This window comes from Monodelphis domestica, chromosome X, assembly GCF_027887165.1.
Source record: "Monodelphis domestica isolate mMonDom1 chromosome X, mMonDom1.pri, whole genome shotgun sequence".
NCBI lineage: Eukaryota > Metazoa > Chordata > Mammalia > Didelphimorphia > Didelphidae > Monodelphis > Monodelphis domestica.
Genome location: NC_077235.1, coordinates 83,247,318 through 83,391,496, shown reverse-complemented (window position 1 = coordinate 83,391,496; position 144,179 = coordinate 83,247,318). Strand labels below are relative to the sequence as shown.

Here is a 144,179-nt window from a genome sequence, read left to right as displayed (position 1 = left end):
CCTAATTCAGTCTTCTGGGAATAATCAAAAAGCCAACAATCATTTATTAGCCATCTACTGTGTTCCCAACACTAGGTGCTTGGGACACCAAGGCCTTGTGAAGGTAACATTCGATTGACCAAGCAGAAGGAAAGGCTTTGGGGACACAATAGAAAGAGTACTGAATCTTGAAAACTGAACATGGAGTCTTAGACTTGAATTCAAATCCCAGCTCTTCTAATCATTACCTGTGTGACCTTAGGCAAGTAATCTTCTCTGGATCTCAGTTTCTTCACCTACAAATGAGAGGGTTGAACTAAATGACTTCCAACTAAGATCCTAAGATCCCTTCCAACTCTAGGGTTATGATTCTATCAATATTTAAAGAGAAAAAATTCAATGCCTACCAAATTTAGGGACTTGGAAAATAGAATGAAATACAAAAGGAACGATTGTCACAGAAATGATTAGTGATCATGCAGAAGGTTTCTCAGTCTCTTCAACTGAACCAGAGTAAAACTATGAAGGACAGGGGAAAGATATCTAAATATCTGTTAAGTTCTCTGTGGGACAAAGATCATAGCACAAAATGTCAGTGCTGGGAAGGACCTCAGAGATCATTAAGTCCCACCCTCACCCCGGGCTTACAGAGAGGCAACAGAGGAGTCCCAGAGAAGGGAAAGACTTGTTCAAAGACCTGGCTCCAATTTAAGGACCAATACTAGGGTTGGGAACTAGTGTTCTAGTGTTTCCTCCCAGTAGAGTTACCACTCTCCATTCCACAGCTTCATGCAAACATTGTTAACTTGTCTGGAGATAGATGTTTCAAAAGGATAGTGTGATTCTGAAAAAATGTTTAACACTCGATAAAATCAGCATTTCCATTACTTGAAATATCCTGGATTTCTTAGTCCTAGAAGTTTTCCTGAAAGGAAGAAAAAAAATGTGCAAGTTGAACTAGTGGAAATCAAATCCTACTTGAAATGCACAGGAAAGAAGGAGGTTCAGTGGTCAGATGAAATTTTCAGTGAACCATTTTGAAAAGGAAAGAATTTTGTAATATAAATAATCACACTTGCATTGTGAGTGCTGAAGAAGATAGGTGTAAATGTCAACAGGGTGCAGCAATCAGTACTTTGATGGCAATTTTTTAGTCATCAAGATAGAAACTCCCTCCATTGATTTGTATCTGCAACTCATCTTTGGCATAATGTTAGGGATGTTAAATGCCTTGCCTAGAGCCAGATGACTAGCATGTTTTCTGATCTGATGCAAATCCTGTCATTAAAATATATTGGCTGTGTGGCTGTAGGCAAGTCATTTAACCTCCCTAATACTATAAGCCACAGATAAGTTACCAACACAAATTTGACCAAGGACTGAACCAAAGTTCTTCCTGACACCGAGGGCATTCCCCTAAATACTGCACCATCTTTTTTTTTCTTAAGTGATATTAGCATCAGATCCAAAGATCTCCAAATGTATGAACTTCTCAAGTTGTTTGGCTGAAAATCTATTGCACTTTCCCCTTATCTTGATAGAGAGGAAAGGGGATCATGGATACAGAAGATTGCACACACTGACAGATGTCATTATTTTGTCAATTCTTTTTGCTCAAACATTTTTCTTTGTTACATGGGAGCATTTGGGTGTTCTGAATGACACTGGAGAATGACTGAGAGGCAAAACAAGAAAGGCATAAAAGCATTAAGAAATTCTTAAGTTAGTTGTTGTAGTTGTATCAGTTGTAGTCAAAGGTAGGAAATGGTATATATGCTGGAATTTTCATTTTTTCATTTTGCTCAATGATATCCACAATCTTAGTTTGCTCATTTCTCATTAGATGCATGTTGCCATACCCTGACCTATCTTTTGGGATCCACTGTCTCTATCAAAATTACCACTAGAATCCACTTCATAATGGCTGAACAAGTTTTGGTATTTGATTGTAACAGAATACTGTTGTGCTATAAGAAATGATAAGCAACACCTATTATTTAACATTGTACTAGAAACACTAGCTGTAGCAATTAGAGAAGAAAAAAATTGAAGGTCTTAAAATAGGCAATGAGGAGACCAAACTATCACTCTTTGCAGATAATATGATGGTCTACTTAAAGAACTCCAGAAAATCAACCAAAAAGCTAGTCGAAGTAATCAACAACCTTAGCAAAGTCGAAGGATACAAAAGAAACCCAGGTAAGTCATCAGCTTTTCTATATATCTCCAACCCAGTTCAGCAGCAAGAATTACAAAGAGAAATTCCATTTAAATTCACCCGAGACAATATAAAATACTTGGGAATCTATATGCTGAGACAAACACAGGAACTATATGAATACAACTACAAAACACTTTCCACACAATTAAAACTAGATCTAAACAATTGGAAAAACATTGACTGCTCGTGGGTAGGTCAAGCTAACATAATAAAAATGACAGTCCTACCTAAATTAATTTATTTATCTAGTGCCATACCCATTGAACTACCAAAAAAACTTTGTTACTGAATTAGAAAAAAACCATAACAAAGTTCATTTGGAAGAACAAAAGATCAAGGATATCCAGGGAAATCATGAAAAAAAATTGAAGGAAGGAGGCCTTGCAGTCCCAGATCTCAAACTATACTATAAAGCAGTGGTCATCAAAGCAATTTGGTACTGGCTAAGAGACAGAAAGGAGGATCAGTGGAATAGACTTGGGGTAAGTGATCTCAGCAAGACAGTCTGTGATAAGCCCAAAGATCCCAGCTTTAGGGACCAAAACCCACTATTTGATAAAAACTACTGGGAAAATTGGAAGGCAATATGGGAGAGATTGGGTTTGGATCAACATCTCACACCCTACACCCAGACAAACTCAGAATGGGTGAATGACTTGAATATAAAGAAGGAAATTATAAGCAAATTAGGTGAACAAAGAATAGTATACATGTCAGATCTTTGGGAAAGGAAAGACTTTAAAACCAAGCAAGAGCTAGGAAAAAATCACAAAATGTAAAATCAATAATTTTGATTACATCAAATTAAAAAGTTTTTGTACAAACCAAACCAATGCAATCAAAATTAGAAGGGAAGCAACAAATTGGGAAACAATCTTCATAATGAAAACCTCTGACAAAGGTCTAATTACTCAAATTTATAAAGAGCTAAACCAATTGTACCAAAAAATAAAGCCATTCTCCAATTGATAAATGGGCAAGGGACATGAATAGGCAATTCTCAGTTAAAGAAATCAAAACTATTAATCAGCACATGAAAAAGTGCTCTGAATCTCTTATAATCAGAGAGATTCAAATCAAAACAACTCTGAGGTATTACCTCACACCTAGCAGATTGGCTAACATGACAGCAAAGGAAAGTAATGAATGCTGGAGGGCATGTGGCAAAGTAGGGACATTAATTCATTGCTGGTGGAGTTGTGAATTGATCCAACCATTCTTGAGGGCAATTTGGAACTATGCCCAAAGGGCAATAAAAGACTGTCTGCCCTTTGATCCAGCCATAGTACTGCTGGATTTGTACCCCAAAGAGATAATAAGGAAAAAAGACGTACAAGAATATCCATACCTGCTCTTTGTGGTGGCAAAAAATTGGAAAATGAGAGCATGCCTTCCAACTGGGGAATGGCTGAACAAATTGTGGTATCTGTTGGTGATGGAATACTATTGTGCTCAAAGGAATAATAAAGTGGAGGAATTCCATGGGAATGGGAATGACCTCCAGGAATTGATGCAGAGCAAAAGGAGCAGAACCAGAAGAAAACTGTACACAGAGACTGATAACACTGTGGTACAATCGAATATAATGGACTTCTCCATTAGTATCAATGCAGTGATCCTGAACAACTTGGAGGAATCTATGTGAAAAAACACTATCCACATTCAGAGGAAAAACTGTGGGAGTAGAAACGCAGAAGAAAAACAACTGCTTGAATACATGGGGATGTAGACTCTAAATGAACATCCTAATGCAAACACCAACAACATGGAAATAGGTTCTGATCAAGGACACGTGTAATACCCAATGAAATTGCGTGTTGGATGCGGGAAGGGTAGAGTTGAGAGGAGGGGGGAAATAATGTGATTCTTGTAACCAAGGAATAATTTTCTTAATTGACTAAATAAATTAATTTTTAAAAAAGAAATGATGAGCAGGAGGATTTCAGAAAACCTGGAAAGACTTACATGAACTGATGCAAAGTGAAGCAAGCAGAAACAAGAGAATATTGTACATAGTAATAGCAATAATGTAGGAAGAACAACTATGAATGACTTAGGTATTATCTGCAATACGATGATCCAAGTCAATTCCAAGGGACTCATGATGAAAAATGCTATCCACCACCAGAGAAAGAATGGATGGAGTCTAACTGCAGATCAAATTCTTTAGGAGTTTTTTTAAGTGATCTGTGTCTTCTTCCACAACATGACAAATATGGAAATATGTATTGTATGATCTCACATATATAACCTATATCAAATTCCTTACTGTCGAGTTTGGGAGAAGGGAAAGAATTTGGAACTCACAATGCAAGAAGATGAATGTTAACAATTGCTTCTGTGTGTAATTGGGAGGGGAATAAAATATTATTAAAAAAAATTTTTAAAAACACCTCATAAAACAACAACAAAGAACATTTAGCTTCCAAAAGGAACTCACCCCAACCCTAAATCTCCCTTGCATTTAGTGCACACAAAATAGATGATTATGCATCACCTGCTCTTTGGCATACTCTCCAGCATTGTCTCTAGGCAGGTGCAGGTACAGAGTCACCCTATTAAGCACACAAGGAAGCTTGTGGAGGGCTTACTAATGATTATAGCTTCATCCTGGTGGTCAGACTTGGTTCAGGGAAAAGCATTAGAAAGTTATAAAAGGCCCTAATGGGAGGTCTCAATGGCTTCCCAGGCTTGACAAGATCCCATTTGGTAAAGTCATTCTGGCTAGGACGTGGTCACGTGTGACCAGGAGAGACAAAGAAAGCTACACACCACCAGCCACTGGGAGAGAGATCAGTGAGGACCCGCACATTTAGAAATGGTCATAATAGAAAAGGCTTTAGTAGGCTGACTATTTTTAGGTAGGGGATAGTGATGGTGATGATGGTAAGGTAAGAAAAGATTCCACAGGTTACATGAAGCAGAATGCAAAGGAGCTCTTGATTATTATACAATACTTGTCATTTGGTGGGGTGAGGGATTTTTTTTATTTACTTATGTACTAAATTGTACTCTGGACTTCTGTGACATATCCCAGAAATCTCTTCATTGTGGAAGATCATCTCAGCCTGGGAATTCACACTTTGGGAGTACACTACATGCCTTGTGCTCTCTCTCTTTCTTTCTCAGACTGGATAACTCCAGGTCAAACCTTTGACTCCTCTATTCTGGCCCTCACCTTCCTTCTCCCTCTTTTTTTCAGGATCCTGTTAGTGTTGCCTTTCCCCATTAGAATAAATCAGTTAGGTGGCCACTGCAGTGCACTTAGAGTCGGGAAGGCATCTTCATGAATTCAAATCTGGCCTCAGACAGTAGCTGTGTGACTCTGGGCAAGTTATCTAACATTAACAAATGAGCTAGAGAAGGAAATGGCAAACCACTAAAGGATCTTTGCCAAGGGGGCATCGAAAAAAGTCAGAAATGACTGAACAAAAACAAAAAATGAGAATATAAGCTCCTCAAGGGAAGGAACTGCTTATCTTTTTTTTGCTTGTCTTTGTATTCTCAGTGCCTAATACATTGTCAATACTGAATTAATACATATTGATCAACTGACTACAACTGACCAATATCCTAGATCGCTGCCATTTGAGTAAAGATAGAGTATGTCTTCTTGAACAAAACTTCTTTTTTCAAATGTTCTCCATTTTTATATTACTTTCCTTTTCCAAGATACCCTTCTGCTTATTGTTCCCAGAAAGCCATCCTTCATAACAAAGAATAAATCAGAAAGGAGTGGAGGGAGCAGGGAGAAGTAGTTCATCAAAATTTACCAACACCTCAACAAATCCAAGAATATGGTCAGTGTCCCACAACCACAGACCTCTACTTCTGCAAAGAAGAGAGTAGAGATGCATTCTCATATCTCTTCTTTGGGACCAAGCCTGGTCATTCAAAATTCATAGCATTCAGTTTCCATTATTATAGTTCTTACCATTAACATTGTTGTAAATGAATGTTTGAATCTTTTTTTAAAACCATTTATTACACAAACAAAACCAATGCAACCAAGATTAGAAGGGAAGCAACAAACTGGGGGAAAAGTTTTATAACAAATTTCTCTGATCAAGGTCCAATTTCTCAAATATATAAAGCACTAAGTCAAATTTCTAAGAAAGCAAGCCATTTCCCAGTTGACAAATGGTCGGGGGATATGAATAGGCAGTTTTCAAAGGAAGAAATCAAAGCTATCAATAAGCACATGAAAAGTGTTCTAAATCTCTCCTAATTAAAGAAATGCAAGTCAAAATAACTCTGAGGTACCACCTTACACCTAGCATACTGGCCAATATGACAGTAAAGGAAAATGATAAATGTTGCAGGAAATGTGGCAAAATTGGGACACTAATGCATTGCTGGTGGAGTTGTGAATTGAACTAACAGTTCTGGAAGGCAATTTGGAATTATGCTCAAAGGGCTTCAAAAGAATGAATGCCCTTTGATCTAGCAATACCACTACAAGGTCAGTATCCCAAAGAGATTTTTTAAATGGGGAAGGACCTGTTTGTAAAAAATATTTATAGCCGTGCTTTTTGTGGTGGCAAAAAAAATGGAAATTAAGGGGATATCCATTAGTAAAGTGTGGTATATGATGGTGATGGAATACCATTGTCCTCTAAGGAATGATGAATTGGATGATTTCCTAAATAACTGGACAGACCTCCATGAATTGAAGTGGAGTAAAAGAAGCAGAACCAGGAGAACCTTGTACACAGTAATTAAAATAGTGTGGGATAATCAAAAATAATAGAATAATCCAGGACAATTCTGAGGGAGTTATGGGAAAGAGCACTATCCACATCCAGATGAAGAACTGTTGGAGTAAAAATGCAGAAGAAAACATATAATTTATCATTTGTTTATTTGGGTATGTGATGTGAAGTTTTGGTTTTAAATTATTATTACAAAAATGAACAATATGGGAATCGGTTTTGAGTGATAATACATGTAAAACCTGGTGGAATTGTTTGTCAACTCTGGGAGGGGGGAGGGAGATAACATGAATCATGTAACCATGAAAAACTCATATGTAAATTTGTTACTGGAAAAAAAAATTAACCCATTTATTAAGCATTTTCTATGTGCCAAATACTGCCCTAGTCTCTGGGGATACAAATATAATAGGGAGACAATCCCTCTTCTCAAAGAACCCATATTGGGGGAGATAACATAGATGAGGTTTTACTGCAAGTCAGATGTGTATATTATGTATATTGTCTTCCTACTTCTAGATTCTTCACTTTATATGAGTTCATATAAGTGTTCCCATGCCTCCCTGTATTCCTCATAGTCATCATTTCTCATAGCACAGCAATATTCTATTACATTCATGGACCACCATCTGTTTAGCCATTCTGCAAACAACAGGCATCAACTCTGCTTCCAGTTCCTTGCTACCCCAACAATTATTGTCATAAATATTTGGTATATAGGAGACCTTTATTTCTATCTCTGACTTCCTTGGGGCATGGAGACATTTTCATCACTTTCTTGGCATACTTCCATATTGCTTTCCAGGCTGGTTGAACCAATTTACAGTTCCAACAACAGCGTATTAGTGTGCCTGTCGTCCCATAACCCCTGCTAACATTGACTCTTCCATGTGAACACAATTTCTAAGCCAGTGAACACTGCTTAAGAACTCGGCCATTAAAAAGGGAAATTGCTAAGTTATGAAATTGTATCACTCTGAGATGTCATTTTAAAACCAAATATTTGAAAAGTCATAATGAGTGCATCAGGTTGAAGAAAGTCTGTGAGCCCATGTTGTTGTTTCGTAGCAATTAAGATTAAGACTCTCCTGTAGGCCTCCAAGGCATTAGGTGACTTTATGTTCTGAGTGTCTCTCCTTTTGCCACATAGGTAACTTCTCCGTCAAAGTGGCAGGTCCGTGTTTGCCACTAATACCTGGGGTTCAGAGTCCTCACTGGAAAGTAGTCCCCCAAATCAGGTTTTCAGTTTTGACCCTTCTCCAATTAGCATCTCTTTAACAATACAACAGATTCCTCCAGAAGACTGCAAGTTCCTTAAGGTAAAAGAATTCATTTTTTTGTCCCAGAGTACAATAATTAACTACAGCAAATCGTTAACTATTTTATTTTTTAACCAATTACAAGTAATAACAAATTTCCACACAAGTTGTCCTAGGTTATATGATGGAGCTTATCTCACTCCCTCCATTTCCTTCCCCTTCCCAGAGCCATCAGCCGATTCGATCTGGGTTCTACGTGTATTATCATACAAAACACATTTCCATGTTGTTCATTTTGGTAAGTGAGTAATCTTATAAAAACCAAACTCCCAAACATAAAGCCAAGTAAACAATGGAAAAATCATCTGCTTTCATTTACATTGTGACTCCTAAAAGTCCTTTCTCTGGAAGTGCAGTTCCTTTTGGGTCATAAATCCCTCAGATTAATTATTTTAGGATACCGTTACTTGCCATCTACTTTCTATCCGAGTACCTGGCACATAGTAGGCACTTTACAGATGTTTAGGTGATTGAATTGTTCAGGAATCCTGAATTGATTCTCATTAGTTTGCATCTGATCACTCTTCTTCAGGGCCTCCTATGAAATGATTTGTTTTTCTAAAGTCACAGCCTAAAGCACTCTCGCTGGCAGCCTTCACTCTAAGGACTGACTTTCCATGGAAACTGAGCTGCCTTCAGGTCATATAGACACGTGGGGGGAAATGTGAATTGCCCACCAGTCCAAATGCCTGCCTGCTTGCTTGTCTCCAGGTTCCTTCCAAGATAGCAATCTGTGCGTTTCATAATTGAGTGAATGCTATTCATCCTCTCTCAAAAAAAACCCACAATCTGCAAGTCCCTTCTCCTGCCTGGATCCCAGTTTCTCCATCAAAATCCAGGGAGTTGGGAGGCAGCTGGGTATCTCAGTGGATTGAGAGCCAGGCCTAGAGATGGGAGGTCCTAGGTTAAATCTGGCCTCAGACACTTCCCAGTGGTGTGACCCTGGGCAAGTCACTTGACCCCCATTGCCTAGCCCTTACCACTCTTCTGCCTTGGAACCAATATACAGTATTGCAAGTTAATCAACCCATCAATCATCCCACAGATGCTGAGTCCTGAAGGAAAAAACAGAGATTGCAAGGTGAGGAGAGAGCACTGCAGAAGGGGAAGACAGCTAGTATGAAGGCATCAAGATAAGAGATGGAAGGAATATAGAATATGATGAAGAACAGTAATTTGACCACCAGAACTGGACCAGAGTTGCCTAGGTCACTGAGAGGTTAAAGGCTTTGCATAAAGGTAGCATGTGCTAGAGGCAAGATTCAATTCAGTGACTTTAAGATGGACTTTCTAGCCACTACATCTGGGGTGCCAAGCTCAAAAAGACTCAACCGAATTCTGATGGCCACATAACATACTGACTTGGAAAACCACAAATTAGCATCATCTATGTCGTATTTTTATGTATTTGTTTGAATATTCCCCAATTATCATTTGACCTGATTGGGCCTGGATTTGGATGTATATGTGGAGATGGCCCACAGGCCTGAGTTTGACACTTCTGGCCAAGCAGTGCCCAAAGCCCCTCATTGAGGGTGCTCTCTCCCTGCTAGCGAGTTTAGAGAGGCACAAATCGAGAATACCAAGAGATAGATCGCATTGTACTGTCCCTCCAGTCCACATGTCTTCAGTTAAAAAAAAACTAACATGAGACTTTATCAAATGCTTTATTAAACTGTAGGTAAGCCAACCTCTGGCAGCCAGGTAGAACTGTAATAGATAGAGCACTGGAATTAGAATCAGAAAGTCTCTCCTTCCTAAACTCAAATCTAGCCTCAGACACTTGCTAGCTGGGTGAGTCTGGGCAGGTCACTTAACTCTGTTGGCCTCAGTTTCCTCATCTGCAAAATGAGCTGGAAAAGGAAATGGCCAACCAAGATAACCCCAAATGGGGTCACAAAGAGTCCAACACAACTGAAAAACAACTGAACAACAGGTAAACTAAATCTATACCATTATCTTGGTCTACCCATTTAGATCTGAAGGTTGTGGTTTGATGGAGGGGTCCTAGATCTCTGATTTAATTTGTCTAAAGAATACTCAGTGAAGAAACTCCCTACACCAATGCAGATTGGCAACTTCTCTCTACCATAGAGCCTCATAGAGCAACTCAGAGAACTGAGAGGCTGTCATTTCCCCAGCATCACATAATCAGGATGTCAAAGGCCCAATTTGAACCTAGGTTTGCCCAACTCTGAAGCTAACTCTCTAAAAGCAAATATTATATCACTAACAGCATCATTTGAAGTAAATATCAATGTCTTTAGTCCACAGGATTCTTTCTCTTCCCTTCTGTGAAAAATCAGGATGTTTGCCTTTCTCCAATATTGGGCTATCTTTCCTGATCTCCATGATCTTTCCAAGATCCTTGCCAGTGACTCAGCAACTACACCTGCAAGTTCCTTCAGTATCTAAGGCATAATTTATCTGGCCATGGTGACTTGAAATTATCAAGAGTGGATAGGCACTGTTTTATTTACTCATAACTTACTTATCTTGGGCATGAACCCCATATTAGTCAATTTTGCTCTGTTCTTTCCAGTCCAAAGATCTTTGGCAGAGAAAATGAAGCAAAACTAGAGTTGAGCAGTTTGGCCTTTTCCTTTGTCATTAGTTAACATCATTCCAACTATTCTTTCCCTTTTTTCCTTATCTCTTCTGTGATCTTCCTCCCCCCCCCCCAATACAGCTTTAAATAAAAAATTAATGACACCATTTTTATTGTCCTTATCTATCTTTACCAGCCTAAGCTACTTCGGAGTTTTAGCCTTCCTGACAGACAGTATCCTTACAGAACCATGCCATGCTCTTTGACTTCCATCTTCTGTAAGCATCTTTTAAAATCTAAGCTGGTTGGCGAGTTCCCCAAGTGCTAGATGATTTCCCTTTTTCCAGCACCTCAGAATAATTTCTCTTTGTGCCTTTAGGATTTTATTTCTAGGAGCTTACTCCCAGTTTGACAACTCATGTGAAATTTTGATCTTTAAGATCCTGCCTAGTTTTCCTTTGATCCCTTGGAAATCTGTCATCCCCCAAATATAGATTTTTGTAGCAGATTATGATCAGCTTTCCTCTCCATTTCTATCAAATCTAGGAAGAAGCAGGCACTTCCTCTTGCTACTCTCCATAATGCCAACCATTTCTATCCCAGTAACCAATTCTTCCCTTCAGGTAGAAATTTGATCCAGAATATACTTTCCCCATGTTGGCTTCTTCTCTCTTTTTTTTAAACCCTTACCTTCCATCTTAGAGTCAATACTGTGTATTGGCTCCAAGGCAGAAGAGTGGTATGGGCTAGGTAATGGGGGTCAAGTGACTTGCCCAGGGTCACACAGCTAGGAAGTGGCTGAGGCCAAATTTGAACCTAGGACTTCCCGTCTCTAGGCCTGGCTCTCAATCCACTGAGCTACCCAGCTGCCCCCGGCTTCTTCTCTTTTTGATGGATCAAATTGGTATTAAACATAATGCCTTTCAAAAATGAGAAATGTTCACTTCCTAGCTGTGTAACCCTGGGCAAGTCACTTAACGCCCATTGCCTAGCCCTTACCACTCTTCTGCCTTAGAACCAATACACAACCAATACACCAATATGCAACCAATATTGATTCTAAGATGGAAGGTAAGAGTTTTTTAAAAATGAGAAATGTTAAAATGAGAAAGGATCTGTTTATACAAAAATATTTAGAGCCACTCTTTTTCTGGTGGCAAAAAATTGGAAACTAAAGGAATGTCTCTCAATTGAGGAATGGCTGAACAAATTGTGGTACATGATGGTGATAGAATACTGTTGTGCTATAAGGAATGATGAACAGGATGATTTCAGAAAGAGCTGGAAAGACCTATGTGAACTGATGCAGAGCAGAGTGAAATAAGCAGAACCAGAAGGACATTATACAAAGTAACTGAAATATTATGGGATGAACAAATATGATAGCTTTTATTACTAACAGCAATACAATGATCCAGGACAATTCTGAGGGACTTAGGAAAAAATAATGCTATCTACCTCCAAAGAACTGTTGAAGTAGGAATTCAGATAAAAACACTTGATTTATTACTTATTTATTTGAGTGTATATTTGGGGGGGTTTGGTTTTATAAGATTATTCACTTACAAAACTGAATAATATGGAAAATTTTGTGTGATAATATGTGTATAACCCCAAAAATAAAATAAAATTTACAAAATTAGAAATGTTAGAAGGGATGTGACAAAATTAGGACACCAGTGCATTGTTGGTGGACTTGTGAATTGATCCAACCATTCTGGAGGGCAATTTGGAACTATGCCCAAAGGGCTATAAAACGGTGTGTCCTTTGATTCTATAATACCACTACTGGGTCTGTATCTCAATGAAATAAAAAAAAGGGGAAAGGACCTACTGGTACAAAAATATTTATAGCAGCCCTTTACCTCCCAGTTCAATGAGCCTATCCATAAATTGGGAGGGTATCTCATCATCAGATTGTTTCAAGCATTCAAATTTAGTCCAACTATCAGGTCTTTCTGAACACTCCCTCATTGCTTTTAAAATGGCATCCCAAGCATACTGTAGTTGCATATATTCATCGTAATTGTTATAATCCCAATGAGGATCTACAGGTGGCTAGTGTGGTACATTGTGCCCTTGGGCCTTATTAACTTGCAAGATCCCTCTCACATTTTGTCAAAAAGGTATGGAGTTCAACATCCTTATAAGAAGGATCAAAATGAAAGAATATATCAGCCATCTTTTTAGTGACAAGGATAGATTCATCTTTGTAACTGGGAACATCTTGTTTAAATTCTTTAATATCCTGTGTTGTGAAAGGTCTACATTGTCTTAAAGTTAAGACATCTCTATTTGGTGCTAATGTGGGCACTTCCCTTAAGGAGAAAAAGCCTTCATAGGAATCAGTCAGTGCTTGTGGTTTTCTAGGAGGTGTCTGTGTGGCAAAGAATTGGAAATTGAGGGGATGTCCATCAGCTGTGGAATAGCTGAGCAAATTGTGGTATGTGATCATGATGGAATACTACTGGGCAATAAGAAATGATGAACATGATGATTTCAGAAAGAGCTTGGGAAGACTTCCATGAACTGATGCAGAGTGAAATAAGCAGAACTGGAAGAACATCATACACAGTAACAGCAATACTGGGGGATGATCAGCTGTGATATACTTAGCTCCTCTCAGCAATACAATGATCCAGGACAGTTCTAAAGGACTTATGACAAAGAATGTGATCCATCTCCAGAGGAAGGATGGTTGGAGTCAGATGCAGATCAAAGCATAGTATTTTTCATTTTAATTTCTTTTGGGGGTTTTGGTTTTATATGGGGATTCTCTTACAGCAGTGATTAATATGAAAGTATGTTTTGCATGATAATACATGTATAACCCAAATCAAATTGCTTGTCATTTCTGGCTCTGTCAATAAACATTTATTAAATGCTTACTACAGGCTAGGCAATGTGCTAAATGCTGGGGACAAAAGATGATCCTTACTGATGCAGAGCAAAATAAGCAGAACTGGGAGAACATTGTAAACGATAACAGTAATATTGGATGATGATTATCTGTGAAAACTTGGCTGCTCTTAACAGTGTAATTATCTGCAACAATCCTGAAAGACTTATTTATGATGGGGAAGGTTCTCCACCTCCAGAGAAAGAACTGTTGGAGTCGTCATTGATGTGAACATCAATGTGCTTATGATTTTATGGGGGTGGTATGTATGAGTTTGCTCTTACAACAATTACCAATATGGAAGTGAGTTTTGCATGACAATAAAAATGAAAAAAAATACACCATTCCCACTCCCCCAACAAAAGATGATCCCTGCCCTCAAGGAGCTTACAGTCTAACCAGGGAAGACAGTACCCAAAAGAAAGCTGTAAAGTGTGACTGGGAAAGCATGGGCAGGTTGTGAACTTAGAGTGGAGGTGTTAGGGTCAGAAGCATGGATGGGGTAAGGGGTGGGTTGGTTAGGAGCAGGAGATTCTGAGGCCGAGTTGGCAGGGGGAGCAGTGGGTTGGCCAGGAGGGTTAATGTCCAGAGCAAGTTGGGACAGAGATTCTGATAATGTTCTTAACTCTCTTTTAATGTTTCTCATAAAAGCTACAATCTCCCCCTGACTTTCCTCTATAAGCTCAAGCCAAGTATTTAGTTCTGCATTTTGTTGAGTAGTAGAAGTAACACTCGGTTGGTTTGACTGAGAAGTGGGTTTTGTAAGGAAATACAATATTACAGCTATAACAATCAAAATCCCAAGGGGGAGTAGTGTGTCAATTATACTTTGCCATAAGCCCCATGGTATGAGAAATTTCAGAGAGGCAACAAATGCAAATTTTACAAGGTTGGTCATGGAGCTGAATAGCCAGTTGTTAAGTATGTTGTGAACTGGCTGTATTCACATATTTCTAAAGTAAACATGTGGGGAGCAGGACAAGGCCAAAAGCTTTTCCCAGGTTTCCCTTAATCCTAATTTAGGCAGTTGTTCCCTAAAGGAAAAGATATTTAGAAATAGCTCTCCTAGCCAGGACCTTAGGGCCCTGTTGCTAAGATTCAAAACAGCTGTGTTCTATTTAATTCAAGGAGAAATCAAAATTTTTTTACTCACCCGCTCTTGCAGCTGTGTTTTAAAGCTGAGTTGGTACGTTTAAAAAGACTGACTGACAGAGCAAGTAATAAAGAGAGAAAGGAAAGAGATTTCACAGAAATTTTGAGGGGTTTTAGTCATAACCTTTGTGGTCAGCCATAAACTGTGACCGCAAAAATATGGTTTTCAAGACTTTGAATTGCCAAAACTGTAAAGATAATTTTTAGTGTCTTGATTTAAATCAAAAATAAGTGGTCACCATGGGAAAATTTCCAAAATATTGAAAATACCCGTCAGCTGGGTTTTATGGAGATTTTAATTAATATAAATGAAGGAATTAAGGAAAGGGAAAGAGACAGAGTAAGAGGAAATAGTAGGAAAAGGCTAGGCCCTAGGCCAATGGCCTAGGCCTTTCTCTTTAAGAGAGAAACTAAGTCAGTCTTTAATCACTCATCACAAGATCTTTCCAAGCAAAACTCTAGTGTTCAGAGACCCAGCAGCCTCCTCTGACTCCTGACCTCCAATTCAGCTACCAAAGCTTAACTAATTCTAGAGCCCTCCAAAAGGAGAGGGAGTGTGGATGAGATGTCCAAAAACATCTGTACCAACAGGGAGCTGAGCCCTTAATCCCAGAGCTTCTGGAGCTGTACCTGATAACCAGTCCCAAGGGATGTGGAAGCTGAGAATCTTGTAGAAATTGCCTTATTACACTTCTATATCTAATATAATAATACACTGTGAATATTCTAGAATTCATGGCTCAAGATGAAGCCTAAGTCTAAGGGAATTAAGAGGTTTAAGAGAACAAAAGGCTTGCAACATTTTATTTATCCATTGTGTTCTACTAATTAAGTGTCATTTATTTCCTTATTGATTCTGTGCTAAGAGGGAAAACCACTTCACTCAGCATTCAGAAGGTGTGTCTGCTTCCAAAGGAACTGAGACCATTAAGGCAAAGTCATGTGACTCAAGTTCATTGACAGAATGTTCAAATAAGGTGGGGTTAGCTAATGGGTGGAGCCATGAAGCTAATACTGATTGGGTTGATCCTCAAGTTCACATACCTCTAAAGTAGGGACACAATCCTCTAGAGAAGTGGATGGTTTGCTGAGTTTCTGGTAACTACAGAGAGCACAACACTGACTCGAAGCACTAAAACACCAGGGTGAGCTTGAGGGTCCCTAGTGAGTAGTTCTCAGAACCACCTAGTGGTTAAAAAGACCAATCAAGAAATTAATAGCTGCTTTGTTTCTGGAACAGCAGATAAATGAAATTCCTGGTTCCATTATTATAGCATATTTTACTGCCAGTTTTCTGATGTTACCCACCATGATGCCTATTTCCTTCCCTGTCCAGGTAGTCTCTAGTATGTTTGTTGTTGTTGTTCAGTTGTGTGTGACTCTTCATGACCCCATTTGAGGTTTTCCTTGCAAAGATACAGGAGTGGCTTGCCAATTCTTTCTCCAGCTCATTTGACAGATGAAGAGATTGAAGCAAACAGGTGAAGTGACTTGCCTAGGGTCACACAGCTACAACATGTTCAAGGTTGGAGTTGAATGCTGAAAAATGAGTCTTTCTGACTCCAGGCCTGGTACCACTGTAGATTTTACTCCCAGCTCCTTTCTTGGATTTTGTCTCCTGTTAACTTCTAGTGATCTCAATTCCTATTCTTCTGATTCTAGCTACTCTCTGGGAAATCTTAGCTTCATGGATAAGGCATTGGTAGTTCCTCCCCTCCCACCCTGCCTTCCCTTCCTTCCTTCTTTTTTAGTCTAAAACCTTTTTGAGGAGATTACAAGATGCCAAAAAAATGCTGACCCCTTCTACATGTTTATACATTGGAACCCCTCTCCCAGGGTCTTCTTTTTAGGAATATTGCATTGTCCTTGATTCCTGGGAGTGTAAAGAGGTGCTCCTTGAGTCACTTCACCTTATCTCCTAGGAGGGAAACCAGTCTGCACTTTGAGCATAGATAACAGTGACTTGCCTGTAACAGAGATATAAACATTGCTGGCTAAATAGAAGTCATGGAGAAATCCTCTCTGCTCTCCATACTTATGAGAAGCAAATTCCTCAGTCTTTGTCTTTCAGCCTGTTTGTTTTAATATCTTGACATCTTGTGGCACCTCTTAACAGTTTGACACCACATCCAATTTCCCTTTCCCTCCCTTGATAGCTTATCTCTTACCTTCTTTACCTGAAAATGATTTGGGGGATTTTAATGGATGGATTGTAAGCTTCAGTATGAGGCAGCAGCATGATATGGCCACTATGAAAGCTAATGCCATCTTAACCTTGGTTAAGAGAAGCACCACAACTGAATTATTTTGTTCCATTCTGAGCACACCATTCTAGGAAGGAAATTGAGAAGAAGAGGAAGAGGAAGAGGAAGAGGAAGAAGAAGAAGAAGAAGAAGAAGAAGAAGAAGAAGAAGAAGAAGAAGAAGAAGAAGAAGAAGAAGAAGAAGAAGAAGAAGAAGAAGAAGAAGAAGAAGAAGAAGAAGAAGAAGAAGAAGAAGAAGAAGAAGACGACGACGACGACGACGACGACGACGACGACGACGAACAATGAAGGTGGCAGCAGCAAATAATATGGTGAAGAGCCCAGAGTCAGTCAATGTGAATTGACTGAAGGAATTGTACGTATAGAGCCTGGGGAAGAGGAGACTCAGATATGTAATAGCTATTCTCAAGTATTCAAAGACCTATTGTGTGGAGTAGGGATTTAACTTACTCTGCTTCAAAGCTAAGGTTAGAATCCAGGAAAAATGTGTAGAAGTCACCAAGTAAGAGGAAGAAAGGAAAAGAATGAGCATTTATTAAATGCCTACTATTGTGAACTTTAAATTACTCCACCCTATTTAGTCTAACAAAATCAGGAATGTCTACACCCATACTTAAGGATTAAGTATCTAGGAGGATGGCCTTTGATAGACATGTGCTAGCAAATGACAAATCAGAAACAGCTGACAGACCCCTGGGCTGTCCTAAGTCAAGCTTAAGCTACCATTGGTACATGTAAGATGCAGGAAAGTGATATAAAAACCATCTATATATTTCACATCACTTCCTCTCTCTGGCCTCTTTTGCAGCGGAGAAGTGGATGGCGGCAGCTTGCTGAGCATCTTGGCATCTTGGCATCTTGGCGTAGCAGCAGCTATTGTCCAGTTTAGTGGTAAGTTTCCCTTGATACCATACTGGAGGAAGCCTAGTAACCTAGTTCAGGTGAGGCTTTCTCTGAGCTCTCTTGGTATTTAGGCTGATTTACCTCCTTTACCTTCCAAACACTATCCACTTAGAAGCCTCTAATCTTCTTCAGAAACCTTGTGGCGGAGGACTTTGAACTCCGCCTGGCACAGACCAGGCAGGTGAAATGCTATACCCTTTCCTCTCTCTTCTCCTTGAGTTCTTCCCTCTATATTGATTAAACCACCATAGATTTCCAAACTGCCTTGGGTATTTTATTTGGGATATCCCCTGGCAACCAAAAATTAAATTTAGATTGGGTCTCTAACCTAAATTATCCTTACACTATGTAGCAGGTAAAGTGCCAAGTATTTGCATTTGCAAGTATTATCTCATTTGATTCTTGCAACAACCCTGGGAGGCAGGTGCTATTATGATGCCCATTTTATAGTTGAAAATATGAGGCCAACAGAGGTCAAGTCACTTGCCTACAGTCACATGGCTAGTATCTGCAGCTGGATTCAAACTCAGGCTGTTCTAATGCCAGGCCTGGCACTCTATCTATTTTTAAACCCTTACCTTCTGTCTTAGAATCCATATTGAGCATCAGTTCCAAAGCAGAAGAGCAGCAAGGGCTAGGTAATTGAGATGAAGTAACTTGTCCAGGGTCACAAAGCTAGGAAGTGTCTGCAATCATATTTGAACCCAAGATCTCCCATCTCCAGGCCTGGTGCTCTAGCTATTGAGCAATCTAGCTTCCCCCTTAGTATGGATTCTAAGACAGAAGGTAAGGGTTTAAAAAGAAATGAGTCTGAAAAGTAGATCAGAGAAAGTGTCAGAGGTAAGATCCACTAATATGGAACCTACAATATGGAACCTCTTAAATATCAGGAAGTCCTGTAAACAATTAAAAAACTAATATTGACAGCAGAGGTGTCTTTGTCCTTATTCCCCCCCCCCATTATTCTAAAATGTCGATAATTTGTAGTCAGTCTCTGTCCCATAAAGAACTCTATTTTGAACTTGTTGATTCTTTCTGTAGCTGGCTCACTGTGCCCAATCCACCATCACCAGCTGCCACTCAGTGTAGCTTATGATTTGGGATGATAAATGTGCAAGGTTTCATCATGAATTCAGGCTGCACATGGCTGACAAGGGAGGTATTATCATGGGACAAACTATCAGTTTTAATTTTAAAAATGCATTGATATTTTGGGAGTTTTCTATCACCTTCATTTCCAGCTATATCCCTCCCCTCCCCTCCCCAACTAGCCATCCTTTGGAGCAGAGAAAAACAAACAAAAAAGCTCTGTTAAGCAAAACTAACCAATATGTCTTCTTTTTTTTTTAAACAAACAATTTTATCTAATTCATTAATTTAGAATATTTGTCCATGATTACATGATTCATGTTCTTTCCCTCCTCTCCTTCCCCCTACCCCGTAGCTGACATGCAATTCCACTGGGTTTTACATATGTCATTGATCAAAACCTATTTCCATATTATTGATGTTTGCACTAGTATGATCATTTAGAGTCTACATCCCCAATCATATCCCCATCGACCCATGTGAACAGGCAGTTGTTTTTCTTCTGCATTTCTGCTCCCACAGTTCTTCCTCTGAATGTTGATAGCGTTCGTTCTCATAAATCCCTCAGAATTGTCCTGGGTCATTGCATTGCTGCCAGTAGTGAAGTCCATTACATTTGAGTATGCCACAGTTTCTCAGTCTCTGTGTACAGTGTTCTCCTGGTTCTGTTCTTTTCACTCTGCATCAATTCTGGAGGTCATTCCAGTTCACATGGAATCCCTCCATTTTATTGTTCCTTTGAGCACAATAGTATTCCATCACCAACATATACCATATTTTGTTCAGCCATTCCCCAATTGAAGGGCAGCCCCTCATTTTCCAATTCTTGCCACCACAAAGAACACAGCTATGAATATTTTTGACCAATACATCATCTAAGCTGGACAGTATATGATCTTGCACATACTTAGTACTCTCACCTCAGCAAAAAAAGGAAGCCTATTCTTTCATCTCTTCTTCAGAGATAAGATTGGTCATTATAACTGAATAGTGTTCTAATTTTATTTCCTTATATGGGGGGGGGGAACTCTTCCTATTTTAGTTATTGTGGTCATCATACCTATTATTTTTCCTGGTTCTTTTTACTTCTTGTTTCATTGACTCACATAAATCCTCCCAGTCATCTCCCAATTCTTCATTGCCATTTCTTATGAGGGAAATAATATTCCAAACCTCACATTTTCAGAGAATCATAGAGCTTTAGTCCTTATACAACCCCAGTCATCCCATTTTCAAGAGGAGGATCCAGAGAGGGAAAGCAACTTGCCTAGAGTCACAGAGCTAATTTGTGGTAGGGTACATACTCCTTCCTCACCTATTGGCTCTTCACAAACTGTATTTACCTGGAAGTTGAGACTAAATTGGATCTTTGCACAATGGAAGATGAGACAAGCATGCAGAGGATAGGAGAAAAAAAAACCCATCAGCTAGCAATAGCAACTGATCTTCCACAAGCAGGACAAGAGCCAACAAACTTCTACCTTTCTATACTTGCTGTAAGCTGAACACTAGACAACTTACACAAAGTCAAATTGCAGAATGTAGAGGTGGGCAAGTATGAGAGACTGGCTGTATAAAATTCCTTGTCCTGATTCAGCTCAAGAACAAATAAAGGGCCAAAGTCAAAACTGGCTTTGAAAAATCTTAGCTTTCTTTTTGTGCTGGCAAATTGGAAATTAAGGGGATATCCATTAGTTGGGAAATGAATGGCTAAACAAATAGTGGTATATGATAGTGGTGGAATACTACTATGTTATAAGAAATGATGAACAGGATGATTTCAGAAACAGCTGGAAAGATCTACATGAACTGATGCAGAGTGAAATAAGCAGAACCAGGAGAACATTTTATACGGTAATAGTAATATTGTGGAATGATCAACTGTGAAAACTTTGCTACTCTCAGCAATGCAAGGATCTGGGACTATTCTGAAGGACTTATGGCAGGAAATGCACCTCCAAAGAAAGAACTCTTGGAGTCAGATGATGTGGATTGTCAAAGTGGAATCTAGAGGTCCCCTAATAATAGACCTTGAGTTAGTTCTGAGTAGGGATGGCTAATCCCATCAGATGCCTCTTTTTGCCTTAGAAGCTTCTCTCACTGTATCACACCCCCCTTTTGAGGATTGAACTGGGGACCTTGGGCTTATGAGACTGCCGTGCTACCTACTGCGCTATAACTCAAGGTCTATTGTTAGCCTGAGACCAGTGAAGTAGGACCTTCCCTCAGGGAGATACTTCCTGTGACAAGGTCAAAACCTGGGGTTTCTGCCTCCAAACTAAATAAACTGGGAATCACCAAATCCCTCCAAGCTACACGTCCAGGGACCTCTAGCTTCCACATTGAGAGGATCAAAACATACCATCTTTCACATCAGTGTATTTACTGTTTTATTTAGAGCTTTGTATGAGTATGTTCTTACAACAGTGATCAATATGGAAGTGTGTTTTGCATGATAATATATGTAAGGTCCAGATCAAATTGCTTACCATCTCTGAGTGGGGGAGGGAAGGGAGTGAGAGAAATGGTTTGGATTAGAAGATTTTGGAAAGTATATATTGAAAATTGTTATTACATGCAATTGGGAAAATAAAGTATCTCTGAATTTTTAAAAAATGTCCATTTTCTCTAAATACCAAGATGAACTCCCTCAATTACCTTTATCTCCTAAGTAGCAATTCTTAGAACAAATTGTATAGTTTAACTCCATGCCAGTCAATACACCCACTGTATTCATCAGAAATGAGATCAGAGAGGTGTGTGTCATTGTGTGTGTGTGGGGGGGGGGGGGGGTTAACATTCCACTCACTGAAATTATTTGCCAAAATTAATTTATCATGAATCCTAAATAATACCTGCCAACCTTATCCTACAAATTGTGTTTGGAGACAAGATAGAAAATATGGAATGTATCCCAACCTACGTTCCTAGGACTTAGACAAAGACTGAGAATATGATGAAACATTGCTGTCGTTGGTGCAGCTCACTACCCTATCAACAATTGGTGAGTTTATGGATGGAGCCCATGTTGACACTTGGTCATCCATTTCCTAGTGCAGAGCCATCAAACTCAATAACCTGGTCACCATTCAAGAGCAGGCGATAAATTCCGTCTGAGTTCCCTCTTTGCTCCAAAGTACCACTGAAATGGTGTTTGATGTCATCTCCTCCTGAAGACCAAGAGATATCTGATTGAGAACAAGTATCCCCACATATATATTTGACTCTGCAGGTTGACCTGCAGACCTAAGACCTGCAGTACCTAAGACCAAAGATTTGGGGCTGGAAAGACCCAAAGGTTCAAAGGTCCAGCCACATAGAAGATCAGAGATTCACAGAATCCTAGATGAAGAGCTGACATGTTCCTCAGAGACCATCCAGTCCAACACCCTCATTTTACAGAAGAACAAACTGAGTCATGGCGTTAGAAATGGATTTGACCACGGTCACACATAGAGTCCTACATCTAATATTGTAAGGGGCCTCAGAGGCCAGCTAGTCTAACTCTCTTATTTTGTAGATGAGAAAACTGGGACTGGACCAGGTAAGTCATTTGCCAAAGGCCTTTGGCTTCAAACCCAGCTCTCTTTTCCACTGCAATCAGTATACATATATACATAAATATATATATATATATATATATATATATATATATATATATATATATATTCTGGGCATTGGAGATACAAAGACAAAATCAAAGTGTTTCCTGCCCACAAGGAGCTTACATTCTATCAGGGGAAATGACATGTATACATACAAGTATAGACAAAACTAAAATGAGATCATGTGCCACGGCTACTAGCTAGCCACAGAAGAAATCAGAAAACTTTTAGGTAGAAAGTGGAATGTAAACTAAGCTTTGAGTAAAACCAGAGGTTCTATGGGGTGGAGGTAAGGAGGAAGTATATTCCAAGCATGGGCAGCAGTCAGGGCAAAGGCAAAAAGAGAGAAATGAAAGTTGTAGGAATAGCAAGGCCAGTTTGCCTGTACTGTAGAGTTATGTACAAGGCTTGCAAGGTAGGCTGGAGCCAGACCATAAAGGCCTGGAGATACTAAATAAAGTTTGCATTTGATCCTTGAAGTAATAGGGAGCCACTGGAATTGATTGGATAGAAGAGTAATGAGATCAAATCTGTACTTCAGGAAAAATCACTTTTATAGCTAGAAACTGAATTGTGGTGGAGAGATTATGAGGCAGAGAAACCAAATAGGTGGCTATTGCAAATCCAGATGAAAGGTGGTGACAGCTCGAGCTAAGGTGGTGATTGTGTGAATGGAGAAAAGACAGTTGTGAGAAATGTTGTGGAGATGGAAATGAAAGATTTGGCAGCTGCCTGAATGTGAAGACTGAGGGAGAAAGAAATCAAAGATCACCCCATGTTTGGGAAATTGGGAACCTAGGAGGATGGTGTTGGCTTCAACAGAAATAGGAAGTTCAGAAGAGGGTAGAATTTGGAGAAGAGTTCTCTTTTAAAAGTCATGTTGAGCTTGAGAGGGTTTATGGGACATCTTGTTTGAAATGTCCAAAAAATAGCTGGTGATATGAAGATTGGAACTCAAGAGAGAGACTAGGGCTAGATATCTACCTTTGAGAGTCCTTTGCAGAAATGACAGGTTAACCCTTAGGGACCTGAAAAGGTCACCAAGAAAAAGAATTGAGAGAGAAAAGAGAAGAGGTTCTAAGACAGAACCTTGGAGAAAGTCAATAGATACCTATCTGTCTCCACTTCAAAATCTGATTTCAATGCAAGCTTTGGTCTCTCTTTGTTGTCTATGATAGAGCTCTCTTTGTTCTCTGGTTGGTTTGTATAGGGTATATCTCCAGATTTTATCTAGAGGAGGTGCCTTTATGTGTTACCCCCACCACAATGCCCTACTCTTCTAGGATTGACTCTAGGGCCCCTCAGGAGATTCAGGAAAGCCTCTCCAGAGATACCCTCTCTCTAAAACTCTGGTTCAGGCTTTGACATCCACCTGACCCTGCTCCCGTTCATTCCTATGGACTCCCTGGCCTGGACCACTTTCCTTAGACTTTGAATTATCTTTGAGACTGGCCTGGGGTTCCAGTGTCTTCCTGCTTCTCTCTCAGCCTGCTGCCTGCTAGTCTACTCTGAAGCTGACCTTTGGCCACCTCGGGTTCCCCATTATCTGTGTTTGTGTCATCTGTACTGTACCTTGGACTCTTTTGCACCCATCTTCCCAGAGACCCCCCAGCACTGACTCCTGATAAAAGTTGAGCTTAAAATGAAAGAGGGTTTAGTAATGTCAAAAGGAAAAAAATGCTGGATGTTAAAAATTAAACCTTGAGCAAGCAATCTCCTTGTTTAGAATATCATGGGTGTGGGACTATAAAAATGGATGGAATGTAGTTGTTCAGAGTTATGGGGGGGAACCTTTGAGTGCCTACTATGTGCATGGCCTTGAGTGGGAAGGATCTCTTGCTATTTGAAAGCTGCTCCTCACTCCCCTGGGACAAGGGGAATTTGGTTTGATTTTGTAGTCTCAGCATCTAACATAGAGCCTGACGTTCTTTGATAATGCTGGTTCTTCTGGGAAGGCACAAGGTCTGGAATCAGAAAGCCTGGGTTCAAATTCAGCCTCTGAGTCTTACTGTGTGACTTTAAGCAAGTTGCTTCCCCTCTCTGGGCCTCAGTTTCCTCCTAGATAAAATGAAGGGATTAGATTAAGTAGTCTCTGAGATCCCTTGCTGGCTCTAGGTTTGGAGTCTTATGATTGATGGATCTAACTACTTAAGTTTCAACTGAAAAATAGGCATGGGTGGGGGGTGCTGCAAGCTGGCTTCTGAAATACATTTTTCCAATTATCTCTGCCAATGAGAGAAAAAGAGGAGGGGGTGCGGAGGGAGCACAGAGAGAAAGGGGAGAGACATAGAAGGGGGGAGGGAGGGAGACAGAGACAGACAGACAGAGAAAGAGGAGAGAGGGAGACAGAGACACAGACAGATAGAGAAAGACAGAGAGAAAGGGAAGGAGAGAGAGAGAGAGAGAGAGAGAGAGAGAGAGAGAGAGAGAGAGAGAGAGAGAGAGAGAGAGAGAGAGAGAGAGAGAGAGAGAGAGAGAGAGAGAGAGAGAGAGAGAGAGAGAGAGAGATTTTAACCTCTCTAGGAGCCTCAACTGGTTAACAACATGTCAGCCAGGCTAGGAAAACCAGTTTGGTGGTTCAGAGGCCAAGAGAGAGGTGCCTTTCAGCTGAGGCGTCACATGAAGCTCCCCGGAGTCCGGTTCCTCATACCAAGCTGCTTGAAAAACACACACCGGTTGGAATAAGAGAGAGAAATGTCGATGCCGGCGCAGTAAGGCATCCATCCCCCTGGCGCTCCTTCGGTTGCGGCGCGAAGCCCAGGCGAGGGTGCTAGTGCCTCCACGCGCCTAGCCCGGGGAGGGAGGAGGAGGAGGAGAAGGAGGAGAGGCGGGCTGTACGGAAGCCCCCCCCCCCCTTCCCCCGGGGGCGGGGCCTGCGCTGGAGGCGTGGGGAGGGGGCATCTCAAATACCGTGAAATGGAGCTGCCGCCCTCAGAGCTGCCGGGTCTGTGAAGGAGATCACTTACCTGCGGGCAACTGAAATTTCAAACTTATACTTAAACAGGGGAGCGGGCAGATCCCGCCGCCTGCGATTCGAGCCCAGCGGCTGTCCGCGTCGCTGATCTTTCTTCCACTTTGTGTCCCTTTCTTTTCTCTGATTTGCTTTGATCTTTTCTGGAGAAGGTGGCAGAGGGCAGCCTCTGCTGCCTAGGCACCCAGCCATGAAGCCCCAGAAGAAGTGCGGGCTCATGGTTCTCCTCCTGCTCACCGTTCTCTTCCAGACCCCGGAGTCCTACTCCACGAACGCCTATGTCTCCGTCACCTACTTCAACCTGACCGGCAACCACTCCACCACCGAGGTGTGCGAGTGCGGGATCTTCGGCTTGGCGTCCCCGGTGGCCCATGCCGGCGGCACGGTGGGCATCCCCAAGAGCAACAACTACCAGGCCTGTGACCCCCACACGGATTTCACCTACACCGAGACTCCCTGGATCGCTCTCATCGAACGGGGCAACTGCACATTCTCCGAGAAGATCCTGGCTGCCAACCGGAGGGGGGCGGAGGCCGCGGTGATCTACAACGTCCCAGAGTCGGGCAACGAGACCCTCCAGATGGCCAATTTCGGTAAGTCGGAGCCGCGCCGGGCGGCGAGGCTGGGACTGGGTCCCCGCGGCAACCGAAATGCATCCCCAAGGTCCCAAATATCGTGGCCATCCAAGGACCCCGCCAGGGACCTGGCCAGAAGCGGGAGGGGAGTGCAGGGAGGAGTTCCCCTTCAACTTGAGATTCCTGGGCTCTTTGGGGCTCTTTCCCATTCTGATATTGTCCTCTCATAAACATGAAGCGTGGGGACGCGGGGACCGAGCAGGAGGCGCAGGAAGGGGCTTTGGGTCTAGTTTCTTTTTTTTCCTTGGACCGTTTCGGGTTTCGGATGTTGTTACATAATTTTTAAAAGGCCAATCGTGCCTTTCCCTGTCATCAGGAATGAAAGGGACAATATTCCTTCCGAAGCCTGCGGCTTCTTTAAGTTCCTGGTTTCTTGGTCATTTTCACTTCCGTTAAGCTGCTCGGGTAAAGCGCTATCCGTGTCGGTTCGTGAACTGATTTGTTGTCCTGACCAAAAATCGCCCAATGTTTGCCCAACTGAGCGAAGACTTCAGGCGGCTGTTGGGCTGGGGGCGGGGGGCGGGGGGCGATCAGGAATTTCTCGCAAAGATTTCCGTGGAAAAGCTGGTTCCCGTGCGAGGGGTGTAGGCGATCTGAGTTGGACCCCCAGCCCCCAGACTTTGTGATTTCATTGGCATAGGGAATCCCTGGGGAGCAAACTCCTTCCACCAATGCAAATTGACACCCGCGGTGCAACTGGTTGTCTGGAGAGAGCCGAGAGGTTCGAAGGATTTGTCCAGGGGCACACAGCCGCGGCGAGTCCGAACCCCGCCCGGCGGAGTCGTGTTTGCTACTCGCTGTGTCTGTCTGCCCCTCGTCCGCTCTGGTGACAGCACTGAAATGGGAAGTCTAGCATGGGAACAGTGCAGAATTCCCTCTAGAATGAATGGATCCCTCGGATTTGGGGTCCTGGCTCTGTGGTCTCATTGGAACGCCTTTTCCCATGCAGAGGGACACCTCGGGTGCAATTCAGAGTCTTGGAGACTTACGTGGGGGGCTAGAGATTTGCCAATGTGTGTCCCAGGTGGGTCTTGAACGGGATGTGCCTGACGGGAAAGTGGGGTTGCTGACTGAGCACGGACTTATGTGCCAGGCAAACTGTGCTGGGGAAAGAAATGCACAGGCGAAAGGAGACCCCTTTTACGAAAGGGACTGGACCTGGCATTTCACTGGAATAGGGAGCTTCTGGGCGAGGAAACTCCCGAGACCAATTGCCGGCTGGCAGCTCTCCTGCAATGTATAGTCTGAGAGCTTAGACGGTTTGTCCAGGGCCACACAGCCATTGCGGTAGGGTCCCCTTCCAGTACTCCACACTGCCTATGTAGAGAAGGCTCCATCTAGTAACGACATGTAGACTGAATGCAGGACAGGAAAGGGAGGTGGGCTCGGGAAAGGAGGTCTGAAGATGAAAGATGAACACCAAGAGAGAATATAGCCAGTACACATGCATGGAGACAAGATGGAGCATTCTGTGGGCAAAAAAGGCAGGGAGAAGGCCAGCCCAGAGAGTCCTGGGAGGAGAGAAATGTATAATGAGGCTGGAAACATTGTTTGGGACCATGTTGGAAAAGGATTTAAATGCCACGTTTGAATTTATAGTTATCTTAGAAGCAATAGGAAGCTTCTCCAGTATACTGAGGGGAGGGGATGATGGTCAGACCTGCACTTAAGGAAAATTGCTTTAGCAGCTGAGAGGAAAATGGATTTGAGGGGAAAGGTGACAAAGAGACAAGCTAGGAGTGGGATGCAGTGGTTCAGGCTAGTGGCGATGGTGGCCCAGCTTAAGGTGCTGGCTGTGAGTGAATAGAAAGGACCATATTCAAGAGATGTTTTGGGCACAGAGATGGCAGGGTTTAAAAGTTAATGAGGTATGTGGGGTGAGGAAGAGTAAGGAGTCTAGCATAATGCTAAGATTAAGAACTTTGGAGACTGGCAGAATGGTGGCATTCTCTAGAGAAATAGGGCTGTTCAATGGAGAAGGGGTATTGGGGGGCTGTTTAGTTTTGACATGATGGATTTGAGACGTCGCTGGGATATCCAGTTTGAAATGTTCAATGGGTAGCTAGTGATGCAGGTCTATGCAGAGGACTGACTGCATTGATATAGGAATACAGGAATTGTCTGCACAGACATAATAATGGATCCATGGGAGCTGAGGAAGTAACCCACAGAGAGGGGTACGGATAGAGAGAGAAGAGAAAGGACCCAGGACAGAGCTGTAGGCTAAACCCCCAGTTAATAGATGTGATGGGGGGCAGGCAGTGGGGAGGGGGGCTAGGCAGGTAGGAGGAGAACCAGGAGAAAGAAATACCACCAAAACCCAGAGAAGAAAGAATATCCTGGAAGAAAGGGTGGTCAACAATATAAAATGCAGCAGAGACGTCCAAAAGGATGACGAATGAGGAAAAAAGGGAGGGAGGGAGGGAGGGAGGGAGGGGAAGGAATAAAGGAATAGGCATTTCTATAATGCCTACTAGGTGCCAGGCACTGTGCTGAAGGCTTTACAAAGATGATCTCATTTGATCATATCATTGACAACTTGAAGGATGACAGTTTCAGTTGTGTTGTCAGGTTGGAAGTCAGATTGCACAAGATTGAGGTGTGAGAAGAGAGAAAATGGAGGCACCAAATGTAGATGGCTTTTCTCTGGGAATTGTCTTAAGGGGATGGTAGGATTTAATGTCAATATTTCAAGTATGAGGGAGACCAAGGTATGTTTGAAGGCAGCAGGGAAGGAGCCAGTAGATAGGGAAAGATTGAAGATCAAAGAGAAAGAGGATAATTGAAGGGACAATCTGCTGGAGAAGACAAGCTCAAGGGCACATATGGAGACATTAGCCTTGGCTAGGAGGAGAAAGTGGGAGATAATGTCAAGATGTTTTGAGATGAAGGGAGAGGGGAAAGGGGGAGAAGTCCAAAGCAAATGACCTCATTGCCTTTATCTATCAATCACTGGTTAGCTAGTATAGGAAACGCACTCCCTTAACTAATTCAGATAAGCACCTGTTCTCCGGCTTACCAGTCTTAAAGAGTATTTGCCTGAGGGCACTGCGGAATGAAGTGTCTTGCTTAGTATGTTTATGAAGCTTGCTGGATTCTGGTCTCCCTACCCCTCATTAAGTCAGAGAGTAATTGGGCAGAATCAGTGAGGAGCAGATGACCTATAGTTTCTACTTAGCTTTCATCTTCACCTGACCCTCCTACCAATGCCTTGAGCTGAGAATCTCCAAAATGTCCGTTTATCCTTCAAACCTCCTCCCCATCTACTCCTTTGGCTGCTGATATTCAAGGCTTCTCTCTCTACCACTCAACTAAACCAATTTTTTACAAAGCTACTGATGATCATTGCCCCCAAATCAATGGTCTTTTCTCAGCCACCGCCCTTTTTGTCCTCTGCGATATATTTGGCATTGTAGACCATTCCCTCGACCTGGCACCCCCTCTCTTCTATGGTCATTGTTCTCCAAATCCCGACCTCTCCAAATCACCTGCTTATCTTGTTTCCAATCTGTCTCCGCTCCTTTTTCTGCAGCACTAGATAGCTACTTTGCCCATTTTCAGTGCAAAAATGGCTTATCCACCTTTTCCTGTCCCCTAAGTGTAGGTGCCTCCCAAGGCTTCCACGTTCCATATATACAAATGATTCCCAAATGTCTATTTCTAAAAGTAGCATCAACACTGAGCCCCATTTCCAACTGCCTGCTGCTGGACTTGGACTTTTGAAGAAGTCAGTTCAAATCCTGCCTCAGATACATACACTTAACCATTTTCAGTCTCAGTTTATTAATCAATCAAATGGGGATAATAATAGCAACTAGCTCTCAATGGTTCCTCATTGCCTAATTAATAAAGTCCAGCCTTTCAGTCTGACATTCAGGACTCTACATAATATAGTTCTAGGCTTCTCACATTATAATCCCTGCAAAATGGAATCCTCACTGATCTCCCAACTGCCTTTCCCCACCTCCTTGTTTTAATTCTTGCCATTCCCTCTAATTGGAATCAACTCTTACCTCACAGACCTCCATCTCTGCCCATTGAAATCCTACTCACCATTTGGTATCCAAGATACCAAGCCAACAGAAATATATATGACCAGGATTCGTTAGTTAGTAGACAAGTTAATAGAGGCATCTGTGTGGCAGTGAACAGGACCTGAAATCAGGAAGACCTGAGTTCACATCCAACCTCAGACACTTGACGCAGTGTAGCCTTGGGCAAATCACTTAAACATTGTTTGTCCCGATTTCCCCATCTGTAAAATGGGAGAGAAAAAAAAAGGCTGGGGTGTGGGGAAGCATCTACCTATCAAATGATATCAATTGAGATAGTGTAAAGCACTTTGCTCAATGCCTGGCACATAGTAGGTGCTATATGTTAGCTATTGTTGTTGTTGTTCTTACAAGTGGTCAAAGGATATAAACAGTTTTCACAGAAGAATTGGAAGCTATTAGCATTTATATTAAAGAATGCTCCAAATCACTAATTATAAGAGCAACGCGAATCAAAACGACTCTGAGGTTTCAACAGAGACCCAGTAAATTGGCAAAGATGACAAAAGACTAAAATAGTCAATATTGGAGGGTCTATAGAAAGACAGGCATCATAATACTTTGTTGGGGAAGATGTGAAATAGCACCAGCATTCTGGAAAGCAGTTTGGAATTATGCAAATAAAATGGCAAAAATGTTCATATCCTTGACCCAGAGATTCTACTCCTGGGCTTATAGCCTAAGGAAGATAAAGACAGAAAGAAAGGTTCCATAGCCATCAAAATATTCACAGCAGCTTTTTTTGTGGCAGCAAATAGCTGGAAACAAAGGATTTGGCTTTACGGGGGGGGGGGGCTAAAGAAATCATGCTATGTGATATTCAATGGAATGGAATGGAATATTGTGTTGTAAGAAATGACAAATGCAGCCACAAAATCGAGAGAAAAGAGTATCACAGTAAAACAAACCCAAAGGGAACTCAAAAGCAGAGGATGTTTATGTTAGCACACACATATATAATTAATCTATTTGAAAACAAATCCTAAACAATATGGAGTTCATGGTTTTGCACTTTTTTGCATTTGTTTATTTAAATGTTTTCTGTTGATGGTTACTAAGTATATAATAAAATAAATAAAAATAGATTATTAAGAACAACAAAAGAAATGACAAATGATACAGGGAAGCATTAACTGATGTAAAGGGAATCAGAGTCAGAAAACAATATATTCAGTGACTATAGCAATATAAATGAATAACCTCAAAACAATTGAAAATAGATGTTTCATATTTTTAAAAGAACAAACTTGGACTCAAAGAAGTATGTGTATACACTTTCCCTCACTCCTTTGTGGGGGGGGGGGGTGCAAAGGTAGAAAATTGCATATAATGTCAGATTTTTTTCCATATAGTGATAATTTTGCTGAAATTCCTTTTCTTCATTTTAAAAACAATTTCTTTTTCATAAGAGATGGTTCTCTTGGTGGAGAAGGGGAACAGTTCAGTGAAAAGGCATTTATATATCCCCTACTCTGTTCCAGGAATTATACTTTAAGCACTTTACAAATATTATCTCATTTGATACTCACCATAACCCTGTGAGATACTATCATTATCTGTAGGTACTATTATTGTCCCCATTTTACAGTTGAAGAAACTGATGCGAACAGAGATATGTGACTTGTCCAAGGTCACAGAGCTAGTAAATATCTGAGGCTGGATTTTATCTTTCCAACTCCAGGTCTAGTACTCTATTTATTGTGCCGCCTAGCCACCAGGGAAATTCTAGTTGATATATTAAAAAAAAAGATATTAATTAAAATATATTGGGGGAAAATAGCATCTACCTTTTAAGACCTAACCCAGTCCCTCTGTGAAGCTTTTCTGTGATATACACACACAGAAATAAGTTTACATTCCTTGATTTAACACAGCATTTAGTACCTCTCCTGTGACATCATATTCTAATTGTTATTATGGTCATTTCTGTGTCTGTCAAATCTTTCCTTCAAGAGTGGAAGTTCCCCAATGGCACTATTCTATCATTTTTTTGTCTCTCCAGAACGCCTAGCAATTCAGTTTAGTTCAGCAAGCATGGCTTAAGTGCCTACCACGGGCAAGACAGCATGAGTTTTAAGTCCTGCTTCTGACACCTTAGAGTTATGAGCAGATGCTGACTTGAGTTAGTAAAGGGAATATGCTCCCTGGGAGTTCCTCATTCCAATAAAATTATAGGTCTGATAGGTGCTACTATAGTGGATGGAGCCCTGGGCTTGGAATCAAGAAGACTCCTCTTCCAGAGTTCAAATCCAGCTTCAGGCATTTATTTATTTGTGTGATCCTGGGCAAGTCACTTAACTCAGGTTCAGTTTCCTCATCTGTAAAATGAGCTGGAGAAGGACATGGCATCCATTCCAGTATCTTTGCCAAGAAAACTCCCAGTGGCATCCTGAAGAGTTAGACATGACTGAAAAATTATTCAGCATCAGCACATGATAGGCATTGGGGATACAAAGACAGAATAAAATGGTCTCTGCCTTCAAGGAGGTTTCTTTCTAGGACAAGGATACAACCAAGGACCAGAATCAGGGCATCTCAAGGAGTGACTCAAGGGTGAAGTGACTTGGATGCTTTCTGAGGTCCCTTCCAAGTCTCAGAGTCTATCTGTGAATGACTTTTCAGAACCACAATCATTTTTGTCATCTTGTTTTACAACTTGCAACAGCAACAAAAAGCTAGTTTTCTCCAACATCTGGTCAAATGGAGTTTCAGACGCAAACCTGCTGAATTGTGTGGTCTAGTCCTTGCACACACCTCTGGAAAGAGGGAGAGAGGGGACATTGGGATAATTTCTAGCAAGGTAGGGAATGAACACATTATTCTGAAAAGCTTTGGGTTTGTTTGTTTTGTTTGAAATCCTCAAACTGGCTTTCCAAGGAGACTAATTAGTACAAATGTGAGTAACCTGCCAGATTTCCCAATTGGTGGCAAGACGCTAAAGGCGAGATGTGTTCAAGCTGAGCCAACTCTTCAAGTAGTCTGGACTCTCTGAATATAGTCTGAGGGGTACCCACAGAGTTCTCAGACAATAACCCTCTCCAGTCCCTCTTCTACACATCCAAATCTCCATTCTTCCCCTCTTGTAATGCATCTCAGAGAGTGCCAAGAGGCATTTTGAATTCAGAAATCCTGGTTTTATTTCAAACAAAAAGCACAAGGAGGCAGCAGGGTACGATGGAAAAATGACTGAATATGAAATCCCAAGGCTTGGGCTCCAAACCCATCTTGGCCACTCTTGTGTGACGGGGCAAAGAACTTCACCCTTGTGAGCTTCAGTGTCCTCATCTGGAAAACGAGGCCATTCGACTCGGTGACTTCTAAGGTCCCTTCAAGTTGGAAATCTATTTTTTTATGATCTCAGGGTTATCCTGAGGAGCAAATGAAACAGCACCTGTAAAGTGCTTTGCAAGTCTTCAAGTATTTGAAAAACCTTAGCTTTTATTATTACTACTATTCTCTTAAGTGACCTTGGACAAGACACTGTACTGGTGTGGGCCTCACTTTCCTCACCTGTAAAATGAGGAAGCAAGACTAGATGACTTTTGAGGTCCCTTCCAGCACTAGATATATGACTCACTTTGTATATATTACTTGAATGTCATGATTTTTTTTTCAAATGAGGTTCTGTTTCTTAAGGGCTAAAAGGAAGATGGTAGATCTGGGTTAGGATGAAAACGCACCAAGTGCATTTCTTCCTGCTCTAAAGTGCCCACCTGCTTCATTTTTAAGTGGCGCCAACTCTTCAAATAGTCTGGACTCTAAGTATAGCCTGTGGGGTACCCACCCGCTTCATATCTAATTTGGAGACACTAAAGGCTATCAGCCTCATTATGTATCTAGGTAGTAGAAAAGAAACTTGTTGAAGACAGAGACTGTTTAGCTTTTGATGTTGTGTCCTCGGCACCTAGCATAGTGCCTAGTACATAAGAAGGGCTTAAAAAGCTCTGGTTGAATTCACTTGTATTGAACTGAAATTTGAGCTCTCCACCCCATTTTATGACCTACAAAAGTATAAATTGGGCTAGGTCCCCTTCTCAAAGTTGCCTCTGAACCTACAGCAAGGGCCACCGCTTAATTTCAAAGATTTCTCAAAGGACCCTTGCAGTCAATCTGGACACAAGGGAAGGGTCAAAGGGCGGGGGGGGGGGGAACAGAGCAGAGATTGGCATGTATCTTCAATATATGGCTTGGAAAAAAATCTGTTTGATTCATCTCCAATTTGGACAAGGAGACTTGATCACAAACTTGAGAGACGAGTCTATCGCAAGACTGCCATTTTCCACCATATTAAAAAAGGTGGCAGACAGCAGTATGATTTTCTTCTTCACCATTGATTGCTCTCAATCCAACACACTACAGGTTCCAGATTTAGAGATCGATGGAGTCTAAGGAGTCTAAGGAAATATCTAACACTCTAGGTGTCAATTACACCTTCTCTTCTCTCTCTCCCTGAAATTTTCCCCCAGTGAAGATACTGTGAACTAACTTTCAGAGGCAAAGAAAACAAGTTGGGGCAGGATGATTCCGTAAATGTTATTACCTGCCTCAAGACCAGGGCTGTTTTGTACCCCAAGCTAAAACTTTCATGTATCTCTTTTGTGTTAGCATGGGATCTTGCTGGCATAAATATATGTGATCAAGTCCAAATACATAAAAACAAAGAAAAATGTTGTATGTGAGAAGAATATAAACAAGATTTCAAAATTTCTGATATTGCCAGGAAGATTTGATTCCTCGTTGACTTCTTCCTTTTCCCTCCACTCTCACCATTTCAGTTGTCTATAGGATCAGATTTTGAAGGGCAGGGAATAATAGTAATAGGTAACATTTAGCCTGCACTGTAAGGCTTGTAAAGCACTTTACATATATTATCTCCTTTGATTCTCTCAACAACCCTGGGAGGTAGGTGCAATTGTTATTCCCATTTTGCAGATGAAGCTTAAGAGAGGGAAGGTGACTTGGCCAGGATTTCACAGCCTGTAAGGTTCTGAGGTAGGATTCAAACTCAGGTCTTCACATTTAGCACAGTGGTCTAAAATACCCATTTCTAGAAAGGTCCTTAGAAAGGAACCAGGTACTAAGTAATAAATATAAAGTAATTGAATCCCTGGATTGGAAAAATATGCACAATTCCTTTTAGCTTTATTCTAGGGACTGTTATTTGGCATATGATTCCAGTTGATGAATGCATCAAATTCAATGTTTTTCTCATTTGTTTGAAGGATGGCCATGAAGAGTCTCCCCAATCCAGATTTTCTAGGCAGAACAATACCAAATTTTGAAGATCAAATCATTAGGTCCTCTAACTGGAAGGGGCCTGATTGGCCATCTAATGCAACTTCCTCCTTTTACGAATGAGGAAGCTGAAGCCTAAAGAGATTTGCCCAGAAATGCACACAGTCTCGTCAATTTAGAGCCGATAAGAGACCAGCTAGTTCAACCCCTCATTTGAGAGATGAAATGGGTAAATCAGCAGCCCAAGAATAACCCATTTATGAAAGCTCGGACAAACTGAAATGCATGACTTATCCTCATGTTTTTGGAGCAACCTAAGTTGGGGCTCTTCATTTATTTCCTTCATCAAATCAAATGTGGAGACTTGTGTCATCTGTCCTGGAGAGTGTGTGACCTTAAACTTTGATGTTAGTTGTTAAATTGTGGACTCGAAGCAAAGTTGTCAGGATTAACTGAACCATTTCTTCTTTGGGGTCCCTGACATTAGGAGTGAAGGGGAGTTCAGGTGAAAGCAATTTGTTTAACCAAGTGAATCAGGAACAGATGGATTTGTTAGTCTTTTAGGTATCTCTCCAGTAGAAAATACAGCATTGAGAATAAGGAGATGCTTGGCAAAGTAGCATCAAATCAAAATGAAAGTGGCTGAAAGTCCTTTCAAAAGGAAATTTTGAGTCCAGTGAGATACTCTTTGGGAAACTGAGATATTCTTGATCTACAGGCTACTCCCAGTCTCCTAGAGAGGTGTCACACAGGGACAGGTAATGGTGATGCAAAAATGGGATAGCCATGAACTTGAAGGGTGGGAATGAGATGTATGGAGAGCTCAGGAGAAGGAAAAGTTCACTTCTAGGGGAAAGGAGGGAAGGGAAAAAAGGCTCCATGGAGAAGAGAGTACCTATTCTGTGAGCCTTGAAGGATCAGAAAAATTTGAGCAGGTGAAAAAAGGATATTCCAGGAATGGCCATCAGTGTGAGCAAGGGCATCCATCATTCTCCTAGGGAAGGGAGGGTATGTGTGTATATGTTGATATTCAGAGATAGAGTCAGGGAGTGGACATGTGATTTTATTGGTATAGGAAATTATTTAGGGGGAAAGACCCTCTATCAATTCAAATCAGCATCTCCTCCGCAACCTATAGGCTTAGAGGGTTGCCTGGGTACACTGAGAGTTGAAGTGACTTGTCAAGGGTCACATTGCTCAGTTTGGGGCTATCTGGAGGTCTATAGCGGGTCTAATATTGTGGCAGCACTAGAAACATGACAGAGGAAGCAGGTCTGTGTCCCTTCCTCTGACTGCCTTACTTCCAGCTTATCCGATTCTGGTATGTGCATGTTCAGATAAATAGGAAAAAGGTGAGAAATGGTCCAGGTGAAGGAAACACAAATCCTTACAGAAAACTAGATAGCCAAGATCCCTCTTGGACCAAATATACGAGAGAGAGAAAATAGAGAGAAGTGGGGGAGATTCCTCCCAGACTAGTGTTGCTTTCGGTGTCCCAATGAGCTGAGCCTGTAGGGAAAGCTGGGGGAAACACAACAGGGGCCATTCCCCACCCCCCTTTTGGAGAAAAGTGGAGACCCAAAGCATTGCAATCCCCGTGTCTATGGTGGGTGTCGGGAAATTGCCAACAACACCTTGGCCCTTCCAGACATTTGGATGTAGGGGAAATCAAGCAAAAATGAGCCTCATCAGAAGGAAGGAAAGGGGGAACAGGTCTGAAAGTGGAGAGGTTCATTCATATATCCCTATGGACCTCAAGTCTATTTTAGCACTGACTTGTGAAGGCAATTCCTGCACCCTCCTGGCCCCAGCTCCAGCCCTGAAGGCTTCTTCTCAAAGCAGGATTGGCCCAGGCATCCCCACAAAGCCCAGCCTGGACATTTGCCCAATTCCCTGGACTGAGTGGTCTGGACTCTGGAGCTGTTGAGGAATTAAAGGGTAGAGAATCTGCAGAGATGTAGGAACTGGGATTTCACTGGTATATGGAACTCCAGGTCGACACCTTCTCAGCTATTTGTCCAGAGAATAGAGAAGCTAGGTGACTCACTTGAAGCCACATAGCCAGGAAATATCAGAGGGAAGAGACGACCCAAGTCTTCCCGGCTCCTTGCATACCATCTATTACCAAAGTGAGACTAGGCTATAATCTCTATGAAGTTTTATAATTTCTTACCAGGAAAGGAACAAGCATTCATAAAGCACCTACTATGTGCCAGGTGCAGTGCTAAGCACTTTATAATTACTAGTTCATTTGACCCCCTACAACAACCCTGGGAGATTTGTTGTTCAGGCATTTTTTGCCATGACCCCAGTTGGGGTTTTCTTGGCAGAGATACAGGAGTGGTTTGACATTTCCTTCTCCAGCTCATTTGACAGATAAGGAAACTAATGCCAACAGGATGAAGTGACTTACCCAAGGTCACACAGTTAGTAAGTGTCTGGGTTCAGATTTGAACTCAGGAAGATGAGTTTTCCTGACTCCAGATTGGGCCTCTATCCACTGCAGTGCCACCTAGCTGCCTGGGTGTGATGTGTGTCTTATTTTACAGATGAGGAAACCAAGACAGAAGTGAAGTGACTTGCCCAGAGTAACACAGCTACTAAATCTGAGTTTGGATTTGAACTCAGGTCTTTCTAACTCTAGGCCCAGTGCTCTATTCACTATATCACCTAGCTCTAGCTACCTGCTCCCTGAAAACTTGCCTGGAGGCCCATATGACTGGCAGTTGGCTGATACCATTAACAGGCCTGGCCCAGGTGCAAAATGGGACTTCCTTTCAGATATAGCCAGTATGGGAAGTTGACTTACTTGTTACAATGGAAAGCTTTCATTTAGAGGAGTGAAACAGAAGTTGTTGGAGAAGTGGAAGAGGGCATGATAGTGATGCTGAGATTAAAAAGAAGAAAAGAAAGCAAAGATATATTTTTAAATGCTCAGATGAGAGCCAAGGAAATTCAGAGGGAGACACAGCTGGAGTCAGAAAGTATGGACACTACTGTGCAAACAATGTATGTTTGAAAAACAAGCTGTATTTGATAAAAATTCACAATTTCATATGCACCCCTCTCCTGTTCTTTGTATGTGGTAATGTTGGTGTTTGTTGATATTTATCGAATGCAGAAGTTCAAAAACAAGACATTTTTCTTTTTGTTTTTCTTTTCACTTTCAAATTTTATTGGTATCTATTTTCTAATGCGGCCCCCTTCCCTTCCCCATCAAGTCATTTTCCTGTAACAAAGAAAAAAGAGAAAGGGAATACAAGAAAAATAGTTCAGCAAAATTAGCCAACGCAACTGAAATCTGACAGTATATGTCGTGTTCCGTACCCATAATCAATCCCCCATCTTGTTAAAGGGAAGATGAAGGCATGATTTCTCATAGTTTTTTCTGGGCCAACCTTGGACGACATCGTGACTGCACAGCATTCGGGTTGGTTGTGATTGTTGTTATTAAAAGATGCTTTTATGGGATTTCTTTTTTTTAAAAAATAACAGATGTTTTGCATGCTCAAACATGTATAACCTAGATCAAATTGCTGCTGGTCCAAGATGGAGGCGAGAAAGCAGAGAATCTGGAACTCAAAATTTTAGAAAATGAATGTTAAAAGTTGTTTTTATATGTAATTGGGGATAATAAAATATTATCTGTAATTAAAAAAATAACAGACTTTGCAGAAGATGGAGTGTCAGCCTGGAGCTTGTATCCATCTGCAGTTTAACATAAAAACAACATTTACAGAGTACTCTAATGTTTACAAAGTGTTTTATTTACATGCTAGCATTCTCTTGTTGGATCCCAGTAACAATCTGGGAGGTTGATCTTGTTATAATCTCCATTTTACAGATGAAAAAATAAGTCGGAACAGCATTGTGAGCAGAGAGTCAGACTTGGAGTCAGGAAGACCTGGGTTCAAGACCCACCTCTGAAGAAGTAATAGTGTATGACCCTGGACAAGTCACTTACCCGCAGAGCCCCCAAGTAACTCACTAAAATGTTAAGTTAAGGGAAAGGGGGTCAGTCTGCATTGATAAAAGGAGTTTTCTCATCAGGAAGTTCCGGGACCAATGACATTATATGTCTGGTCCTAGATCATTCTGCAAATCAGAAAACTGAGGTTCAGTGAAGTTAAGGGACTTAACTTATGCAGGGTCACATAGCTAAGAAGTGTCTAAGGGAGGTAGCACCTTCTCCACTATATGCCATTTTGTACCTCGTGCACAAAAAAGTTCTTCCGGCAAGTTTCACTTAGGAGCCTAGAATTTACATCACGCCACGGGGTTCATTGTGATGAAAGAGGGATGATCTAATGAGTCTATCTTGTGGTACAGTAGTGAAAGCAATGCATTCCAGCCATAAATTTAGGTTCCACTCTTACCTCTTCTTACTCTCTCTACAGCCTTGGGCCCATTGTTTCTCTTCTCTTGTCCTCCATTTCCTCCTCAGTAAAGGGAGGGGGTTTGTACTGGCTGGTCTCTGGGGCCCCTTCCAGCCTTAGATCTCAGATTGGGGGAGAATTGAAGTTCACAAAGCACTTTATGTATTTTATCCCATTTGATTCCCACAATAGCACTGTGGGATAGGTGCTGTTAGTTTACATTTTGCAGGTGAGGAAACTGAGGCAGAGAAAAAGTGACTTGCCCAAGGTCACTTTCTTAGGCGAGTGTCTGAGGTAGGACTAGAATTTAGGTCTTCCTGACTTCACATCCCCTGGGCCACCATTTGCCCATATGGCAAGAAATCAGAAAGACCAATCTTTATTGATGAGCATAAGATTCGCACTCTAGTCCAACTACAAGTATCCATACTCCCAGTACTAACAAGCCCGATAACAGCATACAAACAGGTTGGCATGGGATTGACTCTAATAAGATGGAATTTAAAGGAGATAAATCAAAAGTCTTATACTTGGCTTTAAAAAAATCAATGTCTAGAAGAGAGTATGAGTGAGGGAGGCTTGGTTAGACATCAGAATGTCTGAAAAGCACTTGAGGGCTTTAATGGACTGTCTGCAAATTCTATTTGAGCCGGGATTGTGATTGGGCGGCCAAGAAAGCTTCACATCCAGGAATAAAGAAGTGATACACTCAACAATGCCCCGGTTGGCATCCTGGCCACTACAGTCGAGCAGAGGAGGATGGTGAGGGGGAGACAACATGTAAACACACATTTAAAAATAAGACATATACAGGATGAATTGGAAATCAATTCAGAGGAAAGGTTCTGAGACTTCCTACCTTTGTGACCCTGGGCAAGTCACTTATACCCAATTACCTAGCCTTTATCGTTTTTCTGCCTTGGAACCGATGTTTACTATTGATTCTAAGATGGAAAGTAAGGATGTTTTTAAAAAATATTACAGTGGGGCAGCTGGGTGGCTCAGTGGATGGAGAGCCAAACCTAGAGATGGGAGGTCCTAAGTTCAAATCTGGCCTCAGACCCTTCCCAGCTGTGTGACCCTGGGCAAGTCCCTTCACCCCCATTGCCTAGCCCTCACCACTCTGCTGCCTTGGAACCCCCCCACACTAAGATGAGAGGTGAGGGTTTAAAAAATATTAAGAGGGACCAGGAGAGTCTTTTTGGAGAAGGTGGGATTTGGGAACTTGAAAAGAAGTCAGGGAGGCTAAGAAGTGGAGATGAGAAAGAGTCCCCTGGTGAAAACACCTGGAGTCAAGCGATGGAGTGTCATGTTTAAGAAACAGCAAGGAGACCAGTGTCACTGGATCACAGTACACTGTAAGAAAACTGGGAAGTCAGGTAAGGACTAGGTTAAAAAGGGCTTTAAAAGTCAAACCGATTTCCTATTTGATCCTGGAGGTAATAGGGAGCCACGAGCTTCTACTGGATAGGAGATGGTAAGAGGCCAGATCTGTGGTTTAGGAAGATCAGCTTGACAATGGAGTGGAGCATGGACTGATGGGAGGGAAGAAGCTCGAGGGAGGGAGGCCAACCAAAAGTCTAGGTGAGCCAAGGATTTGCATCAGAATGGTGGTGGGATCAGAAGGGACATGTTGTGAAGGTAGAAATGACAGGACTTGGCAACAGATTGGATATGGGGGTGAGAGAAGGTTTAGGAGTTGAAGATGACATTTAGGTGGTGAGCCTGAGCAACGGGGGAGATAATGGTGCCCTCAACAGTAAAAGGGAAGTTAGGGTTTAGGTGAGCAAGCCAATGGGTTCCTGGGAGAGTTCAAGATAGCTACACTACATTCAGTTCAAGGTGTCCAATAGGCAGTTGGAAATGAGAGACTGGAGGTCACGAGGTTAGGACTGGACAAACAGCCCTGAGCAATATTTGCAGAGACGATTTGAGTTAGCCAGATGTGAGATGGCCTACTTGGAGAGGTGATGGGTGACTCTCCCAGAGATCTTTTTAAAAATTTAATAAATATTTTACGGATATTTTATTATTTCATTATTCTCAATATTTTTAAAAGAACAATGCTATTTCTCAAAGGTCTCTCTACCGCCAACTTAACCTTACCTTATCACAAAAAAGCTTTGTTAAGCAAAGAGGGGTCGGGTGGACACTTACAATCTAGAACACGGTTCTCTTCTCCTCATCATTTGTATGAACAGCCTCCAACAACCTCACTCCATTCTTCCATTTTCTTAAAAGTCTCCTTCTCAAAGCAAATGACACAATCACTGGAAAGTAGCACGGTGCCTGGCACATAGTAAGTGCTTGATAAATGCTTCTTCCCTTCCCTTCCCTCCCTCTCCACCTCACTTCAACCACACAGCAGCATGGTCGCTTCAAAGACCTCACCAGCTCTCAAACCTGTACCAGCCTGAAGACCCTCAACTCAGAAAGTCCACATTCCTCCCACAATCTCCTGGTCTTCCACTTCTCCCATTCCCCCTCATCCACCCAAACCTACTCCTTGCCCTCCAGGCTCAGGGCCTCCCCTGGGATCCATCTCTCCTCAACATTCTGGTCTCTGTCTCCATATCCAGCATTGTCCGACCTCCTGGCCTGTCACTTGGGTGATTCATAAGCCAGTCTCCTTGATATTCTGCTCTTCCTACACTGCTAACCCTACCCCTAGAGTAGCCCCCACCACCTGCCTTCTCTGTCCCTGCTCCACAGCTACTAAGCATCATGGAGAAGGCCATGAAACCACAATGGAACACATCCATGGTGCATAACCTCAGCTGGGCCCTTGCTGCTGTTTCAAAATCCTTCTATCCCAAACTTACTGATTCCCTAGCTCAGTCCCTACTCTGACCATCCCAAACTCTTCCTCTCTCCTCAAGACCCCAACCACCCTTTTCACTGACAGTTGGGCAGTGAGCCCCCTATGCCCCTGGGGGGAGGTTAAGGCCATCTATGAATGGATTCCCCTCCTCCACTCTTCAGAATTTCAAGGATCATCACCCCTTCTCTCAAGTCTCGAAGAGACTTGCTAAAGCTAATCCCTAGACTTGTACCCTGTGTTTCACCCTTTCTGTCTCCTCCAGGGCCTTGTTCTCTTCATCTTAGTATACTTAGCTACTTCACAACACCATAGAAACAAGGAATTGTGCAAAAGAATCCCCGGACTCTTCCAGTTTTCATTCTTGGAATTTATTTAGCTCTTCAAGGTGCCCGTTTTTAAATTAATCAATTAGACTGATTTCTACTGTCATTTTATTCAGGCTTTCAGGCCAACCTTGGCTAAAATAGTGTTTTCTTAAGTGGAATATTTGACATCTGGTTTCAGAAGGCATTGGAGACAGGTCTCCAGATGCCAACATAGCAACATGCCATTAACTGTTTCGGAGACAAGTAAGAAGGTATTTGGGTCAGTTAACAAGACGCTACCTGAGCCCTCTGCTGGACCTTCCATTTTAAAGGATGCGACTGAACGTATATACAGTGCCATGCTATTGTACAGGAAGATTCACAAATTCCCGTGTAACTCTGCTTTTAATGGGAAGAGATGGGGCCTAAAAATGCAGTATTTTCGGCAAGATCCAGAGTGGATCTCTAGGACTTGACAATCTTAGCATTTAATTGATCTTGAAGAGGTGGCAAAGGCAACCAACAATACTAAACCCCCATGGGCCAAAGGAACTAAGATGGTCTTAAATGCTTAGCAATGGGCCATGTATTGTGTGAAGGTTACTGCCAGATCGTGTCAATATCTAGGTCCCTAACACCAAATGAATCAACCAGACATTTTCAAGGGGAGGCTTGACATGGGTCTATGTCGAGTGAGTAGGAGCTTAGCTTGGATGAGTTGGATCCCCTGTGAGGGTAACTAGATGCAATGTCTCTTTTTAATGAGACAGGAGTTATCATTTCACATGAACTTGTCAGTCCCAACTCTCTTTGAAGGCTCAGTTGACCAAAATGGCCAAATATTTAGCATGCATCCTCTATGCAACTGCCTTCGTTGAGTATGGTGTGAAGAACTAGGCTTGATTCACAGGAATTGCACTTCCTTCGGGTAGGTAAAAGACAGACTCATTCAGGCTGGGTAGTCTACCATTTCCTTCATGAATTTCTCCCCTCAGCCACCTCTCCTAAGTAGCTTATCCTTCTGATGTTGAGTTCTTTTCTGATTATGTCCATTAAAATCTCTCCTGGATTCCCAAACTCATTTCCATAAGTAACTAGTTAAATGACCTAATCTTATTCCAAGCTGTGTGTGCCATTTGGATTGTGGGACTGCTCACTAGGACAAAATTAGAGTTGAAAACGGGGTTGGTAGTGAGGATGTCAGGTGTCACATCTTTCTGATTGTTCTAAATACTGGAAATGTGGGAGTGACAAGAATGAAAATTGTCTAGGGTCCAGAACATAGCATCTTCGAGTACAGGTGAAAGGAATCGATATTATTTGTATTTTCTTCATAAGATAATGGACCAACAAAATAAAGGGTCAGCCCAGAAAGTAAACATAGAAGGGGCATTTAGAAGTGTTAGATACAATCAACAGGCTTTTTCAATATAGATTTTAAGACATCGGTGACATGGTATGGTGTAAAACCTAGGAATTCTGCTGGAGAGGCAGCTAGGTGGTGCCATGTTGGATAGAGGAACACAGGAAGACCTAAATTCAAATCCAGCCTCAGATACTAGTTGTGTGGCTCTGGGCAAGTCACTTTACCTCTGTTTGCCTTAATCCACTAGAGAAGGAAATGACAACCCACTCCAATATCTTTGCCAAGATAACCCTACAGACAATATTGCTGGTGCACAGGGTCGCAAAGAGTCAGACACAGGGGAACAATCACAACAATGGTGGCATGGAGAGGGGACTAGATGTGGAATCAGGAAGACCTGGGTTCAAGTCTGGCCTCTGAGACCCATTAGCTGTATGGCCCTGGCCGAGCCATCTGAAATCTCAGTGCCCCCAGAAGAAAGTAAACTAGATGTAGAACAGAGTTGGCCTTCATTGGCAAAGAGTTGGGAGGAGTTTTCTATGACAATGAAAATCACAGAACTGTTCAATACATGATGTTCCATTTATCTAACTCTAAGTTTAGTGTAGTGGGCTTTATTATTTTTTAACGGAAGAAGTCTGAAAGACCTTCTTTGCTGGGGTAGTGGGGACAATGGGTGTGGCCCATTGCAGATATGGAGAAACCCAGTTGATGTGTTGGCCTGTTTTTCTTTTTTATTCCCTGTACCAAAGGATGGCTGCCTCTCTGGGTTTGGGAAAGAAGGGAGAATGTATTTGGAAATGAAGGTGAAGTAAAAGCAAAAAACCCCATCAATAACAATAATCAATTTATCTGAGGATCACTTCTTCCAACAAAATGTAGCTGGGGTGGAAAGGGAGGAAGGGGTGACTTCTCTCCCTTTCAATATAGATCTCCAGATCTCTGGGCCTTAGTTTCCTCATCTGTAAAATGGAGGAGTTAGACTTGATGACTCCTATGGGCCCTTCTGGCTCAAAATCTGAGTCTATGATTTCACTGAAGGGAAAAGGAGCCATTTCACCAAGAAGTCATATCAAGACAATATTTGGAACCAATGTCAATGAGAAACCACTTGTTATGTGGAGGGTCCTCAAAGTCCTGCCCTAAGACTTTGGGGACACTCTGTATTAAAGTACAATTACGGGGGTACTGCCCAGCTTAATGGAAGCCGAATGTTGGCAGATTTATAAGGCATTACAGCCTGAGGGAGATTAGTTTTATGGGTATTTAAAGCTTTAACTACTAATATTTTAAGCTTTCATAGACAGAGGTTTAATGGATTGTAAAAGTACTTGAGGAAAACATTCCCAACATATCCAGTAATTTAAACTCTTTTTCCAAATGAACAGTAGGGATATCCTTCTAGTTTTTGCTTTCTTGGTTTTTAAGCAGGTACAGCAAATCTATGCAATCCATCACACGTGTGATCCTGGATTCTCCCTGGCCCTTGGGGAGAGGGGACAAATGGGATCCAGCCTCTGGCCTCCACTAACACACACTGTCCTTAGGTGAGCTGAGATAGAAGCGGACGTGCCCTTAAAACAAAATGGAACGTACGTGGCCCAAGCCTAGGGAAGGGTCAGTCGGAACAACCAGGCATGTTCTCTAACTGATGGAACAAGTAGAAATTGATAAGACATGGAAGAAAACTCTCGGTGTTGCTAGTTACTCAGCATAAACTCGAGTCGTATTCTGAGCCTGTTGGTGAGACCTCACTCATTCTAACTGGGGGGTGGGGGTGGGGGGGAGAGTTGTTGTTCAGTCATTTCATGACCCCATCTGGGGTTTTCTTGGCACAGATACTGGAGTGGTTCACCATTTCCTTCTCCAGATCATTTTACAGATGAGGAAACTCAGGCAAACAAAAACTCAACAGCATTAAAAAAATGAGAAGTGACTTGCTCAGGGTCACAGAGCGAGGAAGTGTCTGAAGTGAAATTTGAACTCGGGAAGATGAATCTTATTGACTCCAAGCCTGGTGCCCTTTTTCCACTACAGTGCCACCCTAGCTGCTCCTGAAGGTACCCCAGATCTTCATTTATAAAAGCTTCTGAATCCAGAAAAATGGCATTGAGTTCAACAGAAACTGAGCGTATCCCCTCTATTATAAGAAAAAGTTTTCTAAGCAAATTGATCATATAAGTAAGCCTGGAAGAGGGGTGCTCTCCCTAAATAGGAGAACAAGCCTTCATTAAGGTGTTGAATGGGTTTATTTACATCTGGGCAGCACCATACTAAATTACAAATAATCTCAATCTACTTAAAGCCCAGGGCCGTGTGGGGGGCTCCCTCTTTAAGACTGTTTTGCTAGGAAGCTGCCCAGTTCATCATTGGATTCAGCCAGAGACTTCAACGAACCACAGACAACCAATCCCAAGTTCAGGGTTCTGGCTTCACTACATTGGATCATTGGCCTAGGGATGGTTAGGGATCCCTGGGAACCCATATCTACCAGGTGGACCACGGTATATACAAGCCACATTCAGAGCTCATGGTCCCTTGGGCATGACAGGGCTGCTTTTTTGCTATCCATAAGAAGGCATGGGGCATCTGCAATGCAGATCACTAGAGTGAGCAACATAGTGGGACATAGTGAGGTGGTAGAAAGTGTTTGGAGTCATGGGAACCGAGTTCAGTTTTGAATCTGACCACTTAATATCTAGATGACTGTGAACAAGTCACTTCCCCATCCTGAACCTCAGTTTCCTCCTCTGTAGAATGAAGGAATTGGACTAGCAGGCCTCTGAGGTCCCTTCTAGCTCTAGAGCTAGGGTCCTTTGTGGGATCTTGAACAAGTGCCTTCCCCTCTCTTGGCCTCAGTTTCCTCCTCTATAAAATGAGGGCTTGGATTAGATGATCTCTCTTCTAGCCTGAGATCTAGGATCACATGACTGTAAAAGATCTCAGGAGAAAGACATGACCTGGGCTGGAGGAGCTGAAAGGAAAGACTAGGAGGCAGTTTGGGAAATCAGGAAAAATGCCATATAGAAAGTAGCATGTGAATGCTTTCATTGGGTGAAGGTGAGGGTTCAGGGAAGGGAGTAAGAGAGTGAATGAATTGTCAGTCAGTCAATCAATAAACATTTAATAACGATCTGTCAGGCACTGAGCTAAGTACTGAGGATACAAAAAGAGACAAAAACAGACTGGCTTGGAGGATCTCGTTATCTAATAGGTGAGACAGCATGCAGACAGCTATGTGTAGACATGCTCTATGTGGGATAAATAGGGGATAATGAACAGAGGGAAGTCTCTAGAATGAAGAGGCCTTGGGGAAGCCATCTCATAGATGGTGGGATTTTAATTAGGACTTAAAGGAAACTAGGGAGGTCATTAGACAGAGTGGAGGAGGGAGGGCATCCCAGAAAAGGTATAGGAGATGGTGTAAGAAGAACTTCTTTAGGAGTTTAGGAAAATCTACTTTATGAAATCTTTAGGAAATCTACTTTATGAAGTAGATAGAGGGGCCAGGCCTGGAGTCTGGAGGACTTGGGTTCAAATCTAGCCTTAGAAACTTCCTAGCTATGTGACCCTGGGCAAGTCACTTAACCCTCACTGTTTAGCCCTTACCACTCTTCTGCCTAAGCATTAATTCTAAGACACAAAGTAAGGATTAAAAAAATGAATTAGTATAAAGAATACATTGGAGGTAGCTAGGTGGCTCAATGGATAGAGTCAGGCATGGAGATGGGAGGTCCTGGGGTCAAATATGACCTCAGACACTTCCTAACTGTGTGACCCTGGGCAAGTCACTTAACCCCAATTGCTTTGCCCCTAATACTCATCTGCTTTGGAAATGTGTTTGTATCAGTTCTAAGAGAGAAGGGAAGGGTTTTCTTTTGTTTTCAAAGAGGGATTGGGCAAGGCTTTCCTGTAGATGGTGGGGTTTGAGTTGGGGTCTGAAGGAAACCCAGAAAGTCAGGAGTCAGAAATGAAGGGAGAGAAAGTTCCAGGCATAGGGGAGAGTCAGTAAGAATCTGTGAACTGCCTGCCATTCCCAGGGCCTCTTCTATAGCTCCCACAAGCCTATGCCTTGGGGGATGAGGAAGCCACAGGTTTGGGCTGCTGCTAGCTCCAGACTTCTGTAGTTCTCTACTCTATGATCTAATAATCTAGCCTACAGCTATATTAGCTGATATGGTTTAAGGCATTATCCTTCCCAATGGGGATTTGTATGGCATCTGGAGACATTTTCAGGCCCCAAAGCTTTGGAGGCACAAAGGAATAAGTCAAATGGAAGAATTTAAGGCACCACAATAAAGAGATACTTTTGGAGTTGCATTGCCCTTCCTGAAAGCCTGAAGGCTACACCATACCCTACTCATAAGCTCCCCCATCTTCCCTTCCCCAAGTCCACTGGGCCATTATCCTATTCTGAAATTAAGCAAACCAATTTCTTCTTCTCTGAACAATTTCTTTCATATCTCCCCTCCTTTCCATTCAGATGGCCACTCTCCTAGCCCAGCCCTTCATCCCTTCTCACCAGGACTATTGTGGTTACCTCCCAATTAGCCTCCTTGCCTCCTCCAGGCTTTTTCCACTCCAACCTATTCTCCACTAAGCTTCCAAAGTGGTTTTCCTAAAGCCCAGGTCTGCCCAAGTCACATCTCTGTTCAAGAAGCTCCTTCTTGCTTATACAATAAAATCCAAACCACTTTGTTTGGCATTTAAAGCCATTTATGAACTGGCTCAAACCAAACGCTTCCAGGCTTGTTGCATATAAACTTCATGAACTTTACTTTCCAGGCAAATTGGCTTCCTTTCTATTTCTCACAGTTGACGTCCCATCTACCACCTGTCTCCCTTTGCACTGGCTGTTCTGCCCCCTGTCCCCCCTGGAATACCCCCGTCTTCACCATATAAGATCCCTGGCCATCTCGTACAATAAACTTCTTCCTATTCCCTTCAGTTGCCAAGGCCCTCCTGCCCCTGCCGTGAAAGTCCTTTGTCCCCACTGGGGAGCAATATTGCTTTAACTTTTCCTCCGTTCTGCTGTTTCCCCATAAAATATTAGCTTCTGGGAACAGAGATCATTCTGTTGTCTTTGTATCTCCATCCCCTGGCACAGTGCCTGGCACATGGCAGATATTTAATAAATATTAGTTGAATGAATGAAATTAACTCGGAAAAATTTGGCGGAGGGGGGGGTGGTAGGAGGACATAGTTGTGACATCTCTCTGAGTTCCCAGAAATACCCTGGGTTGTTGTAGAACCAGGACTGGAAGGCAGTACATAACCAATTAGCCTAATCCACCTAGACACTAAATCCTCTTTCAAAGAAAAGTATAAGGAGGGACAGTCAGGTGGCTCATGGATTGAGAGCCAAGTCTAGAGATAGGAGGGCCTGGGTTCAAAGCTAGGCACAGATCCTTCCTAGCTGTGTGACCCTGGATAAGTCACTTATCCCCCCCCTACTTCCTAGCCCTTGCCACTCTTCTGCCTTAGAACCCACAGAAGGTAAGGGTTTTATATGAAAAAAAGGATGAGGAAGGTTATACTTTGATGGTATTTAAATCATCCCATTAGGGAAGCTGAGGTAAATTAACCAGAAAAGGTCAAATAGTCTTGAAATATAGTCTACTTATTATCTCTTTTATAGATGGGGAAACTGAGGTTCTGAGATGATGCCCCTGGCTAAACCAAAGTATACTGATTCCAAGTCTAGCCTTCCCCACTCTGATGCTCTTTCAGTATAGAAGCAATGAGGCTAATTTCAGTGGGATAGAACTCAGATTCTCCCCCCCCCAATTCAAGCCACCCTCAAATGGTTTGGGATGTTCCATGAACTAGTGAGTTCCCTGTCATTGGAGGCTGATGAGCTGGGGCTGGATGATCACCCATCAGGCATGCTGTAAAGGAGATGCAGACTTCAAATGTTGGTTTGCAGAATCTCAGAACTGGTAGGAACCCCACTGACATTTGGTCCAACCTATATGCAAAAAAGAATCTCAACTATAATATACTTGACAAGTGGGCACCCATCGGCTGCTTGAAGCCTTCCAGAAAGAGGGAATTCACCATCTCCAGAAAGCTGCCCATTCCACTTTTGGGTCGCTTGAGATGGAAGACCCCATTGCATTGTGGGACAGTTCTAAATTTGTTCCTGACTCAATTTGTCTCTTTATGATTTGCCCCCTGTGGCTCCCTCCTTAATTAAGGGCCAAGCAGAACAAGCCAGATCCCTCTTCCAACCTTACAGCCTTTCAGATACTTGAAGGCTTTTTGAGTTTTGCCTCCCCTGAATCTTTTCTTCTCCCTGTGTGAGGATCTCAAGTCCGGATCGCTTGTCCGATTGGATTTCCTTCGAGGCCCCTTCCCACACTAACACTCATTGGTCCTCTTATCGTGGGACAGACTGGTCCTGAACCCTGCCCCAAATGGGCAAAACCATGGGACAAACCAGGCAGAGGAGTGGTGAAAAGAAGCAGAAGGAAGGAATGATTGTCTCCCAACAAATGGGGGGGGGGATGAATTGGGGCAGGCTTGCTGGAAGAGGGGAGTTTGGAGTGGGGTTTAGAAGGCAGCAAGGGACTGTAATTGGAGAAGGGTGAAGGTGGGAGCCTTTTGAGATGGGCCAAGGGCGTACATGAAAGCCCCAAGATAGAGAGGTATCAGAACAGGAGAAAGGAGGAAAATAATGCCTGAGGTTGCGAAAGTACAGGGCTTTTTCCTCTCTCTCTCTCTCTCTCTCCCTCCTTTTTCATCCCAAGGTAATAAAAAGCACAATTGTCAGCCACAGCTTGTCCCCAGGGAAGATCTTGCCGAACTGCTAGTGACTCAGCCTACAGGATGTATAAACAAGATTGAGCACAACTCTGGGGCCTGGAGCCCCTGGGGTTTTATTTCCACCCCGATCTCTCCCAGGCTCATGGCGTTTGCATCATGCCTAAGCCTTCAAAGTTCTCTTTAGGCTTTCCTGGTTGCCGGGCAGCAACAGGCAAGGATAGATTCCTTGCAGAAAAAACAAAATTCAAAGGAACAAATTTAATTCAGCCCTAATAATCAGAACTGTTGAACAGTGCCTTCAACTTCATCACCGGAGCTCTTCAAGTACAAGTTGAATGACCCTTTGTTCAGGTCACTCAAGTTGGGATTCGCATCTGAGTAAGAGTTAGATAATATGACAGAGCAGCAGCACAGTGGAAATGCCCCAGCTCTGCAGTCCCAGGGCCCATTGTTCAAATCCCATGCTACCTTGGGCACGAGTGACTTGGGCAAGCCATTCTCTGCCCCTTGGGCCTCAGTTTCTTCCTCTGTAAAGTGAGGGGCTTGGTCCAGGTGACCTCTGAGCTCCCTTCTAACTAGGTTCCTATGTATGACCTAGAAGATGAATGTCCTTTCCCCTCTCTGGGCCTCAGTTTCCTTCTCTATAAAATGAGGGGGTTGGACTAGTTGACCTCTGAGGATCCTGCTGGCTGTAGAAAGACCCAGGAGCCTCTGATCTCCTGACCTCTTAGGTTCTTCCCAGTTTGCTTTTCTCCACCCTCAAATGTAGTTTGTGTCTTTTTCCCACCAGTTGGGTGAATTTTCTTTTTTCTTTCTTTAAAAACAAAACAAAACAACCCTTCCCTTCCCTTCCCTTACATTTGAGAATCAATGTTGTGTATTGGCTCCAAGGCAGAAGAGTGGTAAGGACTAGACAATGGGAGTTAAGTGACTTGCCCAGGGTCACACAGCTGGGAAGTGTCTGAGGCCAGCTTTTTTAGCACTTACCTTCCATCTTAGAATCAATACTGTATATTGGTTCTAAGACAGAAGAGTGGTAAAGGCTAGGCTATGAGGGTTAAGTGACTTGCCCAGGGTCACACAGCTGGGAAGTGTCTGAGGCCAGATTTTTTAGCACTTACCTTCCATTTTAGAATCAATACTGCATATTGGTTCTAAGACAGAAGAGTGGTAAGGGCTAGGCTATGAGGGTTAAGTGACTTGCCCAGGGTCACACAGCTGGGAAGTGTCTGAGGCCAGATTTTTTAGCACTTACCTTCCATTTTAGAATCAATACTGCATATTGGTTCTAAGACAGAAGAGTGGTAAGGGCTAGGCTATGAGGGTTAAGTGACTTGCCCAGGGTCACACAGCTGGGAAGTGTCTGAGGCCAGATTTTTTAGCACTTACCTTCCATTTTAGAATCAATACTGCATATTGGTTCTAAGACAGAAGAGTGGTAAGGGCTAGGCTTTGAGGGTTAAGTGACTTGCCCAGGGTCACACAGCTAGGAAGTATCTGAGGTCATATTTGAACCCAGGATCCTCTTGTCTCCAAACCTCACCTAGCTGCCCCAGTCGTGTGTGAATTTTCATTCCAAAGCTTTCTTTATAAAAATGTGTCATTTTAGAGCCCAGTTTTTCTTCTTCTGCCTGATTGTTTGCAAAAAGGATTTGTCTCTGGTATTTAACAGAACCTAGTTTTTTTCAGCAACAACCACTGTGGTCCCTGACTGAAGCCAACTTATGCCTTTCAACTGTGGCTAGGCTCTATTCCGGCCACAAACAAGGGGCAAAAAGGGAATACATCAGTTGCTCAAGTGCTGGTATTCTCTATAATGGTCCACTTACCAAACACATATGAGAGTGCACGCCATGGAGATGGCACTATGATAGGTGAGGAAGGAGGGGAAAAAGATCAATCAGAGACGGTCCCTGGGCTTAATGAGCTTATGGGCCAGTAGGGCTGCTGAGTCTTACAAACATTTCATTATTTCTTTTTCCATTAAATTGAGTGATTTTTTTTGGTGATCATTTTTTATTCATTTTCTTTTTTATTATTTTCCAGAATGTTCAGACATGGCCGCTTAACCTGCTCCATTGTAAATTTGATTGGATTAATTCAGCTCAGTACTAGAGATGTTTGCCATTTATAGTGACTAGCCTTAACCTCCCTCACATTTGTCCACTTCTCTCTCCAGGTCATCCCTCAAGCCCTTTCACCTCAGTGGCTCTAGGCAGGTGGCTGGTGGGTCACTCTCTCCTCTACACTGCTGCCACAGTGATCACCTTAAAGTACAGATCTGATTTTATCATGCCCCTGCTCAAGAACCTCCAGGGGCTCCCCATCACCTCTCCAGTGAAGCCCAAATTCCTCTTTTTGGCACTTAAAGCCCTTCAAAGCTTGGCTCCAACTTACCGTTCCAGATTTAGGCCTTATTCTCTTTCATGCAAGATATGGTCCAACCAAATGGATTTTCTCTCATGACCCTCCAGTCACTTTTCTCTGTGTTCTGGAACTGGCTATTCCACATGCCTTAAGTGTACTCATGTCTCCCTCGTACCTTCGGGAATCCTCGATTTCCCTCAAGTCTCAGTTCAAGGGCTACCTTACGTAGGAAGCCTCTCCCGATCTTCCTGGTTGCTAACAGCCGCCCCCACCAAGCTGGGAGTTACTCATATATGTACATGCTGCCTCCACCATGCCATGAAATCTCTACTATGTGCCGCCAACTGGCAAAGACTTCGGTATCTTTGTATCTTCAGCGCCTGGCTGACGTATAATCAGCACTTCAGAAATGTGTGTTGCTGGAAAAAGGATATGAGGGCCCTCGGCAATTGTGACTTTGAACTTTTCCCTTCTTGGTTGTTTCAGTGAAACATTCGATTTGGCAAACATTTATTAATGTTTTATCGAAAAACAGATTAAGAGCTAGGCAGGACTTCAGTGGCCGATTACTTCAGCAGACAAGAAAGAAAGCTCAGGGAGGTCAAGTGACTGGAGATCATACACCGAGAAAGGTCTGACGTAGAATTCAAAGCACTCTTCCTGAATCCAAGTCTAGTCGTCTAACCATTGGACCATGCTGCTTCCTATATACAGCATTGAAACAAGACCAGGGCTCTTTCTTTTCTTTTCCTCCTGTTCACTATCTGGAATGTGGAACAGGAAATATCTGTTTTACATGGGAAATTAGGAGCAGTTAGGTTGCTCAGTGAATAGAGTGCCAGGCCTGGAGTTGGGTTCAAATCTGACCTCAGACACTTCCTAGCTGTGTGACCCTGGGCAGGTCATTTGACTCCTTTTGCCTAGCCCTTGCCCTTCTGTCTTAGAGTTGTTTCCAGGACAGAAAGTAGGGGTTAAAAAAATAGAAAGGGAACACAAGGCTGGACAAATATCCCTTTGCCTCCTTTGGCTTGCGCTTTCAGTGGAAAATCCTAGTCCATGTCAGTTATTGGTGGGAAGCAGCTTATTTGACCATTTGGTGTCACTCCTTTTGAGAGGCAGCATAGATCAGAGAGGATAAGGGTTCCGATCCTGCCTTTGACACTAGCTAGGTGACCTAGGTACTACTCTCACCTGTCCCCAATGGATTCTTTATTCCAATCTCCATTTCAGTTGTTTTAAACTTTCTTCCCACTACAAACTTCATCCATCTCTTCTTCCCTTCCCCTCTCAGCTGAGGACCTCATTTCATATCTCACTGAGAAAATAGAGGTTGGGGCTAGCCAGGTGGCTCAATGGGTTGGGTTCCAATCTGGCCTCAAACACTTCCTAGCTCAGTGACCCTGAACCCCCATTGTCTAGCTCTTACGGCTCTTCTGTCTTGGAACCAATACACAGTGTTGATTCTAGGACAGAAGGTGAGGGTTAAAGAAAGAAAAGAAAATGGAGGTCATTCACGGAACTCCCTCTTTTCCCCTTCGCTAAGCCTTTGAGGGCTTCCCCTATTCTCTATTTCTTTAGTCTCTGTTGAAGAGGTGAACCCTCCTCACTGCACTGCCCCAATCCTTCCTTATACCTTTGAGCCCATCATCCCCTCTCTGGTAGAGGTGCCCTTGCCTCTATGCCCTGAAGTCCTCTCAACCACTTAAGGAACCTAAGGACCCCTAGGCCTTGCCACCTGCCCCACAGCATCACCTTGGGAACTTCTGGGTCTTCTCATCTGCTCCCTGGCAGCTTTCTTTTCTATGTTTTCTCCCTTATTCAAGCTCCTCATGAGCAATTATAAGGCAGCCTTTTCTATTTAGATCTCCATTTGCACATAAGCAGGGAATCCTTAATAAATGATCTTCTCCTTTATTCCTTCTCTCCACTAGCCGATTTCCCCTCACTCATCTCCTCCCAATAACCCCAGGTCTCTTCCTACCCATTAACTTCTCTGCTTCCTACAAGTTCACCTTTCCCATCTCCCTAAAAACATCTCCACTAGACTCTTCTGTCCCTCCATGCACCTACTATTCCATCTTCTTATTCTTCTAGGGGAAAATCGTTGCCCCAAAGCCAAAAAACCCAATTCCATACTCTCTTCCTCCACTTGCCCCACCTCAACTCCTTGCAGCCTGGCTTTCATCCTCATTGATTGGTTGAAACTGCTCCCTCCCCAAGTGATGTCTAAAGTGCCAAATTCTCAGCTCTTTTGTTCTCCTTTACCCACCTGTCCAGTCAGTGTCCACATTTGGCTCTTTCCACCTACACAATGCTACTTGAATGCCAGCCTCTTTTTTTCTATTCACACAATGACCACCTTGCCTCAGTTATTGCATATAGTTCTTTAATTGATGTCCTTGCCTTCCTTCAGATCATCCTTCACACTGTTGTCAATGGGATTTTCCCTAAATGCTGGTCTGACTGTGTTTCTCTCCTGCTCAATAAATTTTGATGGCTCCCTATTGCCTCTAGGACAAACTAGAAACTCCTCTCATTAGCTTTTAAAGCCTAGTCCTAACCTATATCTCCAGATTCACTGGACATTCTTCTCCCTCCTATACTTTTTATTTAAAATTCTTTTAAAAAATCTTTTTTAAAACTCTTTACCTTCTGTCTTAGAATTGATATTAACTATTGGTTCCAAGGCAAAAGAGTGGTAAGGGTTAGGCAATGGGGCTTAAGTGACTTGCTTAGGATCAATCAGCTAGGAAGTGTCTGGGGACAAATTTGAACACAGGAAATCTCCCTCCATCTTCAGACTTGGCTCTTCACCCACTGAGCAACCTAGCTGTCCCCTTATTCTTTTTCTCATTTTGAAAAATAAACTCTTACCTTCTAAGTATTGGTTCCAAAGCAGAAGAGCAGTAAGGGCTAGCCAATGGAGGCTAAGTGACTTGCCCAGGGTCACACAGCTAGGATGTGCCTGAGGTCAGATTTGCACAAAGGACTTCCAGTCTCCAGGCCTGGCTCTCCATCCACTGCTACTGAGCTTCCTAGCTGCCCCCTCCCCCACTGTCCCCCTCCCTACACTGCTGATAGCCTTCCATCCAGCCAAATTGGTCTTCCTTCTGATCCATCTTCCATCACTGTGCCTTTGTACTGGCAAGCCCTCATGCCTAGAAATGCCCTCCTTCCTTCTCTCCATCTCAGAGTCCCTCTCTTGTTTTTAAGATGCAGCTCAAGCTATACCTTCTACCTGATGGCTTTCCTGAGTCCTCCTTCCCCTCTGCCCTCCAATGCCCTCTTTCTTAAATTACCATGTTCTTGACTCCTTTATATTTCTTTTCTTTATCATTCTTCTGCAAATACATCCATATATATTTACATCTATTTCTCTCCGTTGGAATGTGGGGCACCTTGCAACTAGAGATTGTTTCATTCAATGTCCAATGAACCCCTAATTTCCCTCACCTCCTCTGGGAAATCTTGCCCCGCTTCCCAGTTGCTAGTCCCTCCCCAGCCCCTGGCATTTACTTCTTTTATACTTATACATTTATGTTTTGTTTTCCCCAGAGAATCCACATCCATCTAGTTCAGCTTCTATTCCACTTGGGTTTTTGTATCTCCTGCCACCTGTGCTAAACAATGCCGGTTGATTGAGCTAAATCGAATGGGTCAAAATTTAATGTGGATAAGTGTCGAGAAAGCATCACAAACAGCAGAGACACAATAAAGGGAAAACTACAGTCATCCAAAAGAGATAGCCTAATGAAGTAAATCCTCTCATATTTTTAAGCTGGTGTTAAAAACCAGAGAGAGAACATTAAGGGACAAAAAGGACTCGAGGGGCTAAAGATTTGTGGGGAATTTAAAGAATCAAGAGAAGGGAAGTAGGAAAAACTGAATTAACAGTCCATGGACTAAATCCTGTGATCCCCAGTAAGTGAATCGATAGCTTCTGTGGGAGGATAATCACAGTGGGAAGCCAAGCATGCGAACAGGAGAGAGGAGGCAGGAAACAGAAAACTGGAGGATCATTCAGGAGCAGTTCATACCCAAATAGGAAAGTGATAGCAATTCCTCTCATTTATCAACAAGACTAGGGACTTTGAGGGAGTAGGCTCAAAGTAATGGAGGTGGGGGGGCGCACTAGAATGGGGGAGGCCAAAAAAGAGGATCTATCCAGTAAGAGGTGGAGGAGACGTGCCAATAAAGAACATGTCTATGATAAGAGGCAGGGCACTTCTGATGGTTTTCAAATGGGGAGAGTTTGTATATTAAGAGAACACCTCCAAGAAAGAATTGGGTCTCCCAGGACTGTATCCCATTCTGGAAAAAGGAGCTTATAAAGGGTAACTAGGACCCAGAGTGGTAGGAGGGGGTAGAGAACCAGAGAGAAGGTAATCTAACCTTGGAAGTGATGAGTGATCAGGTAAGGGCAAGAATAAGACTGGGCCAGATTAATTTCCATCACACGATACTGCTGCCTTCATGAACAGGTACTTCCCAGAGCGAGACACAGAAGAAAAAAAAAGGATGATAGGGTAGATCTCCAGTTACAATAATCAAGAAATAGAATGGAGGGGAGTTCAAAGTGGGTACTCCAGAAGCCTTTATGAGGTACCTGGAGAGAAAAAGGAGTAATAAGTAAGGAACAAGAAGTGGAGAGGAACATTTGGAACTGTTGAGCAGGGAAGGGAAATTAGGAGAAGGGAAAAGAAGAGGAGAACCTGGTGGATAAGGGCATAGCAAGAGAATCTTACTTAGGAATTAAGAAGTTGGAGACTGTTGATTTCTGAATCGCAGCCTAGTTGGTCAAGAAAAGAGAAGTGTGAAGGAGGGAGGGAAATGGATAAACCAATTCAAAGAAAGAAAGAGAAAGAAACAATTTAAGTGAAGGCAAGATTTATGAGAGGGCAGGTAAACTAAGTCAAGACATGCATACTTTGGGGCAGCTGGGTGGCTCAGTGGATTGAGAGCCAGGCCTAGAGATGGGAGGTCCTGGGTTCAAATTTGGCCTCAGACACTTCCCAGCTGTGTGACCCTGGGAAAGTCACTTAACCCTCATTGCCTAGCCCTTACCACTCTTCTGCCTTGGAGCCAATATTGGTTCCAAGACACAAGGTGAGGGTTTTAAAAAAAAAGACATGCATACTTGCACTCCTGAAGTACTTAGGTAAAAGAACACTGTTCACAATGAGAAAAAGAACTCTGAGAGTAGAAATGCAAAAGAAAACCCTATGACATCACTTATCACATGTATATATGGGGATGTGATTTGTGGCTTTAGAAAACTCACTCTATAGCAAAAATGAATAATATGGAAATAGGTACCAAGTGATAACATTTGTACAACCCAATGGAATTTCTTGTTGCCACTGAGAGAGGGGAGGGAGAGAAAATGAATCATGTAAACACAGAAAAATATTTAAAAATAAAATAAAGTAAAATCAGTGTTTCCCTTGGCTGCCATGTCGCTCCACTGGGCAAAGAAATAAAAAAAGACATGCATCCTTGTAGGGACTGAGGGATGACTTGAAAGAGGGATGGGTTGAAATCTATACAAAAGAAATAAATGGCTGCAAACATGAGAATCATAATCTTAACTATGGAGGGATTCAATTATCCAATAAAAAGAGAATGGCAAAATGAACAAGAAAACGAAACCCAAGTTAGCGCTGTAAGAGGAAAACAATGAAAATGAGAGGCTGGAACAAAATTTACTATGCATTAGGTGATTGCAAAAAACCTGGAGGTGCCACCAGTACTATCAGAAAAGGCTAAAATGAAAATTCATAATGTCAAGAGAGGGCAAAGGAGGATGCTATAATATGCTTTAAAATGCCACAATAACAACAACTTAATACTTAACATTTTTGCATCAAATGGCATAGAATCTAAATTGATGAAGGAAAAGTTAATCGAAGTACAAAAAGACAGATAGGGACACAATAATTGAAGGAGATTTCAAATATTTCTCAGAGCTGGATAAATCTATCAGAAATGTAAACAACAACTATAACATGGAACTGAACACACTTTTGGAGAAATAAGATCACAAACACTCATGGTATCTTCTGATTGGGAACATTAAAGAATGTGCATATTTCTTAGTACTAGATGGTACCATTACCCAAGACAGATCTTGTATTGTGACAAAGAGAAATTATAAATAAATGTATAAAAGAAGAAATGTTAAACATCATTTATAGACCATAATGCAATACAATTAGTAATGAATACCAAGAACACAAGAGAAAAAACCTAAAAGGAGACTTAATAATGACATCATGAATAACAAGTGGGTCAAAAATTAATACCTACATGAAAGAGAACAATGATGAGACAACATACCAAGATTTCTGGGATGCAGCTAAAGCATTCCTCAGAGGAAAAATGCTATCTCTGAAAATATATATTAACAAAACAGGTAAAAGAGAAGGTGGTTAATGAATTATTGAAAATTTTTATTTAATTAATTTAGAATATTTTTCAATGGTTATATGATTTGTGTTCTTTTCTTCCCCTCCTCCTGTCCCCCCCCCCCATGGTTAATGAATTTTTTAAAAAAGTAAACAATCAAGTAAATGAACCCCAAATATTCACAAAAGAGGAAATCTTGGAGAAGAGAAATGGATAAAAAGGAAAAGAAAAAACTGTAGAAATGACAAAATTGAAAGCTGGTTCTTTGAAGAAACGAGTAAGTTGACTAACCTTTAGCTAGACTAAAAATCAAATGGAAGCAAATAAAAAATTTTAAATGAAGAACATAAAAATCACTTTTTGAGCATAATTCCAAATTATTTTGCAGAATGATTGGATCAATTTATAGCTCCACCAACAGGGTTTCAGTGTGCCTGTGTGCTTACAATCCCTCCAACATTTACCATTTGTTGGGACATTGAACCACCTTTTTCATTATTCTCCTTGAGATTCTTTATCTTTTGTTCTCTCAGATGAAATTTGTCATTCTTTTTTTTTTAAGATCTAGAAAATTCTTTGATAGCTTGATTGGTAAGGCACTAGATTAAGTTAATTTAGGTAATACTGTATTTTTTATTATATTGGCACAGCCCAGTCATGAGCAATTGAACCTGAGTGAGATGAAGTATTTTCTAGATCGAGGTCCCAAAGCCTCTTTTCTAAGCCAAATATCTCTGTCATTGAGCAGAGTCTGTCAGAGCTCTGAAGGACCTCAGATGCTATGTTAGTCTAACCCTCTCCTTTAACTAGCCCCAGAGAGATGAATTGGTTTGTCCAGAGTCACACAGTTATTAGCAGAGCCATGATTCCAACCCAATCACATTACAGAATAAATATATCATATGTCCTTATGTAACGCATCTTATTATTACATAATAATATAATTATTGTATTAACTAATTAATGAAATATTAATTCAGTTCCTCCATTGATATGCATCCTCCTGCCATAGACTGTGACTCCTCCATGACTTAGTTGACTGTGTTCATCCCCAATCCTGACCACCATGTTCTTATTTATGTTCTCTTCTCTCCATTAGAATCCAAGTTCCTTGATGACAGGAACTGTCTTTGCTTTTGTTTTCGTATACCACATCATAAGCAGTTAAGTTATTTTTTGTTCATTTATTCAGAATTGCGATAGCTAAATAAAATGTGACCTCAAGGCCTACCTTCTGGTGATGAGTCCCTCCAAACTTTGTTGAGCCCAAAGATGGTCCTCTAAGCTTTTCTAGCTTGGTGGGATATGATAAAGTTTGGGTTCTGCTATCACAGCTGCTGAGAATCTAACATTTCTGTGTGATTATAAAGAACTGGAAGAATGCTTTTGGGGACAAATATTAGGCTAATAAAGAAGTTTCTTGGCCCATACCTCCTCCTGCTCTCCCAATTGCCCAAAGCAGGTTCCATCAGAGTTTCCTCCACCTACAAAAATGTCCATGAAAATTTCACAAGGAGGTCACAGAAATTCATTTTAGGCCAACTGAATTCTGTTCATTCATGAACTAACATAACTTTAGATGGCTCAAAAGCCTTGACGATTTATCTGGAGTAAATATGCCACTGGCCCTTCAAATGTAATGCATTTCAATGCCTAATTTAAATGAGTACTGAATTAATTCATACCCCTGCTCTCCTCCAGCTTATATAATTTAAATTTCTTGCCCTAAACTCTAGCTATAGCAAAAAGACAAGAAAGAGGAAAAAAGTATAGGCAAAGAGGAAACAAAATTATCAGTTTTTTCTGATAATAGGATGACATAAAACCCTAAAGAGTAGACCAAAATATAATTGAAGCAACAAATTCAGGAAAGTTGCAGGATGGAAAATAAATCTATATAAATCATAAACATTCCTGTATATTACCAACAAAACCCACCAGGAAGAGATGAAAAAGAGAAATTCCATTCAACATTACTACAAAATGTAAAAAAAAAAAAAAACCATATAGGAATCTACCTATCAAGACACAGGAACTATATAAATATGACTATGAAGTGCCCTTTATAGAAATACAGATCTAAATAATTGGAGAGATTATTAATTGCTCATGGCTGGGTTGTGCCAATATAATTTTTAAAAGGCAGTATTACCTAAATTAACTTAATATAGTGCCTTACCAAGCAAGCTATTAAAGAATTGTCTAGATCTTAAAAAAAAAGAATTACAAGTTTCATCATGAAAAAGGTGGGAAAGGAGCAAAACCAGATTTCAAACTAATACATCATAATAATCATCAAAAGAAACTATTGGGCATTGATTAACAAATAGAAAAACTGGTCACTAAAATAAATCAGCGTACAACTTAGAGAAACAAACTGACATAGTATTTCATTCAATAAACCCAAAGACCCCAAGCACTAGGGTAAGAACTCATTCACTACTCAACAAAAAGAAGTGAGGGACTAGAGGTGCAAAATTAGATCCACATTTTTAGATGAGGCCAGTGAGTGAATTGGGAATGCGGTGGGGTTTTGACCGTGAGGAGGTTGTGTTTTTGTTATTTAATGGGAAGAAGTTAGTTAGGAGAAGGTTAGTGATATTATTGCCCTCTCCTTCCCCCACCCCCCCTCATAAAAAGGAAAGAAATGAGGGTCATTGAAGAAGCAATTCTTAAAGTTCAGAGGGAGACAAACAAGCAAGACAGCTCTAAAGCCAACATGCTTAATGTATTATATACTTTAGCAGCAACTAGGTAGCACAGTGGATAGAGTGCTAGGTCTGGAGTTAGGAGAACCAGGGTTCAAATCTGACCTCAGACACTTCCTATCTGTGTGACCCTGGACAAGTCACTTAACCCTAATTGCTGAGCTCTTCCTGCTCTTCTGCCTTGGAACCATTATTTAGTATAGATTCTAACACAGAAGGTATGGGTTTAGGAAAGAATATTGGAATCCTTTTTTCAAAAATACCAGCTATCGGTAACAGAAATTCTATTTCAGATATAATCCTTTTCTCTGTTTATGGAAATGTTCAGATTTGTAGATATTTGTCAATTTCAGAAAGATTTTCAAAATCATTGCCCAAAAAGGAAAGACATTTTCTTGTCCTTTCTAGCAATGGCTTAAATGGTCCCTTAATAGAGAAGCAGCAGAACTTAATAGAGTGAAGATGTTATTTAATTAGTCAATTTAGAAGATTTTTCCTTGGCTCCAAGAATCATGTTCTTCCCCCCCTCCCCTCTGTAGCCGATGAGTAATTCCACTAGGTTTGACATGTGTCCTTGATGAAACCCTTGGACTTAATGGATTGAATGCTAACTTTGGAGTCAGGAAGACCCGAGTTCAAAGCCCACCTCAGTGACTGAATGAGCCCGTGACCATGGGCTCTCAGGGTCTCAGAAGTTAGAGAGGGAGAGCCAGACAAACTGCAAGCCCTTGAGATGCTGACCACAATATAGATGAAGCCGTGATTTCCAAAGAGCCTCCTCTCTGCCAAGCGTTGGCTTGTTCCAACCAGTTAACGACTCTCTGAACAGGAACAATATCAGGCTCTACCTTCCTAGTGAAGGTCACGACTGATCTCATTCTGGGCTTCACTGAAGTATGAATCACGAGTGACAAGTCAACTAATTTGAGTTGTCTCACCGGGCGGTTATTGCTTTGTACCTTCCCCTGCCCCCCACAACCTGTGGGTCAATGTTAACCCCCAACAGCTCTAGCTAATCCTACCACATATAACTGGAAGTTGGGCATCTTTGACTTTGCCCCTGAGAACAGGAAGACTGGCTGTGCCTACAGGAATGCTGACCTCAGCTCCTCCAGCCAAGCCCTAGTCCCCAAAGATGTCTAGATTCAAAATGCTTCTTGCCTTTGAATCCTCCCAGTGTTGCCATAGTTGCACGCTTCACCTGAAATTATGAAAGCATTTTCCTGTTGCGAATGAATCCTACTCTGGAAGTAGCCTTTCCAAAATTGCTCATAAACACATTCAAGAGCCTGGAAAATGTGCCTTGGGTAAGCTCTCACTTTCTATCTGCCCCTACCAGGACCCCCCCCTTTCCATTTGCTCAAAGCAGATACAACCCGGGGCTAGAATGAATTTAGATGGCCAGGCAATTATTATCATCACTTCATTTGAAAGGATTTAAGAGGCCAGATTTACTCATTCATATTATTCCTACAAGAACACATAGACACTTGTCTCATAGGTTCCTAGATCGGGAGAAAACCACAAAGGCCACCTAGCCAAACCCCTTTATTTTAGAGAAAGGGAGAAACTGAGGACCAGGAAAATGAAATGACCTGAGCAAGGTCACACAGGTAGTAAGTGGCAGAGCCAGGATTCAAACCCAAGACCTTTGACACCAGAGCTAATAACTGCCTTCCTACCAAGAGGCCTCAGAATTGTGTAACCAATCAAGGGCAAAGCTAAGGATAAGAATAAAGATGGCAGTGAGGGCACCCCTGTGATTTTAATCTGGTGAATAGCATACTGGAACTAAGGATGTAATGGGGTTTTCCCCCAATATCTTTTTTATTTCATTTCATTTTTTTCAATTACAAAACATTTGCTTTTCTCTCCCTAGACTCCTTTATTGAAAAGATAAAAAACAAAACCCCCGTAACTATGTCTGTTCAAGCAAAATGAAATCTCTCTTTGGGTACATCCAAAAAAATGTCTCAACCTGCACCTCAAGTCCATCACCTTTCTGAAACATAATCATGTAATTTAATCTGCAAATGATATGCATGTCAACATTTGTAAAGCATAATCCACACACCTATTGAGAACGTCTGCACCCTCTTTAGGACTTCTTTCTTCTAGAAACTTGAAAACAAAAGCTAGGAGATCAGATGGGACTAGGAGTTTGTGTGCCTGAGTCCCTGAGCTTCCCACTGATGGGACCTAGTGAAGAATTCAGCCCAGCACTGTCCCTACCAAGTCCACTCCTACACACATTGCCTGAATCCTTCTTCCCTCACCATTCTTTCAGCAACCTGTATCCTTTCTTCTTCTCTCCTATTAGAAGATAGCTGGGTAATTGATAATGATTAGTTTTCAATTCTAATCTGAGGCTCCCTAAAGTAGCCAGGATAGCTGACCAACACAGCACCTTCCTGCCTAGATTCCTTTTAAACTATCTTAGAACCAATATCATGTATCCAAGGCAGAATATCATGGTTCCAAGGCAGAAGAGGAGGAAGTGCGAGGCAAAGGCTTTATCCATTGAGCAACCTAGCTGCCCCTTTGCATCCATTTTCTTTTTCTTTCTTTTTACATTTTTTATTTAATTAATTCATTTAGAAGATTTCCCCATGGTTACAAGAATCATGTTCTTTCCCTCCCCTCTTTCCTCCCCCTCCCGTAGCCAATGAACAATTCCATTGGGTTTTACATGTGTCATTGATCAAGACCCATTTCCATATTATTCATATTTGCAATAGAGTGATCGTCTAGAGTCTGTATCCCCAATCATATCCCCATCGACCCATGTGCATGCATTTTCATCAGTGGACACTCCCCTCTTCCTATACCCAATATAAATATGTGCCACAAAGAGTTAGAAATTTACAAATGGATTGCAGAATGGAAAAAGTTGAGAAATCATTTGACTTTAGTCACAAGGTCTCTGTGACCCTGTGACTCCAAAAGCTACCCAGGAGTATGTCAGGGAACAACAGGAAATTCTGTGTTGACCCGGAGGTGGAAAAGACCCAAACTTTGGTGGTCAAAAGACTACCCAGCAGTCCTCTCCCCACTCTCAATAAGAGAAGACTGCCCTCTGCTTTGAGACCATACATCAATATGTCAAGTATCTAGGGTTTTGTTGCTTTGAGGAATCTCTCCACCAAAGCAGAACCCATCTGTAATTTAGTTTGCAAGTTTAAAGAATTGTCTGCAGCTCAGAGAAGTTGTCACTTGCCCAGAGTGACAGCACTAGAGTCCCCAAGACAGGATTTATAAACTCGATGTCCACAACTCTAACTACTATGCAATACAGTCTCTCTTGGCCAATCTAATTCCACCCAACAAATATTTATTTAGTGGCCATACTGTAGCCTAAGGTTCTATCCAGAGTTTAAAGAAACTCTACAGCTCTGCCTTTTCCACTGTTGGGTCTCATGGGAGATATGTTCTTTTGAGAACTGATACCAAGCTGGTCTGATTGTGGTGGCTTTAGTTTGGTTCTGCAGCTGCCACAGTCTTTGAGAGTGGATTTCTACTTGACTATATAACAGCATCTGTATAATGCTTTAATTTTTTCAAAGCCTTGTGTATATGTCATCATCTCATTTGATCCTTGCAACAAACCTGGGAGGTAGGTGCTATTATTCTCCCCATTTTACACATGAGGAGACTGAGGCAACAGAGGTTAAGTGCCTTGCTCAGAGTTACACAGTGAGTGAGTATCTGAGGATTTGAACTGAAATCTTCTCCATGAGTTCAAGTCTAGCATTTGAGCCCATTGTCTTGCCACCTTCTGATTTGTGTTTGACTGGTTCAGCTGCCTTTCAGCTCATCAGACAATGGCTGTTTCTACACCTGGATATTGAGGTAGCTCTGAGATTGCTTTTATGTCAGGGGACTGGCAGTTTGAGATCTTGCTCTGAAAATCTCATGCCACTCAACCAAAATTTATTCAGTGCTTACTATGGGACTACAAATAGAAAACTGACACAGTCCTTGTGACAACAATCTGTAAGGAGAGACATATATGTCAACAAGCATATAAATGCATACTGATATTCAAGACTGAAATAGCTCCTGCCCTCACTGAGTTTAATTTCAAATAATCCATATTGCCTTGCCCTGACAAAAATCAAGATTGTAGATTTGGAGCTAGGAAGAGTCTTTGAAGTCATTTTCAGATGTCCTCCGATTGGGGAATGGCTGAACAAAGTGTGGTATCTGTTGGTGATGGAATACTATTGTGCTCAAAGGAATGATGAACTGGAGGGATTCCATGGGAACTGGAATGACCTCCAGGAATTGATGCAGAAAGAGCAGAACCAGAAGAACATTGTACACAGAGACGGATACACTGTGGCACAATCAAATGTAACGGACTTCTCTACTGGCAGCAATGCAATCACCCAGGACAATTCAGAGGGACTTATGAGAAAGAACTGTGGGAACAGAAATGCAGAAGAAAAACAACATGGGTGGATGGCCTCTAAACGATCACCTTAGTGCAAATATCAATAATGGAAATAAGTTTCGATCAAGGACACATGTAAAACCCAGTGGAATTTCGTGTCAGCTATGGGAGGGGGTGGATGGAGGGAGGGAAAGAACATGAATCTTGTAACCATGGAAAAATAGTCTAAATTAACTAATTAAATACAATTTTCCAAAATGCTAAAAAAAAAAAAGATTAAAAACAGAGGTTAAGTGACTGGTCCAGAGTCACATTGCTAGTAAGTGATGAAGGTGGGAATTTGTCTGGTCTTCCTGGTCCAAAGCCCCATTGCCACCAGTTCCTTTCTTCTTCCCTCCTTTCCCTTCCCCTCCCCTCCCCTTCTGTCCTCTCCTGGACTTGGTAAGCCTGTATGTGACTTTACTGATCCTCCCCCGCCCTCTCTTCATTAGACAGTGAAAAGATGTCGGGGAGGGGGTGAATGGTGCCCTTGAATCTTTGTTGCTTCTGAAAGTGCTCATCCACTGGAGTGCCGACAGTCTGGAGGAAAGAAAGCCCTTCCTGTAAGGTTGCCTTTGGCTAGCACACACACATATTTGTGCTTACAGCATAAAAAGGGGAGAATGTGGTCTCGCTTGAGGACACTCTGGGAAATAGGGCAGAGGCTGCATGCAATATGACCTAAAGGAGCAACGGGCTTCAGTCCTGGCGTTCCTTCCCGAGCTTTGCTCAACGGTTTGACACATTAATTCCGAGATGGAGGCATTTCGGTTTCTGAGAGTTCTCCAGGACATCTTTGTGCTGAAATAGCAGTCTCTCCATTAAGAAATGCATTCTGACAAGGCAGAGTAGCCAAGGCATTGGTCATACTCTTTTCTGTAATGTTTACAAGGCGTTCATTCCATAGACGAGATGGGAGGGGGAAGGGCAGAATCCAAGGGGTTTCACAGGCAAATTGCCAGCTGAGACCCGTCTTCCCTGAAGTCATACATAAATAAGGCTCCTAGCTCTAGTTAGCCATTAACCCAGGCCTCTTTATTTTATTTACTAAGAGGGAAACTGAGGCCTCGGGAAGTTAAACACCCGCCGGAGGTCACACTTAAGCCTCCTAGCTGTGGAGTTAAAAGGGTCTTCGGAGACTACTAACCCAACTGTTTGTTTTATTTACCCAGAGGGAAACTGAAGCCCCAGGAGGAGCTCACACACAAGGCTCCTAGCTCTCGAGTTAGAAGGGAGCTCAAAAGCCATTAGCCCAGCCCTCTTTATTTTATTTATCAAGAAGGAAACTAGAATTAAAAGAGCCCTCAGAAGCCAGCCAGGCCAACTCCCTCACTTTACAGAGAAGGAAACTGAGGCAGAGAGGTTTTCCTGGGGCTATAAAGGTAGATTGACTAAGCCAACCAAACGCCCTGGGCCTGATTCCAAATTCAGCCCTCTTTTTTTGGTATTTGCACTGCCTCTCTGCTTTTAAGTATACCATTAAAGGGCAGCTCCCCCTCCCCCCTTATCTGGAAGAAGGGAAAACAATCCCTTAACACCTTAGTACTGATAAGTTTAACTGATTAGCCCTAGGAAGACCCGGGAGAAGTGAGGCAGGCTCCTTTGCCTGGTTGATCAGAAATCAGTGAAAGTTTGGCTCTGAGCACAGCCCCAGGTGTGGGGGAGGGGGGGAAGAGATGGGCTTCAGATTGAAGCCGGGGCTACCAGAGAGCATCCCAGGTGCCCAAGGTTGGGGGGGAGGGAGGAGGGGAATGAAGAAAGAGGTGGGGGTTTTTTTGGGGGGGAGAGGAAGCCAAACTTTACCTCCTCAGTTTTTTTGCCAAGAGATAGCCTTGATGTTTCCGTTGCTATTTGGTTCAGGGATTGTTTTGGGGGTGCCCAGCACTTTAGTTTGTAGAATGGGGAGGAGTTGACCAGGGCCATCTGATCAGTTCACTAGGAAGTGAGTTTGGGGGTTGTATTTTCCCATGGAGGATGCAGGCCTGCCTTGTTGAGAGGATGATGGGCATCAAAACTTCAGGGATGGGGGATGGATTTAGTTGGCTGAGCCCTTTTCAGAGAGATCCTGGAAAGAGTTGAACCTAGACCAGAGAACAGATGAGCCTAGAACTCAGTCTATTGGGAGAAGCGATGGTGAAGCCTCTTATCTTATGCGTGGGGTCTCTAGAGAGTTCAAAGGCACATTTCAGGAACCCGAAGTGCCTGACTCCAGCCATAGGAGATTTGTTTGCAACTTAGCTGCACATGCTTTCAGCCCACAAGGCCCTGGAGAGGATGGAACAATGTGCCCAGTTCTTTGGAGGTGGAAGTTCCTGGGGATTCCATGAGATTTTCCATGTCGACTTCCTGGGACATTCCAGGAGCCAGCTTTCTGGATAGAGAAGGGGGAAGATTTCGTGGACAATGCCAAGTTTCAGAGTCAGCCTTCTAGAAGGAGAAGGGGAGGTTACTGACCAGCTTCTAGACTGAATGAATAAGTGACTATAATCTCCCCTTGGTGTTTTTCTGGTGATAGCAGTGGGAACTTGCTGATGTACAAAGTATCCTTAGCAAACTCTAAAAACAAAGCATGGAATGGTACTGGGGCTGGGTTAAAAAAAAAGAGTAAACGTATTGTTTTAGATGTCACTTAAAAAATAGCTTTCTAGTTGGAAGTGACCTGAATGCATTTTTCATTTACATTTTTTTGTTATTCTGAACTCGACAAATATGATCATCTCCATATAAGCAAAAGAGGAAAAGTGTGTGTGTGTGGGGGGGGTCCATAAAACCAGGAATGTATTACATAATCCATTCAACATGTTAGTTTCAAAGCTGTCTTGCTTGTCTGCATCTCCTTCTGGGTATTTGTTTCCAATGCTACAATAACTCTCTTTTTTTCCTTTTCTTTTTTGGCATTGTTGATCACTCTTTCCCTAATCCCTTCCTCCATTTAAAAAAAAAAGGACACAACCAAACAAACAAAAAAATTGTAATAGATATGCATAGTCAAGCAAAACAAATCCATGCATTGGCTTCATCAACACAAATGTTTTATGTCTATTTGCACAGTTCGGTGCTAGGCATTGTGTTGCCATTGGGGGATATGATATGTACACAGAAAATTAAATACAAAATATATACAAACAGGAGGGAGCTCAGGTTAGACTTCCTTTAGGAAGCAGCAGCATTTGAGCTGACTGAAAGAAGGGAGAGTTTTCTATGAGGCGGTTCTAAGGAGCGAGTGCATTCTGTTGCCCAACCAGAGAAGGGAAATGGAAGGGGAAGTGGGGTTAGGGAACAGCAAGCAGGCCAGTCAGGTAAGAGAAAAAAAGCCTGGAAAGGTAAATTTTTGCCAGTTAGAGAAATTTGCACTTTATCCTAAAGGCAAGAGGAAGCCACTGGATTTTACTGAGCAGGGGAGTGCCAAGGTCAGACCTGTGCTTTCCAGATATCACTTCGGCAGGTGTGGGGAGAATAGAGCAAGGTGGGGAAGAGCACAGAGATTGGTTAAAAGGCTATTGCAAAAGAGAGGTAATGAGTACCTGAACTAGGTTGGCAGTTGTGAGCAGGAGTGGAGGGATAGAAGTAAGAGATGTCACAGGAGGTAATATTGACAAAATTTGGCAACTGACAATGAAGGAAGGAAGTGATGGAGAGGGAAGAATCCAGGCTGACTCTGAGGTTGTGAGCCTGAGTGACTTGGAAGGATGACAGTGGCTTGAACAGAAATAGGGAAGTGGGGGGGGGGGTTGAGTCCTTTGGGAGAAAAGATAATGACTCCCTTTTTAGATATATTAGCGTTTGAGATGTAGCTCTCTCTTGACCTCCTGTCTTGCATCTCTAACTGGATGTTCAGGAGATATTTTAAACCCCTCGAGTCCCAAACTGAACTCATCTTTCCTCTAAACCCTTCCCATTTCCTAATTTCCCTGTTACTGTGCAGGGTATCACCATTTTCCCAGTCTCCAGGCTCACAACCTAGTTATCTTCCTTCCCTCCTCACTCTCTCACACCCAGTATTCAATTAGTTGCCAAGTCCTTTGTACTATCTCTTCTACACACCCTTCTCTCTGCCACTGCCACCACCCTGTTGCAGGCCCTCATCACCTCATGCCTGGACTGTAGAAAGAGCCAGTTGGTTTTTCCCCATTCCAGTCCATCCCACAAAACACAAATCTGCCCAATGATCTCCTCCATTCAATCAATTCCCCTGGCCCTCTACTATCTTCAAGATCAAATATAAAGTCTTCTTGGCTTTTAAAGTTCTTCCTAACGGGATCCCTTCCTACCTTCCCAATCTTCTTTACACTTTACTCCTCTTCAAGTATGTTTTAGAAAACACACACACAAAACTCACCTTCTGTCGTAGAATCAATGCTGTATATTGGTTCCAAGACAGAAGAGCAGTAAAGGCTAGGGCAAATGGAGTTGTCACTTGCCCAGGGTCACACCACTAGGAAGGGTCTGAGATCACATTTGAACCCAGGACTCCCAGTTTCCAGGTGTGGCTCTCTAGCCACTGAATCACCTAACTGCCCCTCTCCTAGTACTTTGTAATTTAGCAAGGGTAGCCTCCTTGCAGTTCCTTTAACAGGACCCTCCATCTCTCTGCTCTAGGCATTTTCTCAGGCTGTCTTCCATGCCTCACCCTGCCTCCCGGCGATCCTGGCTCCCTTCAAGTCTCAGCTAAAGTCCCACCCTCTGCAAGAAGCTTTTCCCAGTCCTTCTGGATCTTAGTGTCTCCTCTAGGAGTTTATCCCGTTCGTCCTGCCCCTATCTTTTGAATACATAGATATTTGCAGGTTATCTCCCCCATTAGGCTATGAGCTCTTCTAGAAAGTAGGGACTGTCTTTTGCCTCTATTTGTAACTTCAGTGCTTAGAACAGTGCCTGGCACAGAGTAGGTGCTTGTTGACTATGGGATACCCAGAGGCAGTTGGAGATTCGGGACTGGACCCCTCAGGGACATCTCAGGTGAATAACTTTTCTACCAATGCAGGTCAGCCCCTTCTCTGCAATTTCTCTTCTTGGTGAGTTGCCTGGAGCCCTGAGATCGGAGTAAATGACTTGGGCAGGATCACATGGCCAAAGCCCGTCAGAAGCAAGAGTTGAACCCAGGCTTTCTGCGGCTGGTTCTCTTGTCACTCACACTCGAACAGCCTTCATCCTGAGTGCGCTCAAGTGAAAGTTGGCAAGCATCCCAAATGGAAGTGAACAGACTCGAACCCTACCGTGACCTCGGGGTCGCCCTGCCCTTCCAGGACCCCCTGGCCACCGGGATCCCGGCCCTACACTGAGGCCCTCCCTCCTGGGCTCTGGTCAAGGGTCACTTCTTCCCAGGCGGGCCAGCTTGGGTCCTTGGGGCACCCTAGGGGCGGGGCGCATGGGGCGGGCCCAAGGGCCTTCCCCCCAGGGGGCGGAGCCAGGCGCCCAGGTCCCAGAGCCCCGAGCCGCGACTGTGGCAGTGGCTTCGGCATTGGTGGTGTCGGTGGTGGCAGGGCTGCGGCGGCGGCGGGACCGACACCAGCGGGGAGCGGGCGATCGGCCCGCGGCGGAGGCTCGGTCCATCTCCTGTCGGTCTCCAGCCCTGCTTCCAACCTCTCCCGGCTGCCGGCAGGGGCTCACCTGGGCCGGGGTCGCGGGCCGAGGAGGGCGCGACGCACGCACGCTCCGTGGCGCAGGGGCACGCACGCCGGCGGCGGCGGGCAGCCAGCCGGGCAGCTCTGCAGCAGCGGGCAGCCTCGCAGCGGGCAGCCAGACGGGCAGCCGAGCCAGCGCGCGCGCCATGCTGCGGCCGCTCCGCGCCCGCGCTCGCACCCGCGCCCGGCTCCGGCCCCAGCCCCGCCGCAGTCCCAGCCCCAGCTCCGGCCCGAGCCGCCGCCGCCTCGGCTCCCCGGGGGCCCTGTGGGCGCTGGCCTTCGCCCTGGCACTCGGCCCGCCGCCGCCCGCTTCCCGGGGCGCCGAGGCGGCCGCAGTGTGGACCGCCTACCTGAACGTGTCGTGGCGGGCGCGGGCCCCCGGGCTCAACAGTACCGGCTGGGAGCTGAGTGAGGAGGGCGTGTACGGGCAGGACTCGCCTCTCGAGCCCGCCGCTGGCCTCGTGCTGCCCCCCGACGGGCCTGGGGCGCTCAACGCCTGCAGTCCGCACACCAACTTCACCGTGCCCGCCGCCGGCGTGCCCTGGCTGGCGCTCATCCAGCGGGGCGGCGGCTGCACATTCGCTGACAAGATCAACTTGGCCTTCGACAGGGGGGCAGCCGGGGCCGTCATCTACAACTTCGCGGGCACTCGCAACGATGTCTTCCCCATGTCCCACCCGGGTGAGTGCCCCCCCCCCCTTCATCTTGTTCTTCCCTCCTCCCTCTTCTCTTCTCCCTTTCCCCCACCCCCTTCTCTCTTCCCCTTCCTTTCCCACCTTTTCTCTCTCCCTCCCCCCTTCCTCTCTCTCTCCCCCTTTCCTCTCTTCTCCCCCTCCCTACTTCTTCTCTCCCTCCCCCTCCTCTCCCCTTCTCTCTCCTGCCTCCCCCTCTGCTCCCCCCTCTCTTCTCTCCCTCCTTTCCCTTTCCTCTTCTTTTCTTTCACTCTCCCCCTCCTCTCCCCTCTCTCTTCTCCCCTCCCTCTCTTTTTCTTCCTCACCCTTTCCCCCTCCCTTCTCCTTCTCCTCTTCCCACTTCTCTTCCTCCCATTTCTCTCTCCCCCCATTTCTCTCTCCCCCTCTTCTCTTCTCAACTATCTTCTCTTCCCACCTCTTATTTAATCCTCTCTCCTCCCTTCTTTTCTTTTCTCCCCCTTTCTTGCCCTCTTCTTTCTCCCTTCTCCCCCCACCCCCACCCAGTTGGATTTGGGATTTGGCAGGAAAGACACCTTGAGAGAAAGACACCTCTCCTTCTCAGAGCCTGGGAGTGGACAGGGATATGCCTGGCACTTCTGTTTGGCCTAAAGGTCTTGTCATCTGACATTTATATAGGACTTTGAGGTTTTACAAAGCACTTTACATCTCTTAACACATTGGAGTTTCACCAAAACCCTGCCAGGAAGATGCTGCAGGTATTATTCCCTACATTACAGAGGAGGAAACTGAGGTTCATATAAAGTGCCTGGGGTTGTGAGATTTGAACCCATGGCTTCCTGACTCCCATCCTAACTACTTTTTCATTAGGAAGTGTGATGGATGGAATCAGGTTGTCTCTAACCCTTCCAATCTGGGTAAACCATGCCCTTTCTTAATTAACTTCCTCCAAGTTGGTTCTTTTCACCTGCTGAATTGGAAGTAGGCATTGAGTTTGGAATAGGTCACATTGAGTGGAAAAAAAGGGAGCCAACAACTTTGCCCCTACGGAGATTTTTCCTCCTCTCTCTTTTTTCCATTCTTAGTTACTTGTTTGTGCAAAGTCAGCCTTATTGTAAATCTGAGAACTCTCCTTGATTCTTTTGCTCAGTACCTTCCCTACTTAGAGTGAGTTTTCTTCTTTCCCCCATTAGAATCTGATTTGGGCCATTGGGCTGCAAAACACATAGTTAATGTTATGTTTAAAGAGTCAGTTTATACACAGGGGACAGAAATAACTCAGATTTGGGGGAAATAGTTAAGGGAGTTTTTGAATCTGGAAGGCATCTCGAGGTTTTCTATTTTTCCCTTTTCCTGCTCTTGATTTTCATCATCGTTATGGTTGTTAAAGCCAACCCCCCAAATGGACAAAATCATCATGAAATTTACAAGGAAAAACATGGGATTATAAATTCCCAGGGACAGACTGATAAGAAAAGGTCCCAAATGGGGTCTTGCCCTCCCAGACTTTCTGATATAAAGTAGTTACCCTCAAAACTCTCTACTGTCTGCCCAAGGGTAAAATAGAGCAGTCAGTCAGGAGAATATAATGAGTACAACAAATCAGCCACATGTATTCCAAAGCTTTTCTGTTAGATAATAATATAGAAAAGACAAAATCAAGAAAGAGGATTTACAGTTTTAGGGATGTACTTAGGAACTCTGGCCCAGAAATTGGCAGGAAAAGTATTTAGACCTTCATCTCTCACCACTAAGTTCCACCTGGATCCAAGCCTTGAACATTTAGAGGGGGAAAACCCCATAAAAGAATAAATGAAGATGGACAAAGGATGACTCACCTGGTAGGAGAAAGATATGTTTGGAAATGAGGGTGATGTAAAAACCAAAGACATCAAGAAAGTTAAAAAAAGCAATAACTTAAACCTCATTTAAAAATGTCTGTTTTTAAGTCAGTCGGTTCTGGATTCCCACTCCTCTACCCCACTGAGTTTTTTTGTGAAAAAGAAAAGTATTTAAGCAAAAACAAAGCTATACAGGCCTAGAGACAAGAGGTCCTAGGTTCAAATCTGGCCCCAGATACTTCCTAGCTGAATGACCCCCTGGACAAGTCACTTAGCCCCCACTGCCTAGCCCTTACTGCTCTTCTGCTTTGGAACCAATACACGGAATTGATTCTAAGATGGAAGGTAAGGGTTTAAAAAAACCAAAGACATAGAGACCCAGACTGATAATGTTTTGCCCTGTCGATTCCTCTTCCCCTCCCCAGAGGAGAGGGATATACTTCAATATCCATTCTGGTAGCCATTAATGTCTTTTTGTAAATTACTCCAAAGTCACCCTCCTTTATGTTCAGTTTCCTGGGAAGCCCTGAGCTCAATTCTCACTTTTGGCACATACAGACTGTGTGAATCTGGGCTAGTCAGCCTCTCTCCATGATCCAGGCAAATTCTCCAAGAACAGAAGTAGCCACCTAGCATCTAAAGAGGGAGTTCTCCATATCCATGGAATCTCAGGTCCATTCCTCATCTTCTATCCCATAACATTGGTGGTGTCGTGTATCTTGTTTGAGTACTGCTTTTTTCACCCTGCATCAAGTAATATAGTTCTTCCCATGACTTTCTGCATTTTTCACTGACTTCTGAATTCTTCCAGAGATCCATGAGTTCTTGGGTGTGGGTTTCAACCGTCCCCCCACACTGATGGATCACAGCCCCCTCTAATACTGTCTCTAGGATTTGCTGCCCTGAAAAAATCCATCCCTCTGGCCAGCCTGGTCATGAGCCCCTCTGTCCCTTGGCATGGACCTGAAACCTTTCCAAAGAACCCAGGCTCACCTCTGGCATATAGGCCTGCAGTATATTCCTGCTTCATTGAAATGTCTCATTGCCATTAGAATATCTGACTTGGATTCCTGCTGTTCAAACTCAGTCACAAAAGTACCCTGACTAGAAGCCTTCTATTACGTTGCTGTTAGTTCCTTTGAAAGAACATCACATTTGCTATTTCTAAGTTTTAACAGCCCATGTTGGGACTGGACCTGTGGATTTCACTGGTGTCAAGAATTCTGCTCTGCCACACAGATCAACACCTGTCCGGCCACTTAGACTTGGAGAGTTGCCTGGGAGCAGTGACTAACTAGCCAGGGAAGCACTTGAATCCTTCTGATAGCCTCCATTCTCCTATGCCATGATGACTTTTAATCTTGTAGCTATAATGACGACAAGCTATTAATGTGATACAAAAATGAACTCATAAAATGTGTCCTCTGAGTTTTGTAAACAGTGTCAATTGAGTGGCTTTCATATTGGGAAGAAATCTGGCCTTTGCTTCCACAGCAAGATGCCCCGGAGGCACGAAGCTGTCCTTATTATTCACACCGACAAATAACACTTTGGGGGGATGTTTTTAAGTGACTAGCTGAAGTCCAGCGACAAGATGCTTTAGGGGAAGAAATGGTATTGGTGGAGCAGAGCCTGCTACCTTTGTTGGTCATTTGGGTACATAGGGTTTGTTCCCAGGCTATCTAACCAGATGGGATGACCCGCAGGAAGCACTATGTTGACGGGAAAGAGGCATTGGGCTGGGAAATCTGGAACCTCAGTTCTAGCACCAGCCCTGCAATGTGAGCCGTGTGGCCTTGGACAAATCATTTCAGGGCTCTGGGCCAACGTTTACTCATCTCAAAAATGAAGGGATAGTTGCTAGATGTACAGTTTCCGAAATGGAGAAAGGAAGTGGTCAGAGCAGTAAGGGTGGGGTTGTGATTAACCACTAGGTGCTTAAACCAACTAGGGTTGATGCCCTCTGAGAAGGCTTGTCTCCACTTCCACCCTTTCCCCCAATACAGCTCAACAGGGCCTCCCTCTGACCTCAGCTGCACGCACCCCCCCCCCCCCCCCCAGCAATCACCAGTCCTCTTAACTTGCATCTTGCCATAGGACTTGAATGAATCTGGAAGAGAGACTTTGTGCAGCTCTGCCTCACTTCAATCCAGTTCTCTCCCAAGTCAAGCCGTCACCTGGTGATGGACCTTTCCTCTTCCAAAATGAAGGACAAACAACAACCCTCCCCACCCCCACCCCAAGTTGGGCTGTTATAACCTAATTGGGCTCTGTAGCAGCCAGGCAGGCAATCTAGAGGGAAAAGTATTATCATAGGGATGAGTAGGCATGTACAGATTGATGTGGGCATCACAGGGCAGCCCATTCTGCTAGCTTCCTTGCCCTTCTTTCAAACTGTTTTCCCAGACTCTTACCTTCTCTTCTGCCTTGGAATCAATACAGTGTATTGGTTCCAAGGCAGAAGAGTGGTAAGGGCTAGGCAATGGGGGTCAAGTGACTTGCCCAGGGTCACACAGCTGGGAAGTGTCTGAGGCCAGATTGGAACCCAAGACCTCCCGTCTCTAGGCCTGGCTCTCCATCCACTGAGCCACCCAGCTGCCCCCTTTCCCTATTTCTTTAAAGGGTGCCATCATCCTTCTAGGCAGCCCAGTTCTACCTCTCCTCATTATCCTTGACTGCCCTTTTGAAAGGTACTAATGGTCTCTTCCTTGGCAAAGCTCATGACCTTTTCTTAATCCTCATCCTTACTGACTTCTCTGCATGCTGGGCTGTTTGACCACTCTAGCTGTCTTCCTGTCCACTTAACTCTCCCTTCTCCTGCTTGCTGGAAACAATACAAGTTCTAAAAATCCCTCATGTATGTATGTATGCCTTAAAAAAAACTATGAAACCCATTTTTCTAGCTTATTTTTCTTTTTAGTCTTCAAAACAAAGCATTTCAGTCAGTTTTGAACCCATTTAGTACAGATATAAAAATGTAGCACCTTCCAGTTAGTTTGAAAAACTAATGCTTAGTTCTCAACTGTGTCCAACCCTTGGTGATTCCATTTGGGGTCTTCTTGGCAAAGATCCTGGAGTGGTTTGCTATTTCCTTCTCCAGCTCATTTTACAGATGGGGAAATTGAGGCAAGCAGGGTAAATTGACTGGCCCCAGGATCACCCAGCTAGGAGGTATCTAAGGTCAAATTTGAACTCAGGTCCTCTTGACTCCAGGACTGGTGCTCTATCAACTGTGCTGCCTACCTGCCCCTCTTAGTATCAATTCTAAGGCTGAACACTAAAAGCTAGGCACTAGGGATTAAGTGACTTGCCCAAGGTCACCCAGCTAACAAGTGTCCAAGCTCAGATTTGAACCCAGGACCTCCATCTCTAGGCCTGGCTCTCAATCCACTGAGCCATGCAGCTGCTCCCTCATCATCTTTTTCAAGTATTATAGCCATTAAAACCAAGTATCATTAAAAAACCCTAGAACCCAACTTTCAAATTGCCATATCCTAGTCTCAGGCCAAAGCTTTGAAAAAACTAAGAAAGACTATTCAGTCATGTTCATACCATTACAATATTTTTAGTGAGAGCAAAATGGGATTCAGGCCCATTAATAAAATATTCTTTTCAAAATATTCCACCTCCCTCCATCTCATCTTTTTACATTTCTTTTTTTGGTGTCTACTTTCTACCGTACATAATAGGATGGAGGCAGAGGTATGGAATTGTAAGTGAGTAAGCACCGTCCAAAGGTTGGCGGGGTTTCGCTCTTTCTTTTTTTAAACAAAAACATTTTGGAAAATTCTGAGTTAGGTGCCAGAGACTGTCTAGCGCTCAAATGCTGGGATTCCAATTACTTGAGATTTGGAATCTCATTTCTCCCTTGAACATTTGGGGAAACTTCTTTCTGACCCAGGGAAAATGTCATTTGCATTTCATCCCCCAATGTTGGCATTGGCAATCATTTGCATAATCCAATTTGCAAAGTACTTTGTGGTGCTTCACAGTAAACTGCCAGGTTTGCATTTATAATCTCTTACCTGGCACCAGGCGACTTGCAGAATTAAAATGACAGTCTAAATCACCGAGTAGGAAAAGGAAACTGGAATTGAAATGTGGGTTCATTTAATAATTAATGTCACCGGGATTTAAGGGCCACAGTTGGAGGCAGAGTGGTTGGTGACCTTTTGTATGGCTCTCCTGAAGTTGGCCAGCCTTGTGACCCACCCATGACTGGCTCATATTTGGGACCACACTTTAATAGATGGGTCCCCCATTCCGTGTGGGTGGGGAGATGCTAGCCCTGAAGGATTCTCCTGGAGTTGTAGCTGTAGATGGGTGTGGTGAACACTGTTGAAAAAAAAGAAAAGCCTAACCTGGAATCCTCTTAAACACAAAAAACAACCCTCTAGGCTTCTAATTATGTGCTTAGAGAAAAATTGGGAGAGTTTCAGTTTTCACTAATCTGAGTCTTATAATGGGCAAAAGGACCTGAATAGCCAGGGAAAAAAAGCTTGTAGGAACTTCTAAAGTCATCTGGCTCCACTCCCTCATTTTACAGAGGAAGAAACTAAGGCTCTCAAAGGAAAGCCACTTCACCAAGGTCATGCCTAGCCCCCTAACTCTAGAACTGGGAGGGATCCCAGAGGCACTTACTTTACAGTCTAGGTTAAGCCCTCTCCTTTTTACAAGTGAAGAAACTAAGGTACAGAAAGAAGGGAAGTGACTTGTCCAAGGTCACACAGCCAAATGGGTTCTCAGAGATCATCTAGTCCCCCCCGCATCTTTTTGTAGGCAAGGAAGTTAAGGCACGGAGGAGTTTAAAAAAAACTTACTCAAGGTCACCCAGGTATCTAAGAAGCAGAGGTGTGGGATTTGACTCCAAATCCAAATCTTTCCACTATGCTCTGATAAGTAACTTTCTTAGGCTAGGTTTCTAGAAAAACAACTGTGCTATTGGGAATCTCTACCTTGACTTCTCTGGTCCCACCCCAAATGCTTTGAGTCCCTGTGATAATGGAATTTACCAGCCATCAATCTAGAACTTGTATTCTATAGGAAGGGAGCTTGGTCCAGCTCAAGACTGGAGAGAGTTTTTCAGATGGTCACAAAATGGGTGGTCCTTAGAGGTGATCTGCTGCCCCTTCCCTTTATCCTGGCCCCCCTGCCCCTGAGCCCCTCCCCTCAACCCTGTCAGCTAGTGTTGTAGCCCATCACCCACTAGTAAAGCTATATTTTCAAATGTTTTAACATTAAACTTGCATGTTTTATGGGGGTTAAGTGACTTGCCCAGGGTCACACAGCTAGGAAGTATCTGAGGCCATATTTGAATCCAGGACCTCCTATCTCCAGGCTTGGCACTCAATCCCCTGAGCCACCCAGCTGCCCCAGGGCTCCCTAGAGTTTAGGAGCTGGGTTGCTATGGTGAGCCTGACAGATGATTAGGGGATTCATCTTGTTACCAGGCAGAGGGCATATGTGATTTTTTTTTACAAAGCCATAGCACTTAGCTGTTAATACCAACTCCTTTCCATCCCTCTGGGGAGAGGTAAGCCAGAAGAAAGGCGCTCTTGTGCCCTCACTCTCTTTATGAAAACAGCTGGTGTGCCCCACATTGAGCTGTTGGGGCAATTCTCGCGAGAGGATGCTGAGTTTCATAACTGGGCTGCATGTGCTTTAGTTTAATGCTCCAGGGCTAAGATTAGGTGCCAGTCAATAATTGTGAGTTAACTCTACTTAGCTTGACAGTTTCCAATGGATACAAATGTTGGAGTGGAACTGATCTGTTGCCAGAGCAAGTCCGCACTGATGTCTACTCTCAGAGAATCAATGTCTGAATAAGTCTTAAACTGGGAAAACCCCCTAATCTTTGGCTATATTGATGAACTCTGAAGAAAGGAGTTATAAAGGAGAGGTGGGGCAGCATTGTTTGGGCTTGGCCAGGGAGGGAGAAACAACCAGATTGTTTTGACTACAGTATTCGGCTATTAAGGCAGTTCAGTTCAACAAACATGTGTTAATGCCTACCACTGGGCTAAACTCTAGGGAGCCCTGGGGCAGCTAGGTACTGCTCTTCTGTCTTAGAATTGATACGAAGAAGAAGAGCTAGGGTAGCACAGTGGATAGAGTGCCAGGCCTGGAGCCCAGAGGACCCGGGTTCAAATGGGCCCTTCCTATAGTTTCCAGCCTACATTCATGGGGGAAGTTTGTCCAGGGACCCCTCTGACTGATATCTCTTCTTGCTTCCCACCCCCAAATACATATTCTCAAATACAACTTCTCAGAGGTGTGAGTCAAGTGCCTTGCAAAAATACTGTTAGGTAGCACAGAGGATAGAGCACTAGTCCTGGAGTCCAAAGGACCTGGGTTCCAATGTAGCCTCAGGCACTTCCTAGCTGTGTGACCCTGGGCAAGTCATTTAACCCACATGGCCTTGCTCTTCTCCCTTGGAACCAATACTTTGTGTCAATTTCAAGAGAGAATGCAAGGATTTTAAAATCGAAAAAATACCATCTAAATGTGAGCAGTGAGTTCGACCTCACTTTCTCTTTAAGCCCCTTCCTTTCTTTCCTTCTCTCCTATTCAGTTATATCAGAACGATTTGCTCCCTCCATCTTTATTTTGTGGTAGTGAAATGAGACATCCACAACAGCCAGATAGCCTGGGATGTCCCCTCTTCGCCCTTGTTTTCTATTCACTGGCCCAAGAAGGGCAGCTGGAGCTGTGAGGGGCTTGTGTCCCTTCTCCAGTCTCTCTCATGCTCCCTGCCTTGGGGTCCTTTTTCCCTCACTAGCCAACAAGCCCATTGGCACTGCCAATGGTTTTCTTGTACTGGTACCACTTCTCCAGAGTTGTTGTTACTGGGGGGGGGGAGCAGTGCCCTGGGGGTCTCCTGGGGCCTTGTGACATCACTGTCTGCCCCCTCTTCGCTTACACACTCCCCTTTTAGATGATTTAGAAGAGCATTTCCCACAGAGAACCAGGGAGGAAAGACTCATGCAAGATGACAAGGGTCAGCCATACATGTAACAGCTAAAGAGAGTTCGTCTTGCTCTTCCTGGTCCCCTCTAACCTCCTCCTGCCTGGTTTTGTCCTTGATGTGGGTTCATTGCTAAGCTCTCCTGCCTGGCAAGGCAGCTGCTATGTCAGCCTTTGGCATCCTGCCTTGCCAACCTTCAGAGAGAAGAAGCCTACAACTTGGGATCGGCACCTCCCTTCTCTCCTGTAGCGTCCCTTCTACTCAGCCCCTTCGGGCAGTCAAGCAGCACTGTGTGCTTGGCCTCTGTCCTAGGTACAAGGGACCCCAAGTCAAAGAATGGAGAAGCTCCCATTCTATTGGGGGTGGGGACTGGATCTGGGATTTCATCAGTAGCCATGCAGGTTGCCACCATCTCTACAATTTAACCTAGTCTAGGCTGCTGCCCAGAGTACTATGAGATTCAATGGCCTGGCCTGCGGTGTCAGCTTTCCCAGGTCTTTGCTCTTTGAGGCCCTTGCCAACTTCCTTATCCTGTCACCACTCCTGTCTTACTAAATCCCAAACTTCAATTCCCAGTACAGTCTTCCATCTGAACTTCTACTCATCTTCGACTCACATGCTTCTGAGCCGGGCTGTTGGTTTTAAGTTAGTCGGTTCTGGATTCCCACTCCTCTACCCCACTGAATTTTTCTTTGTGAAAAAGAAAAGCATTTAAGCAAAAACAAAGCTATACAAGCCTAGAGACGGGAGGCCCTAGGTTCAAATCTGGCCTCAGACACTTCCTAGCTGAGTGACCCTGGGCAAGTCACTTAACCCCCATTGCCTAATCCTTACTGCTCTTCTACCGTGGAACCAATACACAGTATTGATTCTAAGACGGAAGGTGAGGGTTTTTATAAAAAATAAAAACTTAAAAAATGGGAGAGGTATCCCTGGACCCGAGAACGGCAAATGTCCCAAGAGTGGGATGGGTTGACTCAGGAGAGGGTGGGCTTCCCCTCTGTGGAGGGCTTTAAGCAGGAGTGACATGACCACTTGTTGTTGGGGACGCTGTAAAGAGGATCTTTTTTGCCATGGATTGAACTAGAACATCACTGAGCTTTCTTCCATCTCTGGAATTCTGGACCTGAAGTGTGATTTCCATTATATCTTAGAGCTGAAAATATATGAGAAGGTGTCAGCACTTTTTTTAAGAAGTAGAAGTTTGTGGGGAAATGATTAGATTTTGAAAGTTTTGCTTTCCAGCCAATGATTCAGGGATGTACGGGTTCTGAAAAGTCAAGCATGCCTATAAAAGACAGCCCCACCTAGCAGGATGCCCGTGCTTCACGGATGTAACACATTTAGCCAATATTACTGCTCTAGAAATGTGCAATTAGAACTTGAGGCCAGGTAGTCTGCCAGTTCCTGAATACAAGCACGAAACAGCCACAGGCCAGTAGTTATGGTGGGACCAGTGTGGGATTTGGCTAAATCCCAGTTTTCCGCGTTCATTTTGAAGGTGAGCCCAAATGTGGCCTCATCCTAAGATGGAACTAGTCCTTGGCCAGTGGTCTGCCTCCATGCTGTCAACTCCCATTTTACTACAACGTGGCTATCTATCACTGGTTGGCTACATCCTTAAACCTAGATTACTTTTCCATGAAGTAGTGAAGTGACAGGAGGGCCCTGGCCAAGCACACAGAAACTTGAATTCTGTGCCTTAAATCAGACGAAAGTCTATTATTAGGAGTAAATTATAGGCAGATAGTTGGGACCTGCGAGTTCATTGGTTGAGTAAAATTCCTCTATCAATGCAGAGCTCCAACTGGTCTTGCTGGCTTTTACTGCTCCTTTCTTAAAGGAGGTGCCTGGAGCACTGGATGTTGTGACTTGCCCAGGGTCACACTGACAGTAGCTATCAGAAGCCGACTTGAATTCTGGTCTCCCTGGCTAAGGCCAGATCTCTATACAATATTCCATGTTACCTTTCACCAGGACAGATTCTACTGAGTTAAAAGGACAAGAGAAGCGGCCATCTCAGTTTTCAATGCACTCTCTCTTGAGTTTACCCTCTTTAGGAGGATTAACTAAGTACAAGAGGAAATTGCTAGAGCATCATACCAAGGACAGTGAGTGCTGCCACTGCTGACCTTGCCAGGAGGCCAATAATGAGAAGGCTCCAAAAGATTCAGTTTGTTTTAGTCACAAATGTGTTTTTGTATCATGCACTATTTACATACGCTGTTTGGGCAGCAGAGGACTCTGAGCTTTTCAAAGCCGATTCTCTGAAAAAGACAAACGAAATTGATAAACCTTGGGCCAATCTGATTAAATAGATGAGGAAGGCATACGGTATGAAATGTAAGTGATGTGAAGACAGAACCCAGCAACAAAATAGATTCCAAAAAAGGACGGACCATCGGTACTTTGGAGAGCAGAGTTTTAGGTGAATGGTGAGGCCAGACTGCAAGGTCAGGTGAGGAAACCAAGGCAATGAATGTAGATGGCTTATTTTAACAAGCTGGGCTGCAAAAGTGAAAAGAGCTTTGGACAGGAGCTTGAGAGGATGAGAAGAGTCAGGTGACTTTCAGGAGAGACTGAAGATTAAGGAAGAAGGGATGATTTGGGGGATGATCTGCTAGAGAAGTTAGAGGACGGATCAAAACTATAAGGAGAGGGCTGGTATTAGAAAGAGTAAGAGAGACTACAGTAAAGGAGGAAGGAATTGAATATGACAAGATGCATAGAAGAGGGAGCTCACAGAAAATGACCTTGGTTTTCTCAGTAAAGTATAAGTTAAGGGGGTAGCTAGGTGGCTCAGTGGATTGGGAGCCAAGGCCTGGAGATAAGAGGTGCTCAGTTCTAATCTGGCCTCGGGTACTTGCGAGCTGTGTAATTCTGGGCAAGTCACTTAACCCCCATTGCCTGGCCCTTATCCCTCTTCTACCTTGGGACCAATACACAGTACTGATTCTAAGATGGAAGGTATGGGTTAAAAATAATAATAAAATAGAGGCATTTTGCTGAAAGGCAAAAGTATTATGGGAGGCTTGCAGAGAGAAGGCTTAGGAAGACTACTGTAAGGAATGTCATAGAGTTCATTAAGAATAAAAGATTTACCTTGTGGCAGTGAGTGTCCACTTTTCATGCAGCAAGGTTGCATGAATTCTTCCAGCCTGGCTCAGAAGCATGTGAGTAGAAGATGAGTAGAAGTTCAGATGGAAGACTGTACTGGGAATTGAAGTTTGGGATTTAGTAAGACAGGAGTGGTGACAGGATAAGGAAGTTGGCAAGGCACTCAAAGAGCAAAGACCTGGGAAAGCTGACACCGCAGGCCAGGCCATTGAATCTCATAGTACTCTGGGCAGCAGCCTAGACTAGGTTAAATTGTAGAGATGGTGGCAACCTGCATGGCTACTGATGAAATCCCAGATCCAGTCCCCACCCCCAATAGAATGGGAGCTTCTCCATTCTTTGACTTGGGGTCCCTTGTACCTAGGACAGAGGCCAAGCACACAGTGCTGCTTGACTGCCCGAAGGGGCTGAGTAGAAGGGACGCTACAGGAGAGAAGGGAGGTGCCGATCCCAAGTTGTAGGCTTCTTCTCTCTGAAGGTTGGCAAGGCAGGATGCCAAAGGCTGACATAGCAGCTGCCTTGCCAGGCAGGAGAGCTTAGCAATGAACCCACATCAAGGACAAAACCAGGCAGGAGGAGGTTAGAGGGGACCAAGAAGAGCAAGACGAACTCTCTTTAGCTGTTACATGTATGGCTGACCCTTGTCATCTTGCCAGGCCTGGCTCTCAATCCATTGAATCACCCAGCTGCCCCCACCTCTCCCATTTTCTATGGTCTTTGATTGCCAATGACTCAATTATCCATCAGTTCTTTTGGTACCTAAGGATGTTGTTCCTATGGGCCAGGGGACTTAAATTCCTCACAGGAAGCTAGGAGCTCCCTTACTTGGGCTAATCTTGAGCACAAATTCCCTGTCAGCCATGTTTGGTGTTATTTGGTCATATTCTGCCTGCCAGAGAAAACCAAAACAAATGGGAATTGAGCAGATGTAGCATCTCTTGGCCATCAAATACCCTCTCATCAACCTGAGCACAGCTCTTCTCTCCCTTCTTTGATCTCCTTCTCTCCAGTATATTTGAAATCCAGCTAAGCTAAAAGCCAGGGACAGACTTGCTTTGAGCCCTTTGTTGTCTGTTTTCAGAAGAAGGCTAAAATGATTTATCTAAGGCTACTTAGGGGCTATTAGTACACTTGGAGGGCATTTGTTTTGGCCTAATGGACCAGGTTCCAGTCTGAAGTGACTTACAAGACAGAGGCAATGGAATAAAGCAATGTTTCTTACAGGAACTCATAGGAGTGTCATCCAGGACCCCAGATTCCTGTTTACTGGGGATATAGGAAGCCCCTTTAATAGACTGCCTGGAATTTAGTGCTACCAGTTGGACCAACTACCCTAAGTACTGAACCACTGGAAGCCCACTGGCATGGAGAGATGGTTTTCTACTCTTCGGAGGTTAGGTAGGAAGGGTCCAATGTGAGTTCCTTGGGGATAGGCATTAATGTTTCAGTCTTTGTATTCCCGATCATTCACCAACAGGCATTGTGCTGAGTGCCTGGCACATAGTAGGCACTTAATGCCTTATGTTGAATTGTTGATCATTTTTACCAAGCCCAAGTCTAATAGTCTGAATTTGTCTTATTCCTCTTTCAAGATGAAATCCTTCCCTAGCTTGGCCTTGAATGGAGTAGCACCTTCAAAGAGGGGGTATCACAGGTGGGAAAGCCCGTAGCAGAGAAAAATCTATCATCAGTGCTTGGGAACAGAAACTGAAGTAGAGGAGCAAAGCTCCATGCCATTACTATCAGACAGGTGTCCCCCAGGTTAGTGTGGGATCTGAGTGTTCAGTCATTCACAGGCAAATAATACAGCTACTGCCCACCAGGCATTTGACTGGGGATTTAGGTTAGTTTCCAGCAAACTATGATGGGATGGGAAGAAAAGAAGGGAATAGGCATTTATTTAAGTGCCTACTATGTGCCAAGCACTGTGCTAAGTGCTTTTCAAGTATTCTCTCATCAGATCTTTCTAATGCCCTTTGAAGAAGGTATTATTGTCCTCATTTTATGGTTGAAGAAACTGAGGCAGGCAGAGGAGGTTAAGTGACTTTGGAAAATAATATCTACTTAATAACTAGCATTTATATAAGTGTTATCATTTAAGATTTGCAAAGTGTTGGTATGTATATCATCTTTTTTTTAACCTTCTGTCTTAGTACTTAATACTAAGTACGACTTCCAAGATAGAAGAGCGGTAAGGGCAAGGCAGTTAGGGTTAAGTGACTTGCTCATGGCCACATAACTAAGAAATGTTTGAGGTCATATTTGAACCCAGGACCTCCTGTTTCTGGACCTGGTTCTCTATTCACTGAGCTACCTAGCTGCCTTGTACCCAAATTATCTTAATTCTCCCAACAGCCCTATGAGGTAAGATTTATGGTTATCCTGAGGGAGACAGAGATGTAAGTGACTTGCCTAGGGTCACAGAGCTAGTAAGTGTCTGAAATTGGATTTGAACTCTGGTCTTCCTAATTCCTGATACTGTCCATTATACCACCTAGCTACCTTATTATTGCCCCTTTCCCCGCCCACCAAAGCAACCAATCAACCAAACTCTTAGCCCATTTTCCCATCTCCGCAAAATCTCTGAGAATAACCCACAAGTACACTTCAAGGGCTATTTTTGATAAAAATATGAGAACAGAACAAGCAGGCTCTTGTGGGTGATATTCTCAGTAGCAGGTGACATCTTCACAATTGCAGTTACTGAAAGATGTTGTGAAGATGAGGTCCTATTATCCTTATTATTTGACTATGTAAAAAGAGTTTGATTTATAGAGGAAAATGCCTACTTAAGGGCTCTCCTCCGGCAAAGTATCTCCTGGGTATATGTCACATCAAGATTTCTTGAAAGACATGGCACCCGAGTAATTTTGTTCAATGACCCTTTGATTATGAATGCCACTCCGAGTATACAGTAGGAAGCAAAGAGGTTTGGCACATGGGCATACAAGTGATTACAACATATTACCAACAGAGGACTGTCCCAGAGAAGGATTTTAGCTTGCATGAGAATTACAGAAAGTAGACTGATCACAAGGCAAGAGTGAGTGGTCATCGATAGGCAGCCCTTGTTGTCCAGTGGGATCCACAAAATGTCCAGAGATTTAGGGGACGGCTCCTAGTGTGTTTGGCGGATTGTCTGCAGACTAGGATCATGCAGGATGAGAAGACATTACAAGCTGCTTGTTATTTGGTTGGGGAGGGGGGTATGTGACAGCATCCTTACTCATAAGGAGCTCCCATTCTTTTTCTTTAACCCTCACCTTCCATCTTAGAATCAATACTGTGTATTGGTTCCAAGACAGAAGAGTGGTAAGGGCTAGGTAATGGGGGTTAAGTGACTTGTCCAGGGTCACATAGTTAGGAAGTTTCTGAGGTCAAATTTGAGCCCAGCACCCCCTATCTCAGGCCACCTAGCTGCCCCCAGGAGCTCCCATTCTAATAGGTATCTAGATTAAAAAATATATGCAGCATACATGTAAAGTGAATAATTGCAAGTAGATCCAAAGTAGTTCGATATAAAATACTTTGGGTAGAGTGTCTCACTGTTTGATCCACCCTTGGGGAAAGACCTTTTGACAATTATGTGTTTGGAGTCCAGATGGGCAGACCAATTAGGAGGCCATTGTAATAATCTGGGCCAAAGCGGAGATGTGTTTGAACTAAGATGGTAGCCATAGGAGTGGAGAGAAAGGGGTGGATGGGAGAAATGGCAAGATTTGGCCACTGATGGGATAGGTGGGATGAGGGAGAGTTAGAAGCTGAACGAACCTGGCAGACTGGAAGGATACTGGGACTCTTGATGGAAATAGAGAAGTGTGGAAGTGAAGATGAGGGAGAGAACAGGCGACATACTTCTTTCTTTTTTTTTTAAACCCTCACCTTCCGTCTTGGAGTCAATACTGTGTATTGGCTCCAAGGCAGAAGAGTAGTAAGGGCTAGGCAATGGGGGTCAAGTGACTTGCCCAGGGTCACTACAGCTTGGAAGTGGGTACTTATTTCTTACTAGAAGGAAGAGTGATAAAATTTTCTTCCTCTTCATGTAAGTTATTTTTTTTATGGTTGAAATTACCAAAAAGGAATGACCATTTTTAAACACTAGGTCATAAACTGGGGCTTGGAAAGGAATAACCTATTATTTCCCACAAAATCTCAGTGCTCATTTTTTCCATGATAGAATTTGTTCTGTCTGCCTTGCCTCTCTTACCCCTGCTTGATTCTTAAGCAACTATGTGTGACCTTGAAGGGTAACCATACTCTGGGATTGCAAACTTCCAGAAACCTATTTGAACCTGTCACAGGTTTTCTAATGGAAGAAATGTCTGAGTAATACCGATTGTGAAATTCTCACCTAGATCCTGTTCAGGTGAGATATAACTAACTCCAGAGAGCTGACAACAGAATGTTAACAGGCTGTCAGACTGTATCATGGTGTTTGCTTAGTTTCTAGGAGGCCAAAGCAGCACTTCAGGTTGCCCTTCCAGATTTTCCAGAGCACCAGGGTAAATAGGAAGGAAGCCCAAGTGGAAAGTTAGGCCAAGGCCAACTCCAATCTAGTTTTACAGATGAGGAAGTCGAGGGCTCAGAGAGAGGCAAGTGCCTTGCCCAACAGCACACAAGTAATAAGTGGAGCCAGGATTTGAACCCAGGTGCTCCCAAGTCCAAAGCCAGTAGCATTTCTGCTCTGTTGGGTCCACGGCCTCTCAATGGTCTTGCAGGCTCCCTTTTCCGGGGCTAAAGTTATGATGTGGTTAAAGAGGTCACTGAAGAAATTTACTTCCTTGATCTTTGCATTTGAATGTCAGGGAGCTATAATTATAGCATTGTTGCACTTTGTATGACCGGATGATTTGCAGAATGCCTTCCAATTGAATAATACAGTATTTTGTTATGTAGCTTATCTAAGGTGTGGTTATGAGTTAGCATAATGAAGTTGAGATGGAATTGTCTCAAAGTTTCTCTGACTGAAGGCACTGTGGGAAGGTATTATTGGCTGAGGCCAAGAAGGCATACCTTTGAACTGGTCCAGGACGTGTGGCTCCCCATCGAGGCTGGCCAGCAAATGCCACATTTATATTGGGAGGGATGGGAACCTAGAAGATGGATGCAGTGCAAAAGGGCTACATCCTGCCCCCAGGAAGGGAGAGCCGCTCGCTCGCTCGCTCGCTCAGAATGAATGTTTTCGAAGTATCTGAAAGCTTTTCTTTGAAGGATCCTCGTTCTCCTCTCTTGATATTCTCATCAAACCATCCTGGGGCTACAGAGACAAAAAACAAGACTGGCTTGCCCTCTAATGCTTACAGTTTACTGGGGGGGGGACAATGTGTGTGTGTGTGTGTGTGTGTGTGTGTGTGTGTGTGTACATATATACACACACATATTCTCTCCCCCCATATATATGTGGGTGGGGTTGGTGGTAGCAACTAGGCTGATAGGGAAAGGTCCCCTATAGGAGGGGGAGGCCAGGGTGAAAAGAGAGAAGCTTCCAGGCATGGGTGGATCACTTGGGCAAAGGCACTGAAGTGGGAGATGGGCTATCATTCTAAGGAATATCCACACAGGAAGAAGGCCACTTAAGCTGGCCTGAAGAGTACTGGGTAGCAGAAGGTAGGTGGGCTGGATTGGGAAGGGCATTAAAGGCTTCTGGAGCAACAGGGGTGACATGGTCAGGCCTAGGCTTCAGGAATATTACTGTGGCAGCTTTTCACGTAATGGAAAGAAGGTTTGAGGGGACTAGAGGTTGGGTCACAGAAATTCTCTAAGAGGTGATGACTCAAGTTAGGGTGGTGGCTGTGACCTCTCCACTGGTCAAATTAGGAAAAACTGCCTCCACCCCAGCCCCTTTTCTCTGTCAAGCCCTGGTCCTCAGAGCCCTCAGCCAAGTCTTTTCTCTCCATCATACCTCTTCCATGCCAGCCAAGCTTCTTTCTGGTAGCCCAGACCTCTAAAGCTACCACTTAACCTTCCAAGTGCACTGCCTCTGTCTGACTAGTGAAGACGGGTCATCCTCTGCCAGCCAGCTGAGTGAGCGGATTCCAGCCCCTCCAAGCCTACTCAATCTTGGCAACTCATGGCTTTGTCTTAATAGAAACATACCTTTTTGTGTTTGGCCCAGACCTCTTTGGCAACAGTCTGGTGAAGACTAAGGACACCCCAAAATGATGACGATGTTAAATCCTCTGACTAAAATCTGACAAAGGAAGTCAGTTTTACTAATCTTTAGTTACAAAAATAGTTAGCTACAGTTGGGGGGAAAAAAAGGCCCCAGGTACAAACCCTGAGCTTATCTGCACCCAGAGTGGCCCCCTCCAACGTGCCTGAGGCAGTCCTGGCTCCTTTGACTTTTTCAAGTGTACCAACCAGTTCTGCACTCAGGAGGCTATCACTGCCCTTTGTCTGCCAGAGAGGCCCACTCCCACCCTGCTTTCCAGGCAGCCATAGCTTTGACGCTGGCCTTTCCCCTACCTATCTTGTGTGTGTGTGGCAGTCATGGTGACCTTGATAGCATGCTACAGATGGATTAAATTCTTCTTTCTATCCATTACGCTTTGGGTCACCTGTGCTTTGGATTTTTTCTCAGGGGGTGGGAGGAGGGAGGATGATTGCAAACTCCATTGCCCAGTTATTAGACCCATCCTAAAGCATTTGTTCTCTTTTTAACTAATTAAATTTTTTGGTTTTTTTTGTTTTTGTTTTTTTTTAACATTAAAATTAAAACATAAAACATAAAAATTAAAAACAAATTTTTGTTTTTAACTTAAGGTTTGTTTTAACCTCAGGCAGTTTCTGAAAATATCGATCTCTTTAGACCCCCATGGAATCCTTCCCTTGAAGTCTCCTTGGCTAGTTCATTCTCCAAGTGGGTATCATCTAAGGCCAGTTTTCTCTTTCCCTGGCTGCCTCTGGGTGGTCTCCTCAGCCCCCATGGGCTCATTTATTGCCATTCAAATGGCTCACTGGATTTGGTCTACCTACCAGACAGTTCCAATTGAATGGTCCATACACATACCAAATTCTTGTTGAGTTTGAGCCCCAAACACAGGTCCCCCATCTCCTCTCCTGATCCTATCCGACACATTTCTATTTCTGACCTCCCTGTTTCTTTTGTTGAGAGCACCATCATCCTTTGAGTCAGCCAGAGTCAGAACCTTCCGGCTCCCTCTCGCCTGCCAGCCAATCATTTCCCAAATCTTGTCGATTCTCCTTCCACAGTATCTTTCCCTCCATGCCCTTCTCCCCTCTCATATTGCCCTCAGTCCTACAAGCCTTTATCCCTCTTCCCTAGGACTATTGCCGTAGTGTCCTCCTAACTGTTCCCCTTGCTTACAATCTCTGCCCTCTTAAATGCATCCTCCATGCAGCTGTGGCATTTCCAACTCAAAGCCCTGACTAAGCCACTCAAAAAGTCCCTAGGATCCAATAGAAATTCTTACTGTTCTGGTCCTTAAAGCCCTTGACAGTCTAGCTCCAGCTCCCCTCTCCGGCTTTATTTTGAATTATTTCCCACTATATAATAGAAACTTATGAACCATATGGTACTGGTTAACAGAAGAAAAATTAGATCGGTGGACAGACTAGATAAGCAAAATCCAGAAATGAGATAATATGGATAAAGAATTATGTAAATGTCAGCTGCTCTTTTTTCTTGGGAAAGCTTCATGCTTTTTCTTTTTGTATTTTAAAATAATTTTTAAAAAATAATGAAATCGACAATCGTCAACAGACACGAGCATCTCCACATAAAAGAACAGAAAGAGCATTGCTTCAGAAACCGTGACTCTATCCTGCCCTCTCTGGATTTCATTCTGTTCTCTTCGGTGTAGTTTTATGTTTCATTGATTTGCTTTTTCCTCCTCGTATCTAGTATTTTTCCATTGCAAATAATGATGGGCATGAGATTTATATAGAATATTTATGTATTTGTTATATTCAAGGGCTCTCTCATGTCCAAGCTTTTTAGAGTTGAAGAAATCGGTGCTGCATTTTATACAAGGTTTTATCCTCAGTCTCGAGAATCATAACCATTTAGTTTTTGTTGTTTATATGATGAGGCTAATTGTTTCCCTAATGGGGAACCATCTTTTCATCCATGAGATAAATCCATCTTGATCACAGTAAATAATTTTTACCTATGTTGCTGCAGCCTTTTAAATTAGGATTTCATTGTAAATGTTTTTGTCTGTATTCATCAGTGAGATTGATTTATAGTCCTGTTTCCCTGGTTTGGCCATTAGTTCTGTATTTGTCTCCTAATTGTGCTTGGTAGCACGAGTCCTTTCCCAGTTATTAAGAATAATTTTGTAGCCTAAATCACTATATTGCTTTTAAAACACTTGAAAGAATTTACTTGTAAATCTGCCTGAACTAGAGTGGTCCCCCCTCCCCATTTTGGTTGTTTGTTTATTACTTGTTCAATTTGTCTTTCTGAGAATTAATTTTTAAGAGCTCTTGGGTATTGTATATTTTTCTAGGTAAACATCCATGTCCCTTTATGTTCTCAGATTTATTCGCATATACTTGAGTATTGCAGTTTCTGATAATTTCCTCTGTTGTGAACTTACCCTATTCATTTTTTTATTTTGGTCACTTGATTTTCTTCTCTCTCCCTTTAAAAAATCAAGTTAGCTAAAGTTTTGTACATTTTTTTCTTCTCTTTTTGTTTTTAAAGCCCTTGGTTTTGTTTAGAATGTTTATAATCTCTTGTTTTCAATTTGATCTTTCTCTTCTAATTTTCAAGCTTGCTTCTTTTGTAATTATTTTCAGTTTGATAATTTGTTTCTTTTCTATTGTTTAAATTACATACACCATACATACATTAATCTTCTCTTTCTATATTTGGTCAATATGTATTTTCAGAGATGATTTGTCTCTCAGAACTGATTTGCCTGCCTTCCCCAAATCTTGGTATGTTGAGTCTCATTGTCATCATTCTCTTATTCCCTCCCTGCCTCCCTCCAGATTACCAGTAGTAGTAAATGAGGGGAATGCTGTTGGTGTAGTTTGCCCAGATTTTACCCAAGCATTTCATCAAGTATCTATCTCCTCTTGGAGATATTATGAAAAACATGGAGAGATTTAGACAAATGCAGGAGCAGCTGAATGGCCAGATCCAAAGAGTGACCACTAAATGGTTCCATGACATCTTGTTTGGCAGAAAGTCATCTCCAAAGCTGTGCTCTAGAGATCTCTGCTTGGTCCTGTGAGTTGAACATTTTTATCAAGCTCTTGGATAAAGGCAGAGATGGCATGCTTATCACACACACACAAGAAGAAGAAGAAGAACTAGGGATATTCTCACTTCTGTGCCCTGTTTTCAGTACTTCTGGGAAGTTTTCTTTTGCTTTTTAATTCTTAGTGGTTCTATGATTCTCTCCCCACATTCTCTCTACACAGTCAGTCCCTTTGGTTTATATAGATCAAGCCATGTGTTCTTTCCCATTGTTGTCATTCTTTGCTTTGGTTTTGCTAGATTTTCTATCACATCTGTATTTTAAGTTTCAAACCTATCATTTTCTTTTTTTTTTAACTCTTACCTTCTGCCTTATAATCAATACTGTGAATTGGTTCCAAGGCAAAAGGGTGGTGAGGGCTAGGCAATGGGGGTTAAGTGACTTGCCCAGGGTCACACAGCTGGGAAGTGTCTGAAGTCAAATTTGGGCCCAGATCTTCTGACTCCAGGCCTGGCCCTCTATCCATGGAGCCACCTAGCTTCCTCCTATCATTTTCTTTTTCAGACACTTTACATTTTCAGAAAAACACTGTTATATTTTCTACATTATCAACTCTCTTGTTTCTCTTACTGATTTTTCCCTGTGTACTCATTTCCTCTCTAATTTCTGATTTTTTTTAGAATTTTATGTGATGTGATATGAAGAGCACTGGACTTTTGAAACTCAGAAAAACTCGAGTTCCAATGCTGCCTTAGACATTTATTAGCTGTATAACCTTGGCCAACTCACTTAACCTCTCTTAGACTCAACTAAGTTTCCTTATCTGTAAAATGAGGATAATAAGAGCACCTATTTTACCAGGTTCTGGGGAGAACCAAAGGAGGTAATATAAGTAAAGTGCCTTGAATACCTTATGGTGCTATGTTAATGCTCCTTCTCATTTCTCTTTTGAGCCCTACTATAGTTTATCATTGCTGCTCCATTATTTCTGTCTTATTTTCTCTTTCATTGGTGGCTTGTGGTTTTTCTATAATGATATATTAGTCTTTGTATGGTGATCCTTTCTGAATTAGTTCCTCATTATCCCTGTTAGCTAATCTGCTTGAGGGAATAGGCTCATGAGCAGCCTTTTTCTCTTGACTTCTATTCTGGTGGCCTGGGTCAGGCCTGCACATATTGGAGCTTTCTTTCGCCTCTAGACCAAGTGGCCTGCACTGCTTCAAAGTGAGTATTTTGTAAACCCAGTGGGCTCCCTCCCTCTTACCTGGTTTGTTACTTGCCTTTAATTCAGACAGAGAAGGCCCTTTCCATCTAGCTGGCTCAGCACTATTGAATCTTCTCCTCAACCTCCAACAGTCTAGCCCCCTTTCCATTATGAGGGTTCCTGGACCTGCAGGGCCCACAAGAAGGGGTTCTCCTTTGTGGTAGGGACCCCAGAAGAGGCAGGGAGTCTGAGAACCAGGGTGAAGAATGACGGACACAGACAAATCAGTGTTTAAATAGGGCAGGCAAACCCCTATGATATTCTCCTTGGAAGGAAAATATGAGAGTCAACGGAACACGAGGTGGAGGAAGAGATTAAGGCAGAGAATGCAAGCCGAGAGGGGCTAGAGCCTTGGAAGAGGAGAAGGTTTACTAGAGATAGAGATTCCTAAAGCAGAGAGAAGATCCAAGAGAAAGATCACGGGGGTGCCTTGTTTTTATTTCCACGTGTTTAGGGAAGCACTCTCAAGCACGTAGCAATCACATTACAAAGCATAGACAATTCAGATTGGATGGCAAGGTAAGGGTAACACCTTTTGGGCGTGTAGATTTCAAACTGTGCTTTCTCAGAGGAATGCGACTCCGAGCCAAAATGTTAATGAGTTTGTCTTAGGCAACAGCCATGTGGCTAGGTCAAGATTTCACTCACAAATATCAGAGTATCACCTTGTGTCTGAAGACACAGTAATCATACAATCATTCATATTTGATGTGAATATGCTTGGAATGTTACACATTAGAAATTGGAAATTTCTGGGGCAGCTGGATAGCTCAGTGGATTGAGAGCCAAACCTAGAGTCGGGAGGTCCTAGGTTCAAATCCAACTTTAGACACTTCCCAGCTGTGTGACCCTGGGCAAGTCACTTAACCCCCATTGCCTAACCCTTACCACTCTTCTGTGTTGGAGCCAGTTGGCTCCAAGAAAGGTGAGGGTTTATTAAAAAAATTGCAGTGGAAATTCTACACATCTGTTGCATAGAGAGGGTGAGGGAGGTTAGGATGAGTGGATGCTTCAGGCAGATCTGCTGTTATTTCAGATGGCATTACATTGTGTGGAGGTGTTTATCCCAACTTCTGGCTGCCATTTTAATGACCCTCAATTTGGCACAATTTTTGCTGTTTTGAGGTTGGAGGTGAGGACATTTATGTTGCAAACGAATGGCATTCCTCTTACGGAGCCCTTGAACTCTGTTTTGCTTTATTCTTGTTCACTGTCTCCTAACAACATTGTTTTAGATGTAATGACAACAGGAGAAAATAAGGACATGCTGAGCATTGTCCAGGAAGTTTAAGGATTCATTGGATTCTAGTACAGTGAAAATACAAATCCATCAAATGTCAAAACTGACATTTATCATCAATGCCTCTTTTGTGCCAGGCACTGGCCATACCAAGACAAAAGGGAAACAACCCATACCCTCAAGGTCCTTTCATTCTGTGGAGGGAAACATGCACAAATAAGATTCCAGAAAAATTGAGGCAAGAAAAAAAGTCATGGCCAACCTGAGGGCTCAGGGCAGCAGAGATGAATCTGAAAAGAAAAAGATCTTGATCTTAGGACACATAACAAGCAAGCTTTAACTCAATACTTAATCAGTTCTAAGCACCACCATATGAACAGCTAAGGATTCATAGACCAGAGTGAGACAGGCTGAAACATGGGGACAGCCTGCATCAAGGTGTATGGGTCAAGATGGGGGAAGAGCTATTAGTCCAGTTTATCTGAAATAGTAATGAAAGAGATTTAAGGAAAACCAAAGCTAAATGAAGTAGGTGGGGGGGGGGGCAATTGGGAAGGGCCTGAAGTACCAGGCTCTGGAATTCTTAGATTGCCTTTGGAATAAAATATATTCAGTATCTTATGGAGCTCTTGAGGTTTCTTTCTGAAGATACCTGATCAATATCTTTTGTTGAACAAGAAGTACTGGAGTAAGCAAAGAAATCCAGCCTTCTGGACTCTTAAGCCTAAGATGGAGCAAGGAGCAAAGAGACAGATTTGTTCTAGTAATCTGCCTAGTTTGTTTTTTTAAGATGGTGTTAAAGTATAAGCTTTTCTTTCAGATTTTTTTCTTTCCAGCTCTGGTTATCTCCACTAATGGACCAATCTATTTCATTTTGGTGGTTTGCTAGACTTTTGTTGGTTTTTAAAATTACTTTATTTTTAGGGGTGTTGATTCTTTCTCCCTATGGCCTCCCCCAATTGCATAGTAAAAAAGTGAAAAACCAGCTTCATAACACATATGCAAAATAAATTCCCAGTGCTTAGTGCAGGGCCCAGCAAATAGTAGGCATTTAATAAATGTGATTGGTTGGTTGACCATGTCCAAAAATGTGTGTCTTATTCTGAACTTTAAGTTCACTCTCTTCCTGGCAGGAAGTGGGTGGCATATTTCATCTTCAGTCCTCTGGACTACTGGTTTATCACTTAATCAATCAGAGTTTTTAAGTCCTTCAAAGTTGTTTTCTTTACAGTCTTATTGTTGTATAAATTGTTCTCCTAGCTTTCCTCACTTCACCCTGCCTCAGTCATAAAGACCTTCCTGCCTGGTTGCCTCTGAAATCGACCATTTTGTCATTTTCTTTTCACTGGACAATATTCCATTACATTCATATAACCTCATTTGTTTTGTCATTCCCCAATAGGTGGGCAAGCACCCCTTTGGTTACAGCTTTGGCTACTGTGAAAAGAACAACTGAAATATTTTTGTGCCCGCAGGTCCATTTCTTCTTTCTTTGGTCTCTTTGAGTTATAGGCTTGGGGGTGGTATAGCTGAGTCAAAGTGAATATGCACAGCTTACTGACTTCTTGAATATAGAACTAAATTGCTTTCTCGAATGGCTGAGCCAATTAGCAGCTCCATCAACAATGCGCTAATGTACCTGTTTTCGTCATTTTATTTGTCCTCTTTGCCAATCCAAAGGATATGAGTAAGGTGCAACAGTAGGGTTCCTTTAATTTGCATTTTTCTAATTCTTGGTGACTGATCGGAAGCATTTTTCATGTGGTTGTTGATAGCTTAGATTTCCTCTTTTGAATACTTTGACCATATCAGGGAATAATGACTGCTACCTTTGGAGACCATTTAGAGAAGTTTGGAAGTTGGCCGATCTCGAAAATAAGTAGACTTTTATCCCCTTTGGATTCAGCGGCATATTTTTCTTCCTGTGTATAATTTGAATATGTAAAATTTGATGTATTTACATTGTGAGTTCATGCAGCTACATACAGTTTTAAGTGACTTCTTTGTATGCAATTTAATACATGTGCTGTATATATATGCCTAAGACGGCCTAAGAGAACCCTCTGTACTATTTCGACAATTTTCCAGCTCCAAACTTTGTAGGTCTTTGAATGGGGCATTAGTAGAATGTGAAATTGTTTCTATCCCCTAATGTACTTGTTTGTACCATTAAGGCAGTATGCAGTTTTCATTTGTCCTCAATCAAGCTTTATATATCCTATAAGGCAAAAAAGCCTAATGGGCTCCAACTCCAAATGGGCCATTTGAGCATCTCTGTTGTATCTTGGGTCTCAGTTCAGACTCTCCCAAATGCCCTTCAGAGCCAGACAGTTTAATAAATGCTTGACTTGATGAAGTTTATGGATCCATATGTGAGTACAGAAGGTAAACTACAGCCTGTTCAGTACATCTGGTAACCTGTGATGATCCTCGTTCCCGAAAATGTCTTGCTATAGCTTACTGTTGGGTATGGTTGATTATATACCACATAATGCAGAGTGTCCCAAAAGTTTTAGGGCCCTCATTCTGCTCAGTGTCTGTGTAACAACAAAGTCGTTCCTAGCAAAAAGTTTTGAGCTTAACCCTGCCCAAAGACTTCGGGACATGCTGTATTAAGTTCCTTCTCTGCATCTTAACCTTGGCGCAATTCTTTGTCTTCTTCTTTAAAGGGGTCCCATAGAAGGGAAAGAATATGATTCTTGTAACCAAGGAAAAATGTTCTAAGTTGACTAATTAAATACATTTTTCAAAAAAATGAAAATAAATTAAAAAAAAATAAAGGGGTCCCATACATCCAGGTGTCTGTGCAAAAACTTTACCCAAGCTAAATCGTCCTGTTTTTCTTCTCTTCACAGGTGCAGGAGACATTGTCTCAATCATGATCGGCAATCTGAAAGGCACCAAAATTCTGCAATCTATTCAAAGAGGCATCCAGGTGACCATGGTCATTGAAGTCGGGAAAAAACACGGCCCCTGGATGAATCATTACTCGATCTTCTTTGTCTCTGTGTCCTTCTTTATCGTGACGGCTGCGACTGTGGGCTACTTTATCTTTTATTCGGCTCGAAGACTGAGGAATGCGCGAGCTCAAAACCGGAAACAGGTTTGTAAGGGACCTTTGCTGTGTCTTTCTTAGGCTGCTTAGCAGTAGTTTGAATGTTGCCCATTTCGATGTATTCATGGGCTCTGTTATATACCTCAGTGGTACACAGAGCAATCTCTGGGTTTTGTAGTGCCGACACCATGTGTTGCCATGGCATCCCAAGTTTTTTGCAAGTCAGCCCTGTGATGTAAGTATTATTATTATTGCCTCTTCCATCTTAGCTCAAGTAGTACTTAAGTATATCAGTTTCCCTGCTCTTCTCCTGAAGTCTCGCTTCTCTTGAATGTTGTCAGGGAAATGAATCCTTGACCAAATCCTCTAAGAATTCACTTGTTGTTCAATCGTTTCAGTCCTGTCTGATACTTGGTGATCTCATTTGGGTTTTCTTGGAAAAGATCCTGGAGTGGTTTGCCATTTCCTTCTCCAGCTCATATTACAGATTAGGAAACTGAGGCCAACAGGGTAGTTAGCACTCTTTTCAGCATAGCCCAGTGAATAGATATCCTACCAGACCCAAGTTTATTAAAGTCCTGCCCCAAGACACCTATGAGCTGGCTGGTGACTGGTGACTGGTAAGTTAACTAAGCTCCAAGAGGTCCAGTTTCCCCATCTATAAAATTGAGATAATAATAACACTGTGTGACCTTGGGCAAGTCACCTAACATCTCTGTGCCCTCAGGCAACACTCTTTAAGATAGCAAGTTATAGAGTACCTGCTGTGGTTGAGGGAATTTTCTCTCTTTGGCTGCTGTCTGCCTATACTAATGAAATCACAAGTCTGGCTTAAAAAAAAGACACTTGGGGGGACATGTGGGTGGATTATTGATTTGAAAATTATTCAAAACATTGTGAGTCTTTCTCATTTCACATTTATTCCCCTTGCCACCCTCTCAGGTCCCAAGCTATACTGGAGTGTAGGTGGAAATGTGACTGTTAGAGCAAGGACTCCAACTGGTTGTGTGACTCTGCATTCCAAAGACAAATATAAATCATTTGGGGGACACCTCTTCAATTATATCTTGCAAAGTGTCATATTGTACAGTTATCATTCCAGGAAGATAGAATCATTTTTGGCCAGGATGATAAGAGACAGAAATAGTGCTTGAAGGACCATGGGAAGGCAAGCATGCTAATGAGCTAGATACACCAGAGCTGTGAATTGGTCCAATAACGGAGCCAAGCATTTGGAATTGGGTGAGGAAAGTCAATAACCTGTGACCCAACAGCCCCATTACAGAGCTTGTATACCCCAAGGAGGTCAAAGACAGGAGAGGCCCCACATGTGCTGAAATGTCCAGAAGGTGGCAAAAACCCAATTTTGACCCTCTAATTAACCAGTTCAGCATGACACTAGCTGCCCTTCTTCAATCTCTTTCTTCCTTATCCCCACAAAATTCACCAAACCTCAATCCTGGATCACTCCACAGCCCAAAGCCCACACCCCCATCTGCCTCCACTCCTGTTAAAGTGCTGTCCAGTGGTAATAGAAGAAGGCATGTGGCCTTGTCAACTGGGACTACTCCAAATGATCAGATCTTAATTGGACCCTCACTGCTGCTAAACAGTTCTTTTTCTCTTCCCTAATTAATTCTCCATCAAGTTTCCTACCCCAGCTGTTTCAAGCCTGCCCCAGCAGCCCTTCTTCTACCCATTCAGCCAGAGGACCTCGCCACCTACTTCACTAACAAAATATAAGCCCCCTCCTCCCCAGCTCTTGCTCTTCCCTCAGCCCACACATCCATTCAATTCCTTGCCAAGTGTGGCTTATTGAAACTGCTTCGACAACATCCCTTCTCTCCACTCATGGGCAGCTCAAGCCCTCTTCCCCTCTCACCCAGATTATTGCAACAACCTTCCCTGTCTGAAGGGTCTCCTCACTCCAATCCATCTTCTACACAGCTGCCAAAGTAAGTACAGGTCTGACCATGTCACTCGTCTACTCAGTGAACTCCTCTGGCTCCTTGCTAGCTAATTGTACTTCTCTGGTTCTAGCTCACCTTTCCAGACTTCTTATTACTCTTTCACCTTCTTTTTGGGCCAGCCAAACGGACTTTCTTGCTGTTCCTCACATCTTCCATGTCCTGCCTTACTTTCATGCAGACTGTCTGTCCCCCATGCCTGTAATGTACTTTTTCCTCCTTTCTGCCTTCAGAATCCCTAGTTTCCTTCAAGGCACAGATCACTCACTACCCTCTAAATGAAGCTTTTCCTGATTTCTCTCTCTTGGTTCCCCATCCCACCCCAAATTGCTTCATGTTTATATTTGGTATATAGTTATATGTGCACATCTTCTCTCCGTCCTTGAGAATGTGAGGTACTATTTCTTTTTTGTCCCTAGGACTTGGCACATAGTATAACCCCCTGAAGAAATGCTTACTGATTGCTTGAGGATCTACATCAGTATGATGATGATGATATGTCTGCTGAACTTTTCAAAGCTAATTAGTAATGTGACCTTATTTTGCCAAGGGTTATGGATGCTTGTAAGGTATTGGGGCACCCCTAAGCTGGTGTCTTGGGATGGTGGTTTTCATGGTTGCTACTTTCTTTTTCTCATGATTTGTTTTGTGAACCAAAAAACCAAGTTTCAAATGTGGGGCTAGATTGGTCAGCATCAATTGGATGTGCACGAGGTGGTACTGGTGAGGCACTGGGTGTATGCTGGACACAGAAATAATAGCTAAAAAGATGCAAGCCAGGATAGAAATGATGAGAAAGGGTCTATGGCTGAGAGTCCTTCATCTAGCTAATGTCCATCAGCCATTAGCGAAGATCTAGATTGTGCTTATTTGGGAACTTGTTGATTTAATGGTTTTATTAAATGACGGCTTCATGTTTCACGGGCTGTTAGCACCTCGAAATAATGTGTGTTTAAGCTGGGAAGAGGGAGCCTGAGTATTTACTCTCTTGTTCCCAGGGAAAATTGTTAGCACAAATGTTAGAACAGACAGTATACTCCTTTATTGATGAATGGGAACCATTCAAGCTTTGAATTTCCACCCATATTCAAAAAACTGATGATGGCACTGAAAGAGTAAGAAACAAGGAATTAGGGTGAGCAGACAGGGGAGTCCCTCACTTTTAAATTCACTGTGTTTCTGACTCCTTAGATCTAACTTGTTTTTTTTTTAAACATACTTTGAGAACTAGATTTCAATATTGTTGGTTTCCTTTGTAACCCTCTCTGTTTTATTTTATTCATTTAAAGACATGGTTCTGAGAAAGGGTCCCTTGGCTTCTCCTGAATACCAAAGGGAATGGGGTATCCATGATACTCAAAAAGGTTGAAAATCTCTGCCTCTTCAGCCAGTTTCTAGCCCAAATTAGGCTCCATTTGTGCCCTGACACTAACAGTTCAGTTGTGACAAATATAAATCTATATCTTTTAAGCTACACACATAAAATATTGGAAGTTTGTACAGGCAAACTTTATTTTCCCTAGTCAAATCATGGAAGCCAGCAGTCCTTGTTTAACCCCCTGAAGGAAACATCAGGTGTCTGGCGAAGATTCTAAACATTTTCTCCCCTACATTGTTTCAGAGCTCTTGATGGACCACTTATGGCCATGGTTACCATTTAGTAGTTCAAGAACCTGTAGGGGTTCACAATGATGGTCCAAGGGGTTCTCGCTAAGAATTCTTTAATGGCTTCTTAAGTAGTAAATAATTGCAGAATATTATGTGTACTATATTAAATTACTCCAAGGATTCACAATACATTTTTTGTTGGTTTTCAAAAGGTTTTACAGAACAAAAAAACTGGCAAGCAGGAACTTATGGCATAATGGAATGAACTCTGAATTTGAAGTTGACTTGGATTAGGATCCCAACTCCTGCTACCCGAGGCCTGTGGGATTGGGCTGGGCCTCAATTTCCCCATCTGGAAAACAAGGGGACCATACTAGATGAGAGTCTTTTTGGCGTCATGCAACCCTTTGTTGGGGGCTCTGTGAGCCCCTTTTTAGAATCATGTCTTCTTGCCTACATTTATCATTGAAAGAAATTTGGTTTTTCTGTTAGAAATAATGAAATTAAAGCTGTCGTGTTTTTCTCCCATCAAAGGTCACAGTTTACATACTGAATTTGATCCCTTTGGGGTGTGTGGATCCCAGCTGAAGAATGTTCTTCAAGACCATTGAATACTAATAGTCCATGACTCAAATCTTTATCTGGTCTTTGATTTCAAGGAGAAATCATTTTAATTGCTTTTAGCCTATCTGATCCCCTCCTTCTGTAGGGGAATTCTACATGTTTTCTTATAGGAAAGACTATTGCTAAAATAGGAAGTGCCCAGAGAAAGGCCTCCAATCTTTGCCACATGAGAATAGGTTGAAGGATCTAGGGATGTTTAGCCTGGAGAAGAGAAGGCTTGGGAGACATTGTAGCTGCCTTTGGTTATCAGAAGAGTTGTTTTCTGAAAAAGAGATCAGCATTTTTCTACGGGAGCCCCAAAGGGCAGAACTATAAGCAATAGGTCAAAATTGCAAAGATGCCAATTGAGGATTTTGGAATTCAAGCCCTCCAGAAATAGGGGGAGTTAAGGAGGGCAGTTCTAGCAAAGGCCAAATAATCCCTTGGCACCTGTGTGGTAGTGGAAATTCTTTTTCAGATGCAAACTTTATTAAATGCCTGTTGAAATCCCTTCCCACTCAGAAGTAGATAGAGGGCTAGTCTCATAGCCAGGAAGGCCTGGATTCAAGTCCTGAATCTGAATGCGTATCAACTGGCACATGATCCCAGAGTTACTCATTTAACTTCTCCATGCTCCAAGCAACTGTCTAAGACTCTAAGTCACAGAAAAATATCTCCCTACTCAACCTGCCTTGGTAAAGAGAGTTTCCTCACTGGGGGTTGTGAAATCCCAAGTCCATTCTCTAACACTGTGCACACAGATACACACACTCATTCATTTCTTCTGATATAGTAATATTCTATTATGTTCATCTAGCCCAATTGAGTCAACCATTTTCCAATCAGTGGACACAATTTCACTTTCATTTTTTTTGCTACCACAAAGAATGCTGCTGTATTATTGGGGGAGGGCACAGTGTGCATGCCTGTGTGTAAAGCGAGAGAGAGGTTGAGATTGAGAAGAGATATTGAGAGAGATAGAGGGCCTTTCTTTCTCTCTTTGACAAGAGTGAAATCTAATAAGTAAGGTTTTCCAAATGATATTTTTCACCGAAGAAAGTGGATTAAAGTTCTATAAAACTAGGTGACAGCTGTAATAAATAAGCTTAAAAGCTATGAGCTTTAAAAAGCTTCCTTTATCCAACTTTATGTAGCAGAAGCAAAGGGGTTTCTTTGTGTGTGACATGACATTTAAACCATAATGATAACATATAATTTTCTGGAGCATTTCTTAAGTGGCTACTGGGTGCTAAGAGAGTTTGGGAGTTGAGAGTCAGGGTATCAGGGTCTTGGCCTCAGCTCCGTAAGAATGACCTTAACTGAGTCATTCCTGCCTGGGTCTATTACCTCATCTGAAAAAAAACAGAGATGATGCCCCCACCCTGCCTATCTTTCCAGGTTTGTTGTGAAGATAAAAGTAGACCATTAATTAAAGTCTCTCCTTTTTTCAAAGCCCCATCCACATGCCGTGGGAAAAAAAATGACAGAACCATCTCATTTCACTCTGCCCTTCGTAGCTGTTTTTCAGCATTTTCCACCCTCAGTTCTGACCTCACTTGCCTCCCATCAAAACCTTGACTCTTTAATTATCCAGTTCAATTTTTCGCTGTCTTTAACTCTCTTATCTCTTGCCCCCTTGTCACTTCTCCCTTTCCAAATCCCAAGCCTGGATGAATTACTCCCACCACTGTTAGCCTTCTCGGCTCCTGCCCTAATGCCACTAACAACCATATTGACTGGTCCACTACAGATTTATATTAACCAATCCCATCTACGCACGTGCTCTTGCAAGATCTTTCCCAATTCACTTGGTCGCTATCTCTCCCCTTCCCTCCAGCTTTTTCTTTCCATTTATTTTGTATGTGTCCTGTAAGAATAAGAACATCCTCTCCCTGGTAGAATGTAAGGCCCTTAAGGACTGTTTCCGTTGGGGCTTTGTTTCCACAGCCCCTATACTTGGCATACAGGGAAATCTTAGAGGCAAGTTGGTGGTTTCCCTAAGACATAGTCCCTACCCCCAAGAATCTTACATTCTGAACATTTACCTTAATTTTTAAGTTAACTCTCAGGGTTTAGTGGAAAACAAATGTTGATCATAGCATCCTAAATGTAGAACCAAGAGGCCATCTAATTCAACTCTCTCATTTGACAGAAGAAGAAACTGAGGCCCAGGGATGAGAAACAACTTAACCCAAAGTCACCTATAGGTTTGTAGGTTTCTCACTACTCTGTGTAAACAGCTCTCTGGTCTTTTCTTTGCTTCAGCGAATGACTTTTTACTCAGTAAAAGTCCTAAACTGTCCCACAGCATTCAGCACTATTGGACCACCCCTTCTTCCTGGATCTGACACACTTCTTATGGCATTGCTCTCTCTTGGGTCTCCTTATTCATCTGACCATTCAGCTTCCTCTTCTGGTTTATTGCCCTCTCCCACTCCATAGGGTAAAGGTGACCACCAGGCTTCCGTGGTAGACCTTTTTCTCTCTTCCTTAGTGATCTGATCCACTCTCCTGGGTTTCCCTATTTCTTTGCTGATGAATCCAACTGTAATCTCTTCCCTAAACTCTAGCCTTACAAATCTACCAGGAGATCTCAAGTGAGAACCATTTAGGTTTAAGTACATTGAAAACCCAACACAAAACAGTCTCATGGCATTCCTGTTTTAGAGAAGGCAAGTTTTTCAAAAAGTTATTCTCCCCTTCACCCTTTCCAATCTCATTTGATCCAAAAAAGCGTCGTAGATGAAGGCTTCCTTTAATTTTTAGAACATGCCCTCAGAATGAGACTCCTGTTTGAATCCATTCACTAACTTGATGTCTAGAAATACCACTGAGTGTTTTGAACTCATGCCAGCTGAACTATATCATCCCTCATCTTCCTTGGGAAGTGAGTCATGGAAGCTTGTATATTAGGGGGAACAAAACTCCAGTGTGTTTCAGTGGATTAATTCTAAGGTTTTAGAGGTGAGTGAATCCATTGGGCCCGTAGCATTCCCCTAACACTGAATTGATCACAAGAATTGGGGGTGCTGGATGAGGGGAGCAGCTAGATAGCACAGTGGATAGAGCATCAGGCCTAGAGTTCTAATGTGACCTCAGACATTTCCTAGCTGTATGACTGGGCAAGTCACTTAACTTTGATTGCCTAGTTTGCTACTCCTCTGTCTGTACTAAGACAGAAGGTAAGGTTTAAGAAAGAAAAAGAAGAATTTAGGGGTATGGCTTCTTAAGAAACTACAGACAGTTTTGCCTCAGTGACCATTATTCTAGCTCTAAAAAGTTTGTTTCTGCCAAATCATTTTGAGTCCTATACATATGCCAGTCAACAAACACTTCTTAGTTACCTACTGGGTCTCAAATGTTTAGTATTCCAAAGCCACAAGGAGAAACTAAGAATAGCTACATCTCCTTAGAAGAGAAAATATTTGATCCTAAAGATGTCTAGATGTTGAGCTATCTTATGCTATAATCCTTTAAGCATCCCTTAAAGAATACTGCAGAATTGCTTGCTTAGGGTCTTTGTTGTTTGGCATTTAAGGGGTTTTTCCCTACAGATTTTTTCATCCCAGTTCCTTTCCACTGGCCATAATTTAGGCTGAATATTATTACAAAAGGCATCGATTTGTAGACTTCACATTGAGATATTCTCTTTTTTAACTGTTTATTAGCCGTTTACCTTGGGCCATGTCTAAAGAAGGCTATCTGTCTAGCACTTCCCCTGTTCAAGTTTGTCACGGTCAGTGTTGAGCTGGCAGGCCATATTGCTTGCCTTGAATACTTGGAAACAAAAAATAAACCAGGGTCAACAGCTGTGATAGACTAGAGAAGTGGTTCTCGGAGGGTGTACCTCAATTTGATTCAAACTTGGATGGACAGTCACATGTTCCTGCTTCAGCTTTTTGACTCTTCCATAGTTTGCCTCCATTCCTCACGGTAAAGAATGACACTGAGAAAAAAAAAGAACCAGTGGACTAGAGAAATAGTAATGGAAAATTGTGAAATGAAATACTGGTATTCCCGGGGCAATGAAATCCATGGGATGCCACTGAATCTTAGTCTAAGTGGCAAGTTTAACCAGATGGGGTTAAAAGTACTCCTTGTCTTAAGCAGTCAAGATGAATACAAAAGATAGCTCCAGAGGAGGAAGTAAAACCAGAAGCCATTCTTAAATACCTATCCTGTACACTCTAACATTTCCCAAATCTTTATGAGAAGGCCTTGACCAAAAGCCCCTTGAGGCTTCTGGCTGGCTATCTATAGAAAGGACCAGGGAGGCCTGGGAAGGGGGGGGATGTAGGTGGCTCAGTGGTTTGAGAGCCAGACCTACAGATGGGAGGTTTGGGGTTCAAATTTGACCTCAGACCCTTCTTAGCTAGGAGACCCTGGGCAAATCTCTTGACTCCCATTGCCTAGCCCTTATGACTCTTCTGCCTTGGAACTGATACTTAGTATAGATTCTAAGATTGAAGGGAAGGGAAGAAAAAGAAAGAGAGAGGGAGGGAGGAAAGAAAGAAAGAGAGAGAGTGGGGGGGGAGGTCCTGGAAAAGACAAAGCATGAGGGCATTATTGCATTGCTAGGATCCTGTATCTGATATTTTGTTCTAAAGAGCTTGGCACCTGGGCTCAATAATCTCCAGGTTGGCCAGGAGGGACCTCGGAATCAAGCCTCTGACTGAACAGCATTGGAAAATTGGAAACAATATAGGAAAATTCCTCCCAAGGGGGTCTTTTTGATGATCCTAGCCAAGAGAGCCCTCCTATTTCTAAAAGAGCTGGAAAAAGTGTATAGGCCTTATTGAAACCAAAGGGCATGGCAACACCTGTTCATCCCTCAAAGAAAAAGCCAGTGATGTTAGCTAAGTCAGGGTAAGAAGGGTCCAAAGGAGAACTGCCTGCCAAGTGCCATCCAGTAGAGACTTCGAGATCCACCTAGAAAAGGAGACTTGTGCAATGGGATCATGGCACTGCATTATCAGAATCACAGATTCACACACATGAATCTTGGCCAAGTGTGTTCCCTTTCCAGAGTGTCCTCTATTCCCTCTATTTGTGGGCGATTTTGCTGAAGATTTATGGAGAAGATATTTTGTTGTTACTTTTCTCTGCCTTTTCAGCTATTGTTCTTGCTTTGAACTCATGGTTATCTTCCAGCCAGCTATTATACATAAATACATTCTGGTTCTTCACTATAGGGCTTTTTGGTTTGGCTTTGTTCTTTAGGAACTGAAGACTCAAGAGACAATTTTGAACCTGTGATTCAAGGGTACCTGCTCTGTGGGTCATAGAGGGTAGCTCCAGGTGCTACATCCATAAAGATTTTATCAAGTCTCTTCCCGTATTATGGTCAACAGCTTGTACAAATGAACTAGCCAGTTGTGATTTACTCCAGTGGACACAATGGGGAAGGGAGAAAAAGGGGTGCTGGGTCCCAAGGTACAGAGTCCTTAAAGGAAGACTCTCTGATCTCTTGGTGGTTGAAGGCTGCCCAGAGACAAGTTGCGCCAAAAGAGCAAAAGCAGATCACAAGGCAGAAAATAGTTATGAAGTGCCAGTCTCTGGTGGGCTGGCTACAAAAGAGTCCCCAAGAAAGAACAGTAACATGCCCATTCCTGATATCACTGTCTTCAAGGTTACTAATCTATATGAATAAAATGGATCCCTTGAAATTAGTGTAAATTCTGCTGTCTAATTTTTAATGTTCTTTTATGGAGTCATAGAATGCTTTAGAAGAAATACAATTTTATAACTTCCAAATAATGCAGTAACTTCACCTACTTTAATAGAAGCCCTGAGAAAATCTGCGTAACCAAATAGGTGAGGCCAGTAAGTAAATAGAAGAGAACCTGTACAAATAGCTGTATTCAAAGCCTAGTGTAGTACCTGGAGTACCGGAGTACCTAGAGGTCTGAAAAAGTATTGAAGGTACAGAAAAGCAGTGTTCGCTCAACAAGCCTAAATACTCTCCCTCCAATAATACTTAGACTATTTGACCCTCATTTTTCTCCAGGGAGAATTATTTCCTGGTATTTCCCTCATTAAAATGTTGAATTGAAGGGGCAGTTAGGTGACTCAGTGGATTGAGGAGGAGATCCTGGATCCAAATGTGGCCTCAGACACTTCCTAGCCGGCTGACCCTGGGCAAGTCACTTCACCCCCACTGCCTAGCCCTTACTGCTCTTCTCACTTGGAACTGATACACAGTATTTATTCTTTTTTTTTTTAAACCCTTACCTTCCGTCTTGGAGTCAATACTGTGTATTGGCTCCAAGGCAGAAGAGTGGTAAGGGCTAGGCAGTGGGGGTCAAATGACTTGCCCAAGGTCCACAGTATTGATTCTAAGATGGAAGGTGAGGGTTTTTTTTTTTAATGTTGGTTGACACTTGTTTTTTAATGAAAAGAAATGAAAATTTCTTCTTCAAAAACTTCCTTCTCTGCTACTTTCCCCAAACTTGGCCAAAGGGGTAAGGTGACACATTTCCCTTGAACCTAAGTAAGATACCTTCCAAAGGCAAAATTCCAACTGGTTGGGAAATGTACATAATGGGCAAATAGGCCGTTTAATCTATGTCTCCTCCCACTTGCATGTTGTTAGACATGTTTTCCTTGTTTACATTTTTACCTTTGCACATTTAATTCAACCAAGTTCCGGCTGCTTAGCTGGGCAGTCAAGTTGGCAGAAGTTCATCCTGCCTTGCACATGGCCCAGGCCCTGAGCCCTCATTGCATGGTTTCTAGAAGTTTAGCACAGTAGTACAGACAGTCAGCCTCAAAAGGCCTTCTGCCTCTAAACAATATGATCTCTGGCCCTTGGCTGGCAGTCTCTGAACTCTATCACTAAAGGACTTTGAAAAGAAGTCACTTCACCTCAGTGCCTCTGTTTTCTGATTTAGAAAATCAGGAAGTTTCAGCCTTGTCAGCTCTGAGGTTCTCTACTCTAAACTTGATGATATTTCCCAGACAATTTAAATTAAGAGTGTGCCCAGAATTAAGGTGGCCTTGAGTTTTATTTCTACATTTTTTGGTGGAGAGAGAAAGCACTTGTAATATAGTATTGACAAGTGGTATAAAAAAAGTAACTTTTTGGGGCAGCTGGGTAGCTCAGTGGATGGAGAGCCAGGCCTAGAGACGGGAGGTCCTGGGTTCAAATCTGGCCTCAGACACTTCCCAGCTGTGTGACCCTGGGCAAGTCACTTGACCCCCATTGCCTAGCCCTTACCACTTTTCTGCCTTGGAGCCAATTGGCTCCAAGATGGAAGGCAGGGGTTTTAAAAAAAGCAACTTTTACTGGTATGGTAGAAGGAAATGTTTCGATAGGAATTGGAACTAATTATAATCGTAGGGGCTTACTACCAAATGGGATTGAATTTTCTGATCTCCTGCCTTCATATGTTAAGGACAGCTCGATATATGAAGAATTAAAATGATGCTAAAAACATTCACTTAGCACCTGGTCTGAATTCAAAGAGCAATCCAAAGATTCCTCTCTGCTTCCCTCCCCTTTTTAGCAAGAAGGTGATAGTGGGGGGGTAGGGGGGGAATGGGAATAGACACTGGTAATTGATCATTGAAGTGGGTGGCTCCTACTCCTTTACCCCAAACACTCTTTCACTGAATCTCAGTAGTAAAGGAAAGCCAGAAAACCATCTAGGTGAAACCTTGACCTGGATAAGGATCCTTTCTACCACATCCTTGATGAGCTTTTATCTAAGCTTTTCTTGAAGAACTTATGTAAATAGTAGTAGAGGATGACGTTTGTCTCTCTGTGTTTTCATCTATGATAGATGAGTGCGTGAAGGAGATTTAGGTGGAAAAGTCGATGCACAGAGACAGTCCCCCTCTCTCGGCTAGAAGCCTGGGTCCAGTGGCACGAAAAGTCGTTACTCCTTCCTAAAACAGCATGCTCTAGTTGTTAGGAAAGCTCTGACTTTGATAACCCAGTTTGGGTTCTTCTGAGAAACACACACACACACTCTGTCTCTGTCTCCCCCTCCATATACATATACATATGCATGTATGCATGTGTGTATGTGTGCATGTATGTATATCATCCTGAGAAAGTGCTAGATCTCTTTGGTGCCCCAGGCAACCAGAGAATTGCTGGTCTGCGTCAGTGCTGATGAGATCACTGGCTCCAAACTGAATTATTTGGAAGCTTTCCTTGAGGACTTTAGGTCTAAGGATACTTTTCTGCAACTTCTACTCTTAGTTCTGCCCTCTGGAGCCAAGCAGAACAAGCCTAACCCCTCTTCTGTGTCATTTGTCTTTCAAATACTTGAAGATAGCTCTCATGTCCCTCCTTCCAAGTCTTCCCCAAGCTAAATCTTCATCATTTCAACCAACTCACATAATTTTCACTGGATGAATAAACAAGGATTTCCCTGTGAAGGATCAGTAATTTCCTTAGCATGGAGACCTCCCAGTGTGGGGACAACATATATCAGCAATGTTTCTAGTAAACCCTAGAGAGTTGCCTGAGATATGTGTGGGTAAAATGACTTGCCTAGGATTAAATAGGTCGTGTCAGAGACGAGGTTTGAACCTAGGTCTTCTTGACCCATCCACCCCACAAGACTACCTCTTGCAGAAGACTACTGGTGTTATTAGAAAGAGAGAAGGTTAGGTTCAGAAAAAGCACTGGGCAGGTTCCCAAATATAAGCCAGTATTGTTTCTTCCTTTTCCATTCTGGGCCTATGTCATTATTCATTCATGTTCCAGATCATTATCTAGGCTCCAGTGTCCAAGTCCACAATGGGCAAACTCTATGAGTCATTCGGCCAACTATATGCCATAGTCTGAACAACAGGCATTCTTTATCCACCTGGTTTTTCCTGTGTGGATAGTTAAACTGAGCTTCTTTGAGATATTATAGGCTATGCAATATCACAGGGCTTGATGTAATCAACATAATGTCATCCACAAACAACATTTCAAAGACCTTAATGTCTGTAGGGAGTCCCTCTTCCATTTTGACTCTGTGCCATCTTCTATGATAGTGGCAAGTCCCTTTGAGGTAAGTCTACTTATTTCATGCCTTACTTGATGCTTTTTCTTGGCAAGCAGTTGAATAAAATTTCCCCTTTGCTTCTCTCATAATGCGTGATGGGGAGAGAGATACCTGGTTGGAGAAGGACCTTTGAAGTACTATTTTGTTCTGTCACAAGTCTCCAAAGAAGCTACTATTACAGGTCACCCAAAGGGCAATGGACATGGCGGACATGATCAGACTGTAGCATTTTACTGGCAGCTGTTTAGGAGAAACGATAAGATATTGAGAGAGCAAGGTACAACTGAAAGAACAGGTGAGTCAGGCATGTGGAGCAAGGGATAACTGATAGACAGCCTGCAGTTTTCAACTGGTATCCACCCCAGCTTGAAATTTTGACCAAGTCTCCCAGCATGTCAAGGGAATCCCTCATGGAGGACTTGTGGGAAGACACGTCGAGACTTGTGTGGGATGAGAAGCCATTAATACATTGTGATCCCTGCCATATCAGTGAAATCATGGAGACCCCACAATAATCGTAATGGAACCACATGCCTTTATTGCTTCTTATTATTGCATGCTAGGCACCATAACACCAACTTGACTCACTGAGCTTGTAGTCCATCTTTTCAAATGAACTCTTTGTTGCCTAGCCATGCTTCCCACATCTTATATTTGTACAGCTTAAAGAGTCTATTTTTTTTAAACTCAAGCATAAACCCTATCAAATCCTACCGAATTTTATCCTACTTTGGCCCAACACTCTAGCCCAGGGGGCTGGCAAGCTAAGTAAGGATAATTTTAAAATATTTTTATGTAAGGTTTTATTGTATCAAAAAACGCAAAAATCATTCTTAACTCATGTGATATACAAAAACAGGCAACAGGCTGGAATGTTGGCCTTGGCCATTGTTTAACACCCCCTACTCTAGCCTTTGGAAATTTTTTTGATTCTTTCTATCCTGTGACATATCAGCTATCCCTCAGATTTGCAGTGTTTGGGCCTAACACCCAAAAAATCCTTTAAAAATGTTGCCAACCCATTGTGCTTTTATCTAAGTCACTGATAAAAATATAGATTAGTACAAGGCTAAGCACCGATCCTTGTTGGGTCCCTTTTACTAAAGGCCTATTTCTAATTGGATGTCAAATTATTAATGAGTACTCTTCAAGTCCAACTACTCAACTGATTTTAAATCCTCCTAGCCCATATCTAAATTCCATAATTTCCACAAGAATAATGAGACCATTACTTAATATGTATGTGCATCGTGTTATTAGAAAATTTACAGAGAGCTTCAGTATTCATTTTCCCATTTGATCCTCACTACCATCTAAAGTAGGTCTTTTTGATATTGTTATACCCTTTTGTGAGTCAGGAGTTCAAATCCTGCTTCTGATATATACTACTAGCTGTGTGTCCCTGGGCAAATTTATATACCTGCTCTTAGCCTCATCTTAGTCATCTGTAAAATGGGGATAATAATGGAATCACTCCCAGAGTGATCATAAAGATCAAGCAAGATAGTGTATGTAAAGTGTGCTATAGAAATGCTGGTTGCTATTAAATTCAAGTTGAATGACTTGCCTGTGGTTACACAGTGACAAATGTGAGACTTTAGCAGGTCTCTCTTGATGCCAAGTCCAGTACTCTTTCTACTCTACTGGCCTTCTTCCACATTATTGAAATTAGATGCAAAATTGAGTAATATATTTACATATAAATAACATGTCCCAAAAGTCTGGGTGCAGTCTTAAGCTATTCAAACTATCAATCCTTCATGAGGGTTATTCACTATGATCAGGTAGGATTTATACCAGGAATGCAAGGATGGTTCAATATCAAGAAAACCATCCACATAATTGACAATATCAACAAGCAAACCAACAAAAACCACATGATTATCTCAATAAACACAGAAAAAGCTTTCGACAAAACACAACACGAATTCCTATTGAAAACACTAGAAAGTATAGGAATAGAAGGGTCATTCCTAAAAATAATAAACAGTATATATCTAAAGCCATCAGCCAACATCATCTGCAATGGGGATAAACTAGATGCATTCCCAGTAAGATCAGGAGTGAAACAAGGATGCCCATTATCACATTTATTATTCAACATTGTACTAGAAACACTAGCAGTAGCAATTAGAGAAGAAAAAGAAATCGAAGGTATTAAAATTGTCAGTGAGGAGACCAAGCTGTCACTCTTTGTGGATGATATGATCGTTTACTTAAAGAATCCTAGAGAATCAACTAAAGCTAGTGGAAATAATCAACAGCTTTAGCAAAGTTGCAGGATACAAAATAAACCCACATAAGTCATCAGCATTTCTATTTATCTCCAACCCATTTCAGCAGCAGGAATTGTAAAGAGAAATTCCATTTAAAATTACCTGAGACAAAATAAAATACTTAGGAATCTATCTGCCAAGACAAACACAGGAACTATATGAACGCAACTACAAAACACTCTCCACACAATTAAAACTATATTTGAGCAATTGGAAAAAACATTAACTGCTCATGGATAGGACGAGCCAATATAATAAAAATGACCATCCTACCCAAACTTATTTATCTATTTAGCGCCATACCCACTGAACTTCCAAAAAATTTTTTTTACTGAATTAGGAAAAACCATAACAAAGTTCATTTGGAAGAACAAAAGATCAAACAAAAAATCCACTATTTGATAAAAACTGCTGGGAAAATTGGAAGACAGTATGGGAGAGATTAGGTTTGGATCAACACCTCACATCCCACACCAAGATAAACTCAGAATGGATGAAAGACTTGAACGTAAAGAAGGAAACAATAAGTAAATTAGGTGAACACAGAATAGTATACATGTCAGATATTTGGGAAAGGAAAGACTTTAAAACCAAGCAAAGTCACAAAATGTAAAATAAATAATTTTGACTATATCAAATTAAAAAGGTTTTCTGCAAACAAAATCAATGTAACTAAAATCAGAAGGGAAGCAACAAATTGGGAAACAGTCTTCATAACAAAAACCTCTAACAAAGGTCTAATTATTCAAATTTATAAAGAGCTAAACCAGTTGTACAAAAAATCAAGCCATTCTCCAATTGATAAATGGGCAAGGGACATGGATAGGCAATTTTCAGTTAAAGAAATCAAAACTATTAATAAGCACATGAAAAAGTGTTCTAAATCTCTTATAATCAGAGAGATGCAAATCAACTCTGAGGTATCACCTCACACCTAGCAGATTGGCTAACATGACAGCAAAGGAAAGTAATGAATGCTGGAGGGGATGTGGCAAAGTTGGGACATTAATGCATTGCTGGTGGAGTTGTGAATTGATCCAGCCATTCTGGAAGGCAATTTGGAACTATGCCCAAAGGGTGATAAAAGACTGTCTGCCCTTTGATCCAGCCATAGCACTGCTGGGTTTGTACCCCAAAGAGATCATAAGGAAAAAGACTTGTACAAGAATATTCATAGCTGCGCTCTTTGTGGTGGCAAAAAACTGGAAAACGAGGGGATGCCCATCAATTGGGGAATGGCTGAACACATTTTGGTATATGTTGGTGATGGAATACTATTGTGCTCAAAGGGATAATAAAGTGGAGGAATTCCATGGAGACTGGAATGACCTCCAGGAAGTGATGCAGAGCGAGAGGAGCAGAACCAGGAGAACATTGTACACAGAGACTGATACACTGTGGTACAATAGAACGTAATAGACTTCTCCAATAGTGTCAATGCAGTGATCCTGAACAATCTGCAGGGATCTCTGAGAAAAAAACACTATCCACATTCAGAGGAAAAACTGTGGGAATAAAAACACTGAGGAAAGGCAACTGCTTGACAAAGGGGCCAAGGGGATATGATTGGCGATGGAGACTCTAAATGAACATCCTAGTGCAAATACAAACAACATGGAAATGGGTTTGGATCAAAGACACATGTGATACCAAGTGGAATTGCATGTCGGCTATGGGAGGGGTGGCGGGAGGAAAGGGAGGAAAAGAAAATGATTTTTGTATCCAAGAAATAATGTTTGAAATTGACCAAATAAAAATAATGTTTAAAAACAAAAAACTATCAATCCTTAAGGCTTTTGGACCACCCTGTATATTAAATTAGCCATTGAAATGTAGTGTATTTGTCATCAAAAGTAAAATTATAGCTAGAGACTTTTATTATTGTTGCAGGACTGTCTCCTCCTCAAATAAATAGTATAATTCTGATGCCCAGCTTCAAATGCTTCTGTTGCTTCTATGGTTTCCCTCTTCTGCCCCATGGCATTTGAGGTAGAAAAATAGCAGGTAGCATCACTTAAGCTCTGTGACTCTGATGACTTCCCACAAGTCTTGGGAATATCATTTGGGAACTAAAGCCTGAAAGGGGCATACATGTGGCGAATGTGTCAATTTTGCTCCTGTTTACAATATTAGTGTTAGTTCCAAATTTCTAATGAAAACCTAACAAAAATGCAAGGAATTTATAGGGACAGAAATTAGATATTTGTTAGCCCTCTGTTTGTTAGACTATGGTCCCATGCTACCTTGCATGACTAAGTCATTGGGCTCTTGGCATCTAAGTAAAACAATTTCAAATCTGCTAAGGCAGATGTTCAGGTAATTGAAAAAATTCATGTTCTTTTTTGTCATCATGTGCCTAAAGTTAAGATTAATGTTTGGCGCCACATGACTACCTCAAGAGGCTTGTGAGACTAGAGACTAGAGAGTGCATGTAAGGAGACCTCATTATATTAGTTCTAGATGAAGTTATTGAAGTGAGAAATGATGGAGTCATACAATGAGAGAGCAGGAAAGGACCTTAGAAATCATTTTTTGTTTGTTGAGTCATTTCAGTCATGTCTTGACCCCATTTGGAGTTTTCTTGTAAAAATGCTGGTGTGGTTTGCCATTTCCTTCTCAGTTCATTTGATAGATGAGGAACTGAGGCAAACAGGGGGAAGTGATTTGTCCAGGATCACACAGCTAGGACATGTCTGAGGCTGGATTTGAACTCATGAAGATGAGTCTTCTTGATTCTAAGCCCAGTGCTCTTATCCACTATTGGTCAAATAAGGGAAATGAAACTCAAATAACTTGTCCAAGGTCACAGGTTAGTGGCTGAAATTGCCATAGAAACTAGGTCTTCTGACTGCTTGTAGCCTAATAGCCCCTTTGTCATAAGGTTTCCTTAGCTTTCCACTTTATGTTTTAAGAACAGAGGTGAAGGAGATCCATTGATTGGGGAATGGCTGAACAAATTGTAGGACATGATGCTGATGGAATACTATTGTGCTGCAAGGAATGAGGAACAGGATGATTTCAGGAAAAGCTGGAAAGTCCTATATGAACTGATGCAGAGCGAGATAAGTGGAACCAGGAGAACATTATACACAGAAATGACAATATTGTGGAATGATCAACTATGATAGACTTAGCTACTATCAGCAATACAATGATCCAGAACAATTCTGAGGGACTTAGGACAATATAAGATTTTTAGAGCCTAAAGGGGGGAGAAGAGAAGAGCCCCTTAGGTAGGAGTGAGAAATAAAAGACCAGAGAGATTTGAAGATTTGGGGGTCAGAAGGACTGCAGAGCTGGTAGCTACTACCAGCAAAGTTTATTGAATAGATGAAGGGTTTATAAAGGAAAAAACCACAGGAATGAATGAGCGGGGGGAGAATGAGAACATGTGGGGTTCCGCAAGTTCATGGTTAAATGGGTATAGAAACATATTCTTTTCAAGATTGTTTTTCTGGCCATCTGTGCCACTTCCTAAGATATTTAGTCTACTGGGATAGGGGAGATATTCACATTCCAATCTTTGTCCTTAGACCTAGAATATTATTTCCAAAGTTTGGACCTTTGCCTAATTTCTTAGGCCCCAAACTTGGTTAGTCTGTCATTTCCCCCGTTTTTATTTGTTTGAGCTGTAACTTAAGGTGATGAGTGGCAGTTCCCAGCTGCCCATAAGATGCCATAAAAATCCTTATGAGATAAGGAAGGGCAAAACATAGGATAAAAACTATAAGACTTATTGCTTCTATAGTAAGGAGATGGGGAAGGCCTAAGGCCTGAGAGCTTGTATAAAACAAGATGGGTGAAATGGGGTTAAGTTATCCAATTGACTATGGGATATCTAGTTGTTGTAAGAAGCCAGTATCATCAAATTTAGCCCACTGATTAAGGAGGTAGTACTTCATTAACTTCCAAGTAGATTCATTAAGGGTTAGAGTTTTGTTTTCAAAAAATATATATGTACCCATTTAACCATGAACTTGCTGAACCCCACATGTTCTCATTCTCCCCCACTCATTCATTCCTGTGGTTTTTTCCTTTATAAACCCTTCACCTATTCAATAAACTTTGCTGGTAGTAGCTACCAGCTCTGCAGTCCTTCTGACCCCAAAAGCTTCTAATCTCTCTGGTCTTTTATTTCTCACTCCTACCTAAGGGACCCTTGGCCCCTGGTCTGAGCCTTTGGGGCTCTTCTCCCCGCTTTAGGCTCTAACATAAGATTACTCATAAAAATAAACAATATAGAAAATTAATTTTTTAAAGGTGAAGGAGATTTTGCTCCTGATTCCCTTCCCCCAGTTGTGATAGTCTTTCATTCATTCTGTGATTCATTCCCCAAATATTCAAGTACCTACTGTGTGCCAGCTATTCACTGGGAAACAAAGTCAAAAACAAGTCATTGATCTCAAGTAAGTAGAAAACAACAGGCACACAGGTAAGTAAATATGAAATATATACAAAGTAATTTCTGAAGAGGAGTGCTCCAGAAACATGGGAGATAAAAATAATCTTAATGGAGAAATTAGTACTTGAGCTGACCATTGGAATTCCAAGAGATGGAAGGGAGAGCAAGTACATTCCAGGCAGGGTGGGCACAGCCAGTGCAAAAGCATATGATGGGAGATGGAATATCACCTGTGAACATTAGTAGCAAGTAGTTCACTTTGGCTGACAGTTAAGAGTACCCAAAAGCATAAGCCTAGAAAGATAGGATTCCCCTTCAGGCAGATCACCCATAGAACTTGATTATATAATTTGGCAATGTAGTTAATATTCAATATCCAGTATTGTAGCTCTCTATTGGTGTCTTTTCTCCCTAAAACTCATTAAGTTCTTTAAATGCATGAACTATATCTTATGTCTCCTTTGCATCTCCCCAACAAGAAGCCTATTCTGCAAACAACGAACCTTTTAGTATTGGTTTCAGCATTTGATTCACTTGGTAATGGGTATGTTTCATGTCAATGGCTTATTAACGGCTCTTTTTTGTAGCTCCATTTAAATTTAACTCTGTTACAGCTCAATGAGTTACATAGACAATTAGTCATATATGAAGGCACCACAGGGAGTAACATCTGCTTTTGAACTTTGTCTTTGTGTCAAAAGGCAGTAAAGCCTCACGTAACATAGAAAACCTTACTGAAGTAGTGTTTGAATAGCATGTAACCTACCCAGTGAGGTGTATCAAAAGTTCATTCTGTGCTAAATAATAACTTTAACTTGAGAGTATTGAAATTTCATTTTACTTGCTAATTTCTACATTTAACAGGGCAAATTTTAGCAATATAAATACCATGTTGGTGCACTGAAATTCTTCCAACTCTTTATAAGGTTGAAATGATGCCAAATATATAGGGAAAGAGTTGGTTTTAACCTCATGACTACAGAAAGTTAGGAAAGCTTCCACTGAGTAGAAGCTAGAGGACTCTTTTCCCCACATGCCCCTCCAGCTAAAACAGGGAAGCCTATACCTAAAAGATTTCCATCTTAAAGGTTTTTAAAAAAACATCATCTTTTACAGTTGGTGATTAAGTAAGATGCACTATAGTTTATTGACTGGTCTTAGAGTCAGGAAGCCCTAATTCAAGTCCTGAATCTGTGTGACCTTGGGCCATTTACCCTCCAAGTGCCTTAAGACACATCTCTAAGACTTTGCTGTCTGTATCAGTGAAGGGAGTCTTCTCACTCACTCTCTCTATTTCTCTCTGCCTCTCTCACACACAAAGAAATGTAAATTTTAGGCTTTTAATTAGCTTAGAAATTTACTGAGTTCAACAATATCAGCCTCCCAAGGTATACTAGATATAAAGGAAACTTTTCTATGACTGAGATCTTTTAGCTAAGAAAAAAATTGCTTTCTTTAATGTGACCTGATTGATACTTGTCATTCCTTTTATATCTCATTTCTGTAGAAAAATACTGTTTTCCTAATTTTTGTTTTGTAATGTTTTATCACAGAGACAACTGAAAGCCGATGCTAAAAGAGCTATTGGGAAGCTTCAGCTTCGGGCTCTGAAACATGGAGACAAGGTATCTGTAATGCTTTGAATTCCTATTACTACTTAAAGCACCATTATCAAGATTCTATACTTCTGTTTCCTACTAAAGCATCCTAGACATTGACATTTATAATAGAGTATTAGAATGAGACATAGAGTAATGGATAGAGGGCTAGCCGTGGAGTTAAGAAGGCCTAGGTTCAAGAGCCACCCTCTGTATTTACACACACACACACACACACACACACACACACACATCTATGACCATGGGAAAGACATGTAATATCTCAGTGCTTTGAACAACTCTCTGAGTCTTTATTGGTAGAGGAAGTTTCCACATGAGGAGTTCCCTACACCAATGAAATCATAGCTATGAACTCCAAAACAAAAGGATACCCTCATCTCCTTGATGCCTAGTGCTCTAACTTAGGTGACAATTTTTTCAGGGGGGTAGAATAGCTAGTCCTAAGCTAGCACTAATGAATAAAAAGTTCCCCATTAGAAATTTTTCTAGAATTTCAATAAAAGGGTATTTTGTGGATTACAACTCATACCAAAAGATCAAGGAAGGTTTTGAAATCAGTGCCAAATATTGCTTTATTTTTTACCTCTTTGGTGGACCATGTCTTTTGAAAATGTACTGGTAGATATGTATAATTGATATCAGAGCATTCTCAGTGGTTAGGGAGCAGGCTGGAGAGAGGGAAAGTATTTAAAACCAAAATTTAAATTTAAAAAGAAAAGAAAATGTCTAATCTAGTTCAGTGTTGGTAAAGTATTGGCATGTGTGTGTGGGCTGACACAGGGAAGCTACTCTGTTCCCCCTCTTCCCAGAACCTGAGGACATTTTTTGCATGCCCCACCCCTCTGTCCATCCACCGAAAGCTAGGACTTCCTCTCTCCACTCTCTGGGGTAATGCAGTGGGGCTCACAGGTAGCTAGAAGTTGCAGTTTGGACGCACAAACTTAAAAACCTTTGCCAACGCTGGTCTGGTTGGACTTTGTAAATTAGATGGTCACTTGGTCATACTTTCTTCTGTTTTTTTTCCAGAAGTTGTGACTGTTATACAAGTTATATTCTGATTTTACTATATAATCTGGTGGTTAAAAATTAAAGTTAATAAATATTAATGAACTAGAGAAAAGAATGAAATTCATTTGAAATAACAAAAGGTCCAAAATCTTAAGAAAAATGGGAAAAAGCAGGAAAGAAGACGGTTTGGTACTACCCAATCTTAAATAGTTTTATAAAGCAGTAATCATAAAAATTCCTTGATACTGACTAAAAATTAAAAAGTAGATCAGTAGAGAGGATAAACAAATAATACTCCAAAGCTATCAAGCAAAGCAATCCAATATCCAATGAACCCAAGAATACAAGTAGTTTACTTGAGGAAGGACTCCTAGGAAGTCTGGAAAGCCATTTATTAAAAATTAGATCTAATATAGCATCTTACATGACATGCCACAAACACTCTAAATAGACATACATGTGACCTAAGTACCAAAGGTCACATCATTAAAAGAAGTAAGATAGATAGATAGATAGATAGATAGACAGACAGACAGACAGACAGACAGATATCTTTAAAGCTGTGGCTAAGGGAAAATTATTAACCAAGTAAAAGATATAAGTGAACATATAAGAAAAAGAGACAATTTTATATACCCAAAAAAGCTGTCACAAAAACAAAATCATTACATCCGTTGCGGAAAATGTCTGCGTCAAACCTGATAAAAATCCAATATCCAAGATATATAGGAAATTGATGCAGACATATAAGACCAGATGAGCAGAGCGCTTTCAGAAAAACCTGAAGAGACTTACATGAACTGATGCAAAGAGAGGTGAGCAGAATCAAGAGAACAGTGACAAAAATAGTTACAATGATTGACTGTTAATGGTTATTTTCAGCAATACAATGATCCAGAACTATTCTGAAGGACTTATGATGAAAAATTCTATCCTTCTCTAGAGAATGAACTGAATATATATCAAAGCATTACCATTTTTTTATTTTTTTATGTTTTTTTCTTTTCTTTCTTTCTGTCTTTTATCATTTGACTAATATGGAAAATATGTTTTGCCTAACTGCACATATATAACCCATATTGAATTGCTTGCCTTCCGAAATTGGAGGGAAGGAGAGAATTTGGAAATCAAAAATTTAAAAAACAGATGTTAAAAATTGTTTTACATGGGGCAGAACAATGGATAAAGTCAGAAGGACATGGGTTCAAATCTGACCTCAGACACATCTAAAATATGTGACTTTGGACAAATCACTTAACTCCAATTGCCTGGCCCTTGCTGCTCTTCTGTCTTAGAATTGATACTAAGACAGAGGGTCGGGGTTTTAAAAAAATTATTTTTACATGTAATTTGAAAAAAAGGTGTTTTTTTTAAAAGGGGAGAAATATATAAGACAAGCATCAATTCCCAGTAGGAGATGAACAGCTTACCGCAGAAGAAATACAGAGTACTAGCCACCTTATGGAAAAATGCTGCAAATCACTAATAATAAAAAAATGGAGACTTTAGAATCTCTGAGGTTTCACCTCTCACCCATAAATTTGTCAAAGATAATAAAGGATGGAAAGAGTTGATGTTAGAGGAGTTGTAGGAAAGCAGGCATCCTGATGATATGCTACTAGAGTTGGGAACTCCTTGGTCCAACTGATCCAGAAAACACTTTGGAATTGTGCCAAAGAAGTATGAATACAATACTGGGTTCTACACCCAAAGGAGTCAAAAACAGCGAGAAAAACCTGTGTGTGTGTGTGTGTGTGTGTGTGTGTGTGTGTGTGTGTGTGTGTGTGTGTGTGTGTGTGTATTTCAACAGTTATTGTATCACACTTTGGGGTATTTTTAAAACCTGTCTTAGAGTCTTCTGTCTCAGAGTCACTACTATGTATTGGTTCCAAGGCAGAAGAGTGGTAAGGGCTAGACAATGGGGGTCAAGTGACTTGCCCAGGGTCACACAGCTGGGAAGTGTCTGAATCTAGATTTGAACCCAGGAGCTCCTTTCTCTAGATCTGGCTCTCTAGCATACACTGAGCCACCCAGTTGCCCCTCTTAGTATTAATTCTAAGACAGAAAAGCAGTAAGAGCTAGGCAATGGGGATGAGAGACTTGCCCAGGGTCACCTAGCTAGGTAGGAAGTATCTGAGGCCAGATTTAAACCCAGGTCCTCCCATCTCCAGGCCTGACTTTCTATCCACTGAGCCACCGAGTTGCCTCCCTTAGTATCATGTTTTGTAGTAGTCCCAAACTCAAAACAAAGTGGGTGATTCATTGATTGAGAGAACAATAAGGCACACTGACCTTCATAATAGAGAAGGAAACAACAAAGATATCAGAATTCAAATCCATGCAAGCGCTGACCCTTATGGACTCCAGAGGACTGACTATGAACCATTTTCTCCTTTTCAGATGAAAGATGGGAGGCTATAAAGACATGCATGACCAATGTGTCATTTCATTTGGTTTGGGGAAGAGGAGCAGTTTTAGGAAATGATAGTGATGATTAAAAGGAAAATTTAAAGATAATGACTGTCTCTACAATTTCTCTAGGAAACTGGACCTGATGGGGACAGCTGTGCTGTGTGCATTGAAATATTTAGGCCAAATGACATAGTCCGTATCTTAACATGCAAGTAAGTTGAATTTTCTTTTGTATCTTGGATGATGATTCCTGGGTTGTGCGTATACTCAAGGGGGCACGGGCGGGAAGGGATTGGAAGAGGGTAAGACAAACTGTCTTCACATATAGACACACCACCACAGCAATACTCTAGCTAAAAGTAGAGTCAAAGTGAGCACCCATCAGTTGGAGAATTACTGGGGAAATGCCAAGCAATCCTGCAGAATATGAATGTAATGGATTCTTTTTATCAGTAAAAAATAGCAAATAGGAGAAATTCAGATTCATGACATGAGTTGGGTGAGCCAGTGCAGATTGGAGCAAGCAGAATTGTAAAAATAAACACAATGACTACATGAGAAGATCACTGAAGGAAAGCTAAACTCTGAGTAACCAAAGGGTCAATAAAAACTTTGCAGAGATCTGGTTTCCCCCCTCAAAGTAAAGAGCTAGTTTTCTAGTAGGGCCGAAGAGTGTACATATGCATTGGCAAGTTGTTAGACCTTACTGGCTTTTCTTGGTTACAAGGGAGGGTTCAATCTGGATGAAGGAGATTTGGTTCCCCACCCAGCTACCCGGATGTCTGTGAGATAAAGAAAAAAGTCCTCAATAAAACGATGATTTAAAAATAAAATAAAACAACAAAAATATTTTTAAAAGTAGTTGGACATGGGGGGTGGGGACTTTTTAATCAATATTTCCAAGAAATAGAAAGATGAAGAACATTTTCTTTCTCTGTTCTTTGAATGTAAGTATTCTAAATTACCATTTTTATCTAAAGCACTTTTTTTCTAAGACTGCTATGTTTAACAAAAGTAGGAATCAGAGTCTCTGGCTAGTTTGGCATCCTCCTCCATTTATAATTCTATCATTATACATATTTATTTTTGTTTGTTTTTTAAAGAAAAAAACCTTTACCTTTATTGTGTATTAGTTCCAAGGCAGAAGAGTGGTAAGGGCTAGGCCATGGGGGTTAAGTGACTTGCTCAGGGTCACACAGCTGGGAAGTAGCTGAGGCCAGACTTGAATCTAGGACCTCCTGTCTCTAGGCCTGGCTCTCAATACACTGAGCTACCCAGATGCCCCTGCCCCCTTATATTCTTAACCTTTCTTCTGTCCTAGATTCCTTGGGCAGCTTTTGGGAAGCCTTTAGATCCCTTATCAAAATGATGTTTTTAAATGCCTAAGATTATAAAGCAAGCTAAATATACTGAAATACAGGTTTTTTTTAAAGTTCAAAAGTTAAGAACCTTTGATAAGCCTAACCTCCACCTGGGAAAATATAGTAATAGACTGAAAAAAAAGTTAGCACAAGGGTTAATAAAACAATAGCATTTATATAGCACTCTAAGGATTGCAAAGCACCTTACAAATATAATCTCATTTGATCCTCATAACAACCCTGGGAAGGAGGTACTGATGGGGCAATTAGGTGGCACAGTGAGCCAGATCCAGGCCTGGAGTCGGGAGGACCTGAGTTCAAATCTGACCTCATATATTTCTTAGCTGTAACCATGGCCTGTGTCTCAATCCACGGAGCTACCCAGCTGCCACCTGATTTACATTTCTTAACAGCTTTGAGGACAGTTTATTTTCGCTCCCTTTTGTAATCATGTTCCATCCATCTTCAACTGTGTCCAGTTGTTATCCCAGGGGTCTGGTAGTCTACTTCACAACTAGGTAATGATGGGCCAGTTGCCTTGTACAGAGTAGCCCTAGATTAGCCTTTTTGCTAGGTTGTGAGTGAACAACTCCTTCTGAAGCTCCAGGGAAGGGTTTTTGTATGTAGGACTTGGAGGAAATTTTCCAAGTTTACTTGGGCACCTCCATAGGTAATAATGCAATGCCAGATGGCATTAGCACATTCGAGAATGTGTTCTAAGAGGAGGAAATGGCAGGCAGGGAGCACACCCCAAAGAAAATGATAATGAAAGCTAGTTTGGATGTTTAGTAACAGATGTTGGCAAAGTACTCTTGAATTTCGGCAAATGGCAGTTGAATGAAATGATATTTCTTTTCCTCGTGCAGCCATCTTTTCCATAAGACCTGTATTGACCCTTGGCTCTTGGAACACCGGACTTGCCCAATGTGCAAATGTGATATCCTCAAAGCTTTGGGAGTTGAGGTAAATCTTAACATTTTGTATGCCAAGAAAGTTAAGGAATTTGCTACAAATGGACTTGAGCTGCAAAGAAAATCACAGCTTTATCCTTCATCTATCTTAAGTATGAGCTTTGGTCTTTGATCAAAGGGGAAAATCTTGAAATTACAAAGATCCCCTCTGATTTGATCCTCCCCTTCTCCAAGGGAATATGGAACATTTTCATTAGTTTTATTTGTACAAAACCTTTTTAATTGAATGTATTCCACATTATCCATTTTGTATCTCACAATGCTTTCCATCTCTTGTTTACTCAAAAATTCTATCTATAAATCTGATAAGTAATAATGCACTTTGTCCTTTTAATTTGCTTATGATATCTTCCTTTATGCTTGTATCCATTTTGATCTTATCTGATGAAATGGCGTCAGATATTGTTCTATATAGCATTTTACTGGTGATCTGAGAGGGAGCCAAGTATGGTATTTTCAAAAGATCTGAGTCAGGGTTCTAACCATTTCTTTCTCACTCGCTAGCCTAGCTAATTTACCTCCCAAGCCAATTTTCTGTCTTCTCCTATTCTTATCCTCTGCGGACACAATTTTCTGGTTGATTATAGTGCATTTAGAAGTCTTTCATTTGATGAATAAAGAAAAGATAATGACGATCATTTGTACACAACATGAAGTCTGAGTTTTTTAAATGTTTGTCTGCTCTCTGAAGGCTGATGTGGAAGCGGGGACTGTGTCCTTCCAAACCGCTGGCTCCAACCCTAACATCAATGGATCGCCAGAAACTTATTCCCCTCGTGAAGACGATAGCCACAGTGAGACAGCCTCTTCTGGGTATGCTTCGGTCCAAGGTGCAGACGAGCCACCCCTGGAGGAGCGTGCTCAGGCCCAGAGCAAGTATTCATTCGGATTCCTTCTCGAGCATCAGAGAGGCCCCCACAGCAACTCACTCTATACTGCATATGCTGCCCACTAACCCCTGCTTTATGGGCGCATGCCATAATTTTTTTTCAATTGGAGAGTGAGCCTAATGGGAAATACCCACCCCTACACACACACACACACACACACTCTCACACATACTCACACACACACAGAAATATGGGAGATTAATTGAAGACAATTGAAAGATCACCATTTCCACCATCACAGCAAGAGCTTAGGTTTATTTCCATGGTGACAAGCTAGGCTTTCCACAGCACTCTCTTCCCTCTCTCATTTGGACCCTCATAACAAAGCTGGGAAAACAAGAATTATTATCTCCAAGGAGATAAAGACAGTAGTGGCCAAGGAAGCTAAGCGACTTGCTCTAGGTCCGACAGCTCCTCGGTGGCAGTCTCAAACCGTGGTCTTTTGACTCTTAAATACAATGTTGTTTCTACCATTGAAATGCCAAAGGAATTATTGTGAGGTTCCTCTAAATTAGAAGACCTGCCCTTCACTGTCTTTGAATGTTAGTTTACAGGTCATTAACTATGTGCAAGAGAAATCCACACAGAGAACCGTTTACTGTAATCTACAGGAGCACCTCCTATATGCCAGGCACTGTATTTGATGCTGGGGATACAAAGATGAAATCAGACACAGTCCATGCTCTCAAACAGTCCATCAATTGATAAGCCTTTTTAAAGTACCTACTATGTGCCAAACAAGTTCAATGAATACAACAATCCCTACTCTCAAGAGCTCATACCCTAATAGGGAGGCAAGAGGACATGTCCTGATGTGTTGGGCCTCAAACAACGTGGCCCTTCACAAGGCCTTTACTAAAGGCTTGTCCAGCTTGAGAAGGCCTACTGGAGTTTGGGCTCTGTTGGCATAGCCTTCAAGAGGCCAGGTCCACATCCGCATCATAATAACATGTGGGTATAGACCTTTACTGAAGGCCTGGAATTATTCAAATTAAGCTGGTTGGATCTTGGAGTAATGATATGAAATAGCAAATGGACACCAAGAGTTACAAAGTCATCAGATATCTTATATAAATCTTTGACACCCCTATAAACATTGATGGCTTCTTCTAAATTGAGCTTGAAGACATTACTGGAAATACTGCCATAGGAGTAAGTGTTTCTACTTCATCTGACTTTGCCCCTGCCCTATTAAAAGGAATGGTTCTGCCCACTGAAGTAAATTGCATACCCCTGATGATTGTTCAACTTCCCAACTTGGGAACATGGCAGGCATAAAAGAGGGGGCACAGAGAAGCAAAAATGGGCAAGGCTAGACGATTCTCTCAATTGATATCTTAGAAGCTCTACATACTATTTAAACAATATATATATTTTTAAATATTTTTTCACTGAAATGATGGGATAGGACTGTTTGGGATTGGACTTTTGATTTCATTGGTGTACAGAAATTATGATGAAGTAACCCCCTTTACCCATGCAGGTTGGCACCTTCTTTACAATTTACTGTTTTGGAAATTTTCCAGGGCACTGAGTACTTAAGTGACGCGTCCAGGGTCACTTGAACCCAAGTTTCCTGGACTCTGAGACTGGCTCTCTATCTACTATTCCATGCTGCCTCTCACTGAAACTCTACGATTTATTTACAGCTTATGGGAATGAGTTGGTTTGACATGGCTACTTCTATCATTTTTGACTGTGTCCCATAGAGAAAACCAGATTTTTATGAAGGATATGCAGAGAACGAGAAGAAGGGGTTATGTTAAAGTGAGGGAACTGTTTGGTACAGATCTGGTTTAAACAATTCTGTGACCTTCTTTTCTGAATCTCTAGTTTGTGTGCCTTGCATATAAGTACACATGTCTTGGGCATTCAGTTGATAGAATTTATTCCCTGTATTCTATCAGTCTCATGGATTTTCATTCAACAAGTATTTGCCTTTGAGCCATGGTACTTGACTTCTTAAGAGAACAGAGAAAAAATGTGACAGTCCCTGACTTTGGGAGTTTACAGTCTAGGTGGAAAGGCATTCACAAAATATAAAAGAAGAGTTAAAAACAAAAGAGTGCATGATAATGTGTAAATCACATGCAGCACTACTGAGAGGGGATATGGAGTAGGAAGGAAAAGAAGGAAGGAGGCATAGTATGATATACTCTGGTTTGGGGAGAGCTAGAGAGGATTCCCTGGACTCAAATTTTGCCCAATTCAGCCCTGGAGTGATGAACCACTCTCAAGAAGATAATTCTGAACTTAGAAAGGGAGGTAGTTATAGAAGGAATTGTCTAAAGAGATCAGTCTGAGTGCTCAGGGAACTCCTTGGCCAGATTCTGAGTGTAAGAAGGACACATACACCACGTGGAAGCAAGAGCAGTTATAAAACCTGCTCAGAAAGAGCTCAGCTGGCCAGAAATGCTAAGAAGATGGTGAGAAGGCTTTTTAAAGCTCTTGGAAAAAAGAAGAGGTTCAGTGACGAGCTAGGACCATTGCTAAGGGTGGGAGTGGGGTGATAACTGATGGCAGAGAGAAAGCAAAATTGCCCAAATCTGATTTTACTTCTTTTTTTGCCAAGAACACTCAGAACAGACATGACAAGATGGTGCATACCAAGTTAAAACCCAGCTAGTGAGAGAGTACCCAATTGCCATTGATGAGTTCAAGCCACAAAGCCCAGGTAGACTATATCAGGTTTAGACTTAGAAGGGACCTTAGAGGTCATCATCTATGCCAACCCGCTCAATTTAAAGATGAAGAAACTGAAGCCAAGAGATGTATACTGACATGTCCAAGGTCACACAGGTGGCAAAGCTAGAGTTTGAATCCAGGTCCTTGGCCTTCTAACCCAGCACAGTACTGAAAGAACTGGTTGGTGTAATCTGTTATCTGAGGTCCTGGGTTCAGTGATCTTTGAGCGTGGACAACCAGAGATACCATAGGACTGGAAAACAAATGGCTCAATCTCCAGAAGAAAGGTAAGAGTTAGTGAGGTTGTTATAAAACATGTTATCTAAGAAATAGTTTTTGAATGTCTAGAAAAAGAAACTGTGATCACTGAGAGCCAAGATGGCTTCATCCAGAATATGTCATGCAAGACTAACCTTATTTTCTTTTTAACAGGGTTATTATAAGACTGGAAAGTCAGTGGAATGCTATCTAGACCAAGGATTTCTTAGTTTTTTAAGGGTCTTAAACCCTTTTGGCTGCCTGGTAAAACCTATGGACCTCTTTTTTCAGAATCAAGTTTTAAAATGCATATGTTTCCATTTAACTTGAACAAAACAGTAAACTAAGGCAGGTCTCTGAGCAAGATAACATTTTTTAGCAGGAGTATACTACCTGTTGATAATTGGGTCGGTGGCTTATCTCCATTCTTCCCAAAGATTCCACAAAGATAGATGGCTCCTTCCTTATAGGTTTTAGGGAGTACAAAACAAGGAACAGAACAGCGTAGATGGCATTATAAGATTGAGTACAAAATGATAGGTTACAGAGCTGAGGTACAGGCAACAACCCTGCTTCTTATGAGACTAAGCAGTGTTCATTGTTGGAATCCAGGTGCAAGACTTTTGAATAGCAAACCAGACATCCTTGAAGGATAGCTTGGTCTGAACCAAGTTCAGAGACAAAAGAACCATGATTTAAGCAGTTACAGGACAAAATCAATTAACTGCATACAGGATGGATAAGAAAATGATCCAGGATTAATTTAATCTTCTCACAAAGAATAAAATACAAAGGACTGCAAAGGAAACCAATTATATTGAAATACAGCCATCAAAATATAATTTTTAAAAGCCACGAATTCATAAACCCCAAGTTAGAAACCCCTGAGCAAAGTGTCTTAGGAGCATGCTAGAAAGTGTTGAAGAAAAATTCAGTACTCCCATTTTTTAGCCCAAGTCTCTTCAAGACCATTTTTCCTATGTAATATGTCTGTCTGCTTGGAGAGAGGCCCAAAAAGGCAGCTTTCAATCCCTTGCTAGTTGGAATTCTCTCTGACACAAGCAATGGCTGCTTGTTTTTTAGAGTACTCATGAAAGAAAATGCAAAATCACACTATAATGAGAGTATGTGGTTTATTCTAGGATTTTTGTCCCCAGGCCCATTTTCCCCTACTTAACCACTGAGGAAGCCCTCTTTATATAGACAAAGTGATGCCCTTCTTAGTTGGAATAAACCAGGAGACATTCCCACTCTTAGTGGAGGTACAGGATTAACAAGATTCAGTCTCTACGTTTCAGGGAAAGTCTCCCAGAAATTGAGGAAGTCTTTTATTCAAAGATCAATCGGGTCTTTGATTTAGCTGTGTACAAGGGCCCAGGACACTGCCATTGGTGGTGTTTGTATGCTTCCACAAACTTAGATAGGACGCACTGGTGAATTTGAAACTGGTCAAATGACCAGACTCAAAGGATAGTTATTGCTGGTTTGGTATCAACTTGGAGTTGAGCTGTCCAGTACAGTGAGTGCCCCTGGGGACCGTTAGCATTTTAGTACATTTTGGTATTTAGTATTTTTTCTCAGCAACTTAGATATAAGGCTAGATAGAATCAATCAACCCAAAAGGATCTCGACAGGAAACTGAATAATAAAAAAGTTCTCAAAACTTGGATTTAAAAAAAGAAACATTACAAGCACAATAAGCAGCAACCAAATGATGTTTCTTAAGCCCAAATCTGACCATGTCACATCCTTAGCCTGCGAATTCCCATGGCCCTCTGTTGCTTCTAGTATCAAGCCTTTTTACAACCTGGCTCTTTATGACCTGTCTTTCCAGCCTCCCTGTATTGCTCCCTTTCCCACCTTCTAAAATTTAGCCAAATTAGCCTTCCCTCTCTCTGTGCCTCACTCAGGACATTTCCACACCTTTGCAAAACCCATTCATTACTCATGCTTGGAATATATCACCTCCTCACAGCTGCCTTGTAGAATCCTTCCTAAGGCCTTCAGGACCCAGTTCATGCATCACCCTCTACCTCAAGCTTTTCCTGATCTCTCCCAACTGTTTTACTCACCCTCCCCAAACCCCCTTGTATTTATTTTGCATATATCCATTGTCTATATTTACATGCATGTGTTTTTGTCTCCCCTTATAGAGTGGAAGCTCCGAAGGGGCGAGGATTATTTCATTTTTTTTAATGTGTATCTCCAGCACTTAGCACAGTGTCTAGCACCTAGTTGATTTTAATAAATGTTTGTTGATTGATCAATCAGAGTCCAGGGAAGGCATGTCTATACAGGCATTCCTCTCAGAAGGATCTGGGCATTTAGTGGTCTGAGTCAACAGTAAGTTATAGCAGCCAAAAGTCCCAAATGCAATCATAGACTGCCTAAATAAAGACCTGATTCAGGATGAAAGAAGATAATCAATAGGCCTGTTCAGACCACATCTCTCTGGAACATCGTGTTCATTTCTAGCCATCCCATTTTGAAAAGGTCACTAAGAAAATGGAGAGTGTCCAGAGAGGGGCAACCAGGATGGTGAAGGGCCTCAAGTTCATGCCATATGAGGATCATCTGGAGGAACTAGGGGTATTTAGCCTGGAAAAGAGGCCTATGGTGTTGGGGAGTAAGGAGGATAAAAGGAATGATGGCTGGCTTCAAGTATTTAGGTGAGAGTTTCAGAGAGATAAATTTAGGGTAGATGTCAGAAAAATTTGCTAAAATTTAGAGCTGTCCAAAAGTGGAATGGGGAAGTCCCAAGTTCCATAGCATTTTAGAACTAGAGCTAGAAGGGGCCCAGAAGCTATGGAGTCCAACCTCCTCATTTTACAGGAAACTAAGGTCCAGGGAGGGGAAAGCACTTGTGTGAAATCCCCCACAGCCTTTAAGAGCTAGAGCTAGAAAGGACTACAGAAGCCAGCTAGTCCAGATCACTCATTTTATGGAGGAGAAACTGAGGCCCAGAGTAGGGTCTTATTGTCTTTTCAAGTAAATAGAAATAAGTAAAGAGATGAGTCAGAATTTGAATTAATTTCTTCATCAAATCTAGTACTTTCTTTCTTTTTTTTTTTAAACCATTACCTTCTGTCTTGGAGTCAATACTGTGTATTGGCTCCAAGGCAGAAGAGTGGTAAGGGCTAGGCAATGGGGGTCAAGTGACTTGCCCAGGGTCACACAGCTGGGAAGTAGCTGAGGCCAGATTTGAACCTAGGACCTCCCATCTCTAGGACTGGCTCTCAATCCACTGAGCTACCCAGCTGCCCCCAAATCTAGTACTTTCTAATGTACTTATGTAAACAGGATTCTTTTTTTTAAAACATAGGTCAGGCTAGGTGACCTCAGTTTCCCAGCTGCCCGAGGGCCAAGGTTCTGCATCTCCACGAGCCCCAACCTAGGTTTACCTCTAATAGAATGCTGAGGATCCAAGTAGTATAATGCAAAAGCACAACATGAAATGGCATAGTAAGACATATAGGCTAACACACCTCCCACAAAAACATACACCATCAGTGAGAAGAGTGGCACATGCAAGGAAGGGCTCACCACTGGTGGAAGGGTAACACAGACCTCTCATGCTGCAGGGTTGGTGATTTCTTCCAGGGGCTTGTGCTGGGCCTGCTTCTTACTGGTCTCCACTGGACATGTAGCCTCCAGTGAATATTCTTCTGCCTGGATTCTGCCAGCATGTGGCTGTGCTGCTTTTTTGCTTCTAGCTTTAGTTGAAGTTTTTCACTCTAGAGTTCTCGTTGTTGCTCTCTCTTAATTCAAAGCCAGGGGACATATATACACATACATATATGCATATATATGTATGTGGATATAGACATACATATGTGTGTGTGCACAAATACAAACACATACACATGCCCCTCTTTTAGGAAAGCAGCCAGTTGGGCCTTAGATCAGCAAAAGTCCTAAGGGAGAAATGATCTCAAACCTTCTTTACCTTTTCTTTTTTTTCCTTTCAGGATCTCCAGCAGGAGATTCTCAGGCCCTGATAGCCAGCTCTTTAGAACCAAGAATGAGACCCTTCTAGCTAAGGAGCTCTTGCCTTCCAGCTCCAGCCTGTGCTCCTAGTTAGCGGTTTATGTATTTCCTCATTTTAATCTCTGGAGGCTAGCTCTCTCCCTTTTCTTTATCCACATAAAGACTATTAACCTAATCATTCATAAACAGTTCTGGGTTTCCTGGCTGCCTGGTTTTCTAACTCCAAGCCCCCCAATCAATCAACAATCATTTATTTGTTATCATCTATTTATTGTCTCCCATGTAAATGTTTCATGATACTCTCACGATTTGGGGAGAAAGTAAGGAAAGCCTCTAGCAGGTTGGGTGAAACCTCTGTGGCAAACTTATGGGAGAAACTAGATCATGTCTCTCAGGATAGGCAGACACTGATGGGTTGCAATCTGCTTTGCTGGAGGGAACTCCTAAATGATGCGAATGCAGATCTATTTGGAGTGGGGATAGGCCCATAGGACAAATCTAACTCCAGGGGGCAAGACCTTGGTCTCTTCAACCTACCTGCCACCCTCCTAGCCCTTCAGATGTTGTTACTGCCAGCCAGGCTTGCAGAGGCTTTAACTCCCCCTTAAACTGCCACCTCTTAAGATTGGGATTTGGCAAATAAGGGAATGATCAGAGGAAGGTAGGATTTATCAGGTAAAGTCTCTTAGAAATGCATTTGCTGTTTGATCTTAGATCAAGAAAGAAGGATAAGCTGAAAAACCCTTTCTGGAGTGTGACAGAGATTGTCCAGAGGCAATCTCTTGGATAAAATTTAAACTACTCTGCCTGGCATCTAAGGCCATTCTGAAGACTGATTCCCACCTACCTTTCCAGTCTTATTTCCTATTCTTCCTTATTCACTTTGATGCAGTCTCCAATCAGTAAGAATTCATTAAGCACTTACCATGTGCTAGGCACTATGCTAAGGACTTGGGATACAAAGAAAGACAAAACAAGTGGTCTCTGCTCTCAAGGATCTCACATTCTAATGGGGGAGATAAGAAGTGAATAACCAAGTACACACAGTGAAAATGGAAAGTAACCTCTGAGGGAAGGCTCTACAAACTGGAGGTACCAGGAAAAGACCCCTTTAGAAGATAAGATTTGAGCTGAGTTTTAAATGAAGCCAGAAAGATTAGAGTTGAAGATGAGAAGGGAGAGCATTCCTGGCATGGGGGGATGATCAGTGCAAATATCCAGAGGTGGGAGATGAAATTTTGTGTATGAGAAACAGCAAGTAGGCCAAGGTAACTGGATCCTAGGGTCCATGGAGGGGAGTAAAGTATAGAAGGAACCAGGTTATGAAGTACTTTAAATGCCCCTAAACTACTAGCTGTTCCTCAAACAGATTATGCCATTCCTATCTCACTGCCCTCTAACAAGCTTTATCTCAAGCCTGAATCCACTCCCTTCTCAAATATACTTTTAGCATCTTTCAAGGCTCTCCTCAGCTGCTACCTCCTCCACAAGCCTCCCCTAGTTCCCTCTACCCTGAGTTGTTAACAAACTCACTCTCCTCAAATGACCTTACATTTACTTGCCTTTGTGTCAGATGGATCATCAAGGGACCATGTAAAGGTCAGGTACAAGATAAGATCTTTGAGGAAGTATCCTCCAGGTACCATGTAAGATCTTTGAGGGCATGGCCGGCTTCCTTTTTTGGTTCTATGCGCAATGCTTTGCTCGACATTTGAGTTGAATTTGGGAAAAGTACTTAATCTTTGGGATAGTATTTGGCAGTATCTAACTATGACACGGTCCTAAACTTGTCATTTCTTTCCAAAGCTGATCATCTGCGTCTAGTCAACCACGACGCAAGTTCTGTGGCAGTGGATGTCCTTCCCCAGCTTGACAACCCCGCATTTGAAGCAGATGAACTAAATGTTCCTGAAGCTCCCATTCATCAAATTAAGTCATGAAATGTGTACTGATGGAAAACTTGAAGCTTTGGTTTAAGATAGAATTGCCAACCAGAGTACATTTTGCTAATAATGACCTGGTTTAAATAGCAGCAGGGATATTGGAGATGTTAAGATTATTTAATAGATCATGCTTAAATGGCTCATAATATTTAACCTATTAAACTGTCTCATTTTCCACCAGCTCATGTTAACACTTCATAGGGAAGATTCCTCTCACCAGTTTGTGATGGAGACTTTCAATGTTCAGGAGAGCTTTTCAAAGGATTGTCTTTGCATTAGCAACAATTTTCTTAGGGAAAAGTTTGCATTGAACTATGGAGCAGCTAAAATTACCTATCTTGTGGTAGTCCTTTTCTTTAATTTTTTAAAAATCAGTTAGAGACAAGAAAAACGTCCACTTGTCTCCAAATAGTCCTGTTGATCTGATTTCAAAATCAATGCAAACATTAGATAAATATCTATTTAATGAAATGCCTGCTTTAGCCACATAAATTAACTTGCAAATTCAAGTTCAAGCGCCATTTAGTAATTTCGGATTCTCAAAAGCAGGTTTAACAGAAATCCACAAGTGAAATGTCTGTTTGCAGACATAGGTGAACTCCTTAACAGAATTTAGAAGAATTTGGCATATATTATTTACTAGCCAAAATTTTATTAGAGGAAAAAGGCCCTTGGAAAAATTTCAGTCCATTTCTACAAACATTTGAGTCACATGCTATGGACCCATTTTTAAAAGCACACTATATAAATTGGCACATAATTTTAGATGTGAGCATAGGAGAATATCACAATCCAGCTGATATATTCATTTTTTGTCTGCAAGTATGAATCTACAAAGTGACTTGTGAAGAATGTGGTCCTTGGAAGTGGTGACATTAAATTCCACTTAGTTGAATTGAAATTGCAGGAGTTGAACCACAATTCTTTAATGTAGCTATAAGCTAGTTAGATAGATTTTCTTGAAGTTTGCAGGAGAAGGGAGAGGATGCCAGGTGCCTTAAATATAAAGTTTGCTTCATCCACCAAAGCTAACTAGTGATACTTCAAAATGCACTTTATTTTTATTCTCTGTGGCTTATCTTTTACTTTAAGATATTTTGCTTGTTTTTAACTCCCCGCCCCCTCCCAGTACTGACGCTTGCAGAATTTCACCAACTAATGTATTTTGTTTGATGTATTTGAAAAGAATGAAATCATCTCATTCTAACTTGGATATTGTGATTGAAGCACTGTAAATATGTTCATGATTTGTATTGACTTTCTTGGAAACTAATGTAAATAAGATAATAAAAGTCATGCATATTAAGTGGCTGTCTGTGCCTTTAATGAAAGGAGTAATCTTATAATAAAGCTCATATCAACAATTCAGGGTTGGAAGACTAATCACAATTTCCCCACAGAAGCCGAGAAGCCTGGTTGCCTGGCCAAAATTTCCATTTAAATCTTTGGAGATATTTAAAATGAAATCACAGATCTAGACTTAGAAGACACCTCAGAAGCCATCTTAATCCAACCCCCCTTTCCACAGATGAGGAAACTGAGGTGCAGAGAGAAGGAGGGTCTTGCCCAAGATCACATATGAGATCCTTGAGCTGGAAGGGACCCCAGAAGCCATCTGGTACAACTCCATTCTACAGATTAGGAAACTGAGGTGCAGAGAGGGGAAGGGACTTGACTACTGTCACACAGTATATGGTAGGACAGGGACTCAAACTCAGGTTATCTGAGCACTCTTTGTACCTATGAGATATATGTTTCTGGTAAGAGATAACTTCATAATGAGTTTTGACTAAGGAATTTGTACCTTAGATGACCTACCTTCCCATGGCAGCATCCCATCCCAAGAACAGAAATGACTCAAGTCCCTAAAAGCTACTAGCATTCTGGGTGGTAAGGGAAACATTGTTTCAATCAGAGAAAGGTTGGAGATGGAGCAGGGATAGGACTCATTGCCATCTGGCATTAATTCCCTCATGAATATATATTTTTATAATGATAGACACAAGAAATTAGAGCAGTTTGGGTAAGACCTCCAGGTTGTTACTTATAATCCTTTGGCAATAATCATTTTTTCCCTCTCAACTCTTTTTTGTTGAGCTATATGATTATATGCCAGAAACCCTTTGGACAACTGAATACACAAGTACAAATGAACTTGGTGAATATATGCATACATATGTCATTTTTAAACCATTAAATAGGTTTAAATTCTCTATGAAAGCACCACCATATTTGGCTTTTTCCTCTGAAGCTACATTTTCATATATCTAGTTTACTTAAAATAGGATATACCCACATCTTATCAACATTGTAATCACTAACACTTCAATATTTGAATGAGTCCAAGATTTCATGGTGTTACTAATAGTACAGATCACAACTCACCTCACGTTTCAATAGAACTATCATCTCATAGGACAGTGATGGTGAACCTTTTAGAGGGATGGGTAATGTCCTCAGGTGTGTGAGGTGTGTGACAGGGAAGGGAGCAGCCCAGCCCAGAGTCCCTCTGGCTTTCCAGTAGCGAACTCTGACAAACACTGCTAGGGCAATCTCAGGTGGGCACGCCCACAGAGTGGGCTCTGAGTGCCCCCCCCAGCATGCATGCCATAGGTTCACCACCATGGCCATAGGCCCTTAGTGGGATCTTGGATCATAGATTTAGGACTAGAAAGAACCTTAGAGGCCCTCTAATCCAACCTTCTCATTTTACAGATGAAGAAGCAGGTTCATAGAAGTAAGATGATGACTTGCCCAAGGTTTTTTTTTTTTTTTAACCCTTACCTTATGTCTTAGAATCAATACTTAATATCGGTCCCAAAGTAAAAGACTGCTAAGGGTTAGTTAATTAGGGTTGCATGACTTGCCCAGCTAGGAAGTGTCTGAGGCTACTTTTATACTCAAGACCTCCCATCTCCAGGCCTGATTATCTACTGAGCCATCTAGCTGCCCCCACCTTTTTCTTTAATAAAAACCCTTACTTTCTCTCAGAGAATAAATACTATTCATTGCAATGCAGAAGAGTGGTAAGGGGTTATGTGACCTGCCCACCTTACATAGAAGGAATTATGAAAAGAATATCATTTTTTAAAATGAGACTTGTACAAGGATATTCATAGCTGCACTCTTTGTGGTGGCCAAAAATTGGAAAATTAGGGGATGCCCTTCAGTTGGGGAATGGCTGAACAAATTGTGGTATATGTTGGTTATGGAATACTATTGTGCTCAAAGGAATAATTAAGTGGAGGAATTCCATGGGGACTGGAACAACCTCCAGGAAGTGATGCAGAGCGAGAGAAGCAGAGCCAGGAAAACATTGTACACAGAGACTGATACACTGTGGTACAATCGAAGGTGATGGACTTCTCCATTAGGTACAATGCAATGTCCCTGAACAATCTGCAGGGATCTAAAAAGCACTATCCACAAGCAGAGGATAAACTGTGGGAGTAAAAACACCAATGAAAAGCAACTGCTTGACTACAGGGGTTGAGGGGATATGACTGAGGAGAGACTCTAAATGAACACTCTAATGCAAATACCAACAACAGGGAAATGGGTTCGAATCAAGAACACATGTGATACCCAGTGGAATCATGTGTGGGCTATGGGAGAGGTATCTTTGTTTCCAATGAATAATGTTTGGAAATGACCAAATAAAAATTAAAAAAATAAATAAATAATAAAAATAAATAAGAAATAAATAAAATGAGAATGAAAAAGAAGAGGGGCCTGTTATGTGGTGAGCCCAAGGGACAACCACTGTGCAGCCTGTGTACTCCATTGTTACCTTCACAATGTCAAGAGAAAATTAAGAAGGCTGCTAGAATGTTGAGTGGGCTCCCTGTGGCAAACTTATAGGAAGACATAAACAGGATGGGTAGGGAGGGATGGGTTGGGATCTGTATTGCTTGGGAAAATACATTAATGAGGAAATAGATGTCTAGAGCCCTGGACTTGGAGTCAGGAAAACCTAAGTTCTTGCTTAAGATACTGTGTGGGGGCAGCTAGGTGCCTCAATGGATAGAGAGCCAGGCCTGGAGACAAGAGGTCCTGAGTTTAGTAGTAGTCATGATGTGGCTAAATATTGTAAGAAAGAGCAATAGCCAATAAATTGTGATTAGATAAGGGAATCTAAGAATTCACGAATGTGAAATGGAATACTTGTGGGTGATGGCAAGGTCACAGGTATGACCATCTGTATTACTGAGGTGGGGTAGAAGAGTCAATCATGGGACATGAGTAAATTGAGCAACTGGGAGATTAAGGTGATTGAGGAAATATCAATATATATGTTAAAGTCCCCTACTATAAGGACAAGAGTTGAGGAGGAGAGACTGAGCCAGACACTGAACTCACTGAGGAAGGAAAGGGAGTGTCCAATAAGAGCTACTAGAATTTTGATTGAGTAGTTGATATGGATTGAGTGAACCTCAAAGAAGGAGAGGTTCCTTAGTGATAGAAGCAGAGGATTTTGGAAGTGGCGATGAGGATTGCAGAGTGTTCCAACTCCACCTTGACCAGTGAGTAGAGGGAATGAGTGAAAATTCTAGAAAGGGAGACCAGGGAGACTGTGTCATCAGGAGGTAGTCAGGTCCCTGTGAAAGCCAGAAGATGGAAGGAGTAGGGTAAGAAAAGATTTCAAATGACAACAAGGGGGTAGCTAGGTGACTCAGTGGATTAAGAGTCAGGCTCAAGAGATAGGCGGTCCTGAGTTCTAAGGCCTCAGACACTTCCTAGCTGAGTGACCCTGTTGCCCAGGCCTTACTGTTCTTCTGCCTTGGAACCAATACACAGTATTATTCTAAGATGGAAGGTAAGGGTTTTAAGATAATGTAAAAATTAAATTTATATCTTAAATAATAAAAATATTATAGTTTAGGAGGTTTATTAAAATGATCATTAGAAAATCAAGGAATAAAGAAGATACGAAATTAAAAAAAAAACACGTGCCCATGGCTAGTTAGCCATTTTCAAAATCCCCATTCACCACCATCACTGCTGATTCTACATCATGCCAAAAAGAGAGAAGAGGAGCCTCAATGGCCACTCCCTTTATTCTCTGTCTACAAGAAGTACATAATGACAGGAAGTCAGTGGGCTCTTGGGATACGTAGTTCTTTCTTTTAGGGTAACAGATTTTCAATTATACAACAGACACACACACAGACATACAGACATACAGACAGACAGACAGACAGACAGACAGACAGACAGACAGACAGATAGATAGATAGATAGGTAGATAGATAGATAGATAGACAGACAGACAGACAGACAGACAGACAGATGGATGGACTGACAGATGGATGGATGGATGGATGGATAGATAAAGTGATAGCAAACCTATGGGGCAAGCTTTTTAGAGAGCACAGTGGAAGGGGTAGGTAGCCTTAGAGTGGAACACTGGGGGATTGGGCTGAGAATAGGCATAAGGAATAAGGCAGAAAATTTGAGTGATGATAGCTGGGGGTTCATAATCACTTGAATGGGGAGGGTATGACCAGAGAGGAATTTCTTAATCAATGAGGAATAAATTTAGATAGGTTTTCCTTGTCCATAGGGTTTTGGCCTCAGGGTGAAGTTCTGGGGAAGGCAGGTCAAATGCTAGCAAGTGCTGAGAGCAGAAGGAATAGTGTTACTCATTTGTCCCCAAGGCAGGAGTCCAGATGTGGTGAGCTTTTAGGGCCATAAAAAATGATGAAATGGATCATTTCAGAAAAAATCGGGAAGACAACTCCTAAACTGTAGGACAATAAAGTTAATAGAACTAGGAAAACAAATTTCAATCTCCAATTTTTTTCATTTTATTACATTCATTTATTGAAATTTTTGAGTTCCGAATTCTCTCCCTCCCTCCTCTCTCTTCCTTGAGAAGGTAAGCAATATTACCTCTGGTATACATGTGAAGTCATGCAAAATATTTCGATATTAACCATATAGCTAAAACTAGGCAAGAAAAATCAAGGAAAAAAAAACAATATGGCTCAGTTTGCACTCAGCTCATCAGTTCTCTCTCTGGAAGTGGAGCGCATTTTTTCATCCTGAGGAGTCCTTCAGAATCAGCATAGATCATTGTATTGATCAGAGTAGCTAAGTCTTTTCCATTTGATCATCACTATCATATTGCTGTTACTATATTCAGTGTTCTTCTGGTTATATTCACTTCCCTTTGTTCACATATGTCTTCCCACATTTTTCTGAAACCATTTTCATCATCATTTCTAGTGACACAAAAGTATTCGATACTGATCATATACACACCTCTTTCGGCCATTCCCCAATTGATGGCCACCCCCTCAATTTCTAATTCTTTGTCACCACATAAAGAGCTCTAAATATTTTTGTACATATAGGTCCTTTTTCTTTTTCTTTGATCTCTTTGGGATACAGACCTAGTAGTGGTAGGAGAATAATTTATGAGATAACGACATTATAGAGGAAAACAACCTGAAAAACTTTAGAACTCTGATCATTGTAATGAAAAACCATGAATCCAAGAGGACAAAGGTGAAATATACCACCCACTTCTTGTCAGAAAGGTGACAAATTTAAAATGAAAAAAGAGACTTACATTTTTGGACACTGTTGAGGTGGGAATTTGTTTTTCCAGACTATGCTGATGTGGAGTGAGGGATTTATTTTATAGGTTTGCTTTTTTTATTTGCTCAGTTGGGAGAGGGGAGTAGTAGAAGGGACAGATTTTTTTAATGCTTTTTATGGAAAAAAATATAAACATAATTTTACGTGTATATATGATAGAAACTTTTAAAAAAGCTTTTTAGAAAACACCTTGGACAACAGCAAGATCTATCCCTCTATGTGGCTGAGGTGGAGTGAAAGTTTGAACTTTTAAGGAGACTGAGGAACTGGGAGGTTAAGAAGTTTAGAGGAGCATCTATATCAACATTAAAGTTTCCTAGTATGAGGGCAGCACATGGTAAGGAGAGGAAGGTAGTGAGCCAGGTGCTGAATTCCTAGAGAAAGGGAGGAGAATAAGGTAGGGAGTGGTAGCCTAGAGCTACCATGATTCCAATTGGGTAGAACGTTTTCATTGAGTGGACTTCAAAAGAAGAAAAGTTACTGAATGAAAGAGACAAAGGGAGAGTCTGAAAGTAGTGATGGGGAACAAGG

General features: G+C 42.1%; 1 protein-coding gene across 4 annotated transcripts; it reads left to right on the top strand.

Moving 5' to 3' along the window:
• The first annotated feature begins 25,585 nt into the window (after positions 1-25,585).
• Positions 25,586-138,351, top strand: RNF128 (ring finger protein 128). 4 transcript variants are annotated; one of them, XM_001378548.3, is made up of 7 exons: positions 25,586-26,254; positions 99,851-100,098; positions 121,465-121,536; positions 125,080-125,162; positions 127,178-127,274; positions 127,974-128,154; positions 136,909-138,351. In XM_001378548.3, exons 1-7 carry the CDS (start codon positions 25,852-25,854, stop codon positions 137,040-137,042), a joined length of 1,218 nt encoding a protein of 405 aa, XP_001378585.2. In that variant the 5' UTR covers positions 25,586-25,851; the 3' UTR covers positions 137,043-138,351. The 4 variants fall into 4 exon arrangements, with proteins under 4 accessions (XP_001378585.2, XP_056664876.1, XP_056664874.1 ...); XM_056808898.1 differs by lacking the exon at positions 25,586-26,254 and adding an exon at positions 72,478-73,430 and having other exon boundaries at positions 127,974-128,095; XM_056808896.1 differs by lacking the exon at positions 25,586-26,254 and adding an exon at positions 72,478-73,430.
• The last annotated feature ends 5,828 nt before the right edge of the window (positions 138,352-144,179 follow it).

Bases quoted from the DNA above. Each gene is read 5' to 3' on its own strand.
- RNF128 (XM_056808896.1), top strand. From the start codon at position 72,494: ATGGGGCGGGCCCAAGGGCCTTCCCCCCAGGGGGCGGAGCCAGGCGCC. The intron at 100,099-121,464 runs GTTTGTAAGGGA...GTTTTATCACAG, and splicing joins GAGCTCAAAACCGGAAACAG to AGACAACTGAAAGCCGATGC. The intron at 128,155-136,908 runs GCAAGTATTCAT...TTCTTTCCAAAG, and splicing joins GGAGCGTGCTCAGGCCCAGA to CTGATCATCTGCGTCTAGTC.